Genomic DNA, 121,896 nt, shown 5'->3' with positions numbered 1-121,896 from the left:
CAGTGAAAAATGAACTATGTTTTTTTTTATTTTTTTTTTTTTTTATATTCCATTTCAAAGTGGAAAGTGATAAAATCGAAATTGCTAAATTTGATGAACAAGGATCTGAGCAATATATCATTAAGCACTTTATGCAGTTAACCCCAGACTTGATAAAAAAAAAAAAAAAAAAAAAAAAAAATACACACTCCCCTCGTTTATACTTTTAATTTTCACAATTGCTTCTTCATTTTATTAAGCAATTAGTGTTTCTCATTAAAAAGACATAGACATGCACCACACGAACGAACACAAATTCCGTTAGAGCTTGATGGAACGTGGAACAAGGATATTATATTTTTTTAAAATTTCAAGTGACCTATTTCTGAGTTCTCAGGGGTGAGGAAAACTGATGAATAGCTAGCCATTAAATTTCCCACCTTACCACATGACATCTTTATATATATATATATATATACATATTCTCTCCTATCTATTTTGACAAATTATGTTATATTTAGACCACTAGAAGATACCCCAGCTCAAGTAGTTAAAAGAATATGAAAATATTCATCCACAATGTAAACACATACACAGGGAGCTGCCTGTGTGAAACATTGAATCAGGTAAAAAATGAAAGCATAGAAATTTACGGGACGGTGGTAGAGGAAAGTAAAACAAAGAATAAACTCAAATACAAGTATGAAAATGTACAAAGAATTGTGTCTAAAACACCGAAAGATAATATTGTTAAACATATACTAAGATGCGATTTAGTCATCTTCGATTTGCACAACACAGATATTGAGGAAATTGAATATGTGATAAGAAAAATAAAATATGAGAAGTTGAAGAGAGATATTACATTTGTTCTTATCTCTTCAGTCATGACATGGAATAAGACAAAACGGAAATTCGTGAAACAGAAGGAGGTTATTCATAATGGTACAATATCTGCATTGTCTAACGGTTTCATAGATACAGATAAAGGTACAAAAGAAAATGGAGGAGAGATAAATACAACACAACAATCTTCTAATTTTAACATGAATAAGAATCATAATGTTTCTGATCCAGATAGAAGTAAAATAAAAGAACATTTTGTCAATAAGGAGAAGATCCAAACGGAAGGATCATCTATGAATGTTCGAGACGAACAGAGGAAGGAAGAAAAAAAAATGAAATATATTCAAATGCCAGAAATTTTTACAGAAAAAGATTATATGAAAAGAATCCCCTCTACTCAATATGAAGAATACAAAAGTGTCGAAACATTAGTATTATCTCTGAATTCAAAAAAAAAATTAAATGCATATGTAGTTGCGTCGGGAATTCTTTATGGGAATGGTGAAAATGTCTTCTTCCCAATTTTCAGAAATGCATGGTTAAGCTTAGATAATCATATAATTGACAAAGGAAATAACTTCATTCCAATTATACATGTTAGAGGTTTATGTCAATTTGTGAAAGAAATCTATATAAAACAACCTCTCAACAAGTATATCATAGCTGTAGATAGGGAACACATAACACAAAAGACACTTATTAAAACTGTTAGCACATTCATGTCAGGAAATTCAACTCTTTTGAGTGTTTCAGCACATGATTCTATATATTTTAATCACGCAGAGGTATTATGTGTCAATTTACGTTTTTCTTGCTCGGAGTTGGGTGGCAGCAAAGCAGAGGAAGATGAAGCAGAAGTAGATGAAGCAGAAGTAGATGGAGAAGAGGAAGACAGAGCAGAGGAAGACGAAGCAGAAGTAGACGAAGCAGATGAGGACGAAGCAGATGAGGACGAAGCAGATGAGGAAGAAGCAGATGAGGACGAAGCAGATGAGGACGAAGCAGATGAGGACAAAGCAGAGGAAGATGAAGCAGAGGAAGATGAAGCAGAGGAAGACGGAGTAGAGGAGGACGATGATGCATCAAACAAATCGGACACGTCTGATAGAGAGAAAGTGCGAAGCAACAGGGCCAACAACAAAAAAAAATCTACAAGGAAAAGCACCAAAGGGGAGAGAAAAGGAAAAAAGGAGTTTTTCAAATTCCATTGCTGTGATGGGTTCACGAAAAATATTTCCATTTTGGCCAAAGAATTCTGCAAATACAGAAATTTGAAACAGCTGAAGATTCTAATATTAGGACAACCAGGGGTGGGAAAAACATTCATAGCAAAAAAAATATGTGAATACTACAATTTGAATATGTGCTCCATCAGTTCTCTAATAGAGGAATGCAAAAGGAACAATTACGATTTTCCGCAGTATTACAAGCAATATTTAAAAGACTTAAGCGATGAAAAGCAAAAAAACAAAAACAAGGACAAAAACAAGGACATAAACAAGGACAAAAACAAGGACATAAACAAGGACAAAAACAAGGACATAAACAAGGACAAAAACAAGAATAAAAAAAACACAAATGAGATCAACAATAAGTTGGCTCTTCCAGACCTTGCATCCATTTTTTATGAAAAATTAAAAAGCAACGAATGCAAATTTAGAGGGTTCGTGCTGGATTTCTTCCCCAGAAATTATGATGAAGCGGAATTTTTCTTCGATCAGTGTGGAACCAACCAGGGAGTGTTTCTAGATGATGGAAAAGTTAATGCAAAACGGTTAGAGGACGATCCCTCAAGTGGTGCTGACGCGAACCAGATGGGAAAGCAGCTTCATATGGATACCTCAGAAGAGGAAGGAGAAGAAGACAATGGCGAGGGAGAAGAAGACAATGACGAGGGTGAGGAAGATGATGACAAGGGAGAGGAAGACGATGAGAAGATAGAGGAAGACGATGAGAAGAGAGAGGAAGATGACGACGAAGAAGAAGAAAAAAATAAGCAACCCGAAACGTCTAGTGATAGCCCCGACTCCGATATCACCAAAAGAGGAAGGAAAAAAACGAAGAAGGAAAGAAATGCAACTGGATCAACAAAAATTGGGGGTAAACAGGAAAAAAGAGAGAAAGGGAATAATAATTTAATTTTTTTTCCCGAATTTGTCATTGTTTTAAAATCGTCAGTAGAGCTATGCAGAAGCAGGATGATGAACCTACCAGATGAAGAAGTCATCAAGGGACACAACGACGAAAGTGGTTTCGAAAGGAGAAACAAAAAATACATGAAAGAAAATTGCAGAAATGATTGTCTCGAATTTGACCAGAAAAAATCGATAGAAGATTATTTTTTAGAAAGAAATGTAGAAGTATTCAGTGTTCATATACATGAGAACTCTGTCCTAGAGGACATTTTGACAAATATTTATATTTACATTGAAAAAAATATAAAATTTTATAACTTCCTTCCATCCTTTGAAGAAAAAATAAAAGAGAAATTGCACATGCAACAGAAGGAACTTACAAATGAAAAAGAAAAAATTAAAAATACAGAAAACAAGCTCATTGCAGAAGAAATCAGCGAAAATGATGAATTAATAAGAGCCCAAAAAAAAAGACAAGAACTTCTACTCAAACATCAGCAGCAATATTTTCAAAACCAATCTATCCCTTTGAGATTCTACTTAATTAAAAATATCCTCCCTATCTTAACGGATGCACTAATACACATATGTCGTACAAAGCCAAAAAATCCTTGTTTACACATAGCACAATATTTGTTAGAAAACGCACACAAGTATAATGTTGACGAGGTTGGTTTGGATATGCTCGTCTCAGACAAAAACCAAATGGAGACACAGCACGAGGACAGCGGAAGTATGACAGCACCATGGCAGGGGCAGAGCAGGGAGTAGGATTGCACATATGTAAACCCTGTTACTTTGAGGAAAGAGAATCTAAAAAAGGTTATTAAATCCTTTCCACGAAGTGCAACAATATAATAATATTATTTCCCTTCAAGTTTTCGTGCGAATGGAAAAGAACATTTTTATGTCACCACTTTTCTTTTCTTTTCCTTTCTTTTCCTTTCTTTTCCTTTCTTTTCTTTCCCTTTCTTTTCTTTTGTTTTACTTTATTTTACTTTATTTTATTTTTTGTTGTTGTTGCAATTGTAGGAGGTTAATATCATTACTAACTATTCCTTGGTGCTACTTTTATTTTGTTTTTTTTGGATTATTCATTCCATATTATTATTTTTTTTAACCTCCCCCATATTATCAGAATGCTGCAAAAACACACACTTTCGCATGGAAAAATATGTCCATTTGGTAATCTCTTTCCCCTTGTTGAACTAATATAAACGTACAGAATTAAAAAAAAAAAAAAAATGATTAAATATATAACAAAAAATTAAAAAAAAAAAAAAAAAAAAAAAAAAAAGAAGATCAATTAGATCATATATATTACCCTTCCCCTGAGGACTTTAAACTTATATTAGATTTAATAGTTAAAACGTACACTTGAAAACAAATAAACAGCATATGTAATATAGAAGCCAAGAGATTTACTGTGTTTTTTGTAAAATGGAAAATTAAAAAAAAGAAATTAGAAAATATTTGCACACACCTATTTGCAAAAAAGTCATATACAAATACACTATATAATGAAAAAAAGCATCCAATGAGAAAAAAAAAATTATTATCGATATAAAATGTGTTCATTTTTTTAGAAAAATTTCCCTCACATTTATTCTTAGAATATAGTAATTGCATTTTTTGCAATTTGTCTTCCATATTACTTTCATTAGTATTTAAATTTTTTGTTCCTTTATTGTTTTTCTCTTGCTTTTCATTAATATTTCCATAAGTATTTTTGGCTAGTATATTTTTACTGCTTTTAAACATAGCAAATACTTCATTTTGAAAAATACCATTCCTTTTCCAACCATTGGATCTCCACAATTTGCTGTTGCATAATCTGTTCATGAACATTTTAACAAACCGTTTCGAATATCATTTTATAGGAAACAACATGTGCTTAACTCATGGGGAGGGGGTTGTCCTTTCTCGATTATTCAACAAACAGTACAGTTACAAAAATAATAAAGTCATGTATGGGTGTTCAAAACATGGGCTAACGATCGCAGCAGTGCAAACAATTCCTTCGGGTTGTCAGAAGGGGAAACTATCCTCAGATCAACCAAGGGACACAATCTCCACGCCCCTTTGAATTGGCTGAACTCGTAATCACTATATGATACTCTTTTGTTCGTTTTTTCTCTTTTCTGTTTTTCTTTTCTGCTTTTCCTTTCTGCTTTACTTTTCTGCTTTTCCTTTCTGCTTTACTTTTCTGCTTTACTTTTCTGCTTTTCCTTTCTGCTTTACTTTTCTGCTTTTCCTTTCTGCTTTACTTTTCTGCTTTACTTTTCTGCTTTACTTTTCTGCTTTTCCTTTCTGCTTTACTTTTCTGCTTTTCCTTTCTGCTTTACTTTTCTGCTTTTCCTTTCTGCTTTACTTTTCTGCTTTTCCTTTCTGCTTTACTTTTTTTTTTAGAATTATTCCTACTTCTACGAAAAATACACACTAACAAATGGTTTGCATACGGGTCTTCCCTAGAAACTCTATCCACGGAGGATATGAGGTTGTGGCTATTCTAAGCTGTTTTTAACGTTATTCAAAACAATTCAAGTTATATATTTCAATATGTAAACTGAATGAGTGTTTTAAATATACACATAATTATGTGGTGGATATTAGGGTTAGGAGAGAAAAAAAAAAAAAATAAATAAACGTACGGTCTCTAAAAGTTTATGCTGAATGGTATACACCTCCAATGCACGTGAAACAATATTTCCCAAAAAAAGAAAGGTAATTCCAAAATATGTGTAAAAAAGCATGTAGAACAAAATAGGATAAACCAAACGCAATGATTTATGTGTATGTAGTGTTATCAATTTAAACGCAATTTCAAGAGAGAAAAATAAAATAAAACTGCACAAGTCAGAAAAGTAGAATAAAAATAATCTTAAATTACATGCACATTCATAAAAATTTTGGTAAAAAAAAAAAAAAAAAAAAAAAAAAAGCTATTTCACGATTAATTTATTTTTTAGGGAAGGGGAGAAAAAAAAAAAAAAAAAAATATAGGGTTTATTAAAACACATATATAAATTCGATACATCCTTGATGATGGTTCTTACTATTGTTTTTTTTTTTTTTTTTTCTTTTTTTTGTGCTGGCGTCCGTTTTAAAATATAATCAATTCGATATGAACCATCAGAATCAATTATTACACACATACACATATACATATATATATATATATATATATATATATATATATATATAACACAAATTAGTACTAAATGACTACTTTATTTTCTACATGTCAGTACCAATGCTTCTGCTGCACGTACTTTTTCGAATCGCGAAACATTTTCCATAAAATTAAATTAGTTATTGCAAATGGCCATATCCACCACCACACGTAGGATGAAAATTTCGCCCACCATCTAGCTAAAGCCATATGCCAAAATGGGTACATAATTTTTTGCTGAAAGGGAGAAACCGTTTGCTGAATGTATCCACCATATGCAGTATGTCTATTTCTCCACATCATTTCCGCTTCTGGAGGGACTGGGTATGAACCCAATGGTTTCTGTTCAAATTTAGGAGTTTCCTTCTTTACTACATTATCTCGAAGTGCACTTCTTTGAAAGCATATATAGTTTTTTTTAATGTTTATTAGATTGTTTTCTCTGCCAAACAATTTCCTACTGTCAAGTAATGCTTTCATCGCCATTTTCTCCTGCGTCTGTGGGTTCACACTTCTAGATAAGGCAAAACGAATATAAAAGTATCTCTCACACTGGTACGTTCGTACGTGTGTGCGAAGCGTGTGTATGAAGCGTATACGTGGGTATGAAGCTTGCACGTGGGTACGAAGCTTGCACGTGGGTATGCAAGTTGAACGTGGGTAGGCAAATTGAATGTGCATATGCGTTCTTATTTGTTCTTCAGGTTTGAAACATATCGTGTGAAATTGACATTCTTCTCCCGCACACTTTCATCCGAGTATTTATATGTACACGTATGTGCATGTATGCATAACATGCACATACTCACGTAGGAATTGGGATTTTTCTAAGAAGGTGACTTTCCTTCTTTTTCAGTAACACGCGTGCTTACATTCGTTTAGCAAGCTGAATATATAAAAAAAAAAAATTGCATACATGTCAGGTTTAATGCTTAAAAAAAAGTAAGCAAAATAAAGTAAAACGAAACAAAATAAAGAAATAGATAAGGTGAACGCACTCGTCTGCTAATTCTCTTGGCTGAGTCAAAATGGAACGCGCAAAGGGGGAAAAAAAGAGTAAAATAAAATGAATAAAAATAATTGCACGCCCAATAGTGTTTCCCCGTGGTCACAACTCTAATGTAGCTGTCGCCTGAACTTGCGGGATTTATTATTGCAGGTTTTATTCGAAAGAAAGTGTAGCATAATTATAAATTCGCTCGTGCTACACCCTGCATCAATTATATATAAACTAACAAATCATTTGGTAAAAATACAGGCGTGCACGCACATAAATTCCCTTCACAAAGAAACGAAACAATTTTAAGAACAAGCTTCTACGATCTCCTTTTCGGTTTTTTTTTTTTTTTTTTTTTTTGTTTTCGGTTTCGATTTTTTTTCCCCAAAGGTATATATAATTGGAGCTGTTTTCACCTGTGCATGTATATATAAGGTTGTCCCTTTTCACGTGTATATACAAATAAATATCTTTCACATTCCACAAGTCGAAATAAAGGCAAAAATGTTTATATATATATATATATATATATATATGTAAAATATATATTTCCCGCACACACACCTTACTACGCAATTTGGGCTTTCCTCCTTTTTATATATTACAATACTGTACTTCACAATTATGAAAGGGGAATGTTTTCAAAATATGATATCTTTTTTTTTTTTTTTTTTTTTTTTTTTAAATAAACTAATATGTGCGGTACATATCATACGTATGCACCATTTCATTAACATAATTAGAATGCTTAAAATTGTTTGCATGTGAAAAAAATGTGTTGAAGCTGGGAAAAGTCTTGTATAACAACTTCTCTGAGGCAAATGTGGTGATGTAAAACAGCAAAACCAATTGGAAAAAAACAAAACCAACTTTTCCTTATATATCTCCTACAAGGTTAAGGAAAAATGGGGGGCTAAAGATAAGGCATGAGAAAAAAAAAAAAAAAAAATGCCTTAAAAAAGTGCTTTAAAAAAAGTGTCGTATAATATTGCCAAAAAAGAGGGTACAGCGAAATACACATAAAAAATATTCCTCAAAATAAATTAAAACACATTTGAATGAAAAATAATGTGCTGTGTGATGTAATAATAAACATGCGGTGTATAGTACATATGGGGCAGAGATCCCTTTTACGTGTTTAAAAATTGCATCTTTATCATTCAGTCGGGCACAAAAATATATCATGATCGCACCACGGTATGAAAAAAATAAAAAAATTAAAAATATATGCATATATATACATATTCAAATGAATACACATTTTTTTTTTTTTTTTTTTTTGCGTTTTATATTCTTTATTAAAATGTTCCCTTTCTAATAAGTATATACCACCTACACACACCTCACGCCTTTCCATTTTGGGGGCGTTTGCTTCTGTATTCCTCCTTGTCCAATAATATATAGGGAGAGGCACATGCCATAGTCGAATGCGACACCCTATGTGTAGATACACTTTAATTCGAATTAGACATTATGGGATAACCACAGTAGATCTAATCTAGCCATGTCCAGACATGGGTGTAGAACAAATATGTAAATGTGGTGATGGTGGTATGTGGTGTGTGAGGGGGGGGGGGGGGGGGGAAAAAATTATCCCCCCCCCAAAAATGAGAAAAAAACAGGGAGAGAAGATTATCCCGCCCCCCAAAATGGGAAAAACACCTTTGCTCTTTTTTTTTTATGCATATATACATATGTACATATATGCATATATATGTATGCACAATACGCGCACTCTGCAAAAAATGGTACACCTCTCTTCCTCCCCCTGTCCTAGGGACCCGAAGTGTGATGTGAATCAAAACTAAGGAGTGTTTATGAAAACCATGATTGGTTTTCAGTTTCTTCATATCACGAGTTGGCTATTTTTTTCTTCCTTTTATTGTACTGATCGTCCGTTCTATCAATTATTTTGTTAAAACTCCAAACCTAAAATTCATAGGGGAAGGAAAATGGCAGGACAGAATTAGGAGAACGAGAAAAAAAAATATACAAGAACTGTGATATGCAATAACATACACACAGAGAAGGGGGTGCCATCATACCTGATGCGCCAAAAAAAAAAAAAAAAAAAAAAAAAAAAAAAATTACCACTGAGGGGTTGGTGTAGGAGCGAAAGGAATCCTTAATTTGAGAAATCCCTTTCTCAATTTCTTTTACATCATTCTGAAAATTTTCAGGATATTCCTGATCATCATCATAAGAATCGACACAAATATTATCCAAATAAAATGTGTGATACGGTAGTAAATAAGCCAATATTTCTTTTGCATCATAATACTTCTCATTATTAAAAAATATATGAGAGAATTGTTTATCTTTATTTATACTACTTGAATATATTTGTTTTCTATCTTCGTTGTAATAATTCAAAACACGTTTCCTTTCCGTGGCTAGTTTTTTCTCAAAATTAACAAGTTTGAAAAAGGGTGTTTTCTCCAAAATATCTCTATCATTTATATATTTATTCTTCTTGTCCATATTATTAATACTGAATTCTTTTTTTAAAAAATCCATCGTTTTCTCATAATAATATTCGACCCCTTTCTCATCGTCTTCTTCAATATCATGTGTCACGGTACTTCCTTTAGAATTATGTGCCTCTTCATTTTCTGCCCATCTAACTGTCTTTCGAATTATACTGTCTTTTCCCTTTTTATGTCTTTTCCATTTTTTTTCTACTTCTCCTTCTTCTTCTTCTTCATCTAGGATGATTCGGTTGGTACCTCTTACACTCTCCTTATCCTCTGTTCCATATTGCTTCTCTCGATTTCCACGCTGCTCTTTCTTTTTACTATGTAAAATCTCTCCATTATATGCATCTATTTTGTTTGCAGTATTCACAGAACAGCTGTGATCAATTTTAGATCCTGATGATGATGATATTGATGATGTTCCATTTTCGAGAAAAGCTTTTCCAAAAAATTCAGAATCATTATTGACATGATTCATGGTATCATTGATTTGGGTAAACTTTTTCATATTATCCCTATGATGTCTACCACTTATTTTATTATTTTTTTTCATATCAGGGGAAAAATTCGGCAATACATCTTGCTCATAATTGTAATTATTAAGAACTCCCTTCTTGCGTTTCATTTTTTCTTTACTTTTACTAGATGTAATTTTATTAATTTCTCCACTATTACTATCAGTATTACCTACAGGTGGTGTGTACAAATTCATGTACGATTGATTATTTATGATATTTTGCCCTTTTTTCCTATCAGTCACATTTTGTTGTATTATATTATTCATTCCATTTATTTGGTGTCCAAAAGAATGAACTACATTACTTTCGTAGTTATTATTCATTGTTTCCTGACCATTCATTCCATCTATATTATTTCTATTCGTGAAAACATAATCAACGCTGTTATTCATTAATCCTGTTATTGGTATCATCATATTACCTGTTGTTGTATTATCATTTCCCTCCTTGGCATGCCCATATTGCAAACCTGATGTTTTTATATTATCTACACCTTGTGTTTCTGAATTATTATATTTGTTGTACGATTCCCTGTAAGATTCGTTGCACAATTCGTCCGTATATTTTTGTTTTGAATTCATGTATCCCCCACTTGTTATATTATCATGTGCTATTTGCACATTGGTGTTCTTCACATGTACATCCGATTTGGATTGATAATTTTCATGAATCGATGTGGAATTAATAAAATAATTCTGATTGGTCATATCTTTATCTGCATTCTGAATACATGCTAAATTACTAGCCACGCTATGGTTAGTAGCATTTCTGTACTGGCTCGCGTGGTTTCTGCTACTATTATACGTGTCACGGACGCTACACTTGTCATGCTCTCCATAAGTATCTTTTACATGTGTGTTGTAAAAACTGCAGTTATGTAATCCTCCCTCCTCTTTCCTTTTCTGCATGTATGCAAATAACTCACCATCGTCGTAAGACATACATCTACTCAGGTTCCCACTTACGTATTCGTAATTCTCCTTTTGTTCGTATCCGTTGCAGCTGTTCAATTGGTTGTCCAATTGGTTGTTCAATCGACTGTCCAATTGGTTGTCCAATTTGCTATTCAATTGGCTATTCAATTGGTTGTTCAATCGACTGTCCAATTGGTTGTTCAATCGACTGTCCAATTGGTTGTTCAATCGACTGTCCAATTGGTTGTTCAATCGACTGTCCAATTGGTTGTTCAATCGACTGTCCAATTGGTTGTCCAATTTGCTATTCAATTGGCTGTCCAACTGCACAGTACTCATGTTGTCGCAGCTCAAATTGAGATGACTCATAATTGGTTGATTCACGCTGGGGTGATTCACATTAGAGACACTGATGCTAGTGTCACCCACGCTCGTCCCACTCATGTTGATTAAACTTAGACCAGGTATGAGATTCCCCAATTTTGCTGGGGGAATATGCATCTCTGTTTCAGTGGGAACGGTGATTAAGGCATTCGCAGCGCTTTCAAAATGAGTAGGAATAACTGAATTGTACATATGATGGTTCCTCATATTGACCTGTTGGACATTGTCGAAGGTGGGAGAAATGTCAACACCTCCTTCTTCCTTGGGGTTGATAACATGATTGTAATTTATCTTAACATCATTTGTTACTGGGTGTGGTGAAGAAGTGTTATTATCTTGTTGGAGTTCACAATTTGGAGTACTTACCGATTCATTGTTTTTTTTCTTTTCATTTGTAAAAATATTCAAGAAATTCATTTTGTTCGTTTCAGGGGTTACTGTTCTCTATGTTTATGTAGGTGTGCCCACTTCACGTTGCTTTTATCTGTCTCTACCTGTCTCTATTTGCCTTTATCTGTCTATACCTGTCTCTACCTGTCTCTACCTGTCTCTACCTGTCTCTACCTGTCTCTACCTGTCTCTACCTGTCTCTACCTGTCTCTACCTGTCTCTACCTGTCTCTACCTGTCTCTATTTGCCTTTATCTGTCTCTACTTGCCTCTATCTACCTCCGTCTCGTTTTTTCTTTTCCTATCAAATATGTGGTAAACTTCCAATTTCAAGTTGTGCTTGGCATAAATTCCACTTCACCCCACCCCCACACTAACACGCATTTGGAGTTTTCTACTGAAGCGTATTTTTTCTCAATTTTGTATTATACCGATAAGTGATATATATACATATATATATTATTACATATCCGGTTGTGCTACTCTACTATACATATTATGTTTTGTATTATCTCACTCATTATTATTTTATGTTCATTATTTTTTTTTTTGGCATTACATCCGTTTTTCATTTTTCATCTGATCCATGAGAAAATGTTACCAGAATTCTGTCAAATTGGCCTTGTGTACAATCGGATGGGGATCTGTCGAGAATGCATATTTACCCTTTTTTCCTTTATTTTTTTTTTTTTTTTTGAATTTTAAAAAATCATCATCATTTTGTTCTTCTAATAAGAATCAATATACATTCGTACAGATGAATCATCAAATTGGATAAGCGGAATGTAGGGAGGGAAGATGACGGAGGGGAAAAGAAAAAAAAAAAAAAAAAAAAAAAAAAAAAAAAAAAAACACAAAAAAAAATTGATTTGTAAAAACGGCAGAACAGAAAATCTGCTTAATATTTGTACATATACGTATTTTTTCAGATAAGAATGAAAAACTGATAAAATGTTTTTAATTGGAAGTAACAGCATTCGTATATTCTTCTTTATTTTTAACATTGGAAAAAAAGGAAAAAAAAAAAAAGAAGAAAAAAAAAAAGAGCTTCTCACTTACGTTGGTAAAAAAAAAAAAAAAAGTGCGACAAAAAGGGCTTACCTCTTATTATTCTCCCCTACCATCTTTGCCTTTATTTTCTTTTAATTTACTTATTTTACGTTTCTTTAATTTATTTATTTTATTTTGCCATGCTTTGTTATGTTTTTCTTCGATTTGCTCTGTTTTGTTTCCTTTTTTATTTTTACGCTGATTTTGGTTGAACAATTTCTTAACCCATCCTCGCCTAAGCTTATGATTCGTACATACGAATCATAATTGTTCAAATATGGGAGAGAAGTATATAAAAGATTGGAGGATTTTGTCAGCAGATCGCTTTTTTGTTTAATTTTGTTTTTGATCGCATATTTTTAACATGGCTTATATTTATGAAAATTTTAAGAGAGTCACAAATGTAATTAAAAAAAAAAAAAAAAAAAAAAAGTGAAAACAAGGGAATGAAAGAAAAAATACCCTTCCGTTTTTACATATCACAACTTAGCCAGTTTAAAAATAAAAGGAAATGCTTGCAAAAGTGTATGCATAAAAAAAAAAAAAAAAAAAAAAAAAATAGGATTATTGTTCCAAAAGATTATTAATTATATATGTAACCAAACAGTTACAAGAGGTGGAACTCTGGAAAATGCAGAAAAAATGTCGCACAAAGTTGCCAAAAATATAGGAATATTCTCAAAGCTTTGACGAAACTGAATTTTTCTCTTCTGGACATGTTCTCGAAAACGACTTTAGCAAAATTTCCCCTGTCCCTTCCTCAGTAGGGAAAAAGTAACACAAAAACATTAGCATTTTAAAAAATGGATAAATAATAAATGTAAAAAATGCTTTTCCAAATGAACGAACGTGAAAAATGAAATGGTTTCCACATATTGACACAAAATACCTACCACAAATAAATAGAGATATCTATTTCTTTCATCCGTATTCATGCATATTTATGTATATATCATGTGAAGGTTTTTTTTTCTGTGTTCATAACTTTAAGGGGATGGGGTATCCATTACACATATCACGAAGTTGTTATACATTTTCCAGAATTGGAATATCCATGTACCTTTCACGATAAAACACTCTTTTCCCAAATGGGATATAATTATTCACATAAAAAGAAAAAAAAAAAAAAAAAAAAAAAAAAAAAAAAGTGTATCATATCAAGTGCGGGTGAATTGCACTTTTCTAATGAACAGTTATTGTTCCGAAAGTGCAGAAGTGTATTTGCATATGCATGTCTACAGATGGAGCACTTCTAAGAAGAATGAAACTACAAACAAATGTTCTTCTTTATTTCATAAAAGAAAAACAAATTCATTCGTTTCAGAGGAAAAGATCTTTATTCCTCTCATGGTTTTAACTCATTCAAAAGGTTGAAAAAAACCCATGACCAACACTTAATTTCTTTTTTTTAAAACCTTCCTATTTTTTCAACTCAGAGTGGTTACACACATCAACATCCACACACGAGGCTACTGAATATTTAGATTATATGTACATGTGGGTGTACAAAAAATGGGTAGAGAGGGCGACTGTGTATGCGTGTGTGTGTTGGGTGAAATATCATACGATTTCAAAATTGTGTATGCTGCATATGTTATGTCCATCAAACACATTTTTTTTGCTAAAATTTGAATTTTTGAACACTCTTGGTCATAATGCTTTCTAAAGGACAATACTGAAAAAAAAAGAAGCGAAACGCTCTCTTCCTCTAAATCGAAATCAGGTTCACCACCTTCACCATTCCCCCATTACATATCACATGACCCCTTAGATGTGCTTTCATGTGTGTAGAATCGATATATATGTATGTAAATGTATGTACATATATATGTCATGTTGGATAGCCACATTGTGTATATTCGTCTACGTTTAGCTCTTAATGACACGGTCGTATGGAATTATTTTACAACAATTTCTTCATAAACATAATTAATACATTTTCTACGAATTAGGATAAAAAAAAAAAAAAAAAGAAGACCAATTTTAGCATTCATCCATTCGTCCATTCGTCCATTCGTCCATTCATCCATTCGTCTATTCGTCCATTCATCCATTCGTCTATTCGTCCATTCATCCATTCGTCTATTCGTCCATTCATCCATTCATCCATTCGTCCATTCATCCATTCGTCTATTCGTCCATTCATCCATTCGTCTATTCGTCCATTCATCCATTCATCCATTCGTCCATTCGTCCATTCATCCATTCGTCTATTCGTCCATTCATCCATTCATCCATTCGTCCATTTTGTACGTTCCCACATTTGTATGATAAATTGTGTGTCCTAGAGAATATTCCTCTCCATCTTCCTCATAAGACCAAGCGTGAAGAATTCGTAGAATATGTTAATCTCTTATTTTTTTTTAACTTAAGCACATGGCAATTTTATGAAATTTCTTATGTTCCTTTCTCCCATCTTTTTTTTCATTTTTTTTTTTTTTTTTTTTTATCCTTGTTTGGGATTTCCATTTTTCACTCCATTGGATATGCTATTCATTGGGCATACAAATTAGGATCTTTTTTTTTTTTTTCTTTGGTGAGTAGGGCGGGGCTTCACCAGCTTCACCTCTTTATTTGCATCTCATACATAGTCTTGTAAAGTTTCTGTTTTAAAATATTTATTATATATTTGTATGGTTCTTTCACATTGTTGGTTAAGGTTGAGAGTAACTTTTTCGAAAATCCATTTCACATTATGATTTGTTATTTTATGATTAGTTTAAAACAAAAAATGATAACTTCTTGCACATTTGGGGACTTTTCAAAATTTTCATAAATTCGAATTCTTCATATTTTTCTGATTTTGCTACGTTGTAGTTTTTCTATACCTCCCCTTCTCTCTCTCTCTCTCTCTCACTCTCTCTCTTTCTCTATCTATCCATTCATCTTTTTTTCTTTATTTATTTTTTCTTTTTCGAAAAGCACTTAGATTTCTATAAACTTGCTTATCCGCATTCAACCTCACCCAACCTAATTCAACCTTGTCCATTGTTGGGATACCCTGAATAAAAAAAAAAAAAAAAAAAAAATATTTATTTTTTTGGCTCATCTGTTAGTGCCTTCATATTTTTAATTATGCTTTCTTATACAAAAGAAGGAACAAATTTTATCTTATGAAAAAAACGTCGTTATGACATGTGTTTTTATTTCATATGGTTAATGCATGACAAGTTATTACATCATCTCCATTAATAAACACATCAAACTGTTGTGAAGACGAATAAATACACATTATAACTTGAACTTTTAACCTTTTCATAATTTTGAAGCATTGTGATATTATATTATACGTAGGAAAAATATAACCCAGAGACGTAAAAGAGATATTTGAGCTACCTTTTAAATTATATAACAAATTTAATTCTGAAACGAGCATAACACAAATTGAAATATCGGTGAATCGATGGCGGGGTCAATTTGGAATAGCAATAGCTGGCACTGGTAACGTAAAAAACGTTGCACAAAAAAAAGAAAGACATAAAAGGAGGGATACACAAAGAAATATGTAAAAGTAAAAAAAAGATACTCTCGTGGAAAATCTCCGTCTGCGTATCTCTCCCAGGGAAAATGGGCAAACAAAGCTTCATCACAACACTTTTATTTTTGTTGCCCATTCTCTTTTTTTTTTTTTTTTTTTTAAATTGAGTGCAGGGAAGAAAAGAACTACAATAAATGGGGTAAATCATATATAGAAAATAAATTATCCAATTTGAAAATTGAAAAGGACGGATTTTATGTCTACTTTGATACGTTTGACATTTCTGGAAATGTAATAATTTCATAGGAAAAGGGGGCGGGAAATACCTATGATAACACGGCCACCTACCCGACACATGAAAGCAGCACTCTGTGTGCTACTCCAACATGTGGCTATACTTGTTACTCCAACATATGGAAGTGTTTTTTACACCAACATATGACAATATGTTTTTGTGCCTGTTTGTGTAGTAGGATGTTTCCACTGTTACGTTTTTTTGTCTGTTTATGCACCTGCTCTCTCTAGTTTTTCCTATCCCTATTTATGCCCTTTTTTTTTTTTTTTTTTTTTTTTTTTTTTTTTCCCCACTGCTTCCCCAACAATAGGCCTCGGTTTATATCCGGAAAGGAAAACAAATAAATTCGTTCGAATATGTCATCAAGTTTAATTGGAACTTTTCAAAAATGGGCCAAGACAAGGAATGCGTTGGCGGGAACATCCAAATTCTGGACTTTTCAAACTGTTCAGTGGAGGTTATATATATGCATATACATGTGGGGAAAGTTTAGCATAACAAAATATAACATAAAAAGTGGAACATAAATAGTGGAACGTAAAAAATACAATAAAATAATGAAATCACAGAGACACAAGTAAACAAACCAAACTCCATCCCCACACACCTCTTCTCTGCAGGACAACGACTACGAAATTAATATCGAATTGGATGGAGACAAGGAGGAGTATAAAAGGGCTTATGCCATACTAAGAAATGAGGGGAAGGAAAAAATAAAAGATACCTTAAAGGATTTCCCAGCGAATCTAATAAAGCATGACTCAAGTGAATGTAATTTAATATTCTCAAAAAGGAAATATGAAAATGCATACATTGTGTGATAGTGGGTGCTCGTTACTGCATGTTGTCACAGTGCACACTATTTTTTTTTTTTTTTTTTTTTGGAACCCAGTTTTCCAACTTTATGAACGAATATACATAATGTTGTGTTGGCTCTCTGCTAACCAAAACGAATGTATAGCCATACATAAATACATGCCTCTTCGCCTTTTTTTTTTTTTTTTTTTTTTTTTTTTCCCTTAACAACCGATCACTTCTTAAATTTGTAGCAAATAAAGAATTGAAGTTGATGACAGAGGAGGAAGAAAAAATGAAAAATGTAGGAATGGAAAATAATCATCAGAATCAACCATATGGTGTAATTCCAAACATCTTGCATAATGCCAATCACACACATGAAAACGAAGAGGAACAAAAAAAAGATGGTTCCATTTGGAATATTAACAATTACCATTGGGAAGAGAAATGCTTAACCAGATGGGCTAAGGAAGAATTAAAGAATATACTGGACAATTCAAAAATAGAATTAAGTAATAACATTTTTTTGCAATTCTTTTCTTCGGAAGTTGAGGGTGAAGCTTCTTCCAGTATACGAAAAAAAAAAAAAATTTTAATTTATGACTTTAAAATTAATTGTGAATGGAAAGCTTATAAACAAAACAAAAGCAGCGAAATTGAAATGGAAACTAAGGGACATGTCAGTGTGAGTGAAGTCATTTCGGATTTTTCCTCTGAAGATCAAACCAAGTATAAATTTAACTTCATTTTTGACAATGTCGACGCTGAATACTCCACCATGAATGAAGTGATAAAGACAGAAGGTCCAACACAAATAGAGAAAATAATAGATAGCTTTATTTCGAGGATGAAGGATAAATAGTTTCAACTGGTGCATATGTTTTTTTTCACGTATTTATACGTATTTTCCGTGTATACCCGTGCAGCATATGTTTGTACATGTGCGTGAATTAATTTCTTTTTAATTGCTCACTCATGGACCTTTTAAGTGTACGATCAAACGGTTTGTTTTCAAAAGAAAAAAAAAAAAAAAAAATAGATAGAATGCTCTCTCATTTATGTGCAAAGTGGGTATACACATATGTACATACATAAATACATATATAGATACATATATACTTACGTAAAAACATATATACATATATATATGTGTATGTACGAATATACGTACTTATACTTACAATATAACGTTCGCACTTGTTCAGATCTAAATTCTACACGCAGACGCCACGTGAACATCGCATGATATACATAAAACTCCAAAATGAAATTTGTTACTTTTGTAATTAAACTTGGACAAAACCATAAAGGTGAAATAAGAGTCAAGGGTGTCTTAAAAAAAAAAAATAGTTTTTCATCTCAGGTTTTCTTTTTTTTTTTTTTTCCATTTTCATTTCCTATTTAACTAAGTATACCAGCATTCTTTAACCGTTCTTGGAGTTTTCCTTCTTCGTTCTCTTTTACCTGAGCAGTCAAAAAAATTACACATTTTTTTTTTTTTTTTTTTTTTTTTGAGTGGTATTGGACGTAGCTAGCTATTTTGTTCATATTGTACACTTTTGTTCATATTTTTTCCCTTTTTCTCATTTTTTTCCCCATTTTGCTCAACTCTTTCACATTTGCGCCCACTCTCGACTTACCAAGTCATCACATCCTCCAACAAATTCCTTATTTATGAATATCCGCGGAACGGAACTCTTTCCTGAAAAAAAAAACAACAAAAAAGGATAGAATTTACACATTTTACATTGTTCAGCCATTATAAACTGAAAAATATACTCCTTTGCAAATATTACATTTCCTACCTGTTAGTTCTTTTAAATATGCCTGAATATCTGCCATGTTGGGATTCTTCTCAATTTGTTCTACATGCTACGGGGGGAAAAGGGTAAAAGAATAACCTCATTTATAACGTCTTCTCGTATTTGTACATTATAGATCGCACATGTGTGTTATACTAACATGTCAATGAGTTTTATATGTAGCTTGTTGCCCACGTATACCATAATCATATTGAGAACAATTAGGAATGTTCTTACCATATTCTTAACATTAAACCCTTTCAAAATGGAGATGGCCTTAATACAGTATGGGCATTCCCTAAAAAAAAAAAAAATAGAAAGAACAGTTTCAGCATGAAAGTGAAAGGGGACGGGATGGGGGGAATCAGGGATGGTATAATCTGCTATGAATACTTTAAAATTTTTTCCATTTTCGTTTTTCCTTTTATCCCCTCATTTTAAAAGTATATCTGTGGGGCGTATCTCCATTCTTACGTTTTTGAAAACACAGCAATGACATTTTCGTCTATAATTTTTTGTACAAATTTTTTAATTCCCTCATTGTTGTATGCCATTTTGCTTTGCAATAAAAAGGTGTATATCGTAGTTAGGTATATTCAAATTTGCCTGCACATATATAAGGGAGTGTGTTAAGTGTGTTTCCGCAGCTCTTTTAAAATAGGGATAACTTTGAAAGGTTGGGACTTTTTTTTTTTTTTTTTTTTTTTCTCGAATCGGGCAAAAATTTATGAACATATGGAATAACTATGTATTTGTGTGTACACAATTTTGTTACAATTCACACAAATGTATAGCGTTATAGTTGGTGTGTAATACGTCTCTGCTACAACTATTCTTTGTAGAGTCCTATGCACACAATTTTTTATGTTACATGTGAAAGGATTTGTTGCTTTTTTTTTTTTTTTTTTTTTTTACTCCTTTGAAATATGCTCCCTTAGGAAGTTAAAAATAATGGTAAATGAGAGTTAAATAAATATTCTATGTTTAAATATATTATTCCTTTGATGATTAGGTGAGAAAAGTACTTGGGTTCAATCTCAAATATAAACACAAGGCAAGAAAATGAAGGATATAGTTTAACAAAATGTGCGATGAATTAATGCAAACACTTTTTTTCATTTTTTTTCCATTATTGCTAATGAATTAAAAAAAGATTTAAAAAAAAAAAAAAAAAAAAAAAAAAATACTGTGCATAAAGTATTTTTTTTTTACTTTTTTTTTATTTTTTCTTTATTTTTTTTTTTTTTTTTTTTTTTTTTTTTTTTTTACTCCTTTGAAATATGCTCCCTTAGGAAGTTAAAAATAATGGTAAATGAGAGTTAAATAAATATTCTATGTTTAAATATATTATTCCTTTGATGATTAGGTGAGAAAAGTACTTGGGTTCAATCTCAAATATAAACACAAGGCAAGAAAATGAAGGATATAGTTTAACAAAATGTGCGATGAATTAATGCAAACACTTTTTTTCATTTTTTTTCCATTATTTTATAATGAATTAAAAAAAAATTTAAAAAAAAAAAAAAAAAAAAAAAAAATACTGTGCATAAAGTATTTTTTTTTTACTTTTTTTTTATTTTTCTTTATTTCTTTTCTTTTTTTTTTTTTTAGATCTTATACAATCTAATGAAATAAGAAAAAATATTAACGTGGAAATGCATAAGAATATTTCAAGTTTATTTAGACTCTCTACGATTTCGTTGCTATATTTTTGTTTACACTTCACCCCATACTCTCGTTCCACCAATTTTTTTTCTTTTTTTACCCCGGGCTTTTTTTATTTGGCCTATTTGTGACCCATTTAACAAACCCTTTTACCTTACCCAATTTTTAATTATACACTTGTTGCCTTTTTACAATTGATTTTTTATAAGTTTTTTTTTTTTTTTTTTTTTTTTTCTCCCCTCCTTCTACGTGCGAAGTATATGCTTGAAGTTTACATTACTTATTAGCCAAGTCATGAGAGAGCTTTGCCTGTTCAGCAAATTTGCATGGACACATTAAGAGGGAGAGAGAGAGAACATTTTTGCTACTGTGTATTTTTTATTTTATTTTTTTTTTTTTTTGGTTCATCAGGAGAGATGTTACCCTAAGAAACAGTTGGCTTATAATACATACACATTTAAGCGGATGTGTTTGTGTTCTTAACCCTGTTCGCGCATGACCCACGCCATCGATTCAATTTTGCACCGATTCTATACCACTTCTTCCTAATTCTGCACCGATTCTATACCACTTCTTCCTAATTCTGCACCGATTCTATACCACTTCTCCCTAATTCTACACCGATTCTATACCACTTCTTCCTAATTCTGCACCGATTCTATACCACTTCTTCCTAATTCTGCACCGATTCTATACCACTTCTCCCTAATTCTACACCGATAATATACCACTTCTCCCTAATTCTACACCGATAATATACCACTTCTTCCTAATTCTGCACCGATTCTATACCACTTCTTCCCGATTTTGCACCGCTTCACTGAGACGATGCTGAAAAAGGCCATTGCTGCATCCGGGGGCCTGGGAGTGATTGGAGCGGGGTGTGTATACATTCTGAAGGTGAATTTTCTCAAGAACATGATTGACAAAGATGTAGTGTACAAATATAGCCCCATAGAGAACCGAAGAGAAATGATAAACAAATTAAAAAAGAATCAATATGATGTTTTAATAATCGGAGGAGGAGCCACAGGTGCAGGACTGGCATTGGATTGTGCAACAAGAGGAATAAAATGTGCTTTGATAGAAAAAGATGATTTTTCAAGTGGTACTTCCTCCAAATCAACGAAATTATTACATGGAGGTATACGGTACTTAGAAAATGCAGTAAAAAAATTAGATTTAACAGAATTATATTTTGTATGGGAAGCTCTAGGGGAGAGAGCTCATGCAATGAAAATCGCTCCATTTATGTCAAGATCGGTACCTATAATTATGCCGATATACAAGTATTGGGAGGTTCCATATTTTGCATATAATATAAAAGTATATGATTTATTGGCAGACTTAGTCTGTTATTTTGATAAAGGTGTACCAAATTCAAGTTACATTCGTCATTCAAATACTTTGGATAGTTTTCCATTGTTGAAAAAAGAGGAATTAAAAGGTTCTCTAATATATTTCGATGGGCAACATAATGATAGTAGAATGAATTTAAATCTCATTTTAACAAGTGCAATGGATGATTATATTCCAGGTCAAGTTGGTTCAACTGTGTGTAACCATATGGAAGTGATTGGCTTTTTGAAAGATGAAGAAAATAAAAAAATTATTGGTGTAAGAGCATTAGATAAAATCAATAATAAAGAAATCGAAATTTTTGCAAAAATTTTAATCAATGCAACTGGACCTCATGGAGATATGGTAAGAAAACTAGCTGATGAAAATGCAAATCCAATGATTCAGTTATCATCAGGATGCCATTTTATACTACCGAAATGGTATTCATCAAAAAATAATGGAATGATTATACCTAAGACAAGTGACGGACGAGTACTTTTTCTCTTACCATGGGAAAATGCAACTATTGTTGGAACAACAGATGAAGAAAGAAAATTTGAAGAAAATCCAAAAATACAAACCAAAGATACGGAATTCTTAGCAAATGAATTGTCAAAATATATCAATGTAAACCCAGATGAAATTAAAAATGATATCCAAGCTGCATGGTGTGGTTATAGACCATTAGTCATGGAAAATAATAATAATAATAATAAAAACAAAAATAAGAAGAATCATGTGATCAATGAAAAAAATGATCAATCTACTGATAAATCATTGAAGAAGGGACATATAACTACACACAAAATATCTAGGAGTCACGAAATTATTGAAGATGATAATGGACTCATAAGTATTTTAGGAGGGAAATGGACTATATATAGAAAAATGGCACAAGATACATTAGATTATATAGCAAATAAACATTGTGATAAGGTAAAAATGAAATATAATTGTAGAACAAAGTTTTTGAAAATTATTGGTAGCTGTGATAATCAAGGCAATCACAATTTGGATGATTTAACATATGGTAGTAGTAAGTTGAGTAAAAATCTTGTCAAAAAATACAACAAAATTGACTACGAGACCGCTCACCATCTTGTCTCTAATTATGGATATCTCTCCGAAAAAGTATGTGACCTAGCCAATGAATTAAATCTCTTTAACAAAATTGATCCAACAAAACCATACATTGAAGCAGAAGTGGTCTATGCAAGTAGGTATGAATTTGCTTCAACCGTTTCGGATATCATTGGGCGAAGGTTCAGGCTAGGTTTCATTGATTCTGATGTAGCCAATAAAGTTATCTCAAAAATTGCAAATATTATGAAGGATGAACTCAGTTGGTCCCGTGACCAGATGAACCAAAACGTTCAAGATGCAAAAGTTTATATCAGTTCCTTGTCTCTTGAGTGAGTACCAAATTCCTTCTTCTGAAAAATTGGAAAAATTCCATCACAGGGCCAAGTTAACTTTTGTTTGCTAAGCTTGAAAAAAAAAAAAAAAAAAAGAAAAAAAAATGGGGAAGCCATCCAATGATGCTTTTCCTTTTTTTTTTTTTTTTTTTGGAAATTTCGGACAGGGAATTAAAAGGGAACAATCGACAAGCACCGGTCGCCACCATCTTTGCATATGTATATTTGCACCCATTCCGCGTGCTCAAATGTTCGATCTCGTTGCGTACACAAATATTCGATCTCGTTGCGTACACAAATGTTCGATATCGTTGCGTACACAAATGTTCGATCTCGTTGCGTACACAAATGTTCGATCTCGTTGCGTACACAAATGTTCGATCTCGTTGCGTATATTAATTTTTGTGTCTACCTCCCCCATTTGTATGTGTAACAAAAAGAATTCCATCGTCTTATCATGGGACATCTCATATCATGCTTTTCCAATTCCTCGTATGTTTTCTTTAGAAATATATATACACCTTCAGGGATATTCAACCAGCGTCTTCTATTCATTATTTATCATATAACCACGTTTTCACTATTCCCTATATTGTGCGTGCATGTGAAAAAGAATGAAAAATTATCATGTCAGGTGTTAATTCAGCACACGACTTAAATTAATATATGTGTAGTACATGTTTTACATGCATAGAAATTTGTTATCCCCATTTACAAATTTGCAGCAGCTAATCTGAGCTTTTCTCCTTTTTTTTTTTTTTTTTTTTGCACCATTTTTTTTATCATTTTAACAATTCCCCCGTGGTATATCCACAAAAATGTTAACTCTCCCCATGTGTTATGAAACACACATATAGATAACTTCGATGCGAAGTTTCTTCCAGACGCATAAATATAAATTTAAGGATTGAAAAAACAATTTGTAGAAAAATCATTTTTACAAAATTTAAGAAAATTTTCCTTCCTTTCAAAAATTGTCTATTTTGAGGGGAGTTTCCCATTTTTAGCCATCTTCATCCACTTCAATTATGAACAAAAAGAAGAAAAAAACGAAAAAAAAAAATCCCCCATTCCAGGAGGGATAAGAAAATTTCCCATAGAGATGGGATTGATGCTTAAACTGTCCTAGCGTTTGTTGTATTATAATAAAAATAACGGAAAAAAAAAAAAAAAAAAAAAAGTAATGTTTCCAAAACAAATGACGAAAAAAAAAAAAAAAGACCATATTCATATAATTCTTATATGAAACAAAATGTTCCCAGTCGCAAAAAGAAATAAAGAAAAAAATGAAAAAAAAAATTCTTCGTGTAAGTGGGGGTTTCTTCTCCCTATATTGTGCGTGAACATATTGTTTAACTATTCTTTCACGATTGCATGTATGAATGCCCAAACATTCTGTTCAGATGAAGTGGGGAAGGGGAGGAGATAAACAACTGAGAATTGACCTTTTATCCCTGCGGGGGCGGGGTCCCACTTTTTGTCACTTGGCCTGATTTGCAATCCACCTCTCCACCGCTTATTTTGGCTTCTTATCTTGGCTTCTTATCTTGGCTTCTTATCTTGATTTCTTATCTTGACTTCTTACCGTGACTTCTTATCTTGACTTCTTATCTTGACTTCTTACCGTGACTTCTTATCTTGACTTCTTATCTTGGCTTCTTATCTTGATTTCTTATCTTGACTTCTTATCTTGATTTGCCTATCTTGACTTCTTATCTTGACTTCTTACCGTGACTTCTTATCTTGACTTCTTATCTTGACTGCCTATCTTGATCGCTTCTCTTCTGCACCGGGTCAGACCAAGTCACCGCGAGGCTTGACCCAATTGATCTTGTGCTCGGGTGCCTCCAAATAAAAAAGCTTCATGTCAAGACGGTACTGCCTCAAGGCATCAAGCCACAGGTAAGCAAAGTATAAACCCACAGTCATATACAATATAAATTCCCTTAAACACATTGTCACATTATACTCTGCTAAAACCTTCTGTCGATATGTGTACCATGCAGATTCCCATTTCACTTCTTCCTCTTTGGATATTTCTTCCGGTGATCTGTATGGTAATGGTATTTTACTTCTAAATATTTTTAAAGGTTTTGCAAATTTATAAAACATTTCTTGATAATCATCATAGGTGAATTCTCCTTTGATCAATTTTGTCATATATGGTCTTAACTCATCTGTATCATCCCCTAATTTTTTTAAAAATGTATAAAATTGGGGAGGTACATAATATGTGTGTTTAATCTGAGTTGACAACTCTGGTGGAATGCTAGAAGGAACTCCAAATTCATCTCTTGGTATAACTTCGTATTCATTTTCCCAGAATGGTTGCCAACTTGGTCTATCATAAGTCACAATAAACATCATTGGATATCCATATCCTCCTAGCTTTCTATTTAAATGCTCTCCCTCGAAAAAGCTTTCATCAGTATTTTCTTTTCCCAAGTTTCTCCGACTCAGAGTTCCAATCTCTCTACATGTCCTTAGCAATCCTCTTGTGTGGGTCATACTACAACTGGGAGAACTCAATCTTCTAATTATATTGTTCAAGCAACTCCTTCTCACTTTTGTGTGTATGCCAATTGCATGATTATGTATCCATGCGTTTGAGAAATTTCCATTTGTAAACCCGATATTTCCTCTTATCGAGTTTGCTGACTTTATGAGTCCACTTCCAATTCTGTTCTTGGTAAAACTATGCAACATTTTGGACTGTCACATGTGAGGCTTCAATTTTGTCACCTTGCCGTTGATTCACTTCTCCTACTTTGGCACTAACTCGTTTGAACTGATTGGTTTGTTTTTTTTTTTTCAAAGAAGATGCTTCAAATGCTGAAGTTTTTTTTTTTTTTTTTTTTTTTTTTTTTTTTTTTTGCGTATGTGTGTGGTGTACGAAACGAGGTGAAAAAATGTGAATAATTACATCATTTCACCACAAATTTGCTTTTTTTCTCCAGTTTTGCATTACCATTTTTATTCTTTACTTTTCTCCAGTTTTTCATTACTATTTTCATTCTTCACTTTTCTCCCCCTTTTCCTTGTCAGATAATTCACACTAGTGCAGTTTATCGCTCCTCAAGCAACAGGAGAAAGTGTAACTCTACTGAGGTCAGTGGATGGGTGAAGGAAATGTAACATAAAAACTGAGTTTATTAAAATATTGATTTTAACTTGTTTTTTCCAGGGTTCCTAATAAAAAATCTATGAGTATTTAACAGTGCATTTCTCTCGAACATTCCACTCGAATATACCACTCGAACATTCCACTCGAACATTCCACTCGATCTTTTTTTTTTTTTCTTTTAAATGGATACAGCTGATGTGCACATTGCGGGGCATAAGCCAAATTGGGGAGGGGAGCAGGTGTAAAACCTGACATGTCACCATTATATGGTAAAAAAAAAATAATTAAATTTGTGTATTAAAAAAAAAAAAAAAAAAAAAAAATGGAATGTATATGACATACATTTCGTACATTAAAATTTTTTGGTGAACTATTTTTTTTTACAAAAAAATCAGAATTTGTAAATTGGTACTCCCCTAAGGGAGGTAAATTTCATACCAATTGCAAGTCCCAATTGATAATTTCAATACAATACTAGAAAGTTTTACATTAAAAGCATATTCCAAAAAAGTACGAATTCGATAGTTCATTTAAGTCGTTTTTTTTTTTTTTTTTTTTTTCTTGTTCCTTTTTCAGAGACATTACTTATAATTAAATGTATAGCCAGTAATAAAATAAATAAAGTTACAAATGTGTATAGGTTCACAAATTGAAGGATATGTATGGAAAAGTGGTGATACATATAGCTGAAGATTATTTTACATCCATTCTTTCCTTTTACTTCCCCTTTTTTTTTTTTTTTTTTTTTTTTTAACAATTTTAAGTGGAGCCAATCTTTCACGATAAAAATGACATCTGCTCCAGGATTGGCATTCGCCAACTTGACGTTGATGTTGGACCTCCCACAACTCCCAGCAATATTTTTCGTAAATGTAAGGAATAATTTTAAAGTACTAATAAATGAAATCAAGTTGAATACAGTTGAGAGTGAAGAAATTTTTTATCCACATAACAGAATTAATTTACAAAATGAGAAAGTAAACAGAATGGGACGAGTTCGAAAATATTGTAACAATAGGAATTGGCTCTTTGGAAATCCCTTCTGAGGGAAACTTATCCTTATACAAAATCATGAAATATTAGCAGTTTAAAGTTTTCACAATGAGATGATGTGAAGGTATGGATACAACTGGATTTAAACTAAAGGTGTAACCGTTTTTCCAATCGGGTCTCCCCCCCCCCCCACGCACACACACATGCTTACATAAAACGAGCGTCCACTTTATTTCCACTATATATGATACATCATGCTAAAATACATTAAGAGACTATTTTATGCATCACGTATGTATTCGCACATGTGCACACATGTACACACATGTACACACATGTACACACATGTACACACATGTACACACATGTATATATATATATATATATATATATATATATATATATATATATATGCCGATGTAAATATATGGAAAAAGAAAGATGCTTCTTTTTGTGCGTATTTCAAGCTGTCAAAAAAAAAAAAAAAAAGGACCAACCTAGGGGGGGGGTTCTCCCTTTTTGCAATACGATGTAATATCCATTCCGTTTCTTTCACTTTTTTATTTTTTTTTATTCAATTTTTTCAAAAATTTACTTCAGTGGATAACCCCTCTTGTGCTTCGTTATGAAACCCATGTGAATACATACGAGAATATGTTTAGATATGTTCGTATATGTGGGTGTCCCTTTTTTTTTTTTTTATTATTTTATTTTTTGCTCCTCGTAAGAATGCATAAAAAAAATAATAAATTTGAATCCTAAACTAACAAAAAGTAAAAATAATATAGTCTATATGCTCTTAGATAAAAACAGTTCCTATTTGTTATGTCTATGTATTTGCAAGACTAATGGAAGGTTGAGAATTTCATAGCATAATATAAAACACGTACTTTACACATAATATATATATGCACAATGTTGAAAATGTGGGAGAAATATAAAGTACAAGTTTTAGTTCAATCCCTTACACAAATTAAACCTATGCAAAACGCTTGTCAATGCACATGTTTTTACAAAAAAGAAAAAAAAAAAACAAAAAACAATGTTGTAGCAATTAAGCCATGTAAGCAAAAAGTTTACAAGCTTGTTTGGTATTAGTTTATTAAAATGCATAGAGGAAGAAGCGGCAGGTAAATGTTCTGTTTTGATAAGAGTTCCTATTTTTCAAAAAAAAAAAAAAAAAAACACATTTTTTTCATTAAGTAATCATATTGGGTATTTCACATTGTTTTATTTATTTGTTCAATTATTTGTTTATTTTTTTTTCTGACCTCATTTTGCAAAATGTTTTTATCCCCCATTCATTTGAGGTATAAAACAGAAATGTTAATACAGAAAAACGGTGTTTTTTTTTTTTTGGAATGATGTATGAATATTATTTTTTTTTTTTTTCTCTTTTATCCGCTTAATTTGTACACTAGTGAAAATTTTACCTTTTGGTAAGCCAATTAAAATTTTGATAAAACCTGAAAAAATTTGGATAAAATTAACTTGCAAAAAGTGAGGAAGTTCTGTGAAAGGTTTTTAACGATAGTTTTTTTTTTTTTTTTTTGAATTCAACTTGGCTTACCATTTTTGTATCCTATTTCTCCACCTCTAGATAGTAGCACTCAGGATTTATGGACATTCAAGAAAAGAAACACACGTAAAGAAATCAAACATAGCAGAAACTTGACAGAACATGACAAAACGTGACAGAACATGACAAAACGTGACAGAACATGACAAAACGTGACAGAACATGACAAAACGTGACAGAGCGTGACAAAACGTGACAGAGCGTGACAGAGCGTGACAGAGCGTGACAGAACATGACAGAACATGACAGAACGTGACAGAACGTGACAGAAACGTAGATTAAACATATTCCATTCTTGTACCAAACATATTCCATTCTTGTACCAAACATATTCCATTCTTGTACCAAACATATTCCATTCTTGTACCAAACATATTCCATTCTTGTACCAAGCATATTCCATTCTTGTACCAAGCATAACCCATAACATACCGAATTCATGCAAAGGAAAATTTTTCCTCTTTTGCAATCGAGGTGGAAGGGAGCCCATTTGCAAAAGGAGTAATACTCACGAAACACTTTTTATGTATGAACAAGAAGGGAGTTAAACGAGGAGAATAAAAGGATCGGAGAAAAAAAAAAAGAAAAAAAAAAGAAAAAAAAGATGATTTGGGGATTATCAGTTTCTATCACACTGTTGGGTTTAGCATCCCTTGCGAAAAGTGGACACACAGTATACCTACGTAAGTTCAGCACATTATAGCATTAAGCAATAGCACGCTAATGAATTCATGAACATATAAATATGCACTTGCACATGCACTTGTACATACTCTTGCACGTTATGTATACATATGCATATACCATGCACATGGTGTGCTCAAGACCTCTTTTAATGTCTCTCCACCCATCGCAAACTCTTATTTCTCCCATATATACAACACCACGTGAAATAGTCCTCAGCGAATTCAAGTTGGAGAACGACAGCATTGATCATTTTACCATACCGTACACAGTAATAAAAAAATGAGCAAAAAAAAAAAAAAAAAAAAAAAAAAAAGATAATTTTGTCCACAGTTTGTCTCGCTCTATACCCGAAACATATAAAATGTTTCACTACATGTATACACATGTATATGTACAAATATATTCTACGATTGTTTTGTGGAACTTTCCCTCGCAGCTCATCGCGCAGATTCTCTTGTGCTCTTTGGTGACCATGTACGGTGGAAGCAAATTGTTTCTCAATTTCAAAAATATCAGCGATAATGTATCTACAAACTTTGACAATTAGTAAGAATTTTTTTTTTCTTTTTTTTTTTACCTACCTACAGTTATGCGGTTACCGTGTGTAGCTTGCGGGTTGGGTTGTCTACTTTTTTTCTTATTATCATATTTTTGTTGCTTCCATGTACTAACCATGTTATATTTACTACGTCCGTGTCCGCACTACTTCACACGTAGGACTTCACTTTTTTCACCATTTTATTTTTTTTTATTTTATTATTTTTTTTTTTTTTTTTTTTTTTTTTTTTCCACTTCAGTGATTGGGACAAAAAACACGCGAGGAAAAGCTATCGCCCGTGCTTTAACAGAAAACATTTTATAAAAAATTATGCAAAAGATTTCCTCCTTAAATCGATTTGAAGTTTGTGCAGCGGTTACATATGGAGGATACTTACACGCATATACATTCTTTTGCTCTTATACTTGTGGGGTGTGTGTGACAAAACCCACCGGAGACTTTGTGTGACAGGAAAAAAAAAAAAAAAAAATGGACAAATTGTTAAGCAAATATTTCTACGTTTATCTGTGAAAATGCTGATTCATAACCTTTTTTTTTATCACATACCGTTCAGTCATTATTTCAGATATATATATATATATATACCTCACCTGATGAGGAGTGTTTTTTCTGTTCCCAAATGTTTAGCTGAAATTTGGTTAAACGATAGGAACACGTACACACGGTTTGTATATATTATACTACCATTTTTACGATCCCTTATTATTTGTATTTTTTTTTTTTTTGACTTTATTTATTATTTATTTATTTTTTTTATCCGTGAGTTTTGATCAATTTAACACGTTAATTAATCTGTAAGCATGCATAAGCATGCATAAAAACATGGATACACATACATAAACGTGAAAAAAAAAAAAAAAAAAAAAAAAAAGTGCAAAAAAGTGTATACGTGGTTATATATGTACATGTGACATGTAGATACGTGTAGCATGCACACAATAGGGACTACAATAGGCCATTCCCTCAAACAGCCATAAACATAACAAAACGTATATACTTTCCTATATGTACAGTACATACACACAAAAAGCAACTTTTTTTTTGTGCTGTGAGTTGATTCTTACGCTTCATGAAAAAGCATATGTGTACCAGGTGTGTGCAATGTGGAATGCATTTTCAATTGAGAACATCATTACTGATAAGGTTGGCGGAGGGGTGAATTCCACATTATGCAGAGGTGCAGAAGTGGAGATTTGCATTAGTCGTGCTGATAAGGCAACCTTGGTGACTCCAATCTTGAAGATTCCAATCTTGAGGATTCCAACCTTGGTGATTCCAATCTTGAGGATTCCAACCTTGGTGATTCCAATCTTGAAGATTCCAATCTTCATGGTTTCGTCCCTGCGATGGGGTGATGGCGTGATCTAGATGCCGCTCCTCTTTCTAGGAGCACACTTAATTATGTCATCCACTCTAAGAATCATCTCCACTGCCTCAGTCGCAGATGTGAGCTGAGATAACTTAGAATTGTAAGATTCGTAGATACCCAACTCCATTACATTTCCCACATCTCCATTGTTAATATCGATTCCTGCGTATGTGTTTCCTTTGGTGTGATGAGCTCTAATTTTGCTTACAATTTCTGAGCTGTCAAATCCTCCATTATCCAATATATAAGTTGGTATTTGTCGCAAGGCCTTCGCAAATGCTTCAATGGCTAAACTCCTCTTCCCTTCAACTGTTCTTGCTAAATTATCAACAGCATTACTCATAAGCATTTCAGCACATCCAGCACCGAGAACAACTCTATTATCTTTCATGGTTTCAGCCAGAACAGCTAATGCATCATGTAATGATCTTTCACTTTCTTCCAGAATATGAGTTGATGCACCTCTGAGTATAATTGTACATGCACCATTTTTTTTACAACCTGAGAAACGAATTAATTTGTCCTCTCCTATGATAACTTCTTCAATTTTTTCACAATAGCCTAGTTGAATATTTAAATCTTTTTCAAAAGTAGATGCAATTTCTGCTCCTAAACAGCTAGCTAATCTTTCCATTCCATCAAAATCACTGTGTTCAATAGTCATAACATTATTTTCTCGAAAAATTTGTTCAGGATAATTATAAATTAATTGTCTGTTAATAAAAACATTACATCCATGTGCGATAATATTTTCTACCTTTTTTTTCATTTTTAATTTTTCTTCATTTTCTAAATCTTGTATATCTTCGAAACTGTTTACATTTACCTTGGTTCCATATATTTTTATTTTATCCGTATCCATAGGAGTATTAGCTATCATAACATTACATTTTGTTAAACTTTTCGGCTGATTTATTCCAATTTTTTTCTCCAATATGAAACCATCTTCTAAATAAGAATCTTTTATAGTCCCTCCTGTTTTTTTAATAATCTGAATCAAATCTAAATTCAAATTTTCTTTTATTCTTAATATTGCATTTACAGCTAAATTAGAAAAATGCTCCTTTTCATGAGTCAACAATTTAGATGACAATGTTGTTCTTGCAATCTTAAGCATATCCTCTTTAAACAAATCAGAATTCATATCATGACTAAAACACGATCTTTCTAAAGCATCTCTTGCTGCTTGTAATGCCATACGAAATCCATCACAAATAATTTGGGGATGAATTTTATTTTCAATCAATATCTCAGCATTTCTTAACATCTCAGCAGCTAACACTACCACACCTGTTGTTCCATCTCCACATTTATTATCCTGTTGCATACTTACATCTACTAATATTTTAGAAACTGGGTTATCCAACCAAACTGATTTAAGTATCGTGGCTCCATCATTTGTCACTGTATGTTGATGACTTCTCGCTCCTTCTATATTTAATGGAGTTAATATTTTATCCAATCCACGTGGCCCTAGAGTGCTTTTCACTAAATCTCCAACAGCAATTGCACCAACGAAATATTGCAACCTCGCGATTTCTCCCTTGTCCTCTTGTGCTCCCTGTTTTAGAATATCGGGTACGATGGTGTTCATCTGGGTTTTGGATGGGCAGGGGGGGAAAAAAAAAAAAAAAGAAAAAGGAGCATGAAAAGGAAGGGGTGTAGGCAATTAAAGAGGCAGCTAATGAGGTAGCTAATGAGGCAGCTAGTGAGGTAGCTAATGAGGTAGCTAATGAGGTAGCTAATGAGGCAGCTAGTGAGGTAGCTAATGAGGTAGCTAATGAGGCAGCTAATGAGGTAGCTAATGAGGCAGCTAATGCGGGAGATACATTTCTCTCTCTCAGTCCTTGTTGTGCCAGTGTGCATGTGATTCTAAAAATACTATGCTGTTCCACTGGAGGAATAATATCGCATGAAAGTACATGTCTAATACGGAAACATTTCCCAACAAGCAAGTTTCCATATTTTGTAATGCATATGTAATCTTTGGAATAGATACACATGAAGATGCAGAGCAAACAACAAGGCCCTGACCATTCTTTGCTAATCTTTTACAAGTTCCATGTCGACAGAGCTCATTCACATGTGTATGATTATAAGCATACACAAATTCTCTGGTTGCGAGTGTACGTTATATATATATGCTTACCTTTGCTAAGGATTGTGTATATATTTCAAAATTTATATATTTCTAGATTTATATATTTTAAGGTTTATATATTTTGATATTAATCTGTTCTGGGATTTATGTATTTACGGGTTACATATTTATGGGCTTTATATTTATGTGTGCCACTGACGACAGGAGAGGGAAAAGAACGAGTCGTGTACGAAATGATCTCAGCCTTTTTGAAACTTGTAGGTGTTCTTGTGCATGTTATAAGAAAATCTATTTTGAAAGAATTTTCAAACTGCAGTGATTATTTATTAATTATGAGAGACGACGTGGAGGATAAAAAAAAAAAAAAAAAATGCATAATAGGGGATAGCAAGGGTGGGTAAATAAAAATAGTCCAAGAACTGGGTGTATAAAAAAAAAAAAAAAAAAAAAAAAAAAAGGGGAAATAAATAAAATTAACAAACAGATAACATGTAATTCAATAAATAGGCAGCGTTTTTTTTTGACACTTCTATGGCGATTGCTAAATTTTACTCCCTATACTAATGTGGAAGAAAAAAGAATAAAAAGAAAAATAATGAATAAAGCGAAAAAAGAGAATAAAAAAAAAAAAAAAAAAAAAAAAAAAAAAAATTAATAAAAAATTATGTCAACCAAATATATCATTTATATATGTATATTTTTCATGTAGAGTGTAGGTGTAGGTAGGAGAAAAGGTGAGAGGTATGGAGATGATACCCACACTCTGCTATGTCAGTTTTTACGGTTTAATAATACTATATGTGGCCATCTTTTCCTTCTTTTTTTTTACATTTTTTTGTGGTCACCTTTTATCACCCTTCTTTGGAAAAGAGCAAAACAGGGTTTGAAAATTTTATACTTTGCTTTACTTCGCCTAATAGGGGGGGGTGGCGCGCAAAAATTAGACCACGACATATTGTGTACATATATATATGTGCTTATAAATAAACACATGCACACATTTTTTCATATACGTATGCATAACATTTATATGTGAGTAGCACAAATCATAGGAAGTTATTTTATTTTATTTTAACACATTTTATAACACAATGACATTGACACATTGTGCTGCCTTGGGTTAAGGGATTTTACCCAACATGCGCGAGCATAGGGACCTTTTTTTTTATGTTTCTTTTTTTTTTTTTTTACTTTCCAATTTTGTGCCTCATATGTAACTTACATATATGCACACATCTTCCTACCCTGATGATGTTGTAGGGAGAAGAAACTGAGCCGAATTAATATTACTCTCCCACCACCCCACCCCCCTTTATCTGTCTTTTCATTTTGTTCATAATTAAAAAGAAAACGTTCTATATACTTGGAGAGATATTTTTTTTATTACTTCCAAATTGATAAGTTTTAAGGAAATTTAAGTAATTGTGTAAATGAGGAACATATTCTTAATTTAACACATTTTTTTTTTTTTTTTTTTGGAAAGGGGAAGACTAAATTGTGAACATATTTAAATACGGAAAAATCAAAAAATTATATTAACCTGAAAATAAATTTCAATCATTCTGTTGTGCAGAATAAAAAAAAAAAAAAAATAATTAAATAAAGGAACATGGTCCGGGTATACTTTATGTATCAATTATAAACGTGAATATTTTAAGGAACACCTAATTTCACATTTCTGCATGACTAAATAACATATAGGAAATGTGTATTATTATCTAGCTTTATCCATCGTTTAACTAAATATATGCATTTTTCCTCTTAACCAAAATTCCTCTTTATAAATTTGTTACAGCTAAATGGGACGAACACAGAATTTACCTGCACAGTCATACATACTTGTATGTATAACATATATATATGTATACATTTATTATTATTTTTTTTTTTTTTTTTTTTTTTTTTTTTTTTTTTCATAATGCTATTAAAGTTTAGAATGGAAAAACGTGAATTCATGTCAAAAAAAAAAAAAAAAAAAAAAAGGGAAAACACATCGAGTGTACATCATTACGTAAACAATAAAATTGTGATAGGTTCGACCGAAATGTAGTGTAAAATCAAAATGAATAATAGGGAAAAAATCCCACGTTGGACACATAAACATATATATGTGTATATACATATATGTATATTCGGAAGACCTACACAGTCTTGTGTAAAATATATACAACAATATTTGTGCTCTTTCCTCAGGAATTAATCCGTTGACTAGTTAGAAGTTATGTGCTAAGAAAAAAGCAACCAATCTCTCCCTATATATACTTTTCATTGAATATTTCCGATAATGCATATATATTCCTGTATGCACTTCCCCCCCTTAGATCACCTTCCCCTCATATCTCTGCTCAGTTTCACATACCTAGCTGTTGTTCGAGTATGCATACTTATAATTACATAAATATACTACTCAAGCTCCGTAAACGAATAAATGTAATCCTAATTGTAGCGCTCATTTTTTTTTTTTTTTTCAACTCAAAAGGAAAAGGGTTTTTTAAGAAAAAAGTAGAGGCTAAGGCATATTATGTCCCTTTCTAGCAAGGCCTGATGTGGAAGGGGACCTTATAATATATAACAAATGTAGATATATATATATATATGTACATATGTATGCATGTATAAATGACTATACTATATGGCACGCATTACATAAGCTTCAATACGTATTATTCATACGACACAAATTCGTGACATATATATAGAACAGCATATGAATATATATGAATTTTTTTTTTTTCTTTTAAATGCGAAAATGCACGAATATGTAATAATATCCCACATTACAGTTCCCACCGAAATGTTTAAATATACCCCTAAATGAATAGGCAGATTTTTTTTTTTTTTCCGGACCACTTAACGCGCCTGCTTTTTTCCACCTCTTTTTTGGTACCCTTATTACTCATATATTATATATGCAATTTGCACTAGTATAAATACATATACATATAAATATATATAAGTATTACATTTATTATGCCTCATTTTGCTGGGCACATAATACTGGTGACGAGAATAAAAAGTGTGGATAATGGTAGCATTTTATGTGCTATAATATTATATATATATGTAACATTTCGTATGAAGTAGCATACTTGCGAAAAGGTACACAAGGGGGAAGTGTTGACCTTCAACTCACAGGCTCAAACCGTTTAACATATGCATATATGTACATATAAAAATGCATATATATGTACATATAAAAATACGTATATATGTACATATATTTACATAATCCATTTTATATATATTATGCACATACCTTGTTACAGTAGAGTGGAATGGAAATACTCAAACAAGAACCGGGGAAGAAGCACGTACGACAAAATTAAAAAAAAAAAAAAAAATGATCCACATTATCCTGTAGATATATATACATGTAAAAATTGTCAACATTTTTCAATATAATTTTTTTTTTTTTTTTTTTTTCTCACAAAATCATTAAAACTTTTTTTTTTTTTTTTTTTATAAAAAAAAAAAAAAAAAAAAAATGATCCACATTATCCTGTAGATATATATAAATGTAAAAATTGTCAACATTTTTAAATATAATTTTTTTTTTTTTTTTTTGTTCTCACAAAATCATTAAAACTTTTTTTTTTTTTTTATTTTATACAAAAAAAAAAAAAAAAACAGTGATAATATAAAAAGAATTAACTATATTTCCCCTTTACAAAAAATTAACACATATATATATACGTACATATATATATATATATATATAAGTTTTAAAATTACCATAAGGAAACATGGGATCAGGTAAAACTTATGCGCCTTATCATACATACTTGACATGAGTGAAATGTGATTATTTTTAAAGCCATTACCTCCCACGATGCTTATTTTACGTGTTTTTTTTTTTTTTTTTTTTCTTTATATATGCGAACAAAATCGTTACATCTTGAGAGACTGTACAATGAATGTAATAATTGACATTCTGCTGCGTATACGGATGGGAAAAGTAGTACATAAGGGGAGGGATCATGGGGGGATGGGAGCTAAAAGAATTGATGGACATGTCATTATGTTACCATGGAAGGAATTGAAGCATGAGTACATATAAATATATATTTTCATTTCAAGGAATGGTGACATAATGATATGCCCGTTAATTCTTTTAGCCACACCCTCCCTTAATCTCTTCATACATGTTACATAAACATATTTTTATGTATACACATATTGGACCCGCACAATACAATAGGATCCATTACTCATACATACTTGTATTCAATTTACAAATCTGAACAGGAAAACCACGTGGACATAGAGCAGCGAGAAAATTGCGAATAAGAAGGAGAACCCAAAGATGGGCAGATAAAGGGTACAAAAAATCACATTTAGGAACTAGATGGAAGTCCAACCCTTTCAGAGGAAGTTCACATGCCAAGGGTATTGTTGTAGAGAAAGTGGCAATTGAAGCTAAACAGGTTAAAAAAAATGGAGAGAGAAAAAAAAAAAAAAAAAAAGAAAAAAAAAAGTGGTTTCGATTTGTCCATGTAAAAAAACGGAAAGAAAGTAAACGAAACGAAATAACTAATGGTAGTTATAGTACATAGTGGTTTTATTACCGAGAACTAATCTGAAGAATGGCAAAAGGGGAGATGATGGAGAGTGATTATGATGATTATTATGATATGATGATAACACCTGCTCCGCCCTGCCCCCCCCCCCATTTCCATTTGTGTTTCATGAGGCTATAGTATAACTAGCTCATGAGTCAAAAAATGGATATAATAAACTCTGAAATCAAATTAACGCTTTTTTTGTTTTTATGATTTTTTTATGCATAAAAATATGTTAAATTTTTTTTTGGACAATTCATGTGAACGAGTGAATGATTAAATTTGTGCACATTCCATTAAATCCGTATGCTTGCTAACAAGTATTTTGTTATTTTCTCGTTATTTTTTTGTGATTTTTCTGTTATTGTTCCCTTTTTTTTTTTTTTTTCTTTTTTGTAGCCTTAGAGCTCATTACTTCTTACACTTCTTACACTTCTTACACTTCTTACACTTCTTTCACTTCTTTCACTTCTTTCACTGCACTGGATACATTGTATACATCTCTTCATTTTTACAGCCCAATTCCGCCTACCGAAAATGTGTGCGTGTGCAATTAATTAAGAACGGAAAGAAGATTACAGCATTCGTTCCTGGTGATGGTTGTTTGAATTTTATAGATGAAAATGATGAAGTGTTAGTTTCAGGATTTGGTAGAAGTGGTCATTCAGTCGGTGATTTGCCAGGTGTTAAATTTAAAGTAGTTAAAGTTGCCAGAGTGTCCCTCTTAGCTCTCTTTAAGGAAAAGAAAGAAAAACCAAGATCATAATTTGTAAACCTATAGATAGGATTATAAATAATATATATATATATATATATATATATTTTTTTTTTTTTTTTCCTCTGCACTGAATTATAACGATAAAATTCTCCGCCTTTGTGTGTATAAATATCCACTCGCATGGTTTATCGTTTCCCTGTTTTTAATAAAAAAAAAAAAATGTGCGTTACCTACTATGTATACATGAAGTGAACTTTTCATTATTACATATTATTTTATTCTCTTATTTTTAATATTTATCATTGTTTGATATCATTTTTTTTATTTTTTATATTTTTTTCACATAAAAGTTATGAGCTCCTGCATGATCAGTAAATATATTCATGCACAAATAAAAAAAAAAAAAAAAAAGAAACAAGCGAATTACGAAAAAATATTCATAAAGAAATGTATAAACATATTACATTCATGGCAATTTTGGAAAAAATATTTTTCCTATACTGAGTATATTTCACTAGATGAAAAAACTAACACACATGAAAAAAAGGCTGTTCAAAAAAAAAAAAACGCTCCATTGAAATATTCTATTTTCAAGCCCATTTTTTATATTTTTCGTAACAGTTCTAAATGTATAGTACGTGTGTGTATAGAAGGGGTTGTGAAATAAAATGGAAAATATTTTGTATAGGCTTCTCTAAAATTATTCACAAATGATTAAAAGAAGGCAAATTGCATGAAGAGCCCCGTTGTTCCTACGATATAAACCGATTTTGCTTATCTATAATTTTTAAAAGTTTATGCACCACTTAAGTTGCAACACATTTGGATATGTATATTTGGCGCATGTGGAATGTGAAAAATTGAGGGAAGTGTAATATTGTGTCCTCCTATCATACCAAGCATGTTATATCATCCTCTTTATCTATTTCTCCCCTCCGCTCGATTTTCAAGAAAAGGATGACTAGCTTTTATTCAGTTAAACGTTTTATTTAAAAATTTTTTTTTTTTTTTTTTTCTTTCTTTTATCTATTAAACATGTGAAGTGCAAGAAAACATGTGAAGCATATTTTTAGTTACAAAAAATGGCACTTTACAACTCCATACATGGTAACAATAAATAATGACATATTTCCTACAGGTAAGTATTCATGCAAAATTGAAAAAAAAAAAAAAAATTACACAAAAGAGTGTATATATATATATATATATATATTGCCTTTTATAAAGACATATGTGATCCCGTATGCATACATAAGTGCTATATTGATAGCTTCATTATTTGTAGCAAAAACACACAGGTATGATATCTCTTACAGTTCATCTTAGGCTGGGGTTGGTGTCTGATTCTGTTGCATTAAAAAGTCTCTCTCTGCAGATTCTTCACCAAAGTCAATAATGGAAACGGAACTTGCACCAATAATTTTTCTGGCATTTCCTTCTTTGTCTAATTTGAACAGACCAACCCATTGGCCTAAATCCTTGCTGTCATTATCAATCATAAATAAGGGAATATTTTTTTCAGCACATAAGGCAGTAATTAATTTTTTATATGCTGGCTCAGAACATACGTTAGACAAGAAACAAACCTTTGCTTCCTTCGATTCGATAGACTTGATGACTTCCCGTATTCCTATTTTTAGCCCATCGTGAACCAACGCATTCTTTAAAACCTGCATATGGGTAGTAAAAAAGTTCGTGCAGCAAATAGTGATTTATAAAAATTCCAAAATCGTTTAAACAAATTGTATCCCTCTACACATTTAAACATGGCGCAAAAAGATATCATTCGGTATAAAAAAGGGGAAAAAAAAAAAAAAAAAAAAAAAAAAAACTAATACTCATTCGTTAATGTTCATATAATATATTCTTTCATACTGCCCTCCTTTATATTGTAACGCTAATAATAATGTATAATAAAATAAACTCCCTCTTTTTTGTCATTTTTTTTTTTTTTTTTTCCCTTACCTTCTGTATTGCTGTGGTTTGGTCAAACACGGTATTCTCCTCGATTACCACGTTGTTCTCAACACTTTCGACGTCAGTCATTTTTAAAAGATTGGAAAATGTGGAAAAACAGAAAAAAAAGGGTCAAGTTGCTAAACTGTTGTTAATTGTAGCTCTCCAAATAGGTTCGCGAAAGTGTTTAAAAAAATTTTAAATTAATAAAGCTTGCTATCTTCGTTCAGTATATCAAATAAAAATACGCAAAGAAAAAAAAAAAAAAAAAAAAAAAAAAAAAAAAAAAAAAGAAAAAAAAAAAAAAAAAAAAAAAAATAAAAAAAAAAAAAAAAAAAAAAAAAAAAAAAAAAAAAAAAAAAAAAAAAAAAAAAAAAAAATACCTAACAGGTCAGCAAAAAAACTGCATAAAAATATTAACGAAGGAGTTACAATTAAAAAAAAAAATAAATAAACAAAATAATAAAATAAAACAAAACGTCCATATGTAAACTTGTAAATATGCATTAGAAAATTTTCGCGAGTAAAATAAAACAGTTTTATATATATATGTATATAATATGTGTATATATATATATATATATATTATACTTCTTTTACCTTTTTATAATATTGTTTTGGGGGGGAAGGGTCAGTGAGCGCTGAAAGTGGCCTTATTGCCAACTATGGCTTTCTGAGCTGCTTTCCCTCGACAATCATTCTACTGGTAAATGCATGTAACTCCATATATGCATTACATATTCATGTTATATATACAAAGCATGGCTATATTTATGTATTATGCACTAGTGTACAACGCTTCTTTCCCAATGATACGTATTTTTTTTTTTTTTTTTTTTTAAATCTTCATGAAGAAGGGATGAAAATAGAAAAAAAAAAAAAAAAATCCATGAGCAGTAAGAATATTATTATCATACTGTCAACGTGTATAGATGGACTCTTCCTCTCATTAGAAAACCCTCTCATATTTTCATCGGGGTAATCAACTCCATTGAACAAGGAGATATATATTATGTATATTTTAAAGGTGCGATGAAAATAAGCCATTTATTTTTTATACCTACTTAGAAAACAAAAAAAAAAAAAAAATCTAAGAGAGAGAGGGGATGTAGGTAAATTGCCATAGAGTATTATTTTGAAACCAAAGGATGCTATAAGAAGTTGGGAATGGGATGTGAATAAAGCTCATTTTTTTTTTTGAGTTTCCTTTTTTTTTTTGCATTCTCTTAACCTGAAAACGACACGTATTTTCTCCTTCAGTTGTTCTATAGACGTGTATGAGAAATTGTCCTTTTAGGAGAAGTCAGAACAAAACATATTTTCCCATCAGCACGATGTTCCTATATTTTTTTTTTTTTTTTATTTCGTGCACATCTCATTGGTGTATAATCCTGTAAAGTGTATCTTCATAATGTATATAATAGATATATATGCATAGCGGAGAAAATACATATTCCCATGAGTGCAAGCTATTATTATGACTACAAGGAGTGGTGTTAGGGGTGCAAGGAGTATATATATATATATATATATATATACCATAACAGAAATAATCATACATATGTGTGGGTCATAATAGAATGGAGCCCCCCTCCCCCCCCCTATAATAAATTACAAAATAAAACTTGCTAAATTCATGAGAAAATAAAGCAAATCGTGAACTACTGTGTCCCTTTTTGTTTTCTTATAAAAAAATACATTTCAATAAGCATCAGTATTAGCAAATACCTCTCATTATGCATACACAAAGTTTGCATTATTTTTTTTTAATTTTTTTTTTCAATTGTTGCATGTGTACACAACACCTGTGCAGCATTCATATATATTTACATTTTTGAAATTTTTTGGTGATTTAAAAAGTAAAAAAGTTAATGCTATGGGGAAATAATTCCCGTGAAGTTACATTATAAACATAAAACGGCCCGTGATTTATAGGAAAAAAGCATGGAATGGGTGGCGTGTAAATGTATAATTTTTAACTCCAAGCCTCTGAAAACAGAATTGTATACACACACACATAGCGCATATCCATATGCATGTAAAACATGGCTGACAAATGGGGAAAAAAAAAAAAAAAAAAAAAAAAAAATATAAAATGTATATCATGTAATATGTAATATATAATGTATAATATATAATGTGTAGTGCATAACCTATTCTGCGTAATGTATAATATGTAAAAAAAAAAAAAAAAAAATCCAGTCTAGACACACCGAAGAGTGCCGGAAGTTTTCATTTTTTCCACTTATATCATTCGCTTAATCAACTCATTTATGTGGTTCTCCCGATTTCCCCAATCACCAGGTCTTGGCTCATTAAATGCATGTCTCTTTGCCTTGAAACCTTTTTTGGGAGGTTTTAATTTAAATGCCCATAAGAAATTGTTAACTTTTTTAAAAACAGGGCCACAGGTATAAATTTGATATATCATATCTTCAATACCATGAATATTATATTTACCCAAATGTTTTGAAATTTCATGATTATCTTGGATTTTTTTTCTGGCGTATTTTCTTACTTTTCCTACTTTTATATAACCTCTTTTATATAATAATTTTCTTACGGTCGAAATGGTTGGGTATCCATATGTAATATACGGTTCCACAATTTTTAACATTTCCTTTGTTGCCTTGTTAACCTTAACAAAAACTCCATTGTGTATTTGCAACAGTCTTAGTAAACGAAATACACTTCGAACTTTTGGTGACAATTTATTTACACCCTTTAATCTTATCACAAAAACCACTTTCTTTTCTGCTTCTCTGTAAAAACAGTTATTTTTTCTTGCTTCTCTTTTCAATTCAGCAATTTTTTTCCGTTCCTCTTCGTATTCCTTTTCGTAACGCAAAGTTCGTAGTCGTAAATCGGTTCGTTTTTTCTTATTAATCTGCGAGAAATGGGAGTGTCAAACAAAGGGGAAGTGAAACAAGTGAAATGATGTGGCGTGAAATGAAGTTACTGCAAATGTCATTGCGGTCTTATCGTTTCTACAATTTGCCGTAATATACCCATGCACATAATACAAATGTAAAAAAGCTCATTAAAAAAAAAAAAAAAAAAAAAAAAAAAAACACATAACAACAACCATTTCCTCTTTCGAACAATGTCAAAAAATTTCTAAAAAGGTCTAATACGTTGAATATCACAAAGAAAAACTGTTCTCCTCTTCTCTCTTTTGTTTTTCTCATTCATTATGTATGCAACTTGTATTACAAGGAATAAAATTTATAGATTCGTTTTTTTCTAGTTTTTTTCTTTTTTTTTTTTTTTTTTTTTTTTTGTACAGCTAATCTGTAACTTACCAATTTTTGTGCCTTTATTTTTTTCATATTCTTCTCCTTCAATTCCAAACACTTCTTTTGTTTTTTTTTTCTCAAACTTATCATGTTCTTTCCAACATCCTTTTTTTCATCTTCGTACCTATCCTGTTAAAAAGTAAAGGGGAAATTTGGCGTATGTCACAATATGTACAGGTGAAAATATATGTGTACGTAAGAATATGCACATGCTTCTGTGTTGATTTTTTTGTCCCTTTTTTGGTTGATGGGGCCACTTCGTAATAGTCACTTCGTCACAGTCCCTTTGTGTGGGATGAGCAAAAGCATCAGTTACGAATACGCATATGTAAAAAAATACATGCTTTCGCATGAGCCAATATTATGTACATACATAAATATATATATATATATATATATATATATATACATGTATATGTATATATCTGATGTGATTTATAGAGGTGTGGGCTATGCAGAACATGGGTAAAAAACTAATGCATCTCTCATATGCTTACTGCCATGATTGAATGATTTCCTTCTGAATTTTGTTGTTTAAAATTATAAATAAAAATGAATGTTTTGTTCTTGCTTTTTCCCTCGCTTTTTTCTGTTTGATCGATATTATTTATAAACCGTGTGGGGAAAAAATCCCTATATATTTACAAAGAGCGATTTTTTTTCTTTTTTTTTTTTTTTTTTTCTTTTTTTTTTCTTTTTCCGTTTTGTTTTACTTGTAAAATTTTATGAACTTTCCCAAATTTTTTGCTGTTTAATTTATTTATCCATTTGCCAATTTACAGCTTTGCCATATTTGGTAATTCTTTTTTTTTCTTTTTCTCTTTTTGTAAAACAAAATAAAAAAAAAAAAAAAAAAAAATGGCTTTTCAATTTTTCATGAAATTTTTCCAAAAGGTAAGATGTGAAAAAAAGGAGAAGATTAAATAGAAAAAAAAAATATTACAATTTTTACAATATCTAAGTGCTACACAGTAGCGATGGGATACTCCGGGGGGGTAGTGCTCAAATAGTGGATCACATATTACATGCTACATAGGAACAGTAAAATGATATGTACATATGCCCGATACACATACAACAGTACATATGATATGTATATATATATATATATATATATATATATATATATATATATACATTTGATCATATTCTGGCACTGACTGAACGCAGTCAGTAAGATTAGGGATGGTGACATATTCATCTGAAGCGTTGGAGAAAATAAGTAGTAAAACAGTGTTGGTTTTTTTACCACAATTCCCACGTAGCACAATATATCTCAATAGAAAAAAGAAATTTAGAGGAAAAAATACATACAAATTAAAACTCCTACTCCACATCCCCACTTCTCCCCTTGGTTTTTTTTTTTTTTTTTTTTTTTTTGGCAATTTTATATTGTGCACTATACATATATATATACATACATATATATATATATATATATATATATATATATATATTTATATATTATAATTTATCAGCCTCCCTTTTTTCATGAACAATATATTTTTTTGTGCCACTTTGTAAGCTTTTGCCTTGCCATCCCCCTCGAGTGCGCATACCAGCAGAGGTGCAATGCCCGCATGAAAAAAAAAAAAAAAAAAATTATACTTAAGGGAGTAGCATATAAAGGGAAAGGAGAAGAGAGAAAAAAGTGGCGGGTTTTAAATGCTGCTTAGCAAGGGAGATTGACATACACATAGTGGTTTAGGACGTGAACAAAATTTGCATTAGCGAAATGTGGTAAACAAATAAAAGGTTCATTTATGGAGTTGTATACATGTATTATATATGCATACATGAGCAATTTTTCAGACCGTATTTTTATGTGCACTTATTCAGGCCACATTTTTATGACACTTATTCAGGCCACATTTTTATGACACTTATTCAGGCCATGCTTTTACCTATTTCCCACGCATACAAACATACAACCCTTTTAAGGTACAAATTTCCGCATGCATGATGAAATGTTTTAATTATGGTAAAAGTAGGAAGTTTTTCTTCTTTTTTCTTCTTTTCCATTTCTCTAACATTTTTTTTTTCTTTCCCTCCCCCACCCCCCCCAATTTTGCTGCACAAATATTTTTTTGTTGTTTAAAATTGGACGGAAATAAAAAATAAAAAAAGTCTTTGCACAAAAGATATCTAAAATTATGCACGCGTAGAACTAACAAAGTTTTGTGATTCCCCACACAAGCATTCCTCCGCTTTTCATCCGCCCCTCAACAGTAGTGTGAAATTTTATGATAACCAATATAAATCCTCACGTCAATAATTACATCACCTTTTCATTCATTTTAAAAATTTCTCTTTTGTAATATGAGACACACTACTTTCCAATTCCCCATTTTAGGAAAAGGGGATAGCAAAAAAAAAAAAAAAAAAAAAAAAAAATAATAATAATAAAAATAAAAATAAAAATAGGACAAAGTAAAACAAAAACAAAATAGAACAAAGTAAACGAAATATGTGGAAAGAAATATGCTGGCACAAAACACTTTTGTGGCGATGTGATACAACATTATTTTATTTTTTTTTAATTTTTTTTGTCAATTTCGAAGATGGGAAAGGTCATCCATTCAAACATACATAACCTTATGCACACATGTCATACACCATTGTTTTAAAAGTGTTCCATTCATATACCAACTCTAAACATGTTTATTTAAATAGTCTTGTGTGTATTTCATGTGGAAATTATATATTCCAACCCCCCCACTCTCCCTAATCGCACACAAACCACAAGACATTAGGTGGATTATTTTAATGGGAAGAATAAAATAAAAGCAACACCTGGCTTTGTAAATACGACAGAAGAAATGAAACTCAAACCATTTCTCCCAAGTAGTAGTAGTATCTTCTTTTTTTTTTTTTTTTTTTTTACTTTTCTTTTTTCCCTCATTCGTGCTGAAAGGCTTAAAATTGATTAGTGATACGTATAAAGAAGTGATAAATGTTCATTTCCCTCAACCCAATTTGAATTCCTCATTTGGATGCACCTTTTTAACCAACAAAAAATGATAAAGAGAATAAAAATTAGAAAAAAAAATATTAATAATATAGAATAATCAAAATGTTTAACTACAATTTTTGCATATATTAAGTCGTTCCCCCACGCACACAAACAACGATAAGTTTTGTAGTATTGCTATTTTACACCTTGCAAAGTGAAAAAAATAAAGCTAATTCATTAACTTCTTACATCAAAAGAGAAAGTTTTTTTTTTTTTTTTTAAATTACCCTTGACAAGTATATAATTTACATTGTTCAAATTAATATATAAAAAGGTGTTCCTAAGCTTATCCAGTTGTTTAGACTACTCATGGGGTTATTATTGTCTTTTCTTAAAGTTCTATGTTTCAATCATTTCTACATTTCGCGCATTTTTTTTTTTTTTTTTTTTTTTCTCCTCCCCCCCGCTCCCAATAATTGCACTTTATTTTTGCACGCACGACTGCGGGAAAATGACATTTTTTCAATTTTTCTTTTTTTGCACAGAAGGGTTATTATGCCAAACAAAAGTAAAACACACAAGATGGAAAAAAAGAAACGATTAGCCCATTTGCCGCGTAAGCAACGAGAGAACCTACACTTTGTTACACTCACATATATGTGAGTGTATATGTATATATATATATTTTTTTTTTCCAAGAAACCTTTTTATGCGTAATGTTTGAGGAGCTCCCTTGCTTGACAATAACAAAGAGCTAGCTTTAAAAAAAAAAAAAAAAAAAAAGGCAAACATAATACGCAAAATAAGCAAAATAGGCAAAATAAACAAAATACACAAAATAAAGTAAGAAATGTTGCTAAATCATTAACAAATCTATTAAGTTATACATGTGTAGACACGCCCATAACAAATATAAGAACCCATCGGTACAACTACTTCTGCCCTGAGCAGGAAAAACACTTGTCCAAAGAGAAAGAAACATATACAGTGCACAGGATTATTTGAGAAAAACGGGGATCCCGTTTTATGCCAATTTCCTAAGGCGTGCAGCCTGCACTGTGCAGGTGCACATCTGCACATGTAGACGCGTAGCATTTGAGTCGCCAACTGGTAACCACAAATTGAAAATTGAGAATAACAAATATAAAATCACAACTCCAAAATAGGAAGCCCAAAATAGGAAGCCCAAAATAGGAAGTCAAAAATTGCAAGCCAAAAACTGCAAGCCAAAAACTGCAAGCCAAAAACTGCAAGCCAAAAACTGCAAGCCAAAAACTGCAAGCCAAAAATTGCAAGCCAAAAATCACAAATAGACAACTGCTAACAGACAACCGCTAACAGAGGGATCCACTGTTTAGGAAAACATGGAGGCAGCACTGTTTGTGAGCCGGAAGGATCTCATAGAATGGGTGAATAGAACACTGAAATTGAACATAACAAAAATTGAGCAGTGTTCGAATGGTGCAATATACACGCAACTATTGGATATTTTATTTCCAAACAAGTCAGTTTTGCATAAAGTGAAATGGAACGCCAAATTAGAATATGAATGTATTATCAATTACAAATTGATCCAAAATGTTTTTAACAAATTGGGTATTAAAAAACATATGGATATAGATAAACTTATTAAGGGAAAGCATCAGGATAATTTAGAATTCCTACAATGGTTTAAAGCATTCTTTGAAAGAATTGTAGATTACAATAATGAAAATATAATTAATTATGATCCCATTGAAAGAAGAAAAATATCCATACTTGGAGATAGAGGTGACTACAAACTACTAAACAATCATCTTCCTAATTGGGCCAAGGTAGACATACCCATAACAAAGGATAAAATTATACATAATGAAAATAAATTTCTTAATAATATTCCAAAAAAAAAAAAAGATTATAGATCTAGCTTAAATCAAGACAATAATACACCTACCTTTACCATTCGTGCGACAACTTCATCCAGTAATAACAGTACTGGTACTACTTTATGTTATGCAAATGGTGAAAAAAAAATCATAAAAACAGTTATGAGACCTGCATGTCTCAACACAACAGGTGATAATAATTTAAACCGCTCTTCATATAAAGAAATGAACAACACTTCTAAAGGAAATTTTTGCAATACAACAAACATTGGATTAAGTACTCCATTAACTAATACTGAGAAGAGTAGATTATCATTATCAAATAAACTTTCTTCTCAAAACTCCTTACCATCATCATCATCCTTACACTGCCATTATCAAAATAAAAATAACCTAGTTGTGGAAAATAATAAAGATTATATATCATTAAAGGTACAAAATGATAGATACAAAACTGAATTAGAAAAAAAAAATAATGAAATTATGTTATTACTAAATAAATTACAAGTTGAAGAAAATGAAAAAAAAATTCTTCTTTTTCAAAAAAATTTCTACTACAACAAGTTAAGATTTTTAGAACTACTTTGTAATCAAACGGATGCCAATGTTTTGTTAATTACCGATATACAACATATTATTTATGCTAGGGAAAATACTTATTTCCACAAAACTGTACCCCTAGGGGGTAAAATCAGTGATGACAATGAGGGCCAGGTTGACTATGGTGCTGATGATGATGGTACTGACGTTGATGTTGATGGTGCTGATGTTCATGGAGACAATGAAATATCCGAGTTGCATGTCGATAACGCATATAACACACACGCTTTTCCCATATCAACTTCTTCCATTCAAAATCCCGAAACAATTCAGTGTACTACCCAGTATGACCAGCAAAGTTCGATAAACTTTCCCGCCTATTGTTCTTAGGAATTTACTTGTGTCCTTTTTCCCGTGATTTATCCATAGGAAATTGCAAAGTGAAAAGTACAGGGTGACATTCATATCTGCTTTTTGTAAAAAAGAAAAACAACAAGCCCATAAATGGCTAGACAAAAAAAAAAAAAAAAAAAAAAAAAAAAATACACACATATATATATGTACATACATATATATATATATATATGATCCAAGTGCATTTAAAAAATTTCCCAATTTCGACCCCTTCTATCACACCCGTTAGCAATATTTGGAACAGGTTATTGTTTTCACACATTTGTGTTTATCCTACACACACCATCTCATATGTCTACATTTGCACGCACACGCATTTAACGGGGCAAATCTCCCAATCAATGCAAATTTAAACATTTTGTCTCATCAATTAATTTATTTAAATTGTTTTCTCATAAAATTGGTATATGACAAATGTTATTACTCTTTTCATATAAAGTAATATTCCTGTTTGATACCTTTTTTTTTTATTTTTTTTTTTTTTTTTTCCCTCGCCATCTTCTCGTCCTTTTTCTTTCCCTTTCCAATAAGAAAAGTTACTTACAAATTTGTTATACTTCGAAACAGTTGCTTAACTGAACATGTGAACATTTCATTCGTTCAGATTCTTGTGTCCTTTCATACCTCCCCCCCCCCCCTTTCCTCGTGTATTTCATTCTATTCGGTTTTATCATTTTTTTTTTTTTTTTTAGTATATCATAAATTATTCCATTTTGCTATCCACCTTTTAACTTAAACTTCAACATCAACTTAAACTTAACTTAAACTTTAACTTTTTTTTTTTTTTTTTTTTTTTTTTTACTCTTTGGTAACAAAGGACGGGTTGTAAAAACAGAAAAATATAAACACTAAGATGAATGTCATTGCGATGGTGTCATTACGAGGCGTCCATCACGAGGATGTTATGTAATGAATAACATCAGAAGTATATCACCATTTAGAAAAATGTTACATTTTTTTTTTTTTTCTTTTAAATTTAAAAGACACATAAGTATGTTCTAATGTTTTGGTAAGAACTAAAAAAAAAAAAAAGCATGTCATAAAAAAAAAGAAAAAAAAAAAAAAAAAAACAGAAAACATATCCTACACATTTTATCACTCATCCAACGCATTTGATTGTGCGTTACATTTTTACCGATAGCAGATGTGCCAGCCATGTGTGCCGTGGAGAGAAAAGCTTTCACTCATTTGATACTTCACAGAAATATGGGTGAGGCAACTTGGTTTCTATGACTTCATCGATAATTCCATATTTCTTTGCTTCGAACGCATTCATGTAGTAATCCCTGTCTGAATCTTTTTCAATTGTTTCAACTGTTTGTCTTGTAAAACTGGCCAGGTAATTATACAAAAGTTTTTTAAGATAAAGTATTTCTTTTGTTTGTATTTCGATATCATGTGGATGACCGAAAGCATTTCCAAGTGGTTGATGTATCATAATTCTGCAATTCGGTAGAGATTTTCTTTTTCCCATTTTCCCGCTAGCTAAGATTACTGAAGCCATAGATGCAACGAGACCAAAGGATATTGTTTGTATATCTGATTTGATATAATTGAAAATGTCCAAAATAGCGAGTCCTTCATTTATGGAACCTCCTGGGGAATTTATATATATTTTTATATCGTCATGATTCAAATTATCTAAATATAATAACTGGCTGATCAATTCATCAGCTGTTTTTTTATTTATTTCTTCAGTCAAATATATTATTCTTTTTTTAAAAAAAAATAATTTAACATCTTTTTTTATATCTTTTATATGATCTACCCCAGAAATGAGTTTTTCCTCCTTTCTTTTGTAATTTTTTTTTTTTTTTTTTTTCTCTATTCTTTTATGTGTCTCTTCTAACGTGGTTAATACCTCGTGGGGACTAGTCATGCTAGTAAAATGTACTGCACCGTCAGGATTATCATCCAAGTCCTTAAAAGAATTGATGAGCCCTTCACAATTTTTAACATTTTTAATTCCCTTGCCAGACATCTCACTTCGGGATATTTTGTCATAATCTATTTCTTCATCATTTGTGACATTTTCCTGCTTATCCAATAACAGGTGAGGCAGAGAATTGGGGGATCTCCATTTAATGCAGCAGCCACTGTATGTGCCAGTTTCCCTACGTGCGCTTACTAGTGTGATGTGTGCATTCTTCTGAAGAATAAAATTCAACTTCCGTTTTGCAACTCTTCCGTTTGGAAAATGTATGAAGGGTATGATGTTCAACCTTTTTACAATCTTTTTTGCGTGCGTTTTATTGGTATTTTTTAGTAGGATAAAAAATAGGAACAAAAATAAACATGTCATTTCTACGGTTCTGAGAAGTGACGAACGCAACAAATGAATTCTACTAAAAAATTTAAAAACATCTGTTTTATTTTTAAAAAATGTTGGCAAACAATTCGCAAAAAAAAAAAAAAAAAAAAAAAAAAAAAGGATAAAATGAAATAAAAAAGGGGAGGTAGGGAAAAAAGCTGTAAATGCATTTTTACAAGTGTGCACATACATATACATGCCCCTGTTCCTGTGCATATAAACATATTTTCACACTAAGTATATCCCTGCTAAATTGAATGTACAAATACTGAAAAAGAGGAGAAAAGTCTTTGGAGTGTTTCTCCTTCAACTCACATGGGACAAAATAGGGTTCACGCATACATATGTAATACGAGAAAAATGAACCAGTTCAAACGGGTAAACATTTACAAAAAAAAAAAAAAAAAAAATAGAAAGAATGAGTAATTATTCTTTTCTTCTTTACAAAGATGACACAAAATGAACAACATGCAAATTCTTTCCTTTCCCACTCTCTATATATATACATACCCACTATCCTCTTATCACCTCTTCTTTTTGGGATTCATTTTTTTTTTTTTTTTTTTTTTTTTTTTTTTTTTCTTAAAGCATTTCCTCCCTCTTATATTAAACCTGTCTCATTCTTCGTAGATCATTTATTTAGTTATTTTCATTTGTTTTGTGTTATATACACATTTTTCTTTATCCCCTACATTACTCAACAAAACTGAATATGAAATACGGTGCGGTTTTTGTTCTTACTTTTTCTTTTCTTTATTGTTATTTTCCATTTTTTGTTATTTATTTTATTTTTTTTTTTTTTACCTTGCCATGCATGTTTTTCTCTTTCTTTTTTTTTTTAGTCCTGCGCAATTTAACAGTTTCACAGAGCCAGTTCTGAATTGTGTCAGAAGGATGAAAGGTGAAAGAAGGGAAAAAAAAATAAAACAAAGTAAAATGATATGAATATGAATATGAAGCGCGTGTATAAATGTAACAAAATGTGTAAAACGTGCAAAAGAGGATAGGGAATGTCGGCATCAACAGTTGAATAAAAGTATAAAATTAACAAAGAGAGGTTCAAGTTTTAAGGTAGCTTTTTTTTTTTTTTATTACTTGTTAATAACTTCTATAATTTTTAGATATCGCAAGGTAGCTATTTTGGCTTCACCTGTTGGGGAAAAAAAAAAAAAAAAAAAAAATTCTGAGCAGTTCATAAAAAATAAAAAAAAATAATAATAATAACAATGCAATGCCAAAAATGATAATAATAACATTGGCAATAAGTAACAGTAATAACAGTGACAGTACTAATTATAACAATTAGTACTGTAATCATTGTTATCAATGCAAAGGAAATAAATTCGTCGTAGTGACATATATAAGGGATAGTTTTTTTTTGTTTTTTTTTCCGCTGGTGTGACAAACCTGTTTGTCCAAAGACCTGCAAATTCATTTGAGTGAGTTCGGACTTTTCCACGGGAAGGCAACTGAAAAGGGTAACACGAGTTAAAAGGAATTGTAAATATGTACAAATATAAGAAAAAATGTATGTTCCACAAATTTGTACATGAGTAGACATTTCTGAACACACATACATAAACGCATGTGAAAAAGCACAATGGTAGACACACACCTTCCCTTTTTTATGGCCATGTCATACAAGGACTTATATATTAAATTAATGTCATCCAATTTTGCTCTCCTTCGAATAAGAGCTGGGACAGTCTGAAATGTAGCATTGTCGATAGGACAAAATAAACTCTCCTTATCACTTCCATTTTTATTGTTCATGTTTTCATTTCTATTATCATCCATAACATTTCCATTATTCATTACACTTTTTTCACTGCACTTTAATTCATTATTGCTTATATTATGTTTATAATTTGTCGTATCACACACAGGGTTTTTGGTATTCGTTGCTTCATTTCCCATAGAAGTCGAGTTTGCAGTTATTTGTTCTTCTTGGCTTAGTGCACATTTTTGGTGATAATCTAGCTGCAACATTTCATTAATTTCATCATAATTTATATTCAATAAAAACTTTTTTATATTGTCATAAAAAAAATTATTCAAAATAATTTCTGAGTTATGATAATTAGTAAACTCTTTGGACGTAATGTTTAAATTATTTTCCAAGTTTAACAAGAAATTGTAATTTTGCATTTGTCTATGCATGTAATTTATGCTCATTTTTTTTCGTTCATACAAAATATTTAACTCTTTGTTTATTCTGTGTAATTCATTTTTAATATTTTCAAAATCATTTAAAATTAGGAAGGGGTTGATGTCATCTTCATATATTTTACACATTTCATCCTTCAGCTTCCTCTCGATTAGCTCAATGTCACTGTTCATGTTGAGAAACTGAGAATTGGGGGGATGTATGCACAATATATGGCATATTCTAGAAATTTATCATTCAAAGTAATGTTAAAAATAAAATGCACGCATTTTTAAAGAAATAGAATTGACATAGAACGGACGTGCATATAACCACACAAACTTTTCCCTTTTTTTTTTTTTTTTTTTTTCTCTTTTTTCTCAAATTGAAAATCACCTTTTCCTTAAGCGCATCTATTGATAGCTCCATTGTATCCCTCTCTATTATGCTTATGACTGTCAGACGTCTGTGTAATGTTACACAAACCTATATATTTCCCATATATATACAACACATATATAAATGCAAAGTTGACATGCATGTATTTTCTGTATACACATATGCGAACCCTTTGGAGAAATACCCTTTTCGATGGAAAAACATGCATAACTATTTAAAAAAAAAAAAAAAAAAAAAAAAATGTTTATTTTAAATCAGATAAAACATGTAAGAACTATGTATACTTAAATATCGTGAGAACAGTATACACTTGCAAAAGGTTGGTTCCTGCCTGGAAATGTGTTTTTTTTTTTTTTTTTTCAAAAATATGCAAAGTAAGAAAAAAAAAAAAAAAACACACATACACACACAGGAAAGTTTTTCCTTACTACCACAAGGTAGGGGAGAACTAAAATATTGTAAAAAGTAAAGAAAAATAGCAATTTTTTTTATTATTTTTTTATGACAGTTGCGTGGGGGCTATAGTGCACGAAAAAAATAAAATAAAAAAAAAAGGGGAAATAGAAAGGCACGAAAAAGGGGCACGAAAAAGGGGCACGAAAAAGGGGCACGAAAAAAGGGCACGAAAAAAGGGCACGAAAAAAGGGCACGAAAAAAGGGCACGAAAAAGAGGCACGAAAAAAAAGTTACTGGATAACCTACATGTGTGCATATACCTACACTGAAAAAGGCACAAACTTTTATCGATTGTTGAAATACAAAGTAGAGATTCATTTCCAAATTAAGTTTGAAACGTTCTATGCTCTGGGGCATATAAATGTCCCATTCCAATTCATGCATAGTCATACATATATATATATATATATATATACACACATATATATGTATAATATATGGACATGTGTGTTTAACAATTTAACTGCAATACCCCTTTTGTTCACTCTAACAATTTTAAGATTCTTCACCATTTTTTTTTTTTTTTTTATGCAGATCTTGATGGTATCCTTCTTTTCTTATGTTTGTGTGTTGCATTGGGATTTCCCCCCTTTTTTCCATACTTTTTTTTTTTTTTTTTTTTCTTCTTTTTTTGTATATTTAAAATGTTCAAAATGAATCAATAAAAGAAAAAAAAAAAAAAAAAAAAATATATTTCACCTCTACATTTTACTTCTCCCCTAAGTTATGAAAAATGTATATACATTCACCAGGAGCACGGAAGCATGGCACACACCCAAGATACCCTATAACAATGGATAAATTCGATATAGAGTATTTAAATATTTCAGAAAAAGTAAAAAAAAAGTTATATACCCTTAATATAAACACAAGTATGCCTTTTTTTTTTTTTTTTTTTTTTTTTTCGTAATCGATAAATGACTCTCTCCCTGCGCAGCACACAACCTGTTACTCCCTCGTGCATATTTATATACATGGGTGTAAATATTTATATGTATATAATCATACATGTACACATTTGTCCTTTTCTATATATGCACGATAATAAGTTCATTTAGCATGATATTCTTTGTACAGAGTAGCTTCACATATGTAGAAACACCTTACCAACAGTTTCTTCTTTTTTTTTTCTTTTTTTTTTTTTTATTCTTCTCGTTAGTTGAAAAGCTAAGTACAAATTATTTAGAAGACGCCAATGTGGAAGTGCTCAATTTTTATGAGTTTATTGAGAAATACATTATCATGTCTAATACATTTTACATGATCAAGCTAAACACATTTCTTATTATCACATGTGAATGCGAAATTCTTTTTGCCTTTCCCCAATGCAGGAAATAAATACAGCCCAGAACGAACTATTCAGTTATCATTTGCGAGATCTGGTTGCACGAAATGAATGGAATGAAAAAGGACAACAAGACAGATCTAGGGATACCTTCTCTAATTATAAACACCCCGTGAGTGATCAAGAAAGATACTGCAATAATGGGATACATACAGATGCAGATGCAAGTGCAGAAAATTTGTCTGATTGTAGTGATGATGAAGCTAGAGATGAGTGTGAGTCTTCATCTTCTTCGACATCGATTTACTTGTCAAGCGTATCAAGTTCCTGTGATTTGGAGAGCGACATTCATAGGACTTGCTTCACAAAAAATTATGGAAGAAGAGAATATTCTCAGATAAAAAGTATAAACTCAGGGATTCACTTGAAGTGTAATAATACTTCAGTGAATAGTACAGTAATTGGATACACAAAGAATTTATTGAACCATAAGAATATTCGAGAAATGGCAAGACTCGAGATGGATTTTTTGTCATGTTCTAATTTCATGAAAGGCACTCTAATGAACACCAGCAGATCGAACATAACCAAGGGAGAAAATAGAAGGAGATGCAGAAGCAGCAGAGGCAAAACATGCAAAAGAACCAAAACAGGTAGCCTTGCACTGAACAAACTACTGGGCACCCGGCTGGAAGGAGGAAAAATATTCTACTTTTACGGGAGGAAGGTAAAAATAAACAAAGTCATCTCGATAAACTTATTGTTCGATTTAACTATTCGTGGCAAACCGAACTCTGTTGTCGTATTCATACATTTTAGCTACATTAACGACATTACAATAATTCAGAATATATTAAGAGAAAAGATAAAAAAGGGAAAAAATAATTCTTTAGATGATATTTTTAACAAGTTTTACATTTTTAGAGTTCAAAATTGGGGGGAACTTGTCTCCTTTTTATCACATGTTAGAAAAATCAATTATGAAAAAAAAGAAAAATCCAAGGAAAAATATCCATCCTTTATGAACAATCAATTAGCCAATTTAGCATGTATAGCAATAGACAATTTTACAAATTTGCTAAAAAATATAACCACGCAAAATTGTAATGAACATTTCTACCTCGTTCGAGAATTAAGAATAATTTCCATCATGTTAAGTATCCCCATTCTCATTTTCGATTATGCAAAATTCCCAGTTGGGGTAAGTACAATTTGGAACAGGAAAATGCATCGTGAAGAAGAAAACGGGCTAGAAGCAATCAATACAGAACACGAATTTAAGTATGAAAATAGCAAAACGAGGGGAGAGATGTCGGCAGAGGTGCGGGCAGAAATGAATACATGCAGTCCTTATGTCAAGGAAAATCAAATTGGGCACTTAGATGGAGAAGAACAGTGCACATACACATTCACAAATGATATACAAAATTGTACGAATAGCATGAATAGTGGGAATAATAAAAAAGTGATAAAACAAATACACGCATTCTCGCCATGCAATGAAGACCAATACAGTGCTGATCGCAGTCTGGTATCAGACGAGTCTGAATCGTACGGGGATTATCAAACGGATGAAGACACAACTGATGAGACAGAAAAAAGAGATGAGGAAGACCAACTTGATGAGGCAGACGAACGTGATGAGGCAGACGAACGTGATGAGGCAGACCAACTTGATGAGGCAGACCAACTTGATGAAGCAACCGAACGTACGGACAACTACATATCGTATGAATTTCCTGACCCTTGCTAACTGTTAGATGAAGAAGATATACATCTAAGTATCCATGTGGATGATACTTTACAACTACAATTAAATGAGGAAAAGAAAAATTCATTATCATCATTATTACACAATAAAAAACATAATATAAATAAGACTTCTGTTCCTCAATTCATTTATAACATGTTTGATTGTGTCATAAAAATTGACATCGTCAAGAAAACTCGTAGAGGAAAAAACATATTACGATTTGCTCTTCTCAAATCTCAGGATGCCATTACACACTTTTGCACATATTCATGTGTTCGCAATTATATGCTCATGGATGTAACATAAGATACGTGCCGTGGACACTATATAGAAAGGTCATTATTCTAATTAAATTTCTTTACATTCTGTTTCACACAGAAATGTAATTTCGATTTTATTACTACACCAAAACCACCCCTTTAGGAAAATATCCCCCTTTTTTTTTTTTTTTTTTTTTTTTTTTTATTATTATGTATGGTAATGGTAATTATCCAAATTATCATTTTTCTATTTTTTCATATTTGATAAATGAGTCTTTTGGGGAAGCATATAACTGTGCATGCATAAAAAAGAACAAGAAAGAGAGAAAAAAAAAAAAAAAAAAAAAAAAATTATGCCAAAATGAAGAAAATCTTGATCAATCTGGATGAGTGGGTTATCAATTCATATAAACAAAACATAGGAATATTTTGGCTGATCCCGTGCTGTAGGAAAAAAGGAAAAGTTACAAAAATGGGATCGAAAATGGGATCGAAAATGGGATCGAAAATGGGATCGAAAATGGGATCGAAAATGGGATCAAGAATGGAATCGAAAATGGGATCAAGAATGGAATCGAAAATGGGATCAAGAATGGGATCAAGAATCAGGCATTTGTGCAGATAGATAATCATTGGGAGTGGCTACAAAAAACGGGAGATACGTCTCCCTTGGACATATTACGCGTGCTAAAAAATGGGGCATCTATGCAAAAGAGTAATCATCTGACGTGATGCAAAACTTACTCATCATCATTATGTATACTACAATCATTGTAGCTAGGAAGGAAAAAAGGGGAGCCGCTCTTGACACTTTTGGATTCTTTTCCAATGGTCAATCTAACATTGTCACCTTTGTATATGTAACCATACTGCAAGGAAATGAAAAAAAAAAAAAAAAAAAAAAAAAAACAGGAACATTTGAAATGTAGTAAAAGTAGAAAAGGAACGAGGGGGAAAGAAAGCAAGAGAAAAGAGAAAGCTGGAGCAAAAATATGCACATCATTATCACCCATGCATACAAACATATATATATATATATACATACGATCCCCTCACAGACCAAATATACATGCCACAAATGAGCTTCCAAATATTATATTATTTTATTTTTTTCTTGCACGTGTGGCATGATATGTATTTTTTAAAAATTACTATGAGATTGTGAAGTATGTTCCCTAATTCTATGGATCTCTTTTTTGATAAAATAACATTTGTCGTTCTACTTTGTGCTGTCAATATCATAGGTCCAAACTGTAAAAAAAAAAAAAATTATGAAATATATATGTGGTACAATCATTTTTTAATAATATATGCATATGTACCGATTTTGTATACACACGTAAGGCAAGAAAAAAAAAAAAAAAATATAGTGCGATTACCTTAACACCAGATATTTTTTCCCAAACTGCATCTGCAGGATGGTAAGAGACCCCTTTTAAAAAAAAAAAAAAAAGACAAATTTATATTAATCAAAATGGGGTATAGATGGGGTGTGTGCATGATAAGATTGCTGGACGTGCAACTATACACGGATCCTACGCAACGGCGAAAACGAATGTATGGAAGAAAATTACACGCATGCACAAATACATATATATATATGCTACTATTTTCCCAAATTTCACGCTGCCATATTATCATTATGATTTTTTTTTTTTTTTTTTTTTCCAAGCGTACTATACGAAACGGTCTTGTTGTTCTCGTCAACAAATGTGGAGTATCCAGGATCCACCCTGTGTTCACTTCTTGAATTTTTATCATCATTGGATTTGTTTCTATAGGAGTCTACAGATTTATTTTCCATATTATTCGTGTAGCTTTGATTACTACTGTTGCTTCTTTTATAAGATGTATCTTCCTCCTGTTCTATTTCATTTTTTCGTCTTCTTCCACGTCTTTTATGAACCTTTTTAGCTTCTTTTTCCGAATGCATTTCATCTGATCCACTAACAGTCGATCTTGTTGCCCTTTTTTTATTTCTATGAATTTCTTCACCTTCTTCTTCTCCTTCTTCTCCTTCTCCTTCTCCTTCTTCTTCTTCTTCTTCTTCTTCTACTTCATTTCCTTCATACGAATAATTTTCTTTCTTGTTTTTCATGTGATCCACATTTCTATTAAATAAATTTGGATTTAAATGATTTTCTACATCTTGTTCAAAGTTATTATACGTCCCTACATATTGATCTTCATTCATATTTCTATTGAAATTGTTGTTCGTTGGATTTTCTATAATGTACGCGTTGAGAGTTGATTGTTTGTTGCAGTTATCATACGGGTGCCCATTGTATGAAGGGTTCATGTGATGATTCAAGTGGTGATTTATATGATGATGACTCATTTGCACCTGCATCTGCTGAGATAGAGGCTGATTCATCTGCTGAGATAGAGGCTGATTCATCTGATGAGATATAGGCTGATTCATCTGATTAGATAGAGGCTGATTCATCTGATGAGATAGAGGCTGATTCATCTGTTGCCCAAGCACTAATCCCATGTGCTGAGCTAGCGGCTGACTCAATTGCCCACTCAACGGGTTCAATTGAGTCATCGGATTCCGTGCATCTACCAATACATGCGGTAATCGATGACCCAGTGAATTTCCCGACTCTTGTCCCAGTATCTGAGAAGTACTCCCTAGGGGATAATTTGAAGTATGTTCCAATGGAAAATTCAAGTGTGCACTAACATTTGGAAACTGGTTATTATAAGATGGATTAATTACAGAACCTATGTTGCTGTAAAGTGCTGCAGATGGGTTCTGATCATTGTTTACGTTCATGTTTTGGCTGTTCATCTGTGCTGTGGGAATTATTGCTTGAGCGCTTGGATTATTGCTTTGAACATCATTTGACTGGATCTCCTGTGGTGTTGTTTTCTTTAATCTGGGTCTACCTCTCTTCCGTTTTACAACAGTTGGTTGTTCTTTGTTTACTTGATTCGCAGCTTCTACAGTTCCTCCGGTTCCAGTTCCGGTTCCAGTTCCCGTCGTTCCCTGAATAGTATTCGCAATTGCACCTGAGATTGTACCAGAAACTACACCCGGAACTGCACTCAGAATTGTACCAGAAACTACACCCGGAACTGCACTCGGAACTGCACCCTGAGGTGGTAACACACTCGCAACCGTAACCCCATTATTCATGTTATTAAAAGCCTGATCAGGAAATTTCATGTTTCCAGAAAAGTTGGGAATCTGTGTCATTTCACTGGAATTCCTTGAATTCCTCATAGCCATTAGATTTTCATTTTTCTTGGGATCACCTAAAGAATGTGGATCATTTTCAATATCTCCTTTATTATCACTAATCATTGTTAAATGAACTTTCTCATTTGGAACATCTTTATGTTTTTCATGTACATCCGTTAGATTGTCATAAGTCCTCTGTTCATCAAATGTGGCTTGTTTCTCTTGGTTAAAATATGACTTGCTCACATTTTGACAGTTTGGAGGAGTCCTCTTTGAAAGTATATTCCTCTGATCATCATCATTTTGCAGTTCTTCATAATCTCCATATGACATGTCGCTTTTGTTACGACATTCAGTGTGATCAGTTGGATGTTCATGCGGATGGTTATACTGTTCGTTGTAATATTCTGTCTCCTCTTCATAACTATTCCTTTCACAAAAACGATTGTACATATTGTTATTAAATTGTTTCCTCCCATTATTTTGAATATTGTTATGATCACTTAATCTTTTCTTCGAATATTCATTATTGTAATAATTACTTTCGTGATTTACTTCTGACTTAGAATCGCTTGCACCATACAAGCAAGAATCATCACCATGTTCATTATATATTACATTATCATCGCTTGTATATTTATTGATTCCATTTTCATAGGAATCCTGACGACGATGGTATGATGCATTCTCATCATTGGGATGTGCAATTCGATCATAATTATGTTGGTTATTGGAGTTAATTCTTGCACGGTAGTTACTGGTGTATGCATTTTCCTTGGAGTGATAATGGTCGTTTATATTTCCTTGATTCGAAGAACTCATCACCACATTGGTATATAAACCATTTTGATAAGAACTATTTTTATTATAATTTGGATCTTCTTCCATTTTATTGTCATTCATATACATACGATCATTTTCATCATGTTTATTCCTATAACTTCTATTACGGGAAAATATGGTATATGAGCTGTCATCATCTCCTTCCTGCGGTTCATACTTCTTCTCATGAGGCTGATCAATTTGATCTTCATATAATTCATCGCTATTTGCATATGGGTAATTAGCGTGACAGTATTTTTCTCTTGGCCCACTATTCATATTACTGCTAAGTATATTACTAGCATGTGCATTACTACTCAGTACATTTCTCTGCGTGTATGCATCTGTATAAAACTTTTCTTCCCTACTTATATTATCATCCAAGGGATGCATTCGTTTATTCATGTGCAAATAATTCGAGTTCTCGACACCTTCATCAGTGCTATATATATCATCTGCTCCTGGATCTATATTCCCATTTGGATTCAAGTCTGCATCTCTTTTCATGAGAACCCTGCGATGATACTCCTTTTCCGTGCATCTATCCTTTTCAACTCCATAACGATATCGATAATTTATTTTATCTTTTCTCATTTTTCTTCTGTCTACATATCGTTCTTCATATTTTCGTCCAAAGTGGCACACATTCTTGTAATGGTGTTCAACATTTGCATCCCCTCTAGGATCACCTCTAGGATCACCTCTAGGATCACCTCTAGGATCACTTCTAGGATCATCATTTTCCATTAATAATTCTCCATTCCCTTTACACGAATGGGTAGCATTTCTTCTGGGCGCCCCCTCACCACTACCACCTCTTCTACTGGATTCTAAGATAACATAACCTGCACGGTTATCAAATGGTCTACTACTTTTGGTTCGTTTTTTCTCATAATAATCATTTTCGTCCATGTAATATAAACTCATTGGATCGTCCTTATCATGATTCATAAATTTCTGTCTATTAACAGTATTGTCTGGCTCCTCTGAGTCCTTTGATAAGAACATGTATTTTTTTTTTTTTTTCTTAAATTTTCCATTATCATTGGGTTCTATTTCATCTGTATTCTCATAACACTCCTTAAATTTTTCATCGTAATTATTTCCATTGTAGATATTATCTCGATTTTCCATCATGTAAATACTTTCTGCACCTTCTTCTTCATTCAATTCTCCATATTTTTCCTTTTTCTCTCTATTATATCTTAGCATATTGCTCTCACCACTGTTTACAAAATTGTTATTTTTTTTTTTTAAGTATGATCCTTCACTAATTCGACTATAGTTTCTATTCCATTTCGTGTGAATGATTTTCCCTGCATGAATATCCCTTAACTTGGACACATCCCACGCAGGATTACTAAAGGTGGATGTGTCATCATCTCTTTCTTCCGATGCATTAACATGCTTTGTTTGATTTTCTTCTTCAACATTTTCCATCATCATGCTCTTTCTCAATTGAGCTATTTTTCTAATAACAATCTCTTTATTATCATCCTCTTCAGAATTATTTATGTTAACAATTCTGTAAATATTTTTATTCAATCGAATGGCTTTTTCATCCATATGGGTCTGTTTAAGTTCCAATTGCTGTTTATTATCATCTACCTCTTGACTATTTTCATTATTTAAATGTAACTCTTTCGAACTGCCCGACGTTGAAATTCCTTTTTTCTCATTTGGGTTCTGCTCTTCAGCACATTTATTAGAACCTTTACTTCTATGGCATTTACTTATTTTTTTATTACTAATCGGTGAATTATTTTCAAAATTCGAATAATCAAATGAAATCTCCCTGCTACACCCATCTGCACTACTCCTCCCACTACTGTACATTTTTGAAACTGATGAAACGATACTAGTTCTAGCATTTTTCCCTTTACTTTTTTTTGTTGGGCTTGGAAGAGAGTAACATGAACCAAGTGTTGAAATGTCATTATCAAAATAAAGCTCATCATCTTTCTCAGAATCATAAAATGAAGATACATCATCATCTACATAGCTAATTCTACTAACGGTATTTTCTAAGTGGTCATTCAAAAGTTGTGAACTATTTAACCGATAAATCTCACAAATGTTATCTACATTCTGTGTATTCTTGTCTCTTTTCTTGTTTATTTCGTCTAGAGAACTACTTAGGGGGTCGCTTAAATTGCTTATGTTTAGGCTTTCATTGTTTTCTCTATCGATTAGAGAGAAAAAAAGGGGAGATGTGCGTAAAGTATGAGATCAAAGAATTCAAAATTGTCTTTCTAAGAAAAGCATATAACATTTACATAAGTTACTTGAGAAAAAAAGTAAAAATAAAACTTCAGAGATCAAAATACACGACGTGTACTTCATACTATGATATTATAAGTGATGTTATATCATTCCTTAAAAAGGAACAGAGGTATAAACATGTTTCCACACTTACAATGACGAAAGCGGTTTCCTCTCTATGATGGTAAATAATCCATTGCTAACTGTCGACTGATCGAGAATCTGCAAAAAGTGTGAAGTACGAATGAGGAGTTATTATGAAAAAGCGAGAGATACCTGGTGCATGCATACACACATGTTCTGCATTTAATTTAGATAAAGGATGAAAGATACGTGTTCAATTCACCACAATAACACAAGAAAAGTTAACAAACGAAGTAATAATACACAGATGGATTCTTATTGTTCCCGCGTAACACACGCATGCCTACCCTCACTATTTGTATATTTAAAAAAAAAAAAAAAAAAAAAATGCATGAACAAACGAACGAACTAATGAATGAATACGACTTTTCATAATTTACTTACAAATTCGGATTTCTTTTCATCATTCATAATTGTAAAAAAAAAAAAAAAAAAAAAAAAAAAAGATCTTCTTTGCTTTGAATTGGATGGGATAAATGAAGCAGACAAATGATAAACTCGATATTAGCTTCTTCTTTTTTTTTTTTTTTTTGACACAGTTTGTTGGTTCAACAATGGAGACAGATTTCCATACTCGATTATGGATTGGTGACAAAAATATTTGTATGTTTTTCAAGGAGGCGAATGGATATGGAAGCAAAGAGAAAAAAAAAAAAAAAAAAAAAATCAATCTTGTGCTAAAATTAATCTTGTTTAAAAATCAATCTTGTGCTAAAATTAATCTTGTTTAAAAATCAATCTTTCGCTAAAATTAATCTTGTTCAAAAATCAATCTTGTGCTAAAATTAATCTTGTTTAAAAATCAATCTTGTGCTAAAATTAATCTTGTTTAAAAATCAATCTTGTGCTAAAATTAATCTTGTTCAAAAATCAATCTTGTGTTAAAATTGTCTTTGTTCAAAAATCAATCTTGTGTTAAAATTGTCCTTGTGCAAAAATAATTCTGCTGCTACGGGTCAACAGAGTCGACGATTCGCCTCATCCACATCAATATATGCACATTTGTGTTTCCTTTTATGATTTCATAACTTTTTTTTCTTTTTTTTTTTTCTTGCATACATACATGTCCCCCTTAGGAATAACAAAAACAAAAATACGAAATCTCTCTCTTATAGCATTCGGGTGAAAAAAAAAATAAAGAAGAAAAAAAGGAAAAAAAAAAGGAAAAGAAAAAGGAAAAAAAAAAAGGAAAAGAAAAAGGAAAAAAAAAAGGAAAAGAAAAAGGAAAAGAAAAAAAAAACTTCTGACAAGGTTATCTTTCCCACTTTTGTTTCATTCCTTTTTTTTTTGACTTTGGTGTGTTTTAATATATATATATGTATACACTTCAAATGAATGGGATAAAGTGAAATGAAAACGCAGAGGCAATGCATAATATCTTGACAAAATTCAAACTGTGATGTGATATTAGGCAAGTATGGGTCGGGAAGTTCAAACAAAAACGGGGTGGAATAAAATGAGGAAAAATGAGGAAAAATGAGGAAAAAATATGACGAAATATGGACGAAATAAGGACAAAAAAAGGAGGAAAAAAAAAAAAAAAAAAACTGTTAAAATTTTAAATCATACACAAGCCTTAAGGAGCATTTCCCCTCTTTTGTACCATTCATTCTCACATAAATATATATGTGTATACATATTTTGTTCCACGCGAAAATAAAAAAAAAAAAAAAAATGAAACGGAAAGGAAAGGAACATGTATACAAAATTTGATAATTTCAATAAATGCGGGTGGTGTATGTTTTCGTGCACATGTATGAGGGAATTTTCCATGCACATATATACATATATGTATAATTGTATTTATATAATACACTCGTGTATTTGCATACACTTATGTGATATATTTTTCCGTGGATGATTTTCCTTATAGGGGAATGTGTGACATACAATTCGCATCGAATTCATGCACATGTGTGTTTAAAATTTGCACCTCTTGAAATAATAGCATTCCTTTCGATGTGCTTATTTTTACACATTTTGAATTTTTTTTTTTTTTTTTTTTTTCCCCTTCCCATATATGGATTTATTCTTTATTTAATTATTTTGAAAACTTCTCTGTTCTTTTTTAACTTTTCCTTTATTTGCTCCTTTGCTCTTTTTTTTTTTTTTTTTTTTTTTTTTTTTTTTTTCCCCCTCCAGGACATGCATAATTTCGCATGCGCTATGAGAACATATTTAACCCTTCAGTGTAGAAAAAAAAAAAAAAAAAAAAAGCAACAGAAAATAAAAAAAAAACAATGTACCAGAAAGCTTTATCCAAACGGTGTAATAGCAAAATGGACAAACGACCATTATACTGTTGTCGAAAGTTTTGCTTTTATGACTACTGCGAGATTCCTAGGGGAAACATAATAAAGTTAAAAAAAAAATTCTGAAAATTATTTTTTTCATAGTTAACACATGCAGGAGGTTTTTTTTTTTTTTTTGTCTCTTCTCTTCAACACTGCAAACATAAGCTGTTGTATAAAATTATTCTAGGATTTACATTGTCCATCTTATATCTCTCTTGTGTTTCTCTACTTGCATAAATCACATATACAATATATTGGATAAATGAAAAGAATTTCTTCCTACCCACCTCTATATTTAATATTTGGAAGGAGAGGGGGTTTGGAGAATGGAAGTGCATACTTAATTTTCCTTACATGTGTACTTATGGGAGACTTTTATCATATCTCTGTATCGTTTGCAAAAATGTGAAGGGAAGTATTATATCCTTGTCAAGGTGTTTGAGAAGCGAAGGTGATTCAATTTCAAGTGGGGCATATAAGAGGGTCGAAATTGCTGTAAAATATGGAAGCTGTAAAAAAAAAAAAAAAACATATATATATATATATATATATATATATATATTTATAATAAATAAAAAAAAAGATAAAACCTTAAATGCGAAAATAGTAAAAATTGTTTTTTTTTTTGTTTTTTTTTTTTTTTTTCCTCTTTTTCACACAACATATGTGCATAAAAACGGATTAAGCAGTCATATCATTTTTCTTATGACTAATTATTCATAATAATAAAATGCGGCTTAACGAATTCGTCCCACCAGAATAATACGCCTTAAAAGAACAGTGCAATTTTTTTTTAAACTCCATCTTTAATTTATTAAAATGCTATGCTGCTAATGATATAAAATTATGCAACTAGTTCTTTATGGATTTTAAGACGAACATGCCACATGCATATTCTTTATTTTTATTAATCAGTTCCGTCTCCGTTGCTTCTGCTTCTGCCTCTGCTTGTTGCCACGATTGTCAAGCTGAGAAAGTTCGTCACATCAAATATTAGTTAACAACTGTACCCCCATTTTCTTGACAAACACACGACGTAGATTATAGACAAAAAGAAGGAAGAAGGAAAAAGGAATAAAAGAGAGGATGAGATGAAGCAAAATGGATAATTCATTTCCCATTTATTTTTGCACATCTGAGAAGATGCAAAGTAATGAAGCAGTGGTGTAACGAAGCAGAAGAGCAACAAAATAAAGTTATGCAATGCAGTGTGAAGTGCCACGCTGCACACATGTAGGCACCCCACGCATAAGCACCGAGATCCCTTTTTAATGAATAAATTTTGGAATTTCATTTGCACTTTCTACATAATTTTGCACGTTTGTCTAGCATTCAAGTTACAGAATTATTGCAAAAGAGGTGTTTTCTGTAGGAGAAAAGGGTACTCAGACGCGGTAACGAAAGGGTTCCCGCTTCAATACAAAAAAGGAAAAGTAACGAAAAGTGATGGTAGGAATATTGCAAGTGCAAACCATAGACCATTTCTCAAAAATGAGTTGAAGAAAAACGTGAAGCTATTTTACAAAAACAAAAAAGAACGAGATATACTCGAGTCGGGTTATCTATACCCTTTTGATCACTTAGAAAAAAAAAAAAAAAAATTTCCTCCAGATCCATACAGGTCAAGTGATGAAGATAGGGAAGAAGCGGAAGAAAAGGAGGAAAGCATCATTGACCTTTATGATGACAAATTAAATGATAACGATTTTCTCAGTTATGATGAAGATGACGATGCGAAGAAAAATTTTGGAAAAACAACTTTCAACATGCCGACTGGGGTGCACGACAATGAGGAAGAGCAGGAAGAGAAGGAGGAGGATGAATCCATCGAGGAGGGAGATTATCAAACAGAAAGAGATATTGCAGTGCCATATGAAGGGGAAGAATCCCATTCTGAGGAGAAAAGCACTACCTCGCATGATGGTACCAAGGAAGTCACGCTTGAAACATCAACAACGGGTGCACAACACGAATCAGCACAGAAAGATCCATACTCAAATAAAAAAGAAAAGAGCACCACCATTGAGTACATTGCAAAAGGGAAATCGGAACGCGAACGAGAAATTGTAAAGATCAATTTATACTCCTCAGAAGAAAATAAAATAAAATGTGAAATGATGAAAGATCAGTTGTATTACTTATTCCACGCGTCAATGGACAGTGCATTCATTGATTTTTTTGAAATTCAAATTGAAACGTTTATCATTCCGATGGAGAAAAATATATCCGTTTCACACAATTTTGAAAAAAACAGTTACAAAGTCTTAGTGACATGTGTAGGAGACCTAATTGATTTTTCGCATCATTTGCAAAAATTACTGAACGAAAAGATTAAAGCAGCATATAATGATAAAGAAAATGAAGAAATCACATATATAAACAAACGTTTTAAGAAAATACTTGAGAAAAGCAAAAAACAAAGGATCATCACGGATGTTTCAAAAAAGAATTTGCAGATGAGTATCGAATCCTCTTTAAAGTTGATAGAAAAATGCACACAAAAATTGTACACACAGAATTATGAAATTACATTACATGATTTAAAATTAGCTTATAATATGCTCCCGTGTAAATATTACGGATATTTCCTCTCGCATATATGTTCAAGTATATCTATGCTGTGCTATTACACAAATGATATACAAGGGACATTTAATTTTTCTTTAAAATCAATAAAGTACGAACCTAAGCATGCAGCAGCATGGAAATGCTTAGGGGATGCATACAGAAGTTTTCGCAAATTTTGGCAAGCAAAAAATTTTTATGACATAGCAATATATTTAGGGTATAAAGATGATAAAGGAGAAAATTTTGAAGAAATAAAGGAAGAATTAAATAAATTAACCACGAGTGCTTTAAAAAATGTACATTTATTGAAAGAAAATATGAACAGTGCAAACAATATCATAATTAAAAAAAATATTGGAATTGTGTTAAATAAAAATCCAGATTCAATTGGTGGTTGTTACGTGTCTTACATAATTGAAGAAGGAAAAGCTAGTAAAAAAAATTTTCGTCATGGAGATCAAATTGTTGCATTGAATAATATTGTCACGTATGGAAAACCAATTGAGTTCTGTCTAAAAGCATTTCAAAAAAATTTTGGCTCGTACGACATCATCTTTTTCAAGGGAAATATCATTGAATTATATGGCCTACCCGCTTACAAATACTTAATCGAAAAAAATATGTTTCACACCCTGTTTGAAAATGAAAAAATAACTTCCTTCAAGCGAAACGAGACGATTCTCTTTGACTTACGCGGATTTGGCACGTTTTCCGAGTATGGCATATCTAAGGCGGATATTTGAATGAACGGTGGAAAATCTTTGCCAAAGGTGTGCAAAAAAAAAAAAAAAAAAAAAAAATTCTCAAAATGGGAAAAATTGACAAAATAGGCAAACCTGACAAAATGGGCAAACTTCACAAAATGGGCAAACTTCACAAAATGGGCAAACTTCACAAAATGGGCAAACTTCACAAAATGGGCAAACTTCACAAAATGGGCAAACTTCACAAAATGGGCAAACTTCACAAAATGGGCAAACTTCACAAAATGGGCAAACTTCACAAAATGGGCAAAACTGACAAAATGAACGAAAAAATGTACTTCAACACACAAAACTAGCCACTGCAACTGCACACAAAAAAAGGAAACATTTACATGAACATTAATACATGTTATTATAGATATTATTACAAATATGTACATTTCTTTTTCAAAAAAAAAAAAAAAAATATAGCCAAAATGTTGGAGCATGGGGTATCCCATCACACATGGACCATTATTCCTTTTTAGCATACCTTCTCTATAGATTCCCCCAAATTTTGTCTTTATTCCTATTATGTTCATTTTTTTTTTTTTTTTTTTTTTTTTTTTTTGTGCGTGTAATTTTTTGCGATTTCGTAAACTCCTTGCCGTTCATAAAATAAAAGAAATGCACGAAATGTGGAAAATGTGAAAAATGTGAAAAATGTGAAAAATGTGAAAAATGTGAAAAATGTGAAAAATGTGAAAAATGTGAAAAATGTGAAAAATGTGAAAAATGTGAAAAATGTGGAAAATGTGAAAAATGTGCAAAATAAAGGAGACAACTGCGTGGAGCCCCAAGTAGACGCAGCCTACTAATTCTGCCAAAGATTTAAAATGCCCCCATGTAAACGTCTCGGGAAGAAAAGCCCATTCGCTGGAAGAGAAAGCATGGGGTTTCTCACACATATGAACTATTTGTTCCCCCTATTTTGAGAGTACAATATTTTATCGTACAGACTCACGTATTTTTCATACGTTTCAATGTCCCGTTTTGTCCACTTTTTGGTGGGTTTTTTTATGTTCTGATTTTTGCTAGTGCAATTGGTTTCAAATTTTTGTGTCAATTTTTGGATGTTTATTGGTATTTCACAATCATTTAGAAAGGAGCGAAAATTGTGTTCATAAGACCTTCTGAGGGGTTCTGAAAATAATTTATTCTCCTTGTAAAAGAACAGGGCAAGAAATTTAATTGCACTAAGCTTTGTGGTGAGTCCAGGATATAGTGGCCTATGCTTCCCTAAGGCATACAAAGATTCACACAAAATGTCATACAAGAATGTTTTCAAATAAACCAATGTTGTAACATCATTTTGATTTTTCATTTTTTCTAAAATTATTTCAAAAATGTTTTGGTTGTTTAAGTAGTCATTATAATTATTTACAAACTTTTGCATTTTTTCCGCATTTTCGAACAGATAAAATTTTTCTTCATATTTTATACAACATTGCTTATTTCCTTTAACGAAATTGTTCTGATCTCTCAAGCTTACCAAACAGAATCCCTCATTTTCTATTTCTGTATTTTCCTCTACTTGTTCAACTTTTTCAAATTTAGAAGATGGTTCTTCCAAGTTAATAAATTCTGTAGCATTTTTTTCAAACTCTACAACATCTTCAAAACTGTTTACTAGGTAGTAGTACCCATTATGATACAATGTATAATTGTCGAATATGTTACACTTTTTTAAAATGTTCTTTTTCTTATACGTAACTAGACAGTACTTGTCAAATTTTATCTCTTTTTCATAATTTTCTTTTTCATAAATATTGAACCCTTTAAAATAGGCTGTTCTGTTGTTGTACTTGTACCTCCTATACCGTTGATAATTTTTTATATTCTCCTCTATATCTTCCGTTATTTTGCATTTCATTTTCCACACATTTGTGTGTTCTATATTTATTACATTTTTATATTTTTCACTGAAGGTTTCTTTTATTCCCTTCACGAAATTGTAAAAATGTGGAAATAGCAACCCTTCGTTGCCCTGCTTCCCCCCTATGTCTTGCACCTTCTTTTTTGTCTTCAATTCGGAGTTTTTGGTCATGTGCATGTTCTGCTTCATGCATTCTGAACCCTCACCCATTTTAAATTTCTCTTCTCCTTTTTGAACCAAAAAAACCAAATGTGGTATTTTTTTTTGATTCCCTATCAGATGTTCAAGTTGAAATTTGTTGTAAGGTATGTTACAGAGAATACATCCATGAGCAAGTGTGTCATACTGATTTAGCCTGATTCGAAGGAGTTCCATAATATGAGAATCATCCAAACGATCACTCTGAATCAGTTGCTTGAACTTGTCGATATTGGAAGCAAATGATAGCAAATTCTGGATATTAATCACTGCACATTTTGTACTTTTGATGAGCTCATCACACAAATCATCTATGTTTACATCTGAATAGATAAGTATGAATGGTAAGATAAATGAAGGATCTGGTTTCATTTGTGACAAATAATGAATTGGTTTTTTGCTAAATATGTTTAATTCTTCTTCTGTTCTAAAATAAAATAAAAAGGAATTGTATAGCAGTAGGTAGTTCGTGTCGATATCTACAATGTTGTCAATATTTACAGGGGAGTAAAAATACAAATTTGAAATTTTTACATAATTATTATTTTTCAAAAATTGGGCCCATATTTTATCTACCCTTTTAATATTCAATTGATGAAATAAATTATTTCGATATTGAAATACATTTCTGAATTTATTTTCAATCCATGTCTTTACTTTTTTGCTGTGAAATCTCCCTACATCAATGCACCACACATTAGTATTATCTTTTAAGCAGTTAATTATTTGTCTATTTTTCTTTGATGTTCTTTTTATTTTTATTAGAATATTCTTTTCTCCTTCTACGAATGGTTGTTTTGTCAGACTACTTTCCTCCCTTTTGTGATTCTTTCCTCTGGTTTGTTCATTTTTCTTATCGTCCAATTTCTTGCTTTTTCCCTCTGATTCTGAATGGAAATATCCAGATTTTTCCCAAGACGTTTTAAACCCACACTTCAGATATATTACATGTTCAGGCACTCGAAATGAGTATTTTAAAATTTTCTCAAAAGAATTTAACACCTTTTTTTCGAGAAAGATATATTTACTGTTTAGTAGCTCCCTTTCGTTTTGTTTTAAAAACATCCTTTCAACTTGCTCCAACTTTATATTACTTTTTTCATACGCGAAGTCATCATCCTCTGAGTTAGAAGAACCCCCTTCAGAACTTCCACCTTTAGATGTCGAGTCTTCGTCATACATTATGGGTTCTTCTTTCCCCTTGATGCTTCTGCGTAGAAGGGACGTGTCATTCCTTTGAGAATTCCCATTTTTGTCTCTCTCATTTTTGTCTCCCCCATTTTTGTCTCCCCCATTTTTGTCTCCCCCATTTTTGTCTCCCCCATTTTTGTCTCCCCCATTTTTGTCTCCCCCATTTTTGTCTCCCCCATTTTTATCACATCTACTTCCCCTTAGGACTCCATCCATGCAACTTCTCACCTGTGCAAGTGAAGTCGCGCTAAAAAGGTTCTTCCTCGTGGAATCAAATCTGATAATGCACTTCTCTAATTGTTCATGTAAGACAAATCGAATGGCAGCAATTTTGGCCAAGTTTAACACTAGGTTGAAAGGTTGGACTAGAGAAAACAATACATCATATATTTTTTGTTCATGCTCCATGTTGTATTCCTCTAATGGGTTTATACTTTCTATATTGTCTTCTAAATAATTCACATCTACCTTGTTCAGGCAAATAGTATGATCATGATTCTGAATTTCAAGTAACGAATTAGAATCGAAAGAGAACCTTTTTAACGCATTATTTATTTTCTTCCTCCTTACATCCATTGATAATTTGAAGAAGTAGACATATTTCAATATATATATGCAGGCATACCTGAATGCATTTGTAAACTCCTTTCCTACGTCTAAATATTTCAAAAAGAATTTGCATGCAATAATTTCTATTTCTTTTTCAAAATGGCATCCTTCATCTGCTAGGAGTAGCACTCTCAACGGAGGCACCTTAAAATTCGAAGTATAAGATTCTCTATTTTGACAAAAGTGAAAAGCGTTATATAAATTTGATAAATAATGAATTTTCTCATTATATACTAGTTTTACATTACTTTTGCTTTTGTGTAACCAATTATATTTCTTCAATACGTATGGACAGTATACATTCGTGTAAGAATTGTTAAATTTATCTACGAGTGAAGCATTTTTCAGTATTTCATCATAATTATAATAAGTATGCATATATGGATTTATGAACTTCCTTATTTCATTTGCATAACTATATATATTCGTTTCTACCCCTATGCTTACAAAGTGGACGTGGCAGCTTTCTTTCTTCAACCGTTCAATCTTTCGCTTGTAATTCTTGTTGTATATATACATGGGGTTATCCTTCCATTGTATTCCATTTGACCCCCTGCTTGAGCCCCCGCTTGAGCCTCCACTTGAGCCTCCACTTGAACCCACGTTTGCTGCAGTTTTTCGCAAAATGTTCCTCTGTATGTTTTCTTGAATTTTCTTTTTCTGCTTATTCACGTTAAAAGCCACAATGGTGTCTATCTGCACATTCAATTTTTTCAAATACTTGAAAATAATGTTATTCAATGGAAGCCCCGTTATGATAAATGTGGTGCTCTGCAGGAATGTACTATAGGGAATGCCATTCGTTGGTTCTTCCCCAGCTAATTCCATTCTCCCTTCTATACGCGCTTCCTTTTCCGGTTCTACATCTAACTGAGGAGAACTCGTATGGGTCCAGATAAAGTCGCGACTTCCTCTTTCTTGATTGCTATTCCTCAATTGATGGGTGTGCACCTCGTCTTCTACTTCTATCTTATTCGAAATGTTTGCAACCAGTTTATCTATTGTCTCGTTTATCTTGCTCAAACTAGGACAGGAAAATATCCCCCTCATCATTGTTCTGAACTCACACTCCTTCTCAGCGCACTTTCTCTGGGTTATTAATAAGCTGTGAAGGAATTCTATTTTTTCTATATTCGGGAAAATTTTCACTGCATTCTCCTCATTCACCATGTCATCTTTTGCATATCTCTCCTCTTCTACCGCCCTGCTTTTCCCTATCCAATCAGCTGCACGTCTAGACTGACCATATGATTGTTCCCGATTCAAGAAACCAAATTTCCCTCTATCACTAACCATGCAAGAGAAATGATCCCTGAGCTTATGAAGGAATTTCGTTATTTCACGCATTATATACACATTAAACGAATGCGTCTTCCCCATTCGCATGCATATGTATCTAACAATAAACAGAGGAGAAATTTTTTTCCCTTGGAGAAGTCGATTTAATTGGAACATGTAGGTATCTACATTGCTGAGGAATTTTTTTCTCTGGGTTTTCACATGCTCTCCTCCACAAGCATCTTCTTCAACGCTTTCCCCTTCACTCATATTTATGAAGAAGAATTTCTGGAAATATTCTTCCAAGTCAATATGCACCACTTTTTCATTGAACTTGATAATGTGCATAACTTTATTTTTTATATCTGTATTAGTAAAATAAATGATCATGGAAAAGTTGATGGTCTCTTTTATTTTATTACTAGAGTAAAATTGGGGATATTTTAAAAATTCTCTCATTTTTTCATAACTTTCTAGTACATATATTTTATTCTTGTAAATTGTCAAAAATTCTTTTTTCCCTTTTACAAATCTTCTCTCATTTATGTAAGTCACAGGACAGTACTTATAGAACCTGCTCCATAGTCTGTAGTAATGTATATCACTTTGTTTCGATTTTGTCCTTTCCATTTTTACTTCCTTAGTAGATATTTCTTTTACTTCTCTTTGTGCCACTCCTCCTTCTACTTCATCTGTTGTGTCTTCTATATGAACATTCTGTTCCTCCTCTTCTTCCCCTCGGATTTTTCTCCCTTTTTGAGAGTTCATTTGTGTTATCCCTTCTTCTATTTCTTTCTCATGAAGGACATTCACTTCACGATAATCTGACATTACAACAGAATTCTTATCGTCTTCTTCGCTTTGTATAGCATAACTGAATAGACATTCCTTTAAAGGAATTTTCCTCTTAAGCTTTACCAACAAACATCCAGATCCATTCTCTTCTTCTTTTCCTGCACTTTTTTCCCTTTTATACTTACACGGGAAGAAGTTATTCTTCAAATAATAAGAGTATCTATTCATGATCATGTTGATGTGAAATATTTTCCAAAGAGATGAGCAATCGCTAATCTTTCCGCTTCTTCCATGTGTGTTAGTGCTGCCCTTTCTCTCCGGAACCAAATCTATGTCGATACTTTGGATGTTAAACTTTCTTCTTAGTACGTGAGCTACTATTTCTTCTTCCCCCTCCTTCGCTTCCCCAACTTTCACTTCTCCCAGTTCGCTCAATTTCCAAATCAAGCTTCGAATGTATCTCTCTAACTTCATACCGTGGACAGACTCCTCCAAACTTTTATAATAACTTCGGTAGTACTTCTCCGGGTGGCCACACTTGTATATATAATTCATTTCTTTATTCATTGAATTAAAGTATTTTCCACTTATATTTTCGATGTCTATCACCCCAGCGGAAGTGTTCTTGCTATTATGTTTCTGATGGGGATGAGTGGTTTTTCGTTCTTCCTCTTCTTCGTCACTTCCACCCTCGTCACTTCCACCCTCGTCACTTCCACCCTCGTCACTTCCACCCTCGTCGCTTCCACCTTCATCACTTCCACCTTCATCACTTCTTCCACCCTCGTCACTTACATCTTCATCACTTCCACCCTCGTCGCTTCCACCTTCATCACTCTCTTTCACCTTTTTTGCATCTCCCTCATTTGACCACTCTTCGACATAATTTTCCTCAGAACAATCTATGGTTAGACATTCCTCATGTGCATACTGATCTTCGTCACCACTTGAATGCACATCTGCAACTTCCACTTTCTTCTCTCTCTCTAACACTTCCAGAACATGTTCATCTTCTTCATCCCACTGTTCATTTTTTGAATCCCTTTCTGTAACAGTACCAGATAAGTTTTCACTGAATGTGTCTGAATGTGCATCTTCTTTTTCTGCTTTTATTTTTTTATCTAGTTTATATTCTTTTTTATCATATTTGGCACTTAAATGTAGGTTCTTTCCATCTGAGTCTGTCAAATTTGGGATTCGGATGCTTTGTTCCTTAAAAAGCTTCAACAGAATTTCGTAGATTCTCTTCACACTGTTTTTTTCCTCATATCTGCAATGGGATTCAGAAAAATGTGAAAGGAAGGAAAATCAATGAAAGGTACAAAGAGCTATTCAAAAGGATGAATTAATGAAAAATAAGTGAGCTTGAACCAAGAGATCATAAAAAGTGTGAGTTCTCATGAAATAACACGAAGGAAATGCTTCTGCAGCCTATGTCATAATGGCAAGTCAAAAAAAAAAAAAAAAAAAAAACATTTGAAACGGTAATGAGGTTCCTCGTTTGGACCAGAGATGAAGTTCCCCATTTGGACGAGAGAAGAGGAGCTAAAAAATAGATTCGATATAATCCATTTACCTAGGACTAGCATGCTTCTTTAGAATTATGCTAAAGACGGGAAAAGAGTCCTTGAAGGGGTTCGCTATAATCAAATTTTGATCTTTCAAGAAAAACTGGACCATATTTATTCCTTCTTCGTGTATCGCATTTTTTACAAAATTCATGTTTAAAAAATTCATATAATTAAAGTAATTTAAAGAAGACAATTTTTTTAATTTGTACAGAAAATATTCTAAATAATCAACAAATTCGCCAGTGAAGTATAAAACGTATCCATTATTTTTGGATATGATAGTATTCATATTTTCCAATGTTAAATCCATCATTTTCTTAAAATCAATACTTTTTCCATTTCTCAAATCGGCATTAATTAACCTTCCCAATGGTGACAAGAATTCTTTTTCAAGGTTTATGTTTTTTCTAAGTACCATAGATGGCTCGATTAATTCAACCTTTAATTTTCTCACCAAATTGTACACACACTCTTCTTGATCTTTTGATACTATTATGAAATTCTCTCTTTTACTCTTTTTATTTATTTTTATGAAGCTCCTCATTTTTTTTACGTCCTCCACGAATAGGTATTTCATTTTCTCTATCGCGCTCTTTTCCGAATCGTCCCTCTTGGCTTCCATTCTGTCTTTTATTTTGGCTTCCATTTTGGCTTCTATTTTGGCTTCCATTCTATCTTTTATTTTGGCTTCCATTTTGGCTTCCATTCTATCTTTTATTTTGGCTTCCATTTTGGCTTCCATTCTGTCTTCCGTTCTCTCATCCGTTTGGATTTGCCCAAGCGCAACGTCCCTTGCGGTGATGCCTTCTTCAGGCAATTCGCCTTTTTCTATGATTTCGTCAGGTGATTCTCCTTTTTTTATGACATGCTTAGGAGAAACGCCCTTTTCACTATTTACAACACACAGCTCATCTTTCATATCATTCTCATCCTTATCACATATTCCACTTTCGTCTCTTGCATTGATCTTGAATCCATCATCTCTAACTTCTCCCATTCTTTCAGTATTCCACACGAATGATTTATGTTTCTCTTCATCGAGATATCTCACCACGTCTTTCTCTCCACCGTCTCCTACAAGCCCTGTGATGTTTTGCTTATTAGCTAGCGAATCTTTTTCTACGCATGTATCGAATGTTTTTTCCTTGCTGCTGATTTCTTTCGTGAGTGCATTATTTTTTTCTCTTTCTTTGAATGGGGAAAAAGTCAATGTATAAGAATTCTTCTCATCTTTAATCGATCCATGTTCCTGGATTTCTTTTTCATCAAATAAAATATTTTTGACAATATCTTGGTTTTGCAGTATATTCTTCACTACTTCATTTTTATCATACAACAACTCTTCTTGATCTTTCAATGGATCTGATTTTGACAACAAATCTTGATTTTCCTCCTTATCCAATGCTGCTAGTTCACTTTTAATAATAACATCGTTTAATATTTTATTCATTTCTCCAAATGTTTTATTTAAATCCAATTGGGATCTGTCGTTCTCATCATTTTTGTTGTTTTCATTGTGGATCTTCTTTATTTCTAAATTTTCAAATAATTCATTTTTCTTTTTTGAATTTGCTACATCCGCACCTTGGCTATTTGCATTCCTCAATTCATTTTCCATAAAATCTATTTCGGAAACTTCATCATCATTTTCCCATTTATCATACCACTCTCGACAATAATTTTCTCCGTTTGCTTTTCTTATTCGATCTTTTTCGTCATGCACATCTTTTCCTTCTTCTCCTTTTCTCTCCTTTGAAGCATGTTCAGCGTTCAGCATTACTCCCTCTTCAGTATCACTTTTCCTTTTTGAGCTACTCTCTCTTTTCATTTTCTTCAAGAACATGTCAAAGTTATCTTTGTAAGATTTCAATTTGTCTGACACTCCCATGTCCACTGTTAAAATGAGGTCTCTCTGTTGTTTCAGCTCCTCATTTTCTGCATCATTTTGCACGATTGGTGTTTCTGTCATTTGGGATGGTTCTGTCATTTGGGATGGTTCTGTCATTTGGGATGGTTCTGTCATTTGGGATGGTTCTGTCATTTGGGATGCTTCTACCACTTGAGATGCTTCTACCACTTTGGATGCTTCTACCACTTTGGATGCTTCTACCACTTTGGATGGTTCCAACCCCCCCTTATGGATTACAGATTTCATGTGTTCTTTCGTCCTGTCCGCACCTCTGTCCATGGCTTCTTCAGATTTATTCCTCATTTCCTTGTCCAGTTTGTCATCAAAGGATATGTCTTTTATTTTAAAAGTGGAATCATTTGTAACACTAGATTGATGAATCTTTCGCATTTTAGATGCATCAGAATTATCAGTTATGCTAGCTTGACTCTCCAAATGGACTTTATTTTCATCGAGCAGTTCATCCATGGAATTATCATTTTTGTTCATATTTTTCAATTTTTCTTTTTCTTTTAATCGTAAATCCTCTAAAGTTCTTTTTTCATTTTCTAGATAATTTTTTGCTTTAAGCATATCATTTGATTTCCTTTCTTTGTCTTCTTTACTTTTTTTTTCTTTCTCCTCTTCATACAAATCAGCATCTGCCAAATTGTTTTTCAACACATCTATGTATTCTTCGTCTGACCCGTAAAGATTTCCCTTAAGTTTTTCTTTTTCTGTGGCAGATATACTAGGGCTATCATCTGTTTTCCCTTTTTTATTCTCCAATGATTTAGAAAATTCCTCTTTTAATTCATCCATTGATTTTTTTCCTTCCTCCACTGATGTTTTTATTTTCTTTTGATGCAACAAATCTTCCTCATTAAGTTTATCAATCGATGTATCAGCTTTCTTTTCTTGTTTTGATTCTTCCTTATCAGAGTCTCTTTTGGAGCTTTTTCTCTCTTTGCAGATGTTACTCTGGGTGTAATCATCCCCCTTCAGCCGGTTCTCCATGTCACTTTTCACGCCACACTTCTCTTCATGACTAACATACGATTTCATCACATCATCCCCTTGGTTCATTTCAGGAAAATTTCTTCTTTCCTTCTTTCCTGCCATCTCCTTTTCAAAATCAACACTCGATTCTAAGCGTAAAAGATCCCTTTTGTCTGATGGAATAAAATGGTCAGATGCATTCATAATGGTCATATTTTTCCCCTCCCTATCTGTAGCACCACTGCTACTGCCGCTAACATTGCTATTGCCACTACTACCATCCTTGTGTTCATTCAAATCGACAAGTTTGCACTCCTTTGTAAACTCAGAGAAATTGATCCCATCAATGAGGAGAGAAGATAATGAATCCATTTTTTCCCCTTCTACAATGGTGTCTCCTTTTTTTCTCGCTTCCCTGATTTCATCACCCTTGCCCTGAATTTTTTTCCTTTCTTGAATTTGCGTTAACATGGACATTTCATTTGCCACATCCCCTTCAGTCTTCCTCTTTCCGTTTCCTGCCCATTTGTCTTTCTCATTCTCATTCTTTGTTTTCAGGGAGAAACTGAATGCATTCCTCCTGGTTACGTTACTTTGTTTGTCGGAGTGTGACTTATCCACCCCTTCCTCCATATGTTCCTTCTGCACTTCTGCGATGATTTTTCTGGAAGGTTCTGCAGCGAACTCTGCGTCGGGAGCTGCATCTGGCATTGCATCTGGTACTGCATCTGGCACTGCATCTGACACTGCATCTAAAACTGCATCTAAAACTGCGGCAGATTCTGTCTTCTTTTTTGCGGCTCCTTCTATCAGTCCTTCCTTCGTCTGTCCCTTCGCGGGTTCTACATTTGTACTTGTCTTTGCTTTGCCTGTAGGAGAAGTTTTAGGTGGAATTACATCTTGGGTAGACATTAGATCGAAGCGACGTAAGTGCTTCTTACAAAATATGAAAATTTCCTCGATATGCATCTTTATAACACGAATGCATATTTCTCATGAAGACGCTTCACTGTCTTACCAGATGTAGTACTAAAATCAGATGTGGCCTGAGAGGAGCTTCTAACCTTCCCCCCTATCCCCGTGGAGTAACATTTCTTATCTTCTATATCATCTTCTGCATGGTACTCTAAAGGGTTTATTTCATCAACATCCATAAGGACTATATTTCTATGCAAATAGGAATCATTATTTCTATTGTTCAGCAAATTTTCAAATAAATTTTTACCCATCATATCTTCCTCCTCATCCAGATCATCATATAAGAATGAGTCTTGTATTTTATAATTATCACTAAATCTTTTTGTTAATTGTTTTTTAAATTGTTCTAATTGAAGAGATAATTTTTTTATTGATTTCATATTTTTAATAAAGCTACTACTTTTATCATTTTTTTCAAAATTTTTAGAACCCAAAATATTATCATCATATAGAGACAATTTTTTTCTCTCTTCTTTTCGTTTAAAATTGATCATAATAATTGGTTTCTTTTTTATAATTTCACCATTTTTTTTTTTAATTTCGATAAATGTAATTCTATAAAAAAGTGTTTTCAAGAAATGAGCATAGTCATATGCATTTATAGTTGGTGTCCAAATATCTGATAATTCAAAGAATGCATTGAAAAATGAATCAAAATCTAAGTATTTCTTCCCTTTAGAATCATTATTCCATTCATCTGTTACAATTTTTATTACTTCCTTAATTTCAAATTCTGGTATCAATACTTTACATATTCTTAACATTATTTTAAAATATTCTACTTTACTAAATTTTCCATCTAAAGGTTTATTAAGTACATTTGTCCATATATTTTTGACACATTTCACAAAGACAGGATCATTTTTTATATCTTCTCTTTCTCTTTTCAACTCTTCATTTTCGAAATTTAAATCCCCTTGATTTTGATATTCTTTTAAATTACTTATGTCACTATCCTTTGGAAAAAGTTTATCCACTTTTTCTTCCATTCTTAGTATTCAAATTATCAGACTGATAAACGTGCCTGATGAAGCAAGCAACTATAGCATATGAAAAAAAAAATAATATAAGATGCTATAGATGTGCCAAAAATACACGCAGGAGGAAGAAAACCTGATCTTGAATCCAAGATTATGTGCTATCCATTTATTTTCCTCTCTGTCTATGCTTTTTTTTTTTTTTTTTTTTTTTTTTTTTTTTTTGTATTTATACAATCAAGTCTTCCTATGTATGTGTTTTTACACGCCTAATCATACAGGATCCATAATGGATGCACAAAATACAAATTTTTTTTTTTTTTTCTCTCATTCTTTTCCATTCATTTTTCTAAGTAACCCTGTTTGTGAAAAAAAAGGGGTACACTAAGGAAAAAGAGCCCTATCCATTTTCATTCACGTAGAAAGGGTAATGCATATGTATACATGCATGCATAGATATATAGATAGATACATACATACCCAATATATATGTTATTGCATGTAAGAACATTTTAAATAAACTAATAATTCCGCGTGATGTGCATGGAGATGTGTACCCACCGCCCCATACGCACACATATACACATTGTTGAAGAAATTTTTAGACAAGCGATTTTGTGCGGGTATGGATTTTTTTTTTTTTTTTTTTTTTTTTTTTTTCTTTTTTTCCCATTGTCCTATTGCAAATGTACATTCAAAAGTGTATTTGTATCATACTAAACTGAGCATGCATATGTATAGAAGAAGAAGGTGATCATTTAGACTTGCCGATGTTCCTCTTCTGTAATAGGGGAGCCCCTGAAAATGTGCATTTTTTTTTCTACTAGAAAAACATTACATTAGTGGTACCCACAAGTCCTTTGATCTCATCAATCACTACATATCTGCCACTTGAAGTAAGTGCCCCTTTGGAATTATTACAATTTTAATTGTAATTGTAAATGTAATTATTTTTTTTATTGTTATATTTCGTAATCCCCTTTATTGTCGCTATTATTTTATTTTTTTTATTTTTTTTTTATTTTTAGTGTCGTTTCTTCTCTCCTTTGGATAGTATGACTTAATCATCCTTTACCCATATGCGAGATGGTAAGGAAAAAAAAAAAGAAAAAAAAGAAAAAAAAGAAAAAAAAGGAAAAAAAATGTATACCCTTGTGTATAGACTGACGTTATTACATGAACCCTTTAATAGAGACCACTTCGTCATTACTTTCATTTGTTCATGGAAAAAAAAAAAAGAAGTTTGTGTAATAATGGCATCGTGTTATTTACAATAATAACTGAGCATGTGAACATGACAACACAAAAGTGGTTAACATTATAAATTCCCTTTTCCTGTCAGTACATCAGAATACATTCCTATGTGAATTTATACATATACCTATATATATATATATATATCCGTTCAGGTGTGTGCATTACCTTTTTATATAGATGACTCCTGTTGGAGTTATTTCAAAATTTTTAACCTTCATCAAAATTGATTTATATATTCCCATGTCACCATTTTGACAATACAATATTTTGCTTCTGTTCATATAAGAATTTTCATCAAGGTACGCAAAAACATACAAAAAATTGTTCTGTGTACAGAAAAGTGTAATTCCAGCTGGCAATAGGCACTGTGTGTCCATATACATGTGTAGATTAAAAAAAAAAAAAAAAAAAAAAAAAACATAAATCACACTGCTGGAAGGAAGAAATAAAGCATACTTTTGTTAATGCACAAAATAGGTGACAAACTTTACATGTAAAATATTCGATCCAGTGCAAGATGGTAAAATAGACACAACATTGAACTTCCTAAATTCCCTTGTGTTTGATATATTCCCCCACCCTCTACTTGTCTGTTATCTTATACGTCCATTCATTCTTTCTACATACGCGTGGCAAAAAAAAAAAAAAAAATTCTTATGTCTAAGATACACTTGTTTTCGAAAAGATAAAATATCATTCGTCTGGTTTGATTGTTAAGTTGCGCTAGTACAGGAGCCTGTATAATTGTCAAGACGATTATCTTCATTTTTTTACCATTCCATTGCCTCATATTTTTTTACCATTTCTTCGCCTCATTTTTTTTACCATTTCTTCGCCTCATTTTTTTTACCATTTCTTCGCCTCATTTTTTTTACCATTTCTTCGCCTCATTTTTTTTTACCATTTCTTCGCCTCATTTTTTTTACCATACCATCCCATTATTTTACTTCTTTTCCCTTTATTTTATTTTTTTTTTGTTTTATTTTTTTCCTTTTCCTTAACCGATACTCATCACGCTGTACTCAAAAAAATGCGACGCACTTAAAAGAGAAAAAACTGTGTACTCAAATATGTGCACTGCTTAGTATATGCATATATACACACATACGTATATATATATATATATGCACGTACTTACATATCTACATACATACATGTACAAGCGCACCATTTGGAGGCCTCAAAAGTGTGAGAAAAAAAATTACGCCTGCTTCCTACTTACATCTGTCCCATGCCCGCACAACGGATTTTTTTTTTTTTTTTTTTTTTTTTTTTTTTTTCTTACGTAAGAAATTTTCTCTCAAGTCGTTTCAAGATTTTAACATATATTCTAGTTAACAAGGAAAAAAAAAAAAAAAAAAAAAATGTCATTCGAATGAAGAATTGTATCCTCTCTTGTAAGCCCTCTTTTCCCTTTTTCTTCTCTCCTCCCCTTGTAAGAAAAGCAGTTAACAAAATTTTGAGTCCTTCCTTGCATCTCGCACATAATGAAAGAAGAATCAGCAAAACGAGCTAATCAAAATGACAGTGATCAGTACTGTGAATTTCCTCTTCATAAAAAAATAAAGAAAGAACATCACAATTATGAAAATCTATCAAAAGATTTTGTAATGAGTAAAGCAACATACACACAACAATTTTGTGAAATATACAGTGCTAGGATAAAAGCTATGAAAAGTTTGTTAATGAAAACGGTTAAGAAATTAATAGAGGATGGTAGTTCCAGTAACAGCTGCAAAGTTAAATACGAAGGGAAGAACGTAGACGAGGTGGAAGTAGACACGAAAAAAGAAAAAGAATACAAACTGTTACAGTATTTAAAAGAAATTAAAACAAATGAAAGCTGTTATTGTATCGGAACGCTTTTTAAAAAAATGGAACTAAGGCCATCTATTTTAAATGAATATATAAGCGAAATTAACGAATCGGATGATATTGTCATAAATTATTCACATGATGAAGACATTTTATTTTTAGAAGATGAGACAGCGAGGTTAAAACTTGAAGGAAAGATAAATAGTGATTATTATGTTACAGGTTTAACAGTAATTATTAAAGGAACTGGTATGAGTAATGGATCTTTATATGTAGATGAGTTGATTTATTCTTATATACCAAAATTGGAAATTCCAAAATGTATTACTAATGATGATAAATATATTATGTTCGTTTCAGGACTGTACATAAGTGAAAACAATGAAAACAATGAAAATGGTAATAAGGCTTCATTATTAAAAGATTTCATTTTAGGATTATATGGAGATAAGCACTTATCTGAAAACATAATCAGACTAATTATTATTGGAAATTCTCTTCGAAATGTCGATAACGATGAAAAAGATATGAACACCATTGACTTATTTCTTGCTTCTCTATGCTCATCTGTTTATGTTGACATAATGCCAGGAGAAAAAGATCCAAGTGATGCCATATTACCACAACAGCCATTTCCTAATTTATTTTTCAAAACGGCCAAAAATTATAATTCTTTTCAGTGTGTTACCAATCCGTACATTTTTTCAGTCAACAATGTAAATATCTGTTGCATGTCTGGCGAACCTGTTAATAACATTGTTTCTTATTCCAAAAATTCAAAATTAGATGCACTCAAAATAATAGCCCAGAGTAGAATCTTATCTCCAACTTCGCCTGATACATTGGGTTGTTACCCATTCATTCAAAACGACCCATTTTGTTTACAAAATGATGACAAATATCCACACATTTTCGTTAGCGGAAATTCCACGCAATTGGAAGTGCAATACATGAACGAGGAAAAAAAGTTGCCCATGCTCGTATGCCTCCCAAGTTTCGACCACTCCCCGAAGGCTCTCCTAGTCAACATAAAAAACATGGAACACACAACCTTGTCCTTCGACATATGATGTGGTGATGAAGAAGTGATGAAGCAGTCATTGAGTAGTGATGGAGGAACGATACCAACGCATCTAATGCTGTGCTTTCAATTTTCGTTTTTGCAAAATAATTTCGATCCATAAGTCTCGTCCGAGGCCCCATACCGCGTGTTTTTTTTTTTAACAATCAAACGATTATCTTTTTTTGACGAAATTTGTTCGCTCCCTCTTACCATTATATACGCAATTTACTTTGCACATGTATATGTTCATGTCCATAGTTACGTTTACATTCATGTTTTTACGTACACTAATACTTGCGTTTTTACTTATGTTTTGGTCTATGTTTTGGCCTATATTTTGGCCTATATTTTGGCCTATATTTTGGCCTATATTTTGGCCTATGTTTTGGCCTATGTTTTGGTCTATATTTTGGCCCGTTTTGGCTTGTATTTTTTTTTTCCCTTTTGCCACCCCAATTTAAGATATGCCCAGACATGTCATGTGTTCACTTTGAACATTTGCTTTTTCGTGTGTCTCATTTATTTTATCATTACTATTTTATTTTTATTTATTTTATTTTTTTATCAGCACACATTTTTAACAAACTTCATATTATTAAAGTTTCATTTTTCTAAAAGAGTAATCACATGTTCCTTATTAAATATACGACAGGTGCAAATTCAAAAAAGGTGTTTTTTCCTCCACCAGGATGGCACATTTTTACGAATTACACGTTAGGGGAAAAAATGGCATTTTGCTTTTTTTATTTTAAATGAAAGTAGGGGGTATATATTTTTGTTGGTCAAAAAGGGCATAGCTAGCTATTTTGGAAAATTTAAAAAAAAAAAATAAAAAAAAATACACAAGTACAACACAACATAACATTTACGTATGTGCACAATGCAAACATATGAACAGTTCATAATGTTATTGCCCATATTAGAATAATTCTTGCCTATGCATGATTTTTTTTTTTTTTTTTTTTTTTTTTGCATTAACGCACAAGATGGAAAAGAAAAAAAAAAAAATACCATTGTTGAGCATACGTAAAATCTATTTTTTCGCAAAAAATGTTCAAAAGTAGTTACATAATGAATGTTCCTTTTTAACGTAAAAAGTAAAGGAATTCTCAAATATTTATCTATTAATTATATAAAAGAAAAAAGTGGACAGATTGAAAAAATATATCAAAAGGAGGTAATGTAGTGTAAGTTAAAAAAATTTTCTTGCTTGCTGTTCATGTATTATTTTGCAGCGTTAATGCAAAAAAAAAAAAAAAAATAAAATAAATAAAAAATAAATCATTTACAATTTCGTTAACATAATGTTTTTACATTCACTAAAATGGGGACAAATGGCCCTCTGTTTGTTTTGATATGCATTTATTACATGCAAAAACACACAAAGCAGATACATATACGAAAAATATTCATGTAACACTCTCTTTATATGCACCTTTCCAAAAATAACTGTTGGACAGCACGTATCTCTTTTAGGACTTTTTTTTTTTTTTTGTAATTTTTTTGAAATTGGAAAAATGTGAGTATACATGTATCTATGCAAGTATGCATGTTGATGTTCATACAAGTGTGCCTAATGATTGAAACGTGGCCCCTTTTTTTTCTTTTTTTTTTTTTTTGCGTTGAAGTGTGAACTATAGACAGACAAGGAAAAAAATATACATACTCCTGAGTACACACACACACATGATTGTACGCGCATAATCAAGATTACTCAATTGTGAAGAAGCACACGAACGCTAGTCAGAGGATGCCAAAAATTCCTCTGACCGCCATTACTAGAGGTATAAAATGAAAGACAAAATCGTCATTCGAGAACCTTTATTCGTGGCACCAAATGGGTGCAAAAGCAACGTGCTAAAATATGAACAAGACAACCCCTTTAACAATGAAAGGAAGGATGAGGCAAATCTGACGAATCATATAAACATAAACCTACCTTACAAGAAATGTGAAAGATGGCAACATAATCAAAATAGTGAAGAGACAACCACGCAACATCCTCTGAATTTAAACGAAAAGGAAAATATGAACTGTTTTGTTAACAGAAATGACTTGAATTTTAATTCAAATTGTCAAAAAAATGTTATACAGTGTTATAGAAAAGGAGAAATAAATACACAATACAACATTATGGATAATATGTACGATGTTCGTTACACAAATAAAAGCAATAAAAACTTAAACGATTATTTGAAGCATGTAAATATTAATCACACTGCTCCTTGTATAGGTGAATTTAGAACATGTATGAATTGCTTTCTTAACATTTCAACTGTGTTTTGTAAAACATGTAACATATTTTTGTGTGCAATATGTAACATAAAATTGCATAAGGATACTCAAAACCATATCGTAAATGTCGCTAGTAGTGGATTATATGAAAACAATTACGCATACAATCATATCATATTGAAGGAAAAAGACAAATGGTTAGTCGAAATGGACAGTAATATTCCAATGAAAGTTAAAGAAAAATGTCCTATTCACACTAATGAATATGTAAAATATACTTGTAAAACATGTATGTATACTCTTCTATGTACAGATTGCTTGTTGAACGATCCTGTGCATGTACAGAAAATTACACAAGTAGAAAAAGGAAAAAACAAAAAAGGAAGTGTCGAAGCTGGAGGGGATATTGAAACCATGAATGAGACAAGCTGCAAATCTGGTACTACGTGCGTAGTTCCTAATAATAAAAACGAACGTGTTGCATCCCCAACTGATTATAGTACATGTCCAGAAGTGGAACCAAAAAAGAGTAATCAAATGAACTGCACTCATTCTACACATCATCCTGATCAAGGTAATCCCATTAGGGAAGGAGAAAAAAAACAAGTTATTGTCAGAATCAATAAATCGGAATCTAATGAAATAGGAGAAACAACAACGAACAATCCAGGTATAAACGAGAACGATATAATTAATCTAAAACCTGGGTTCAAATTAATCCGTGGGAGTCATGAAATATACACTTTAATAGATGCAAAAAACGAAATTAAAAAAGAATTAAATGACAAATTAGACATATTATGTAAGAAATCGCTAATTGTTAAGAATGCAATACCATCTCTAAAGAATATATATAAGTATGGAAAAATCACATGCAAAAATAATAAGAGATCTATAAGAGCTTCCTTCACAATTACAAACAACTTTTTAGAAAAAAAAAAAATGGAAATGCATGAACGCTTAAAATTGATACAAGATAGAAGCACAAATTTTTTAAAAAAGCTAGATGAACAAAGAATGAATTATCATAACTATTTAGAAAAAAAAAAAAATGAAATTCAACACATGGTAAAATTAAGTAACAGAAATGCAGGGCTCTCCCTAGATTATTATGTACAAAAATTGGAATCATTTAAGTGTCTATTCTTTACAAAAGATAATCTAATAGACATCAAAGAAAAACTGGAAATTCCGCATTCCAAAATAAAATCAGAATATTTACCTTCATTAACTGAAAATATGAAATTAGAAATTGGAAAAACGAAAAAAAATGTTAATGATATATCTGATCGAATTCAGAAGGAATTTCAGAAACTCCTCAATTGTGACACTGAAGTTCCTATGTATCCTTCACATTTTAAAAAGTTTATACAGAAAAGGATCTACAACAAAGACAGGTTACCACCAGTAACTAGTGATGCAAAGAGGAGGCAAAAATATTTCCATGTCCTACCATTTACAGATTTGTATATGAACATGGACATAATATATCAGCAACAGTTTTGGAGGAAAGATTCCTTACATCAGAGATGGGAAAGCAGAACAGTTTCTCTTCGTTCCATATATTTGTGCATACACACGCACGCACATTTGGTTCACTCTGTGGGCCCTACTGGTGCTGATGGGGAGATGCACTTTGGTGCCGATAAGGAAATGTGCAAGGATGGGCAGGAAGAAATCCCCAATCCCAAGAACCATGAGAATGACACTTCAAATAATGAGCCATGTGGAAGCAGCCACTTCATATCAAAAAATATAATAAACAACTTCAGCAATGATATTGAATCCATCATAAGTATTGCTAATGTAAGCATCAAATTGTTTACAAATTCTGATATAACAAATATAACCACATTAGAAAAACGAAATTACCCATACGGTATAGAGATCACAGAATACAATGAAAAAAAAGACTTAATTGGTTATTGGTTATTAACAAAAAAAAATGAAAACGAAATAAATGAACTTTTTAATATACTTATGAATATAAAAAAAGAAAACAAATCATCAGCTCTTGTTCCTTCGTTTCATCCTAAAATAAATATGCACAATTCAATGTTTCAATTTAATTATGACAATGTAAATACAATATATAAACATTTTGCCTCGAATTTAGTAGAACATCCATTTATGTATCACACGAAGGATAATTCCCAAGTTAGTAATAAGAATCAAACAAACAACTTGAACCCTATTCATCAAATTAGACAAGATGGTAGTATAGAAACTTTACTAAGTAGCGATACAAGCAATTATGAATACGACAGATTGATGAGAGATTCGAGCTTGTTATATTATTATGATGGTATAAAGAGCTCCGAATTTTATAAAAATGTTAAGAGATATGAAATTGATGATTTTATTACTGATCAGATAAACTTATCAGAATCTATAGATGAAAACACATTAGCAGAAATCAAAAAGAATCTGCAGGAAGAATCCCAAAGCTTGGAATCTTTGAATCCCTTTTCGCCACAAAAAGATGCATGGGAAAAAACATTATCAGCACATTTAGCACTTAACGCACAAGTGGAAGGAAAATCTAAAAAGCTAACCTTGAATCCGAGTCTGAACCCGAATCTGAACCCGAATCCGCATAACGAAAGTGAAAGGATAAATGTGCAAATGAACAAAAACCATTACGAAAATTATAAACTTAAAAAGGAAAATGAAAGTGTTTCAAATGAACATGGCTCAGGAAGAGAAGGGAAAAATAAAGGAGCCATGTTACGCACCCTAGTAAAAACTCCTGAAAAATGGAACGTATATCCACCAGATGTACACATTGATGCTGTGAACCATAATCTGGTTCATGAGGAAAAGCATTTTCTCTCATTAAATATGGATTGGAAATTTCCACATGGAAATTATTCACTGGACGCAGACAGCAACAGTGTGCATGGGGTACGGACTAATGATGAAGACACAAAAGGGATATCTGTAAAATCTATGGACGAGATGGGTTGGGAGAGAAACGGGAAACTTGAAAATGAAAATACAGACAAGAGGAAAAGAGATCAAGCCAAATTTTCTCCTCTCCCCTCCGACCCTACTTCTTCCATTCCCAATTCATGCGCTCTCAATTCCTCCACTCAGACTTCTAGCCCTACTTCTTCCATTCCCAATTCCTTCTCCCGTGATAATCCAATCAGTGGCCCATTGTATGGACAAAAAATACAGAAGAAAGAAGATCTAAATAAAAATTTGTCGACGATGTGCAATGACGTTTTTTCCCCTGATTCAGGTGTAGAACCAAGTGAAGCAATCGAAATCGAAGCAATCGAAATGGGGGAAACCAAAAATGAAGCAATCATCGGAGAAGGAAAAAAGCATGGTAGAGACTGCAATGGAAGTGGAAGTGGCACCCACGCGAACACATATGATAAACAAAAGGAAAATTGCAATAATTGGAACAAACACATCGTGGGAATTGCCACAGAATGTCTAGAAAATGATTTCTCAAAAAGGAATAGCAGAAAAAAGGAGGGGGAAAAGGACTCTGATTATATAACTTACATAGACAAAGAGAATAGCAAAGAAGAAACTTCTCCACATGAAACGGATAACAAAATGTACCATTCGAAAAATATGCAGGTTCTTAAAAACACAACGTTGAAAAATCTTACAACAATGGAGGAAGTTAATTATGATAAGCAGTTAATCAGATATACAGAAGGGGAATATAAGAGGGAAAGCAATACTTCCGATGGTTTAGAAGAGATACACATGAAAACTGGAGAATTATTCAGAATTGATGAAGTTCAGAATTTTTTGGATAAAATAAATTTATCACATAACACAAATCATTATTCCTCTAATTTGGAAGACACTAATCAGAAGGAAACAAAAATTCAATGCAAAAATAATATGCACCAAAAGTGTAATCTGAGGGAGACAGAAAAAAAGAAGGGTCATGTAGGGAAAAATGACGTGCCGTTTTACAGCCAAGAGGGGATAACAAAGAACAGTGCAACTGAAGAATCACAAATAACTAGTGCTCCTAATTGTATGAACAGAAGGTCCTACATGAACCTTAACAAAAGGGTAAATTCTGAACACGTTCAGCAGATTTGCGCCTCTCATATCAAGAAGGTTAGTACTAGTAGTGGTGACAATAGTAGTGGCAATAGTAGTGGCAATAGTAGTGGCAATAGTAGTGGCAATAGTGGTGGCAATAGTAGTGGCAATAGTGGTGGCAATAGTGGTGGCAATAGTGGTGACAATAGTGGTGACAATAGTGGTGGCAATAGTGGTGACAATAGTGGTGACAATAGTGGTGACAATAGTGGTGACAATAGTGGTGGCAATAGTAGCGCTAGTTGCAGTGGAATCCCTTTGCACAGTAGGAATAGGAAAGCGTTAAGTTACTCGATCTTGGAAAATTCAAGTGAAGTGAAACCATTTTGTGGTACACATGCGAGGGAAAAAAATACCAATCCATGTTCTGATTCAGAAGGTTCTTCCTTGATTAGATGTGAAGAACACAATGTAAAAAATTCAACACAAGTGGACATTTCCAACCAAAGGATGAGTTCAGAAAAAGGAGACTACTGTTTTACTGAATCTGATGGTAAAATAGCTATCTGTCATAGTAAACTCATTATTCGGAGTCATAAAAGTGGAGAAGGGGCGATAGATATGGAAAATCCCCAAAAGGGTAAAACAAATAGGAGAGAAGAGATGAACGTTGGTTCTCTAAATGAACCTCAATGGAAGAAAAACACTTGTTATTTAAACATCAATTCTGATAAGAATGAAGATATGGATCGAAATCAGATGGAAATATGTGATAAGGTAAATCAAAAGATTCATGATGAGAAAATATATAAGGAAGGTGATTCGTATTCACAAAAAAATGAAATAGGTGATAACTTATCAGTAGAGGTAAAAAAGCAGAATAATTGTAAAAACCATTTGGTTATGTTTAATAATCAAAAAACACTTGTAAGGTCTACATCTTTTCTCATTAATGGACCCACGAAAATCATTGGAGGGGTCCAATATTTTAGTGGAAAAATAAAAAACAAGACGGAGCGGTTTAAGCTAGAACTTGGAGAAAAGCACAAAATACCTCCCCCAAAACGGAAGAGAAATTGTGGAATTCAGAATGGAACTGTACTTAGGTGTGGTGATAAAAATGGTAGCGAAAGCAGAAATAAAAGCACGCATAACAGCACGGGTGCTCATGTCAAATCAAATGACGAGGGTGATACATCAAATGATAACATCCCTGCATGTGTGATAAAATGCGTGCTCAATCAAATAGGGAATAAAAAGTTTGGTTCTTAAGGGACATGGAAAAATGCATGCACATGTGAGCACATATATGTGCATATATACATGTACACAAGGTATGTATATATATATATATATATATATATATATATTTTTTTTTTTGTTTTGGCTCCCCTCACAACAACCCCCTTCTGTTGCATACACGATATTCCAATTTTCATAACAGTTGCCTCAAATACTTTGCACATGACCCTTCTAAGGATGTACATATCCAGTGTCAGTTAAGTTATTCTCCATGGACTTTATTCCCCACAAGTTTACATCTTCCGTCTAATGTGTGCAAGTGGGAGGGGGAGGATATTTCTCCTCTCCCGTTATATAGACTCTTTTATTTTTTTTTTACCAAAATTTTTATTCATGTGCATGCAATTTAAGAATACATTTTTTTTCTACTTTTTTCTGACTTGTGCAGCTTTTTTTTTTTTTTCCTTTTTTTTTTATTTTCGCCAAAATTTTGTAATCCATAATTTGTGTTAATTTTTTTTTGTAAACACACACACACACCCTGCAATACTGCGGGTGAAGTGTCTATTATAACCATTTGATGCATATGAAGATAACATGATACTTCTATCGCCTTAAGGCATGGATGTTCATATCAAAATGGGATGTTATAAATTAGTATTACTCTTTATGTATGCGGTGTTTTTGCACCTATGCACATTTGGTAAAATATATTCCCACATGTATATAATACTGAGCATAAGTGTTAACACAATTTGGATTAAAAAAATGGCATAAAAAAATGGCATAAAAAAATGGCATAAAAAAAGTGGCATAAAAAAAGTGGCATAAAAAAATGGCATAAAAAAATGGCATAAAAAAAGTGGCATAAAAAAAGTGGCATAAAAAAAGTGGCATAAAAAAAGTGGCATAAAAATAAAAAAATTAATTAGTATAGATTTGTTATGAGAGCTCGCCAAATGGCTAAGCTAGTTATACATGTATTTTCCCAAAGGTGATGTATACATTTTTGAGAAATGTCGTCCATATACGGGGGCGAGAGGTGCACACTACTATTCTTAGCATATTATAAATTGCTTTTTCATATGATGAGTCATTACCATGATGGATACATACAAAAAGGGTCTGCATACATTCACATGTATATATACATGTCTCTCTTTATGTGTCATTTTGACGGTTTATGGAGGGCCGGTCAACTCTGGAAAATGCCTTTTTTATGAATGCTACAAAATTCCTTTTTCAGTGCTGCAGCAGATTCATCTTTTTTTCTTTATTTTTATTTTATTTTATTTTTTTTCTCCTTCTTTTTCTAATTTCCAAAAGAGTACACTCTTCTCTCATCAAGCATATGGATTTCTTGGCCCCTTGTCAGCACTGCTGCTCGGATTCTTGATGGTTTCATCAATGGAAAGAATTAGACATGCTGCTTCCGTGGCACTGTAAATAACATTTCTTTTAATTTTTGTTACTTCAAAAATACAATTATCATATGCATTAATGATATCTCCCTCTTGGCAATCAACTCCATACCAGATATCACTAGTTTCTTCTGAGTGTTTTTTCCTTAATTTGTTTAAAATATCTGTGGAATCATATCCAGCATTGTGTGCTAAATGTCGAGGGATAGACTCAAGAGCTTTTGCAAATGAGTATAAAACAATTTGTTCCTTATTACATATTGATCTACTATAAATTCTGAGATACTTGGATAATTGCATTTCGATTGAACCAGCTCCTGGAACAATTTCTGAATTGCCAATACATCGAAGTACAATCATAATTGCATCATTAATTGATCTTTCTACTTCTTCTATAAATTGGTTAGCACCCCCTCTTAAAATTATAGTTACAGTTTTAGTTTTTAAACATTCTTTAAAAATATTGTATCTTTCATTTCCTATTTGCACTTCTTCAAATATTCCACAATTTCCTAATATGTTTTCATTTAAATTGAATAGAGATGTTTGTACAACAGCACCTGTAGCATTTGCAGTTCTTTTTAAATCTGCATCTTCTACTCTCCCTGCACAGAAAATATCATTATCAGCAAAAAATTGAGTTGCAATATCTCCAATTGGAAGTCTCGAGAGAACTATGTTTGTTCCACTATCTTTTATTAAATTTAATTTTTTAAATATAATATCCCATTCTGCTTGAACAATAGAATTATATTCATTTGGATTATCGATTCTTACTTCTGCGTTTTCTTTTTCTGCCTTTAATTCTAGTTCTACATTTAGAAGTAAAATTTTGGGGTTCTGAAATTTTTTTGGTTGTTGTTCAAAACCTGCATACGAGAATGTTTTTTTAAATGCAACTCCGTAAATTAATTGTGTATCTAAACATGAACCTCCAGTAACTTTTTTTATTCCTATATTTGATTTGTCCAAATTATCTCCTAATTTGTATACAGCATTTACAACCAATTGGCTAAAGAAACCTTTATGATTAGAAACTAACTTAGAATTTAATGCAGTTTGAGCACATTTTATCAGTATACTTTTTTTTTCTTCTTCACTTTTACTTACAAAATTTAAACTCAATTCATTTAATTTGTTTATTGCAACATTGCATGCATTTCTGAACCCATCAATAATCATATTGGGTTCTATTCCATCATTTAGTAACCCTTTTGCTTCATTTAACAGTTCTCCAGCTACTACTACCACAGATGTAGTACCATCCCCAACTTCTTCATCTTGAGATTTTGCAATATCCACAAGTATAGAAGCAGCTGGGTGAGATATATTTAACAAATTCATCACAGTAGCACCATCATTTGTTATTGTTACATCTTTTTCATTATATATCAACTTATCCATACCTCTTGGGCCTAGAGTAGTTTTTATTATGTCAACTATAATTTGACAAGCATTAATGTTTCGAATTATTTGACTCTTTCCTTGTGCTTTATCTGTTCCTTCCTTCAACAGGACAATTGGTAAAGACTGCGCATCAAAAGTGGGATAATGGAGATGTAAAAAAGGGACAAAAAAAAATCATAGCCATATTTTATATACATACATGTATATACATATATACATATACATATATATAACACAATTGTGAAAAACACGCGTGTGCAAAAAAAAAAAAAAAAAAAAAAAAAAAAAAAGCAGGTCGATTACATAGACCTTCAAAAGTACGACACCTAAAAAGCTACACCTGCAATTACATTTTGTAACAATTGAATGGGCAAGCAGCATGAACACTTCTTAAAGAACTTTCTCCCTCTCTAATGACATGAAAGTCGAGTAATTATCACTCCTATTTTTTTTTTTTTTTTTCTCATTTTTCTTCTCCCCTTTTAGGAGATTAAAGGGACATACCATCAGGTGACTCATTTTGTTTTAAGGGAACTGTTACAACAACTTGGGGGACGGCGGGAAAAAATGTGTATACAAGTTGACGTACTGTTATTTTGAAAAAATTTGGAAGAATTTTATATTTTCCTCAGTGACCTTGGCAGAAAAATGCAACGCGTGCAAAGGTAAAAAAAAACTGATACCGTTCTGCAACGTCTAGTGTGTATGCCCTTATGTGCTCACGGCTTGGTTTCTTTATCTTGCTCTTTTTTTAAATCTTTTTCTTTTCACTTCTTTTCTTTTCACTTCTTTTCTTTTCACTTCTTTTCTTTTCACTTCTTTTCTTTTCACTTCTTTGCTGTATACTTCTTTTCTTTTCACTTCTTTTCTTTTCACTTCTTTTCTTTTCACTTCTTTTCTTTTCACTTCTTTTCTTTTCACTTCTTTTCTTTTCACTTCTTTTCTTTTCACTTCTTTTCTTTTCACTTCTTTTCTTTTTACTTCTTTTCTTTTCTCCTTTCTATTCACCGGCTTGGCCGCTGCAAAATCAGCCGTAGGTTTTATGTAGAGCGAAAAATCTTCGCAACATACAAAAAAGTAGAACATGAAAAACAAGAGCGTGGCACAGTATTTATTCTTGCATTTAGCTAAATTGAATAATGATAAAAATAAGATAAAAAAAAAAAATAAAATAAAAATAAGAAAAAGGGAGGAGTGAAATGAAGAAACCTCAAACGAAAAAAAAAATAATATGTATATATATATATATATATATTACATCCTTTCAAAGGGCCATTATGTTATCATGCACAAATCTCCTATTTTTGTTTCCGTTGCACTTATTTCTTTTTCTGAATGGGGTGTGATAGAGGAAGAAAAAAAAAGAAAGAAATCACAAAAAAATTAAGTCAAATGTAAAAAAAAAAAAAAAAAAAAAAGAGCTACAGTTGGGAAATCCAAAAAATGCCCACCTTAATATTTTTCTCCTGCATGTGTAAAGCTGTGTCGGGGTGTCCCTTTTTTCGATACTTACAATTTATGCGTATAATAATACACTGATTGTGTTTTTCCCAAAATTCGTGAATAGGTGAAGTGAGGACTTGTAATCCTTAAGGACGTTAAAAAAAAAAAAAAAAAAAAAAAAAAAAAATTAAAGAAGAATATACACTTAAGTAGAAACAAAATAAATACACATAAAAATATGTCACTACTTTTTGTAGTTACATAAGTACATATAATCATCATCATCTCCTGTTTGCATGTCTTTCCCTTTTTATGCTTATGCGAACTTGGACTCAAAAGAAAAAAAAAGAGGGGACAATAAAATAGGGATAAAAAAAACAAAGAAAAAATCATTTCTTTAGTGAGAACGCGTTTAATAATAAAGTAAAATATTTTTAATATTTCCCCCAATCCCCCACCGTATCTACCTATAACTTAAACATTTTTGGATTCATATTTTTTTATTTAAAAATGGGCTGAACACAAGGTATTTATATATAAAATTAAAAACTAACCAATAATGTAGGAGAAAATATTTTGTGTTGATAATGTTATTTTGACATGGGCTATTAGAAAAGATATGAAAAGAGGTGAAAGAAAGTTAATACGTTTATAAAATTTAAGGTGACTAGTGCTTCAAAATTAGGAATAAATATCAACTGGCCACAGGAGAAAAACAAGTTATGTATGTACATACAAACATACATACACGGATACTTACACACTCACATACACACATACACACATACACACATACACACATACAAACATACACACATACAAACATACACACATACACACATACAAACATACACACATACACACATACAAACATACACACATACACACATACAAACATACACACATACACACATACATAAAATGGGGTCGGTCAGTTGGAGTAATGGGTTAGTCATACATGCAAAAGTGAATAATTTTAAAATGGTGGCCCAACATGGAAAATTCGCATTCAGGTTTTTCACATGTGAAAGACTCACACGTGACCTAACACGAAAATGAACTCAAAAAAATCGAAAAAAACAAAACAAAACAGAACAAAAGAAAACATAACATAACATAATGTAGTAATAAATGGTTCTGCTTTTTTGTGTAATCGCCACATCAACTTTTTACACCTGAACAGATCAGGTTTGAAACGGAAAAAAAACAATAAAAAAAAAAAAAATAATAATAATAATAAATTCACCTTTATGTCCTCTATTTGTTCCTTACATATTTATGTATATTACATTTTCTTTTTTTTTTTTCTTTCACTCCTTTATCAACATTTCATTTGTTTCCTATAAATGGGACATAGTTAAAATATTCCTTCTGTCTATCCATTCTAAAATCAATGTTTTTGCATCATCAACTCTCCAAGGAGTTCCAAATCAAACGCCAAACTTCATGCTCCAAATCAAGTATTACCCCTTCATGCCACTAATAACAGACAGAAATTCTGACGACGCATCTGAAGGTTTTTCTCTACACGAAAGAGACGAATTTGAAGCTGAACGTTCCCCCTTAGTGCGCGAACCAAACATAGAGTGTAAAATTCTGTTCCTTAAGCTTTCGTTCACGTTTTTTTTCTTTGTATTATTATGGTTTTTTTTTTTTTTTTTCTTCATTTTTCTTTCTGCACTATCCCCGATTGTCATGTTACATTCATTTGTTTTATGTGTAAAATCCATTTCGATTGATTCTTTACCTATTGAATTTTGATTCATATCCAACTTAGGTTTCACTATTTCGTTATATAAATGACTTGGATTTTTTCCACTTATTTTTATGTTATGTATTGACAAATTTGAATCCTTCTGATTAGTCATTAAATTAGCATCACTAATAACACGATAAGTTCCATCTTCCAAAGTTATCAAGGAATTTTCTACAGCTTCTTGTAAACAACCATACGGGAAGTTACCTATGAGCACTTCATCATCTAATTCAATAACATCACCAGTATCCTCTTCTTCCTGCTGACAATTATTTTGTGACAAGCCATCTGAAAAACCAGGACATATTTTCCCTACGTTTATGTTATACCTTTCTATGTTGCACGTTAGGTCTTTTTTAATGCACCTGTTAAAACATAAATTGACTGTATTGGAACTGTTTTGGCACTTATGCACGTCGGGGCTATATTCATAGTTATGCACGTCGGGGCTATATTCATAGTTATGCACGTCGGGGCTATATTCATAGTTATGCACGTCGGGGCTATATTCATAGTTATGCACGTCGGGGCTATATTCATAGTTATGCACGTCGGGGCTATATTCATAGTTATGCACGTCGGGGCTATATTTATAGTTATGCACGTCGGAAGTATATTGATAATTATACACATCGGGACTATTTTGACAGTTATACATGTCGGGACTATTTTGACAGTTATACATGTCGGGACTGTTTTGACAGTTATACATGTCGCGACTGTTTTGACAGTTATACACGTCTTCAGTGTTACTTGTATTCAAAGTTTCGTTTAATGGTCTTCCTTTGTTTAGACTTACGGAACCTAAACTACACAAATTTATATTTCCATATGAGCATTTTCGAGGACTGAACTCTCCACCATCACAAGGCAACTTCCCGACACTGCACAACAGGGACGTCAAACGACTAGCCATAATGTAAAATAAATCCCAAGAGAATTATCTAGCTGGGGAAATGGAAATGACAACAAAGCAGTACAGTAGTCAAATGGTAAGTACTAATGTGGAAAGTACTAAATTGGTAAAGTTGCGAAATAACAAAGCAGCAAAACAGCAAGTATTTAACAATGTTCTTCACAAATATGCACAAAAGAAAGGGCCATTCAATTTATGGAGAGTGAAAACAAGTACACTGGTGACACGAAAAAATATGCACATTTCAGTGATGCATAAATTGCAAATATGACTTTATGAAATAAAATTTCCTATGATTGTCAAAACCATGCGTGAGCACAAAAACAGTTGTGTGTGGGTGGGTGGGTAGGATGTGGTTACATGAAAACCTGGCATCTACCGATTGGATAGTACTATGCATACATACGCATGTGTAATGCATAGGCATACTACACATGAGCATATTACACACGAGTGTATTACACGGGCATATTCACGCATGTGCATAATTTTTACCCCTTTGCTCACACAACTCCGGTTGAAACCTCAAAGAAGGGGTAAGCTGCCCTCTGAACACACTCAAAACAGCCGAAAAATGAAAAGAGACAAAATCACGTAATGACAGAGGAAGAGTGGACGACAAAAATGTTGTTCATACAAAATAGCCCACATATGTAAACGCTTTGATAAGTTTGTTATCATCGAATTTTATTATTTTAAAAAAATTAGGGTTACTAATAAACAGGAATTATCTTTCAAAGATCGATGCTTTCTTATTATTATATTAACCTTATGTGTAAACCCTCTTCACACATAAGCATTTTCGCTGACGGGAGAAAAGGAATTCTTTTCCTACACACACTTCAAAAAAAAAAAAAAAAAAAAGCTCATCGTCGCAAATATAAATATCCTTTAAAAAAAAAAAAAAAAAAAAGCCAGTGGACGAAGGCAAAAAATATAACTGAATTTCTTTTTAAAAGACTATACAATGAACAGTGATGTTGTGCATTCACATCCGATAGTCATTTATATAGTGTATTGTGTTACGGAGAATAAATGAATTAAATATGGGGGAAATGGGAGAAGAACAATCAAGAAAAAAAAAAAAAAACATGGTTGCAATGAATTAAAAAGGTAGTACCCCCCCTTAGAATATTGTTACTACTATAAAAAAAATCGACAATTGCAAAAAAAAGGGCATATAAAATAATTTGCCTTCCACAAAAACTTCCTTTTTAACAATTTTGTTCTTGTTAAATTTTATTTATTGTTGCCGAGGTACAGAAAAGAAGCAAAATTCATCAGAACAAAATATCTCCCCTGGATTTTTTTTTTTTTTTTTTTTCTTTTTTTAATTAAAATAAGGAAAATGATTAGAACAAAAACGGGTTGTTAATGTGACAGAAAATGAAACGCCAAATTATAGAGAAATTATAACAATGGCAGTAATTGCAGTTGCAATAGTAATTTTTTTTTTTTTTTTTTTTTTTTTTCCCTTTCTTTTACAGTGCTTTATCACATATATTGAGTGCTTAAAAATGTTTACATCATATAAACTTTGAAAAAATATATCCGCATCTTCTTAACCAACCGATGTGCAATACCCTTTGCTAAAACCACAACTGCGAAAAAAGGAGGGGGAACCCGTATAAGCCACTCCCCCCTCAAAAAAAAAAAAACATAATATATATAAATATGTGTATATAAATATATACAAATACGTGTGTATAAATGTGTATGTAAATATATATATATATATATATATATATATATATATATATATATATACATGTAAATATAAGAACACATATATGCGTATTAGCCCACCACTGTGTGAGTAAATATATTTGTACACATTTACATCCTTTGGGCATTTTAAAAGGGGAAAGTATTCTTATGATAAATTTTTACACATAGACTGACCGTGACACACGGGTCAGGTAAATTTCGAAAAAAGTAATAATTACTCGCACTTTTACCTGACATGTTCAGGTAAAAATGGGCTGAACGTGAAAGTTACATGCCTGTAACTATTGCGGCATAAAACAATTTCCCCATAGTTATTGTGTTTTATGTTAATGTAAAAAAGTGGAGAATTTTTTCTTTACACGGGAGGAACGGTCAAATAAGTTGGCATGTAGCAACCGAAAGTCTACGTCTTCACTTGCAATCAATTCATGCATTTTAATTCATAATCAAATTGAGGTATGACAAAAATGGCTGATTAATAAGTTGATGCTTATTTATGAGAAAATAAAAAAAAAAAAAAAAAGTACTTATGAGGCATTTGCATTAAGGAGGGAATTTGATCAACCCTAGGAATGAACTAATTAAGTGGGAAATATTAAAATGAAACATTAAGCTGAATGTTGATTCATTATAGGGAAGGGGTTAAAGTTTTTAATTTTAAAGAAGAAAAAATAAACTACACTTATGTTTACGAAGGGGCATAAAAAATTACATTAAAAAAAACAAGGGGAAAAATATGGTACCCTATATGTGTACCCCATTTTACACTCTTATGACTTTTTTTTTGCCAATTTTTTGAAAAATTTTTTGTCGTTTTTCTTCACAGGCATGTGAAAATAAAAAAATTTAAGCAATTTATATAGGTACATTTTTGATATTGAAAAAAATACATACTGAGAAAAAAAACAAATAATGGCATCTTTGCGGGAGGGGCATTATCGCTGTAAATGACGACTAACGGATACGCGATTATTGCTAGTTGAAAACTACTCCAATTCCCGTCTCGATGCTTGAAAAAGCAGAGAGCAATTTTTGTAGCCTTTGTATATAAAGGCAAAACAATTTTTAATTTATCAATATTTTTCATCCACTCAGAATTAGTATATAGACGTTATTGAGAAGAAGAAAAATTAGTAACTTTGTTATTTTTTTTTCATGTTTTTCTCATCTCATAAAATTGTACAAATATAATATATATATATTTAACAAAGTATGAAATGAAATGAACGCTATTCAAAAGAGGAATATGGGAATCGTAATGCATCATCTTTCCTAGGCTTATTATTTTTTTCCTATGTTGTTTATGTATGGAATATTATATAATCTTTTTTATTTTATTATATTCTTTTTATAGTAAAGTGATGAGAGGATTATTACCCTATGAGATATGAACATATTTTCATAACTTAGAAAAGTGTGTTTTTAGTGAACTAATTTTTACGTGTACAAACAGAAATGGCTTGTGAGGCAAAATGTTTTTGTGTGTTTTCTTTCATTATATAGATTTTTATAGTTTTTAGACCTTTTAACAAATCTTTCTATATATTTATTTTTTAATTTCCTCCGGCTTTTTTTTTTTTTTTTTTTTTTTTTATTTGTCAAAATTTTCGAAGTGTTATCGGGGGAGTATATATTTTTATGTATTACTATAATTTTTCAGCAACACAATTTGTGCGTTTATATACAATAACAATAAATAATATGCATTAACATAATATATATAATAAATATGTAAAATTACATACAAGTGCAAAGAAGAAAAAAACTGTATTTTATTTTTTCCCCTTTTATATAAAAAAATTTTGCATTTGCTCCCCCCAAGGTATTTATTTTCACCTCAGTATAAAAAATATAAATTTAAATACTGTTCAGTTGAGCTTTTATGGTAATTATGTTTGATTTAGGGGATAGGGGGGGAAGATCGAGGGATTTATCCACTTTACGCTGTTAGGGTAACTTATGAACTTATTTTTTTTGCATAAAAAACACATGAAAGTTTGCCTATTTATATACACATAAATATAATATTCTGTTTCGTTTAATAAATAAAAAGCAACACCTCTTTTATGAAAAAATGTTTTCATAGCATATTTCCCGTTGGAGATTAAAAAAAAATGTGAACTTTTATGTATGTATGTAAAACATCAATATATATATATATATATATATATATATATATATATATATATATATATTGATATTACCAGATTTAAGGTTTCAACTGGTGTAAAAAGAAAAAAGATTTGCGCTCACTGCATAGTACCATATATCTTTTCACGCCCTTAGCAATAACTGGTAAGAAGGTGTGACATATTATTGTGACACAAAATCATGGTAGAGAGTGTACACCCCACAAAGGAGAATTGCGTTAAAATTTAAGGCCCCATAAAACATGTGTGTGTGTAATGAATTGATTTTTTTTTAAACTCCATAACTGGATGTAAAGGCTAGTCTGATAAATTCTTTTAAAGTAAAATTTATTTCAGTTAGGAATATACAAAAAGAAATTTCCAGAAAGAACTATTTTGTAAATCCCCAAATGCTTTCATATTGCCAATACTTTGAATATTTATTCATAACACATTCCGTTGTTGCTAAAAAAAAAAAAAAAAAAAAAAAAAAAAGGGTTGTGGGGGGAAAACTGCTAGTGTGCGATATATATATAGATATGGGGGGGGGTACCACATTTTTTCTTTTTGTTTTTATAAGTATATGGTTTTTCCTATATGAAAATGGTTAATCATTTTTTTGTTACTCTCTTTTTTTTTTTTTTTTTTTTTTTTTTCATGCTTCTCGTTATAAGCGAATACAGAAAAAGTACATGCTTTCTCAACTATTCAGAAACGATTTTTAATCATTTTGTTTTTCATCAAATCTTATTTAAACAAAACTTAGGTGAAAAAGAAGCATTTTATTTATTGAGTATGGATGACCCCATCGGTATGCATGCCTATGTATACACATTATTTATATATGTGTGTATGTGTAAAATGCCTCTTACTCTAATAAGCCTGGGAGCAATTTTTTGGTATTCTTGTACAGGTCTATATAAATATATTTTATGTCTGTATCTAAAGCTGTTTTTCTTTGCAAGTAAAGTAAGTGAAAAAAAAAAAAAAAAAAAAAAAAAATAATCACCTGCATCGAGTGAATGCTCTGTTACTATACTCCAAGTGGCATATTATTTCACTTCAAGTCACGCACTTGCAATTGAAAAAAAATTCTATAAATATTAATGGACAAAAAGTGCACTGGGAGAGCACTCCCCCATCACACTCCCTTCCTCTTTTATTAAACGCTCCTTGCTAACTTTTGTAAAATCCTGGGAAACCTTTACAATCTTCTGCAAATTTTAACAAACACTGCGTTAATGTTGTTCATCAAATTCACAATATGGGGGTGATGTTTTTTTCTATTTTTTTCTCTTCAGATTAACAGAACTTAAAAATGAAAGCATTGGGGATGCGTTCAAAAAGGTTTTCGTACAAAGAAAAAGAAATAGCATACGGGTTGATTTGGCAGTTTTTTTTTTTTTTTTTTTTTTTTTAACTTATTTATTTTGTTTATTTTGTTTATTTTGTTTATTTTGTTTATTTTTGCTTGATTACTTTTTATGAATATCCTTTAAGAGGCAAACACGACGTCACTTTTTTTTACCTGTTTCTTTATTTACTCATTCACTTTTTTTGTTCTAGAGCCATGTTTAGGGGGCCATTGCCTCGAAGAATTTCTACAAAACAGCACATATTTCATATATCCATATGAATATATATACATACACGTGAACGTTGAGCATTTGTCCTTATAAAAGTAGTGATATTTTTCCACATTTGTATCTTCATTTCCATCCCTTTTTTGCTTCTGATAACTTTAACCTTCACGCGTGAAAAATCCACATCGACTGTTCTCGATCCGAATAACATGAGTTTCAGTATTGAGCAAGAATATTACGTCCCTCCAGAGGTTTTGTTCAATGCCTTCACAGATTCTTACACTTTGACGAGACTTTCCAGGGGTTCTCCTGCTGAAACGGTTATATCATGAGTAGAGAAAGGTCAAAGAAACATCTGATGTGTTTTATATGACCTCACCCTCTTTTCTTTCCCTCTCTGGATGAAGAAACTCATTTATGTTTTTCATATCATGTTCGATTTCTCTTCTACATAGAGTCATATCATATGTTGTATTTTTCCCAAATAAACGAACCTCCCCCCTCCCGTTTTATATATATATATATATATGTCTGTACTTTAAGAAGATACACATATATATATTTTGTGAACTTTATTTTTTTCTTCTACTTTTTTATAGGAACCCAAAGTTGGAGGAAAATTCTCTTTATTTGATGGGAGCATTTATGGAGAATTTGTTCAGATTGAAAAACCCCAAAAAATAGTTCAAAAGTGGAAATTTCGCGACTGGTGCGATGAGGATTATAGCAAAGTAACACTAGAATTCATGAGTATCAAAGAAAATCACACTTTGCTTAAAGTGACACAGGAAAATATTCCCATCACAAATAAGTATAACGAAGGTAATATATGAAAAAGGATTTATTAATTATTACTTCCTTTTTTTTTCTTCTTTTTCTTTTTTTTTCTTCTTTTTCTTTTTTTTTTTCTTTTTCTTTTTCTTTTTCTTTTTTTTTTTTTTTTTATATCTTTTTATTGTTCCCTCTTGGGGGGTAGGAGACCAGTCTTTCCAAGTTACATGGTGTTTTTCCTCCCCTAGAGTGGAGGATCCAAATTGTGTGTTTTATAGTGCACCATGAAGAGAGGATGTATTCATGCAAGTGTCGAGATGTTCAAAAACCCTCATGCATGTTTGCGCCACTTGCATTTGTTTGAGGTGCTTGCATATTTGTACATGCAAATATGTAACTTTTTAGCAATGCCATAAATTAAGAATCCTTGTGTAATTTTTTTGTGCACCGATTTTCTGTTCATTTTCTGTATGAACAGCATCATTTTGCTGCGTTTCACCATTTCTCTACATGAACATTGCCCAAAATGATTAGTTGATGTTTTCATAGATCACATTACAATGTTGTGGCATTTCATTTTATTTAAAATTATTCACAGGGGGAGTACTAGAACGATGCAGAAATGGATGGACAGAGAATTTCCTACACAATATAGAAGTGATATTAGGTTATCCTAAGAAAAAGTAGACAGAGGAAGAAACGGCTCGTGCAGGTACTTACGAACCCAATTAGGAACCCACCCACCACACGTTTATTTGAAGAAAAAAGAACCTTGTCTTGGTCACACTAAAAAATTAGGATTGTATACACATGCACATACATAAGCTTGTGTAGGAGAAGAAATATCTCGTTATTTTTTTAACTAAAACATGAAGAGTATGCAAAAAAGACAAAAGGAGTGTTCTACACCTCTTCAGTTTGAGCAATTCTGTTCTTTAATTAGAATAAGTCCCAGTAAAAATGGTTTTAAGCCGTTTAAGGTGCACATGCACATATACCACTTGCATGGAGCTAGATATACATTTTCATTCTTTTTTTTTCGTTTTTTTATTCGTTTCCTTGAATGAAGAACACCTTTCAATGTATACACCTGATGAGAACCTCTAACAGTTGTTTTATTTTATTTTGAACTTGAAGAATACTAGAAAAAACCAAAATTATACACGCAAATATTTACTTCGTTACAAAGATATATGGTAGTATAACATTTTTCCATATTACTCTGCATTGTTCAGATGATAAAAAAATGAATTCATTTTTTAACATCCATAGATTAGCATCTCTCTGTGTTGCATAATAGGTATGTTCCTCTCCTTACATGATATAGTTACCTCATTCGTCTACTTGTTCATAAATCTTCCAAGGGATTCACCCACCCACCCACACACACGCCCCTTAAAACAGTCCTCAACATTTGAAAAAAAAAAAAAAAAAGTTTATATTTTTTCCAAAATTTGAATTTCAATTGTGAAATTGCCACAAATTGCTCTTATAGCTCCCTTAATGTTCTGTTGTGCGAATGAATCTCTTGAATAAGACTCTCCACATAAAAGATATTAAAATGGTTAAAACGTGTAGCACAAAAAAACTAGTAAACACAGAGTAAAATAAAAAACATAATGTCATTGTAATATGATCTTAAATAAAGGAATTCCATTTCTAAAGGGAAAACACAAAAATTGTTAGGAATCATATATCATCGAATTCGGGTAGAAATGTTGATTTGGTGCATTCATGTGTAACATTACTTCCTCTTGCTATTTTTTATTTCTTCATTTTTGTGGACATTCCCTTCACATAACAAAACTGTGCCCTAGGCCACTTCGTCTCTTCTCATGATGGCTTTTTTAAGACTTTAAAAAAGGAAAAAAAAAAAAAAAAAAAAAAAAAAAAAAAAAAGCAGAAGAGGGGAAATTGACCAAATGGAAAAATACTATTTCATGGCTTTTCATTTAACTTAATTTCGATGAACTTGGTTTAAATTAATTTAATTTTTTTCTTTTGTTTTTGTTTTTTTTTTTTTTTTTTTTTTTTTTTTCACTGTAGCCCCATGCTTCCATTTTCAAAATTGTCGTGTGGCAGAAAATTGTCACGTGACATATGGTGCCTCACAATTTGCTGTTTATTTCTGGGCTTATTAATCTTGTCAACCGAGGAGAAAAAAAAAAAAAAAAAAAAAATAAATAAATAAAAAAGTTATAATATATAAAATAAAAAAAAAATTATAATAAATAAAAAATATAAAAAAATAGTGAGGCAAAGTTAGTCTTCAGAAAAAGTGGGAAATTTTGAAAAGAGGAAAATCCCAAAAAAGGCCATTTCCCATACACTTTTAAAAAGATAACATGTAAAAGGAACACAAATTAACCATCATTTAGTCTTCTCTCTTTTTCTATTTCAAATCAACATCATTCGTTGCCCCCCAAGATATCCTTATCATATGGTAGAAGGGGAAAAAAAAAAAAAAAAAAAAAAAAAAAAACGTGCATATACAATGTCCCTACCCCGTTATATATATATATATGTACGTATGCGTATGCACATGTATATTTATATGTACTTATTTTTTTTGCGTATTCATTTTCAGCACTCGAAAAGTGGAAAAGAAGGAGCTTGAATAAACTCCCAACCCCCACAGGACAAGCAGCGCTATAAAGTTACGACCGTTGCCCCGAGGGGACACGTAAGGCAGAAGCTGCCACACCTTGCGAGCGCACACGTACAGACGTGCGTGCATGCGTACATAAAATATATACACACATGCATACATAGGCACATAGGCTTGCACATATTCACACATTTGTAGAAAGGAAACTAGGGAAAAGTTTAATACGCTACTCTTTGCGCTTGCCCCCCTTCACAGCCCCGAGATGTCTATTCTATGCACCATCAGCGGGCAGACGCCCGAAGAACCTGTTGTAAGCAAAACTGGGTACATCTTTGAAAAGAGATTAATTGAAAAACACATTTTGAATTATGGAATATGTCCGGTTAGTGGAGAAGTACTTACATTGGAAGACTTGTATCCTCTAAAAAATGAGAAAATTGTAAAACCAAGACCAATAACAGCTAGTAGTATTCCTGGATTATTATCCATTCTTCAAACGGAATGGGATTCAATAATATCTGAAATGTTCACTCTTAGAACACATGTAAATGATATCAGGAATCAACTTAGCCATAGTTTATATCAATATGATGCTGCAACGAGGGTAATTGCAAAATTGTTAAAAGAAAAGAATAATTATAAAGAAGAAATTGATAATTTGAAGAAGCAAATTTTAAATTTAAAAAGTGGAAATGATTTAAACGAATTTGAAATAGGACTAAGTGAAGAATTACTAAATGAAATGCAAAGGATTGCAAAAGATTTATTAATTAATAGAAAGAAAAGAAAAATTGAAAATGTCTCTTCAACTGATGAATGGAAGAAGTTTACAAATACAAACGAATTTGATATTCACTCATCTGTATATCCTGGAGTTACATGTTTAGCTTTAGACATCAACAAGTTTAAATACAATTATTATGACAACCATAAAAATCATAATTTCTTTTCTGGAGGGAATGATGGAAATATATATTATGTGTCCATTTCAGAAAATAAAATATTAGCAAAGCTACAAGGACATTTTAAAAAAATAAGTGCTATTATAGCACATCCATCTAACTCCTTATGTATTTCTGGATCAAATGACAAAACTGTTAGAATATGGAAAGGGGATTCAGACACCAATGAATTTGTAACAGCCCATGTGATTACCAAACATAAGGATCATATAACTTCCTTATCATTACATCCATTGGAAAATTACTTTATTAGTTCATCTAAAGATAATCTATGGATTTTAAATGATATAGAAACTTCCAAAACTATTAAAATATGTAAAATGAACCCAAGCCCGTTTAAACATCTTTCTATTCACCCAGATGGAATGATGATTGGTACAGCATCAGATGATTCGAATATACATATTTATGATATTAAGAGTCAAGAATATAAAGCCTCTCTAACAGGTCATGCAGATGTTGTAAATTGCATCTCGTTTAGTGAAAATGGATATTACTTAGCTTCTTGTTCAAAAGATAATACTGTTAAACTTTGGGACCTCCGAAAGGCACAATGTTTCCAAACTATAGATGTAGATCAAGCACCAAAATTTATTGATTTTGATTATTCTGGAAAATATCTATCCTTAGCTGTAGCAAATGATATACAAATATACAACTTTGAGACAAAGACACAAGCTAGCCATATTACTACACTGTCATCCCACACAGATACAGTTACACATACTTGTTTCGGTAGCAGAACCGCATACTTGCTTTCGAGTTCGATGGACAAGACAATTAAAGTGTGGAATTAACACAAATATAACATAATTTACATTGTTTTAATGTACTATGAAGACGAAATATTACTGTATACAAAAATTGTCTCATTTTGATCACTTTTTTTTTTTTTTTTTTTTTTTTTCCCTACCCCCCCCCCTCCCGGTTAATTAATGTATTTGTAGATCCTCTGTGCATATATACACACGTAGACAACATCCGTTTCATCTCCGATCCCTTTGGATTTTTTACCCACCTTTGTTTCAAATTGGATTCCATCTATTTAATAATATCCTCTTCAGTGCTATTACTACCTTTATCTTGTCGTATATGTTATGGTTATATTTTCCCCTCTATTTTGTCGAGTGTGTTTTTTGTTTCGTTTATTTTCTCAGGTCTGTTTTGTCTCGTTTATTTTCTAAGGACCACTTTATCACGTCTGTTTTTTCATTTTTTTATCCTCCATACAAGTTCCCTCCTTACACGCGAATCATTAAATCTAATTGGTCACCAAGCCATTCTTTCGTAGCTATACACTATGCATTTCAAAATTTTATACCGTCGAAAAGACAGAGAAAAAAAAAAATATCCAGCGCTGCTGGAAAAAAGAAATACAATTTACCGTATGTACAACATGGGAACATCTTAAATACTTCTTCTTTTTTTTCGACCAAAAAGAGATGAACTTTTCACCCCCTATCCACCACAATTTTCTTGTTTCTTCACAAATTATCATATAGGATACATCAAAGGTCCATATTTTTAACTAATCCAACATCCATGTTTTGTCATCTTGGGACCCTGGTTGGTGTGCATGTAGCTTCACGTTTTAGAGGGGGGTCCCCTTTTTTTGTATAGTTCAGTAATGATAAGTTACAATATTTTTGATATATTTTGTAACACCTCCACTTGGGTATTCATCTACTGTTCGTTAAACAGAACATTTTAAGGTGACTATAAATTAGACAACATCACTTATTTATTCCTGCATTTTTTCGCACACACTTTTTTATCATGTCAATTTTTGTGAAATGAATAATCTCCCTTTTGTTGCTTTTTTTTTTTTTTTTTTTTGGTTTACACTTTTCGTGTGTGTGTTAAAATAACTCATTTTTTGTACTGCGTTCGTGTAAACTGACAATTGATGGTTAATGTTGCACGGTTATAAAGTAATTTTTTTTTTTTTTTTTTTTTTCTACTTTTAATTTTCCACCTGAACATTTTAATATTCATTGTTACATACGTTTAACTTCAAAACGTAAACGCTGTTAGGATTAGTTTTTTTTTTTTTTTTTTTTTTTTTCCATTATGTTCCAAATTCTTATGAGCGAAAATAAGAAAAAAAAAAAAAAAAAAAAAAAAAGTATCAAATCGGTGAAATAATTACGTTCATAAAACATCTAAAAAAATCTTACGTGTATATTAAAATATTTCATTACCTTTTTTTAGTTAATCTGATTTTGACAAAAAGGAATAAGCACAGGAAGCGGAACACAACGTACCGTACCATTAATGTTCGCATTTGCTTTACATTGCAAGTGTACGTTTTTAATGCTACAATCACTGAAGAACTACTCATACTCGAGTGCGTACGCATGTGTGTTAGACGAAAAAACAAAAATCCCCGTGTGTTCATCACACGTCTGTTATTTTGTTTTATACCCCTTTTAGATGATTTTTTTCGCAGAACCACCAAATTTGGATCATACGTTTCTGTTCACCTTATTGTTCTAACCTAAACCGGAACCACATCTCTTTTATGAAAAGCTTCATAAAAGAGGTAGTAGCACATTCTTTCTTTACGGCGAAGATTAGTAAAATAGTGCATGTTTCTTCGACAACAAAATATGTCAAATCGGTGAAATGAAACCATGCAGGTAAATTATACACCACAGCATAATTTAGTTGTTTCACAATTTTGTGACTCATAAAATAGGGGATGAAAATGACTTATCATATTGTACGATAAAAACTTCCTCTTACAATGTAGATGATACTCATGGTAACATTTGCTTATTTTTTTTTTTCTTCTTTTGTAATTTGGGTATACATCTTGTGCCCTTTCGTTCACATGTTGTTTTTTTTTTTTTTTTCCTGAAAATGTTTGCAAGTTTGTTATCTACTTTGCCTGCATGTTCATATTTTTTTTTTTTTTATTTATTATTATTATTTTTTTTTTCCTAATTCTGCTTAGAATACCGTAATTTTTCCAATTCTTTAGACGCAAAATTATGAATGTTCATAATTTATACAGTGATGAATTACTGATAACTCATCATTGCTACACACACGATTGGTTATTTCTACCCAGTGGTGCATATGTTTTTGCGTCATTATTCTTAACAAGACAAAAAAAAAAAAAAAAAAAAAAAAAAAAAAAAAATAGCTGCACATTACCCCTGAGTATTGTCTATTTTGCATGAACGCACATATAGTTATGCAACACTCTTAAGGGACATTTCTGAAAAATAGGCATTCCAACATTGTACATTTTGCAGGGAATTACACGTGAGAACGAACATTTCGAAGTGATTGATCCTTCAGCAGAGTTCAGTATAAAGAACAAAAATCAACTGAATGAATTCTCGAAGTGTGCAAACTGGAATTATCTACAGGTGGGCGCAAAAGAATGGCAAAAGTTACCTGACCAGTGCAAGGCGTGCCGAATGTGTTGAAAATATCAAAAATGCGGAAAAACGCGCAACTGCTCAATTGCACAACTACATAACTGCTTAACTGCATAAACGCGTAACAGCATAAGTGCGAAATTGTGGGAACCCCCCCAAAACTTTCCCCCAACTTTGCAGACAAACGAAAACACGGCCTGCGAGAGCACGTATGAATATGACCATTCCCCAAACCATGAAACACACGAATTACAGAGTGCAGAGTTTCGTGGTCAAGTGAGGGAAGACATATTCCCGTACGAAAGTTTAACTAAGATCGAAGGTGACAACGATCATAAGAATAAAACACATACAAGAAACGTTCTCAATCTCAACCAATTAGGAATGGAAAAGGAATTAATTTTTCAAAATGAAATGCTAAGAAATGTGTTAAGAAGTTCTCAGAATGTTAAGGAAATGCAAAGGGAATTGTTTAATGTGGATGTGCGCGATTTTGTGCCTGTGTCACCTCCACCCCCGGAGGCGAAAAGCTCGTATTCGATTAGGCGAAATCACTCCCATTTTTGTGAAAAAAAAAGCGGACACAATGAAGCAGGTGAAGCTAATGAAGTGGGTGAAGTCAATGAAGTGGGTGAAGCTAATGAAGTCAATGAAAAAGATAAAAACAGGGACTCTATTTATGCTGCTAATTATGGAGGGAACGTAACTATACGTGATGGTAACCAAAAAAGCAATCCAAGCACATCCCATTGTAAGGGGAAAAATCCATCAGAATCAAAGTTAAACTTACACCAACCAAGAATAGGAGAAATAAAAGTCAACATAGATGATATAAAGAGCAGCCTACTGTCCTACTATTCCAACGTTTATTCCTTGGATCATTACGATATAGAAGAAAGAATAAACATTTTAAAATATGGCGAAAAAAACATTTCTGACTCTGTTCAAACAAAATATTGTTATAAAAAGAGGGAATTACCTCAAAGACTCCCTTTTCTGCATTATAATGATGAGTTAAATAATTCTAGCTCTTTTTCATATCAAACTATATCACCTGACTATTACTACGCAGAGGGTATCCATCGATCCAGAGATAAAAGGGAAAAGTATCACTCGGACTTGAAATACTCGGGGGACAAGCGAAACATTAAAAAAGTAAATGCTTTCGAAAGTGAATACGATCATGTTGGTCAAATTTCCGAGCTTCTAACAAGCTTAAAAAATAAATGTGCAGATGCGAGCTTCAAGGCCCAGAATCTGACTTCCAAATTTGAAAGAAAATACGAGAACCCGGACAACCGATTTTGGATTCATAACCTGGTACCAATGGTAAGCTAGCCGGAACCCAAGTGGAAGAAAAACACATCAGAATGGTGAAAGACGGAATTAGGGAAAAAAAAAAAAAAAAAAAAAAAAAAAAAAAAACACGCTTTTAGCATCTAACTGAAGAAGTGTTTATATGTCTCGAGTGAAAAGTGTAATTTCAGAGAATTACTGTTCCATGGCAAGGTCCACTGATGACGTCGCGCCCTGTGTGTATGTCTATATATATCCATGCGTGTAAACTCAAGGGGCGTAATCGTGTAATCGCGTAATCATGTGCTCGTGATCTCGTTCATGTAATTCCGTTCGCGCTATCCTACTTATGTATATCCCTATGTATATATTTCTTTTCCTCCCCTCCTCACGCAGCATCTTAGAAAACCGAGTCTCCATAACGAAGACGATATTAGGAATCACCTCGTCGTGACATATTCACAACTGCACAACGAAGCAATGTTAAACAAGAAAAGAATAGAGGCCTTGGAAAAAAAGTTACATATATTAAAACTGAGGGCAAACTTACCTAAGGGTGGATATAGGATGGAGACACGGAATGCTTTGTAAGGGTTCAAATTCTCTTCTCCTGGGTTTCTTTGGAATGGCGCGAAAAAGCAAACCCTCCCCTCCTACCCCCCCTAATTTCACGTTGGCATGTGTTTTTTTTTATGTATGTTCTGTACGTTTATGCACATTTATGCACATTTATGCATACACATATCCTTATCTTTAGTAAGCATCGTCAGCAGAAGCTCCATTTCAAACAGAAATAAATAATTAAGCCATTTCCCAATCCCCATGGAACACCACACTGTTTTTTTTTTTTTTTTTTTTTTTTGGTGAGGCTTATACATGTGAACTATTATTTGGGATATTTAAAAAAGTTTACTATATATATATATATATATGGCATATATCAAATGATGAACAGATAACATAAGACGGGATCGACACGTCTAACATTTATTATATGTTTTTACGTTTACACACTTTTGCAGTTTCGACGTTCATTTGAATATCAATTTCATATGTTTTCTATTTATCGTCATTTCATCAAATGGTTATGTTCCATTTGGTGGTATATACTCCATTTGATACACTATATATGAGCCCCTTTTGCTAATTCTTTATTTTTTTTTTTTTTTTTTCCCGAAATAATTACTTTTCCCATTTATGAGGTCGTATAGATAAGTGTAATAAATCCGTTTAAGACCTCTTTCATGTAAATACATGAAATTGCATTTTTCAAAATTAGTACTTCAAAAAAAGGAAATTAAAAAAAAAAAAAAAAAAAAAAGAAAAGATAGATTTAACTCAGTTGTGACGAACAAAAAGATTGCCTCGTAAGAGGTCTACTTTTGTTCATTTTTGAAAAAAAAAAAAATAAAATAAAATAAAAGGGGTGTGGGGGGTATGGGAAAAGGTGCATTTATTTACTTATTTTCATGTTATTTTTTTGAGAAAGGTATTTAATAAAATCACATTTTTCTTACAAATTCTCTGATTAGAAGAAAATTTCCCTTTTGATCTTTCGTAATTAGAAAAGTTAAAAAATAGCATTACCGTAGTACCATGTTTTTTTTTTTTTTGTCGTGTCAGTTTTCTGTGTAACCCTTCTTAAGTCAGGGGAAATTCTGCCACGTGGACATATTTTCTGTGCACAAGTACATGAGAACAAGTCATCATATGTGAATGCCAACATTTGTACTTTTCGGTAGAAAAACTCCAAAGCGTTGAAAGGTATAATTACTAAAGCAAAGCATGCTTACGGATTAAGCGTTCGTGGGTGCACATACAGGAGAGAGAAGGTGTGACAGGCTCATTGCAAAGTGATATGCTTAAGGGTGAAAAATATATACATATATATATGTATATACGTATATGTGTGCAAACGTATGGATGTATATACACATATTTATATATTTATTTATTTATTTTATTATTTATTTATTTATTTATTTTATTATTTATTTATTTATTTATTTTATTATTTATTTTTTTTTTTTTACGTTTCTCTCACACCCGGAGTAGCTGCTTCAACGATTTGGAAAACTTGAAATGCAAAATGTTGTGTAGCGCAAAGTGCAAATTACTGGAGAGAAAAGCTAGCGAAGCGGAAAGAAGGGTTGAACTATATAGCTATTAGTACAAACCGAGTTCTGCAAAAAAAAAAAAAAAAAAAAAAAAAAAAAAGTAGAAACATATACATATACATGTATATGTAATATACATGCACATTCATACGTTGTGTATACCCCACCATCCCTTCCCCTCTGAATAGCTCATCCTTGAATTATACACCCCACTTCTATCGAACATTTCAAATTATGAACATGCTAAAATTCTTCATTTTCAAGGTGGGAAGAAGTATATGTTACCCAAGCCTTCTGAGCCAGAAGAGACACAAGAGCCACATCAACTCAGTATCAATTCTACAGCAGTTTTACAATCGTCTGCCAATTCGGAAAAGGTACATAAAGGCCATAAAGAAGGGTACCTTGATATGGGACAAGGGTCAGGTACGTGCTAGGCAAACCAGTTAACCCGCTTAACCAAAATATATAGCAGTTAGTTTGGCCAATTCAGTAGCCCCTTGAGCATCCATTTTGGCAGCCACTTAACCAACCAATTCTCATGACCCACTTTTTAACATCCCATTTTGAACAACCGCCACACAAACCCCTAACGCAGGTGAAAATTCCCCCGCTGAAAATCGAAGGATATGATCCGCCGAAAAAATGCCTATCACCGTTAGTTAAAAATAGAAATAACCAATACCGCGGGAACTTCCAGAATTTGAAGTCACATCGAGTGGAGTTCCAAGACTGAAAGATGTCCATTCTAGTTTCGTGCATATACATATATATATATATATATTACATACCAGAAAATAGATTCGAGGGGCCAGAAAAAAAAAAAAAAAAAAAAAAAAAAACCTCTATCATGATAAGCAGTTTAGCCATCACTACATCCATTTACACGTTTGTCTTGTTGTACTAACCAATTTGTACTTACAAAAGCAACTCACTCATCAAGTTGAGGAAAAGCAATCACTATGCACTGGGAAATTTCCATCGATAAACAAAAAAATTAAAAAAAAAAAAAAAAAAAAAAAAAATCCATTTTTTCAACACCGTTAAAATATAAAACTTTTTACATGTTTGCAACTGGAAAGCAATATATAAAAAAAAAAAAAAAAAAAAAAAAAAAATTCCCCATAAAAATATGGGCCTCAAAATTAAAGGATCAACGAATCAGACTTAGACATAATACCGGATACGTACGAACGGTTCTTTGTTTTGATCATGGGTCGAAGAAAAAGAAACGCCTTAATGGTCGTGACGGCAGCGATGACAACAAACGGGTGTAACCTATCTCATTCAAAATAATATATATGCATGAGTACCATATATCTATGCGCACATATGCATGCGTGCCACTTTCCTACTCACGCGAGTAAAGCAGCTGAAACAAGAGATACAAAAAAAAAAAAGATGGTAAAAATAAACAAGGGGAAATCTGAACGGTTTACCCTTCCAAAAGATACTACGCTTGTGGTGTTCAGGAAGATATTTTTACAAGCAAGACAGAGGCTCAAAGAAGCATTACCTGTCTTTGTTTCTCTATCCGCGAAGAAAGCACATATTAACATATCTTCATATATATATATATATATGTATGTAGGCCAAGAATTACCACCACCACCACTGCACTGAGTTACATCTGGATACGTCTGTTCTAATGCACACAATTAAATTTCCTACAACGTGTATCGTAATTCATCCCTCAGAAAATTGCTATCGTTCAACCTCTCAAAAGGAGGGTATATTGGGATGAGACTATCTTGATGACCAATGTATACATTGTTATATATTTTCCAATATATTTCTCTAACTTTTCTTGATGGATGAAATATTCCCTGAACAAGGTATTGAAAGATAATGGCAGGTCCCAAAGCAACTCTGAATCCGTCAAGGGAATCAATGACAGCTTGGATTAAATGTGGAGAAGTTTCAAAAATATTTGGCCACACATAATTTAACAAGTGGATGAGTGCATCTTCACGATTTAAGCCAAAACAACCTAATGCTAGGTGCTTACAAGCCCAAGTAGCTATTTGTCTATGAACCAAATCTCTATCCATTAGAGCATGTTCTAGAAGTGGCACAACTGCATATACATAATCTTTAGCTATTTCTCCTATATATTCAAACATAAATGATAAAGCTTTGAGTACACCATTTTGAACATTAAGATCTTGAGTTTTATATTCATTCATAAGTGCTGCTAATACTGAATATGGAAGACATGTATCAGCTACAATAGCAATAGCAACCGTGGTACATACTCTGAGTTGTCTTTCCTGAACCCGTAAATTATTTAAAAGAACAGTTAAAACTTCAAATGGCCCAATTGTACGAGCTATATATCCAAAGGTCTGAATTGTTGCACGTCTAATCAATTTTTTATTAGATTTTAATAATTCAATTAAATCGAAACATATACGATCCCATTCTTTTGGAGAAACTAAATCTCCTCCCTTGTCAGCAATTATACCCAACAAATCTATAACATTTTCTTGTACTTTTTCATGTCTATTTTTTAAAATTGGTGTTATTCTTGGTAAAAGATCCTTTATCGGTGGCGTCATATTCTGGACACCCAAAACAACTACAATGGATTTAAGAGCACCTATAATATTTCCTAACACTTCTGGATATTCTTCTCCTAAATATTCATAAAGGTATAAAGCTAAATGACCTAACATTTGATGTTCTTGACATATATTCATAAGGTTAGCAATTCTAGAAATAAGTTCTGCACTTTGTTGTCTTATTTTGGGTAAAGGTGTATTCAATCTCCATCTTATTATACCAGCAATTTGAGGTAAATATGGTTTCATTCGTAGTTGCAATTTGTTTACAATTGTATCAAAAGAATTTAACAAAATGTAATAATCATCAGATGCTTGTTCTTGAAATGCGTATAGAATTCCATCAATAAGTTGTTCTTCTAATTTTTGATCAATGTCATCTACACCTTGATTATTTACAATGCTTTGAATTGTTTGCATGACCATTTTTCTGAATTGTTCTGAAGGATCTTTTAAATCATCTACAAGTCTAGCTATGACAAGTGCTCCTCCAATTTTGTTTGCGATTTCTACAGTAGTTTCTACTATTAGATGTAAATTTCTTTTATCACCACTACTTCTTAGAACCCAAAATTTTTCAAAAAATGGGTTCACCACTTCTTGGTTGATGTAATCTTTATCAATACCTTCTGTTTGTATACATTGCTTAACACATTTAAGAACAATCTTTTTCATCTCTTCATCAGGAGTATTAAACTCGTTAATAAGAATTATCATCACTTCTTTTGTGTAATAGTTTGCATGATATGGATCCATAAGTGGAATAATTAATCCAATAGCTTTTAAAAATGCTGCTAAAACTTTACCTCTGTGTTCTGTTATACC

At 32.0% G+C, this 121,896-nt stretch overlaps 30 protein-coding genes across 30 annotated transcripts in view; 15 read left to right on the top strand and 15 right to left on the bottom strand.

Annotated features, from left to right (window-relative positions):
* Positions 1-539: 539 nt before the first annotated feature.
* Positions 540-3,731, top strand: PGO_083260 (hypothetical protein, conserved; the record flags this gene model as incomplete). The annotated part of the gene is made up of 1 exon (XM_028687548.1): positions 540-3,731. One exon carries the CDS (start codon positions 540-542, stop codon positions 3,729-3,731), a length of 3,192 nt encoding a protein of 1,063 aa, XP_028543349.1.
* Positions 3,732-4,280: 549 nt separating this feature from the next.
* PGO_083250 (hypothetical protein, conserved) lies at positions 4,281-4,808 on the bottom strand (the record flags this gene model as incomplete). Its single annotated transcript, XM_028687547.1, has 1 exon — positions 4,281-4,808. The coding sequence occupies one exon, from the start codon at positions 4,806-4,808 to the stop codon at positions 4,281-4,283; it is 528 nt and encodes a 175-aa protein (XP_028543348.1).
* A 1,396-nt stretch (positions 4,809-6,204) lies between these two features.
* On the bottom strand, positions 6,205-6,618 carry PGO_083240 (hypothetical protein, conserved; the record flags this gene model as incomplete). The annotated part of the gene is made up of 1 exon (XM_028687546.1): positions 6,205-6,618. The coding sequence occupies one exon, from the start codon at positions 6,616-6,618 to the stop codon at positions 6,205-6,207; it is 414 nt and encodes a 137-aa protein (XP_028543347.1).
* A 2,362-nt stretch (positions 6,619-8,980) lies between these two features.
* PGO_083230 (hypothetical protein, conserved) lies at positions 8,981-11,836 on the bottom strand (the record flags this gene model as incomplete). The annotated part of the gene is made up of 2 exons (XM_028687545.1): positions 8,981-9,058; positions 9,221-11,836. The coding sequence occupies 2 exons, from the start codon at positions 11,834-11,836 to the stop codon at positions 8,981-8,983; spliced, it is 2,694 nt and encodes an 897-aa protein (XP_028543346.1).
* A 4,425-nt stretch (positions 11,837-16,261) lies between these two features.
* PGO_083220 (activator of Hsp90 ATPase) lies at positions 16,262-18,291 on the top strand (the record flags this gene model as incomplete). The annotated part of the gene is made up of 4 exons (XM_028687544.1): positions 16,262-16,299; positions 16,510-16,627; positions 16,942-17,077; positions 17,681-18,291. The coding sequence occupies 4 exons, from the start codon at positions 16,262-16,264 to the stop codon at positions 18,289-18,291; spliced, it is 903 nt and encodes a 300-aa protein (XP_028543345.1).
* Positions 18,292-18,830: 539 nt separating this feature from the next.
* PGO_083210 (glutaredoxin 1) lies at positions 18,831-19,785 on the bottom strand (the record flags this gene model as incomplete). The annotated part of the gene is made up of 5 exons (XM_028687543.1): positions 18,831-18,893; positions 19,070-19,131; positions 19,235-19,301; positions 19,469-19,529; positions 19,706-19,785. 5 exons carry the CDS (start codon positions 19,783-19,785, stop codon positions 18,831-18,833), a joined length of 333 nt encoding a protein of 110 aa, XP_028543344.1.
* Positions 19,786-21,724: 1,939 nt separating this feature from the next.
* On the top strand, positions 21,725-23,653 carry PGO_083200 (FAD-dependent glycerol-3-phosphate dehydrogenase; the record flags this gene model as incomplete). Its single annotated transcript, XM_028687542.1, has 1 exon — positions 21,725-23,653. One exon carries the CDS (start codon positions 21,725-21,727, stop codon positions 23,651-23,653), a length of 1,929 nt encoding a protein of 642 aa, XP_028543343.1.
* Positions 23,654-25,446: 1,793 nt separating this feature from the next.
* On the bottom strand, positions 25,447-26,358 carry PGO_083190 (hypothetical protein, conserved; the record flags this gene model as incomplete). The annotated part of the gene is made up of 1 exon (XM_028687541.1): positions 25,447-26,358. One exon carries the CDS (start codon positions 26,356-26,358, stop codon positions 25,447-25,449), a length of 912 nt encoding a protein of 303 aa, XP_028543342.1.
* Positions 26,359-27,564: 1,206 nt separating this feature from the next.
* On the top strand, positions 27,565-27,822 carry PGO_083180 (hypothetical protein, conserved; the record flags this gene model as incomplete). The annotated part of the gene is made up of 1 exon (XM_028687540.1): positions 27,565-27,822. One exon carries the CDS (start codon positions 27,565-27,567, stop codon positions 27,820-27,822), a length of 258 nt encoding a protein of 85 aa, XP_028543341.1.
* A 2,130-nt stretch (positions 27,823-29,952) lies between these two features.
* Positions 29,953-30,935, top strand: PGO_083170 (hypothetical protein, conserved; the record flags this gene model as incomplete). The annotated part of the gene is made up of 4 exons (XM_028687539.1): positions 29,953-30,031; positions 30,245-30,303; positions 30,472-30,581; positions 30,833-30,935. The coding sequence occupies 4 exons, from the start codon at positions 29,953-29,955 to the stop codon at positions 30,933-30,935; spliced, it is 351 nt and encodes a 116-aa protein (XP_028543340.1).
* Positions 30,936-31,958: 1,023 nt separating this feature from the next.
* Positions 31,959-33,557, bottom strand: PGO_083160 (T-complex protein 1, beta subunit; the record flags this gene model as incomplete). Its single annotated transcript, XM_028687538.1, has 1 exon — positions 31,959-33,557. One exon carries the CDS (start codon positions 33,555-33,557, stop codon positions 31,959-31,961), a length of 1,599 nt encoding a protein of 532 aa, XP_028543339.1.
* Positions 33,558-37,807: 4,250 nt separating this feature from the next.
* Positions 37,808-39,389, top strand: PGO_083150 (40S ribosomal protein S23; the record flags this gene model as incomplete). Its single annotated transcript, XM_028687537.1, has 3 exons — positions 37,808-37,817; positions 38,310-38,488; positions 39,141-39,389. 3 exons carry the CDS (start codon positions 37,808-37,810, stop codon positions 39,387-39,389), a joined length of 438 nt encoding a protein of 145 aa, XP_028543338.1.
* Positions 39,390-40,663: 1,274 nt separating this feature from the next.
* Positions 40,664-41,387, bottom strand: PGO_083140 (40S ribosomal protein S12; the record flags this gene model as incomplete). The annotated part of the gene is made up of 2 exons (XM_028687536.1): positions 40,664-41,011; positions 41,307-41,387. 2 exons carry the CDS (start codon positions 41,385-41,387, stop codon positions 40,664-40,666), a joined length of 429 nt encoding a protein of 142 aa, XP_028543337.1.
* A 2,155-nt stretch (positions 41,388-43,542) lies between these two features.
* PGO_083130 (60S ribosomal protein L7) lies at positions 43,543-45,096 on the bottom strand (the record flags this gene model as incomplete). Its single annotated transcript, XM_028687535.1, has 3 exons — positions 43,543-44,184; positions 44,600-44,722; positions 45,091-45,096. 3 exons carry the CDS (start codon positions 45,094-45,096, stop codon positions 43,543-43,545), a joined length of 771 nt encoding a protein of 256 aa, XP_028543336.1.
* A 3,814-nt stretch (positions 45,097-48,910) lies between these two features.
* On the top strand, positions 48,911-50,341 carry PGO_083120 (microtubule associated protein EB1; the record flags this gene model as incomplete). The annotated part of the gene is made up of 1 exon (XM_028687534.1): positions 48,911-50,341. One exon carries the CDS (start codon positions 48,911-48,913, stop codon positions 50,339-50,341), a length of 1,431 nt encoding a protein of 476 aa, XP_028543335.1.
* Positions 50,342-51,545: 1,204 nt separating this feature from the next.
* On the bottom strand, positions 51,546-52,667 carry PGO_083110 (ATP-dependent Clp protease proteolytic subunit; the record flags this gene model as incomplete). The annotated part of the gene is made up of 1 exon (XM_028687533.1): positions 51,546-52,667. The coding sequence occupies one exon, from the start codon at positions 52,665-52,667 to the stop codon at positions 51,546-51,548; it is 1,122 nt and encodes a 373-aa protein (XP_028543334.1).
* Positions 52,668-53,476: 809 nt separating this feature from the next.
* On the bottom strand, positions 53,477-55,251 carry PGO_083100 (hypothetical protein, conserved; the record flags this gene model as incomplete). The annotated part of the gene is made up of 5 exons (XM_028687532.1): positions 53,477-53,552; positions 53,772-53,826; positions 54,084-54,145; positions 54,292-55,025; positions 55,219-55,251. 5 exons carry the CDS (start codon positions 55,249-55,251, stop codon positions 53,477-53,479), a joined length of 960 nt encoding a protein of 319 aa, XP_028543333.1.
* Positions 55,252-56,470: 1,219 nt separating this feature from the next.
* PGO_083090 (hypothetical protein, conserved) lies at positions 56,471-58,715 on the top strand (the record flags this gene model as incomplete). The annotated part of the gene is made up of 3 exons (XM_028687531.1): positions 56,471-56,549; positions 56,837-56,880; positions 57,009-58,715. The coding sequence occupies 3 exons, from the start codon at positions 56,471-56,473 to the stop codon at positions 58,713-58,715; spliced, it is 1,830 nt and encodes a 609-aa protein (XP_028543332.1).
* Positions 58,716-59,373: 658 nt separating this feature from the next.
* On the bottom strand, positions 59,374-65,801 carry PGO_083080 (hypothetical protein, conserved; the record flags this gene model as incomplete). Its single annotated transcript, XM_028687530.1, has 7 exons — positions 59,374-59,419; positions 59,720-59,844; positions 60,128-60,226; positions 60,355-60,407; positions 60,653-65,166; positions 65,401-65,468; positions 65,775-65,801. 7 exons carry the CDS (start codon positions 65,799-65,801, stop codon positions 59,374-59,376), a joined length of 4,932 nt encoding a protein of 1,643 aa, XP_028543331.1.
* A 3,154-nt stretch (positions 65,802-68,955) lies between these two features.
* On the top strand, positions 68,956-70,995 carry PGO_083070 (hypothetical protein, conserved; the record flags this gene model as incomplete). Its single annotated transcript, XM_028687529.1, has 1 exon — positions 68,956-70,995. The coding sequence occupies one exon, from the start codon at positions 68,956-68,958 to the stop codon at positions 70,993-70,995; it is 2,040 nt and encodes a 679-aa protein (XP_028543330.1).
* A 913-nt stretch (positions 70,996-71,908) lies between these two features.
* Positions 71,909-83,367, bottom strand: PGO_083060 (hypothetical protein, conserved; the record flags this gene model as incomplete). The annotated part of the gene is made up of 3 exons (XM_028687528.1): positions 71,909-78,212; positions 78,519-82,369; positions 82,465-83,367. 3 exons carry the CDS (start codon positions 83,365-83,367, stop codon positions 71,909-71,911), a joined length of 11,058 nt encoding a protein of 3,685 aa, XP_028543329.1.
* Positions 83,368-86,099: 2,732 nt separating this feature from the next.
* On the top strand, positions 86,100-87,497 carry PGO_083050 (DNA polymerase delta small subunit; the record flags this gene model as incomplete). The annotated part of the gene is made up of 1 exon (XM_028687527.1): positions 86,100-87,497. The coding sequence occupies one exon, from the start codon at positions 86,100-86,102 to the stop codon at positions 87,495-87,497; it is 1,398 nt and encodes a 465-aa protein (XP_028543328.1).
* Positions 87,498-89,281: 1,784 nt separating this feature from the next.
* Positions 89,282-95,014, top strand: PGO_083040 (hypothetical protein, conserved; the record flags this gene model as incomplete). The annotated part of the gene is made up of 1 exon (XM_028687526.1): positions 89,282-95,014. The coding sequence occupies one exon, from the start codon at positions 89,282-89,284 to the stop codon at positions 95,012-95,014; it is 5,733 nt and encodes a 1,910-aa protein (XP_028543327.1).
* Positions 95,015-96,327: 1,313 nt separating this feature from the next.
* Positions 96,328-98,331, bottom strand: PGO_083030 (T-complex protein 1, eta subunit; the record flags this gene model as incomplete). The annotated part of the gene is made up of 2 exons (XM_028687525.1): positions 96,328-97,935; positions 98,317-98,331. The coding sequence occupies 2 exons, from the start codon at positions 98,329-98,331 to the stop codon at positions 96,328-96,330; spliced, it is 1,623 nt and encodes a 540-aa protein (XP_028543326.1).
* Positions 98,332-100,718: 2,387 nt separating this feature from the next.
* PGO_083020 (hypothetical protein, conserved) lies at positions 100,719-101,927 on the bottom strand (the record flags this gene model as incomplete). Its single annotated transcript, XM_028687524.1, has 1 exon — positions 100,719-101,927. One exon carries the CDS (start codon positions 101,925-101,927, stop codon positions 100,719-100,721), a length of 1,209 nt encoding a protein of 402 aa, XP_028543325.1.
* A 5,649-nt stretch (positions 101,928-107,576) lies between these two features.
* Positions 107,577-108,825, top strand: PGO_083010 (activator of Hsp90 ATPase; the record flags this gene model as incomplete). Its single annotated transcript, XM_028687523.1, has 3 exons — positions 107,577-107,687; positions 107,967-108,189; positions 108,737-108,825. The coding sequence occupies 3 exons, from the start codon at positions 107,577-107,579 to the stop codon at positions 108,823-108,825; spliced, it is 423 nt and encodes a 140-aa protein (XP_028543324.1).
* A 2,183-nt stretch (positions 108,826-111,008) lies between these two features.
* Positions 111,009-112,505, top strand: PGO_083000 (pre-mRNA-processing factor 19; the record flags this gene model as incomplete). Its single annotated transcript, XM_028687522.1, has 1 exon — positions 111,009-112,505. The coding sequence occupies one exon, from the start codon at positions 111,009-111,011 to the stop codon at positions 112,503-112,505; it is 1,497 nt and encodes a 498-aa protein (XP_028543323.1).
* A 2,542-nt stretch (positions 112,506-115,047) lies between these two features.
* PGO_082990 (hypothetical protein, conserved) lies at positions 115,048-116,984 on the top strand (the record flags this gene model as incomplete). The annotated part of the gene is made up of 3 exons (XM_028687521.1): positions 115,048-115,140; positions 115,278-116,426; positions 116,790-116,984. The coding sequence occupies 3 exons, from the start codon at positions 115,048-115,050 to the stop codon at positions 116,982-116,984; spliced, it is 1,437 nt and encodes a 478-aa protein (XP_028543322.1).
* Positions 116,985-118,744: 1,760 nt separating this feature from the next.
* PGO_082980 (hypothetical protein, conserved) lies at positions 118,745-119,246 on the top strand (the record flags this gene model as incomplete). Its single annotated transcript, XM_028687520.1, has 2 exons — positions 118,745-118,936; positions 119,109-119,246. The coding sequence occupies 2 exons, from the start codon at positions 118,745-118,747 to the stop codon at positions 119,244-119,246; spliced, it is 330 nt and encodes a 109-aa protein (XP_028543321.1).
* Positions 119,247-120,177: 931 nt separating this feature from the next.
* PGO_082970 (splicing factor 3B subunit 1) overlaps positions 120,178-121,896 on the bottom strand; it is a gene marked incomplete at both ends in the record, with an annotated part of 4,236 nt that continues 2,517 nt past the window's right edge. Inside the window, one exon of the mRNA XM_028687519.1 lies at positions 120,178-121,896. This exon is cut by the window's right edge and continues 2,517 nt beyond it. Coding sequence (XP_028543320.1) covers positions 120,178-121,896 — 1,719 coding nt within the window.

The sequence above is a fragment of the Plasmodium gonderi genome (genome assembly GCF_002157705.1).
Source record: "Plasmodium gonderi DNA, contig: Chr08, whole genome shotgun sequence".
NCBI classification, from domain to species: domain Eukaryota; phylum Apicomplexa; class Aconoidasida; order Haemosporida; family Plasmodiidae; genus Plasmodium; species Plasmodium gonderi.
The sequence above is the reverse complement of the archived record's forward strand: the minus strand, read 5'-3'. Positions and strand labels throughout refer to the sequence as shown.